This window comes from Rhinolophus ferrumequinum, chromosome 2 (genome assembly GCF_004115265.2).
Source record: "Rhinolophus ferrumequinum isolate MPI-CBG mRhiFer1 chromosome 2, mRhiFer1_v1.p, whole genome shotgun sequence".
NCBI classification, from domain to species: Eukaryota; Metazoa; Chordata; class Mammalia; order Chiroptera; family Rhinolophidae; genus Rhinolophus; species Rhinolophus ferrumequinum.
Genome location: NC_046285.1, coordinates 55016027 through 55160205, shown reverse-complemented (window position 1 = coordinate 55160205; position 144179 = coordinate 55016027). Strand labels below are relative to the sequence as shown.

The 144179-nt window shown below is 37.3% G+C and overlaps 1 protein-coding gene across 3 annotated transcripts; it reads left to right on the top strand.

The window, feature by feature from the left end:
* The first annotated feature begins 24037 nt into the window (after positions 1-24037).
* On the top strand, positions 24038-99028 carry CCDC50 (coiled-coil domain containing 50). Of its 3 annotated transcripts, XM_033127776.1 has the most exons (12): positions 24038-24467; positions 59781-59843; positions 60671-60797; positions 65891-65981; positions 74394-74511; positions 78956-79480; positions 86725-86840; positions 87511-87555; positions 87663-87767; positions 89997-90076; positions 93357-93463; positions 96595-99028. In XM_033127776.1, the coding sequence occupies exons 1-12, from the start codon at positions 24419-24421 to the stop codon at positions 96612-96614; spliced, it is 1446 nt and encodes a 481-aa protein (XP_032983667.1). In that variant the 5' UTR covers positions 24038-24418; the 3' UTR covers positions 96615-99028. The 3 variants fall into 3 exon arrangements, with proteins under 3 accessions (XP_032983667.1, XP_032983658.1, XP_032983677.1); XM_033127767.1 differs by lacking the exon at positions 93357-93463 and having other exon boundaries at positions 24067-24467; XM_033127786.1 differs by lacking the exon at positions 78956-79480 and having other exon boundaries at positions 24084-24467; positions 96595-97019.
* The last annotated feature ends 45151 nt before the right edge of the window (positions 99029-144179 follow it).

Sequence of the window (144179 nt, the reverse complement as noted above, 5' to 3'; positions counted from 1 at the left end):
TTTTTTTTTTCCCCTGACTAATTGCTCTGGCTATAACTTCCAGTACAATGTTGATTAGAAATGATGAGAGCAGATCTTCTTGTCTTGTTCCTGATCTTAGGGGGAAAGCTTCCAAGTTTTTATCTTTAGTTATAATATTAGTTCTGGATTTTTTGAAGATGCCCTTTACCAAACTGAGGAAATTCCCTTCAATTCCTGGTTTGCTGAATGTTTTTTTTTTGTTGTTTTTATGTTTTTTATAATAGTGCTAGATTTTGTCAAGTGCTTTTCCTCATGTATTGAGATGATAATGTGGTTTTGTTCTTTATTCTGTTAATATGGTGTATTACATTGATTGATTTTTATATGTTAAACAAACCTTGCATTTTGGGGATAAATTCCACTTGGTCATGATGTATGATCCCTTGTGTATGTTACTAGATTCAGTTTGCTAGTATTTTATTGAGGATTTTTGAATCTAAATTTATAAGAGATATTGTTCTTTAGTTTTCTTATTATGGCATTGTCCAGTTTTGGTATCAAACTAACATTGGCCTCATAGAATGAATTGGAAAATGTTTTCTCTTTTATCTTTTTGAGGAGATTCTGAAGAATTTGTATTTATTCTTCAAAGATTTGATAGAAGTCAATAGTGAAAGTCATCTGGTCCCAGGCTTTTCTTTGTGGGAAGTTTTTGAAATACAAATTCAATCTTTTTACTTCTTATAGGTCTATTCCAATTCTTTCTGATTTGGTTTTAGCAGTTTGTTTCTTTCTTGGAATTTGTCCATTTCATCTAAGTTATCTAATTATTGATATACAATTATTCATAGTATTTCTTTATAAGCCTATGTATTTCTGTGAGGCTAGCAGTAATGTCTCCATCACCTGGAATTTGATTATACATATTTTAAATCTAGAAATAAGACACAGATATTTTGTCACATCTTTTTAAAGAATTGCCATGAGAAATAGAAACTTCCCTGACAGAATCCATTGTACAGTAATAGTATTAATAATAATAACATATGTGCTAACTATTGAACATCAGCTAGAATTAACATCTAGAATGGGCTTTGCTCTAGTGGATGGGCATGGCAGCGAGAATTGTCATGAACAAACACACTGTAATGTGAGAGTTTAGTCTGTTTTCAAGTATCATTTTTGAAAATGGTTCAGAGCATGGAAGATGCCTCAGTAGAAATGAGTAGAGTCTTTAATTCAGGTCCAGAAGGGGACTTCAAGTCAAGGATCGAATATATGGCTCTACATCTATAGCGTATGATATAAAATAAAACAACTGAAGCCTATGTAACTTTACTAACAATTGTCACCCCAATAAACTTTAATTAAAAAACAAATAAATACAAATAAAGAAACATACTTCAGAATTGTAACTAAGGTGAATCCACTGAGCAAGAAATCATCTGAAATATAGTCTATGGGACTAGGAAGAGAGGAAAAGCTGTATGCAAAATCCAGGGTCTATTAGAGGATGAAAAATTAAATTAGCAATGTCTATGAAAAAAAGAAAAAAAGACTCTCTAAGCCTAAAAATGTTGTAAGCAGTAGGAATCCAGACTCTTAGAGTTGAAACCAGTGGAAGAAGCTGTCAAAAAAAAGTTTGGGGCCTCAGTTTAAAAGGTAGACTCCTTAGCCAACAGGAGCTCTTGGTTATGATAAATGTCTATAAACTCATCTTCTTCCTTCAGCTACCACGGCAATATGATATATCATTCTATCCAGGACCTCCATTTTCCACTATCATTTAAACAAACCTTTTTCTCTCCCATCTTAAAACAAACAACAAATACATTTTATGATAGGACTCACAAAGTCTGCCACCTACTGTCCCCAGTTTCTCCATCCCATCAAGGCCAAATTTCCTGAAATAATTTCCAGATTACTGAAGTCCTGTCCAGTAATCTCACTCACTGCTGCTAAATCCAATGAATACTTTTCAGTCTTCCTTTTCCTGAATATCTCTGCAGAATCACCTTGGTTGACCAAACTCTTGTCACTGAAAAAAACTCCCTGGTTTTCTCCTATTTCACTAGTCATTCTTTTTTAGTTTCTTTTATAATTTCCTCCTCCTCTGACCTTTAAAAGATAAACTTTCTCAGGGTTTGGTTCTATATTCTCTTTTCTTATCATGCTTTAATCTCTCCTAGTAAATACATGACTTTAGTTACTATCTACATGCCAGTTACTCCAAAATGTATCCTTATCTCCTTACCTCTCTTCTGAGTATATACCTATATTTCTTACAAGATTCTCAACCATATCCAAAAGTGAACCATTCATTTTCACTCTAACATTTCACTTTTCTTCCAATATTTACTACCTGAGTAAGTAACATGGCTCAGTTACTCATTCAAGAAATCCCTTTTTCTCCCTTACTCCCATCTTTTCCAACCAATTACAAATTTCTGTCAATTATGCTCAAGTATTTTTAAGTCTTTTCACTTCTATCTTGCTTGCCACCTCCCTAGACTAAGAAGTTATCATCTCACACCTTCACTACTGAAATACCCTTATTCCAAAGTCGCCTTGTACCCACTTTTGCTGCCCTTCAATCAATTTTCCACAAAGCTTTTAGAGTCATCTTTTGAAAATGCAAATACGAGTGTGCAATGCTCCTACTTGAAACTCTTTTCTGTTACACTTGGGATAAAGTTTGAAAGTCATAATCTGGTCTAAAATGTCCTGCATTTCTTGCCTCTACCTACATCTTCAATTTTATCCAGACCCTACTTTCCCTTAGCACAATTCAGCCACAATGACCTTCTTTCACTTCTTCAAATATATCAAGCTACTTTCTGCCAGAAGGACTTTGCACCTGCAGGGAGGCACACTACTCCCCTCTCCCCGCTTACACACACACACACACACACACACACACACACACACACAGTCCATGTTAAGCCTCACTTAAAATTGTCGCTTCCTTGGCAAGATCTCCTTTGATTGCCCCAAATTAGTTGGGTCCCCCTGTCATAGCCTCTCATTGCACTGTACATTTCCTGAAGAGCTCATGTCCCAGCCCTAAATCAATTATTTATGTATGTTGTGTGCATTGTCTGTCTCCATTGCACTATAAGATTCAATATGCCATGGCTTCTATTTGCCTTATTCATAACGATATCCCTAGGAACCAGGATGGGTTCTGGCCCATAACAGTCCCTCATAAATTATCTAATGATTAAAGAAATGAAAAATTTAGTAGAATAGGAGTCCAATTTGGAGTTCTGTTTGTGATTGTGTGCCTCCAATTATTTTGACTTATTCAAATTCCACCAGATAGAATGAAGGAAGGTCCTGACTATTCTAGACCTAGAATAAAGCTTCTCAAGAAGAGTGGAAGACACATGTCCCCAAAACGAGACAGGGCCAAGATTTTCAATTCACACTCTTAATTCCCAGAGGACGATAGTACATGAGAAAGCAATAGCTGGCATACTTTTGTTTTTATTTTTCTCCTAGGTGGAGGGAATAGCTGACTGAGCAAGTGAGGTGAAGGGTAAACCAAACATGACTTTGATTTAATAGGCAAATTAACTAACAATATGTGAACACCTCAATGTGTGTATAGATCAGGCAATGAACTGTGATGATACTTGCTGTGCTTGAGAAAGAATGTCAGTGTCTGTGAGGAAGAAGAGCATTGATACCAAGAGATGTCAGAAAAGAACTGGCAGGTGTTCTGCAGATTCCTTCCAGAGGAACTCAGGAGCAAAAAGCATTTTTCTATGATAAGCTCTATGATGAAGAGCCTCCTTATAACTTCTGTGCCTTTTCTCCTTTGTGTGTGCGCCTTTTGGATTTGGACTGCAGATTAATCTAAAGGTTTTCTCTTTAAAATTATCTGATTAATTGAGTAATACATCTATGTTTGACCATTTTCCTGACTTCACTCTTGTTAAGAACTAATCTCTGGAGTCCTGTTTGGTCTTCTCTGACCCTGAGTACAGCTTTTTCCTTTCTCTTATCCTGACAGCTGGTTTAGACCTCGTCTCACTTATATAGTGGAGATGGGAGAATCCTTTCAAGAGACTATTTCTTTGTTCACACAGTTCCTCTTGTCTAGAAGATTAGTATTTATTTTGTCTACCTAGGAACTCATTTTAAAAAAAAATCAGAGATTCAAGATTATATCTTCAAATTAAGAATCCCTTGATCTCCTTAGGGCAGAATTAATTGCTTCATTTTTCATATATTTATAACATAACATAATACATGTTATTACATTTGTTTGCATTGTATTTGTTACTAATTAAGTTGTGTCTGGGTCTCCCTCTGAATCTGAGTTTTTTGAGGATAAGGATAGCAATGCTTCATTTTTCATTGTAATTTATACCTCCCAGCCTACGGTGAGAATTAAATGAGAAAATAGATATAAAAAGTTTACCTTAGCATCTGCACCATAGTTTGTGCTTATAAATGTTGATTAAAGTTAATAATTATTCCACTATTGAATATGCTAATTTAAACAGTTTCTATTTACTAAGAAAATTAATTTTAAGAAAAGATTATTCATCATAATAATGCACTTAAAGAAATATTTACATTGGTAGTCAGCCAGGTTAAATATTCTTCCATCACGTACTTTAGAAAAGAAATGTGATACAGAATTGCACAACTGAAATCTATGTAATTCTACTAACAATTGTCACCCCAATAAATTAAAAATAAATTAAAAAAAAAAAAAAAAGAAATGAACACCTCTGCCTCTACCATGTAACACTGGGATTCCAAACTCTGGGTTTCAGTCTCTAATAGGTAAGATATTGTGGTGAATTATACCTGAGCTCCTTTCCCTTTGAACATTCTGTTGCAATATCCTGCAGAACACTTTCTTATAACCTACTGTTCTTTTTTAAAAAGATACTTCAAGATTCTTGTCATACATTTTCACTCCCAGCATGGTACCTAGCACAATAACAAATCCACAGTAGCCTCATTGATTTGAATTATGAAAAAGTCACTACTTTGTTTAACATAGAATGGTTACTCTTTTTCCTTAGTAAATACTGTTTTTTTCTTTTGCTTGTATTCTAGGTTATTCTTTTATTCTTTCATTTATATGTAGGTTATTCTTAATATTCTTCATTTATATGATTGACTTGATGCTTACCCAAAATATGTCACCTTCCTCTCATTGACTGATCTGTCTCTTCCTTATGTGGATTCCGGCAAGTCTTTTTCGGGTGGCCATACAGGTTTAAGGATTTACATGAGCCTTAATTAAACCAACAGGAGAATCTGTCTGTTTCTAGCTGATGGCATGAAGATTTAACGGAAAGCAATAACATTGTTCAAAGGTGCTTGGCTTCATATAATTCGTTTTGCTCAATCCTAGTTAATTCACAATGCTACCTTGCCTTCTACAAATCTCCCTTCTTTTCTCACCACAATATTTTTCAAGATTTCACTGTGAGAAACTGGCTATGTTATTGATATATTTAGTAATGGATGAAGTTAAATATTGAATAATTCAGTTTTATTAACTAAATTCTGGTGATATTACTACATCTATAGAACCTCAATCCAAAGAGCAGTGCTTTAGGGAAAAGATGCCATTATCATAATGAGATTTCTTTTCCCCCTTGGACAGAAACCATTAGGCGGAGTCAATATTTATGAAGCTTTTATCCTGGCTTGTGTAATTTGTAACTCCTGTTTGGGTATGACTTTTCAGCTCAGCTGTTCATAAGTCCATTAACTACTATTACAGGATGAACTCAAATTTATTGGCACTTACTGGGAGCTTTGCTAAGACGTGTGGGTTGAGAGGAAAAGAGTCTCTGAAGGTGGATTATATAGAAAGAATCCATTTTGTTGGCTGCTGGGATTCAGCTCCACACATAGCTTTGGTATGATACATCTCCATCAGACACCCCTTACGTCCCTTGAACAGATATTCCCTCTGGGAAGGGAGAATTTAAGCCAAGAATTTGTATAGCCGTGTCGAGAAACACATTCCCATTCCCTTTTTAAAAATCTCACAGTAATTCACAAATACCTACTTATCCACGACCATGTGACTATAAGTGAGCTAAACGACACAAGGGATAAAATCATTCAAGAATCTGTGTTCCATAGTGAAAAGGGTCCATCGCTAGGATTCAGAATGCCTAAATTCAATCTGTGATACACTGCTCAGGAATGTCAGGACAATCTGTGAGTCCTGATTTCTTTATCATTTTCCTCTTCAGCCAGTGTTCTTCCTGGTAGTATTTCAGGTTGATGACACAGTGAGCAGTTGTCCATGGAGTAGTATATACATGATCTTGACCCACAATCAAGCCATTTGGGGTTATAGTTTTTCTGTAGCCAGACATGGAATCGAGTGGGACACACGTGTTTGGGTCCAACTTGGTACCAGATCCTACACTGAGGAAGGATATATTGCAGAAGACATACTTGGATGATGGATTTAAAAGGAAATCTATTAGAGCTCCCTGAAACAGACTTCGTGCAATGAAAGACAGAGATTTGAAAACTAAATATGCTAGCTTCCTTGGCCTTGATCAGGACAACGCTGAAGAGTGTTTTTCATTGTCACTCCAAGTTCTCTAGTGGATCATGTTCCAGTTGCTCACAGTAGTAACTTGCATGATAACAGACTCTGTTGGCTTTCTTCCTTTCCCAGGCTCACTTCTCTTCTCCCCATCAATCTTTTCTGGTGTTTCCTCCCAAATAGACTACTTGCACTCAAATCCTTGTCTCAAGGTGTGCGTTTGCAGAAAGCAAATGAAAACACCTCAATGCAATGTGAATATAATTGTCTCACCTTGTTTATAACCTCAAAACTCCATTGCACAGAAACTCACCAAACATAAGATACGTTAATGTCTTTTATCTTTTCCCCTCAGTTACCCTATAAAATAAAGAAAGGCTACATTCCTTGAAAAACTAAAAAGCACAAGTTAAGTTCAGAGATATATTCAACGTATTCACTGGTTTCATCTGTAAATTAGGCAAAATGATGATTGAACCCTAGCACATTTTACAAATTGTAAATAATCTATTTGTCATGTGTTTCATTAGTTTATATCTATTCTTATCCCCCCCAAAAAAAATTAAGTCAAAAATCTACAATAGCAACCAGACTTCATGTTAGTTTCATAAATTACCTAAGCACCATAGAGATAGATAATAGTACAGAAGACCTGTTTGGTGGCTTGTAAGCTGCTTGAGCACTAAATAGTCTCCTCTGTGAAGGAGAAGAAATTATCATGCTTGAGGTTGCTTCAGATTTCTCATTAACTAATTCCCTGAAGAAGCTTTGGTTCACCTCTGGCAGAGTTTTCTTTCCCAGTACATGAGAGATGGGTAACTGACAGGACTAAGAGTGCAAACCACCTAATTAAATGAAAGAGAGATTCATAGAACTTATGTGAAGAGAGAGAATTAGAATTCTTCACTCCCAGTTTAATTCGCTAATGAATACCTGGACAGGCACTGAGTCACTTTATTTATGCAGAATTTGGTTCCTGCCACACTACATGAATACAGAAACATAGATTCTTGCAACCCGAGCTTATATTGAATTTTTAGCTTAACATTGAAGTCTCTCCATGATCTAGCCTTGACCTTTCTCTACAGTCTCCTTGCTGACCATGTATCCATATGCCCTCCATATTCTAGTACAGTGTGTTTTACCCTGAGTCCTTTAGCAAAGAAAACCTGAGGCAAAATTACATGCTAATACTTTATTGGAGGGTACTGACGGATGGCAGAAGGTGCTACTTGAGAATATGCTTCTTTGACATAAGGATTATTTTGAGCTAATGACACCTGAAAAACAGCAGGTGCAAGAAAGAGTCTCTGACCTCCCGCTTTTCTTCCTGAAAGCAGGAGATCAAATCCCCACATGGAAGATGTCCTCTATACACCAAGAGGAAAAAATAATATTCTTGTCACTGTGGGAGATTATAAAAATAAACCTTGTTAAGCTAACACTTATCTTTCTAGTCACTTCTCTATCCAATTAACTACCCTAGCCCAGGACCCGCTTCCTTGTCACATTTTCACAATGTACTAGTCTTTGTCCAATTCAGTATCTATAAGCACTTAAATCTAAATGCTTCTTTGGATCTTCATTTATTTATGAGGATTCTATGTCATGTAAAACTTATATTAAATATATTTTTTATATATATTTTGCTCCTGTTAATCTGTTTATGTCAATTTAATTCTCAGTCCCAGCCAAAAATCCTAAGAGGGTTAGAGGTACAATTTTGCCTCCCCTACAGTACAAAGGAGCACAAGACAAAAAAAAAACCATGTAATACATGGAAAGAGGGAAACCAAATACATGGTGTTGTATTTCTGTGCTGGTTACAGTCTCACATGAACGCATGCTCAATTGTTGAGTCCTGCAGGATAAATCTAAACTGACTTCAGAGAATCATTGCGCATCAAAACAGTCCATGGTAGATTGGAAGGGCAAGAGGTTCTCTGTTGTCTCCACCTCATGTCTTGTATCCTAATTGATTTATCCCAGGGAACTGGGATAAAGTTTCCCTGCACTTTCAGGCTGTACTATTCACCTTCCACCTCCAAAGCATCCAGTGGGAAGCTAGAACCTCCTCAACTTCATTCCACCAATTAGCCATTCCAGGGGTCTCTTCTTGTTAGTCAGTACCTTATATAGGAGCTGTTTTCGTTTGTGTTGGGACAAACAGAAATAATGGGGTCTTTATCAGCATGGGAATGGCAAGAAAGTATCGCTAAAATCTCTGTGTCTTGGAAGCAAGGCAAATTCTAGGGCCAGGGATGAAGGTAGGGCTGAGCCACGTGAATGTGAGTCACGTGGCAGGACAGCTTGCCCTGCAACGTGGACATACTACTGCAGCATATTCTCTTGTACTGGGCTGCATTCTAAACTTGCAGTCCCTAAGTCACTCACTTAGAAGGTCACAGTAGTATTACCAGTTGTTGTAAATGTTACCTCCAAAATGCAAAGGGGCCCACGTGCACTGTATCTCTTTTTGTCATGTAAGAGTTCCAAGGAGCAACATCATATTATTACTTTAAAGCAATCTAAATCTTGACATTATTGAGATTTGGGGTTGTATAATTCTTTGTTGTAAGGTGGCTTTCCTGTGAATTATAGTGCTTAATTTTTACCCTGGCCTCTACCCCTAGTCTATTGCCCACCTAATGCCACCCTTCTCCCCAATTTTTGAAAACTGTCTCCAAGCCTTGCCAAATGCCTCCAAACCTTAAAAACATTGCCCCTGTATCTTTGTGGAGTTTATTTCCACTTTCTGGCACACGTATGTCCTAGAGTACTGAGAATATACTTGACCCTTCTTGCATATCAAGTCAATAATAATGATGTCGTCTATAGAGTGGGCCACTGGGATATTCTGCAGAATGTGAGAATGATCATGGTTAAGATACCTGAGGACTACATTACAAAAGACAGTTAACATAGTCATGTAAAGGCAAACTGTATTTGATCTACATGCTAAAGGTACCATTAATCTGATATCAGTATGTACCAAATGTCAGAGGCTGTGTCAATATGCTTCAATAAAGATAATACATGTGATATTGAGAGTTAGTTCTCAATGGATATCCCACATTTCAACATATCTTGTGAGCAAAGACACTGATTTTCTTTGTTTTAGACATCTTACAAAAGATGTTTGTTTAACAAACAGCCGTGGAAGATAGAGAAAGTACCTCCCTTCAGAGAAAATAGTAGGTTTGTGTGGGGACAGAGCCCCAAAAAGCAGTTTCCAGGCTCTCGGCCTCACATAGAAAGCTGCTGGCTCAGGTAGTAAACGGCCATCAACTGTGATCAAATGGCCATCAGCTGTGGCTAGTTGGCCGTCAGCTGTAACCAGTGAGCCATTGGGCACTAATATAACTGCCGTGGCTAGGCTAGCAGAACATGGGGGCTAGCAAGAAGATGGGGGCTGAGCCTGCAAGCGGCACAGTGAGGGTTGAGAATTGTGTGGCTCCCGGTTCCTGTTTCTCCAACCCAGCTGCCAGAGAGAGTATAGTGGTATGACTCCCTTACCTATGGCTCCGTGGGTGTTTCTTTTTGGCCTCACCATGTCCTGCGTTCTTGTGTGGGGAGCGGGAGCAGAGACCCCGCCAGACACCCCGCAGGACAGTTTGTTTACAGTCCCACATAAGATCATATCTCTCATAAAGGCAAAGGTCAAGTAGGCTTACTGCCCATTATACAAGATTAGGGATCCCTAGGTTTGAGGTTCCTCTCCTGTAACAGACCCCATTGAGTGTGAAGGAATCACCTGGCCCTCTATGCTTTATCTTGTGTGATTTGGGCCTTGGGGAACTGGTGCAAATGTTGATGTTCTATCTACTGCTATTTCTGTGAGTAATAAACTACTTTTGCCTCTAACCCAGGAATCTTGTGTTTTCTGCCAGCATACGTGAAACTGTGACAAGCTAACTAACCTATTAGATGGCAAGTGCAGTAAAATCTCAGACCCTTCACAATTCTTGACATCTGGTAGAACATCAATGATTGGAGTTATAATCCTGTTAAATTTACATTACTCTCCCGTCATCTACCATGATCCAGTTGGTTTTTACAGAAGTCAGACAGATACTGGTGACTAACTTTGCTGTATCTCTTAAATCTTTGTAGCTCAAATCTCTTCGATTCCTTTTGAATGTGGTATTGTTTCTTATTTACTATGTACCTTTGGAATGGAGGAGTACAGCTATAGAAGCTTTCAATTGGCCCCCCCAGTTGTCTCTTATTCCAAAGGTCAGAAAATCAATGTAAATTTTCCGTCAATGGCTAAATAAATATATCTATCCTGATTGCACATTTGTTGACTATGGAAATGCATACAGTGCTAATTTATAGACACAGTGAGCCCACTGAGGGACAGACTTGGATCAAAACTTCAGTTAACACCTGTCTTCTGTAAGACCCCTCTCTCATCAGAAATTTAAGATGGCATTTCAGGTCCCCTGATATCAGTCAGTTCAGATCTTGTATCTAACAGTCTTTTGGAAATTACCCAGGATAAGTTATCTCATCAAATGACTACAAGTCCCTATGAGAAAGGCTGGAGGAAATTTATTGTAGACTTCGGGGAGCCAGTCTCCCTTTCAATTAATAGGGTCAATACTCTAGTAAGACACATGTATCCCAGATTTAGATATGGAAACTGAGAGGACCAATTTTCCAATGTGGCATTTGATGTCAAGGCGCTCTCTCTCTCTCTCTCTCTCTCTCTCTCTCTCTCTTCTCTCTTCCTATCTCCCTCACTCAACTATGCATATATATTACAATGGTCCATCTTTGTTATTCCTAGGAAAACCACAATCTATTACCCATCACCATAGTTCTGTGATTGTCAAAGTCTCCTGATTGCCACTCAAGATTTTCTGTACATTAACTTTGCACTTTGCCTGTGCCATTCCAGAATCCCATTTTCTTCATATATATTAGATAGCCTAGTTCCATAGCAGCATTCCCACTGGTGATGGTGGCTGCTACTGAGTTTCCCAAAGGTTGGCAAAGCCTTCCTCACCTGTGCATTCATTATTGCCTTAGTGAAGGTAATATCCTTTGGCCTTTAGGTGATAGTTCTCAGGTGTTGCATAATAAATCCATCCTAACATTTCCGCTTCCCTGAACCTTCTGTCAAATTCCTCAGTAATGGAGGATGTTCTGGCATCTCCATTTACTGTAGACCATCACCATTGCCAAGCTTCAAGAAACCATACCAGCAAATTCCTAAGCTTGTATTTCCCTATGCAGGTTGTACTAACACCTGACTTTGGGAATCAGTCCTGGAGGCGATAAGGAATGGTAGGCATAGACCCCGAGGACACCAAAGGTCATATTACAAGTCATCTGCTGTGAGTGAGGTTATTACATGATCTTTAGATTAGGCTGTTTTCCTCTGGCAAGTGGAAAGTTCTGATTCTGCTGGTCCTGTAAGATCAGGGAATTTAGGAAGCTCAAACTCCCAAATATCCTCAGCCCAGACCTCAGGGATGAATTCCTTTCCTTCATTTTAGGAGACCCATCAAGTCTGCACTTCTTTTTTGCAGCTCTTGCAGCTTTGTAATTACAAATGCCTCTATGCCAATCAAGTGGAGAAGCCACTTGACCTCCAAATGCCCTTCTTTCCACTTCCATTTTATTACACTTAACCAAAGGTGAAAGCTTTAATAATTGTGATTCTATTACAGGCCATGAATTTTTGCCACTCCACTTAACAAGAGCAGTGGAGTGAGTTGCTTTGACTTCCAGAAAATCAGTGATCTAATACCAAAATCTTATCCTGAGGACTGGCTTTTGAGGCCATCCTTTGTATCAGTTACCTTTGCCTGGGGCCATTAGAAAACAGAACTTGTGGCAAATTTTACTAGATGCTAACACTTTGTTGGGAGGTGTGAGGACAGCAGGAGTAACGAGGCAAATAAAATGAGGCAGAAATGAAATGGTTTTCTCCTCTTTAGGAGAAAACCAATACAAGGTGGTATTTTCTTTGCAAACCGTATTTTTTACAGGAAGTGAAGGGTTATAGGGTAAGTATATTTAACATTAACAACTGTCAAACAGTTTTCTAGAGATGGTTGTAACATTTCACACTCACAATATTAATGTATGAGTTATAGTTTCTTCAGCTGTTGAAAAGACTATCCTTTTCCCATTGAACTACCTTGGCATATTTAAATGTATATGTGTAAGTTTCAGTTAAACGTATATATGTGCTTCTGGATTCCCTATTCTAGTCCACTGAATTATTCCCTTACGCCAATACTACACTGTCTTTATTACTGTAATTTTGTAGTAAGACTTAAAAACTGGTAGTGTAAGTCCACTAACTTAGTTCTTTTTCAAAATTGTTTTGAACGTTCTAATCCTTTGCATTTCTATATTAGAATCAATTTCTACTAAAAGAGCCTGTTGGAATTTTAGATGGAATTGCATTGCATCTATGGATCAAAGTTGAGAGAACTGGCCTCTTAAAAATAATAATTCTTCCAATCCACGAATACAGAATATTTATTCACTTTAGATCATCTTCTATCTCTATGTGCAGCATTTTACAGAGTTCAAACTAGAAGGCTTGTATATATTTGTTAAACTTATTCCTAAGAATTTTATGTATTTTGATGTTATCATAAATGGATTTTTAAAATTTTTATTTTCTTATTGTTGCTAATACCGTGTTTCCCGGAAAATAAGACCTAACCGGAAAATAAGCTCTAACATGATTTTTCAGGATGATATCCCCTGAACATAAGCCCTAATGCATCTTTTGGAGCAAAAATTAATATAAGACCCAGTCTTATTTTCGGGGAAACATGGTATACAGAAATACAACTGCTTTTTGTATATTTACCTTGTACTCTGTGTTTTTGCTAAATTTATTATTTCTAATAGTTGTTTTGCAGATTTCTTAGGGTTTCTTATTTAGACAACATATCACATATAAATAAAGTTTACTTCTGAGTGCACTTTATTTTCTCTCCTTCTTATTGCACTGTAGAATGTTGCTCCGTAAAATGTTGAATAAAACTAAGGAGAATTTTTATCCTTTTACTGTTACCAATCTTAGGAGGAAACAGTGCAATATTTCACCAAGCTGTATGCTTTTCATACATACCTTTTATTATGTTGAGGAAGCTTCCTTCCATGCCTGGTATGCTGAGAGGGTTTTTTTTGTTTGTTTTTTTTTAAATTATGAATTGGTGTTGCATTTTGCCAAATCTGTTGAGATGATTAAAATGTTGGTTTACATTGACTGAATTGTTAATGTTAAACCAATTTTGCATTCCTGGGAGTAAACTGAATTGGTGTTTATGTGTTATTCCATTTGTATATTTCTAGATTTTATTTGCCAACATTTTGTTGAGGACTTTTGCATCTATCTTCATAAGGGATATTTGTCTATATTGCTCTTTTCATGTAATATCTGTCAGGTTTTGTATTGAAGGCTGTGCTGGACACATAAAATGAACTGGGTCATGTTCCCTCTTCGTAACTTATCCTATTCTTGTTCATTACCTTATAGCAATTTAATTTCATTTATCCACGCATTGCTTTGTGCTTTTGTTGCCATGAATTTTACTTCCACATACTTTATAAACACTACTTTTCAATGGTTTTCTTTCTCTTTCTTTCTTTCTTGTTTTTTTTTGCTTTAAACAATATTCTTTCAGAGAATAAAGAAAAAAATAACAGAAACTAGTCTTTTTAAAACTTCTTCTCATATTTAGATCTTCCTTCTTTAAATCTGAAATTCCATTTATTATCTTTTCCTTCAGCCTCTTGAACTTCTTTTTGTATTTATCGTAGTAAAGGTGTGGTGGTTATAAGTTTTATGAAATTTCATTTAACTGAAAATATCTTTATTTTTATTTTTGAAAACCAATTTCGTTACATGTTGATATGAAAGGTATTTGTTGTTGTTATCACTTTAAAGTTGTAATGTTATTATTTTCTGGCTTTTATTGGTTCTGATTAGAGTTTCATCATTTATATAATTGCTCCCTTGTATGTAATACGCCATTTTTCTTTGGGTGCTTTGAAGATTTTCTCTTAACCTGTGGTTGTCAGCTTTTGCCTACAATGGCTGAGGTGACTTTCATTTGCTTTTCTCTCTCTTAGGATTCCCTAGCTTCTTGGAACCACACGTTGATGTTTTGAAATAAAATCTGGGAAGCTTTCAACCATTATTCTCTCAAGCATTTTTTTTGTACCTCAATTTCTCTCTCTCTCTTCTCCTAAGTCTTTAAGTACATGCATTATAAACAGTATGATATTACACCACTGGTACCTTTGGCTCTTTTTTAAAAATTGGCTCTGTTTAAATAATTTCTATTGATATGACCTCAAGTTCCCACAGTCTTTATTCCACTATCTCCCATCTACCATTAAACCCATCCAGTGTTTTTCTTTTTTTTCACTTCAGATAGTGTACTTTTTGTTTCTAGATTTTCCAGGTTATTTATTTTTCAGTGTTTATCTGCTGAAATTCTATTTGTGTTCACTGATTTTTGTTCTCTACTGAGATTCCCCAAACGTTCATTCATATAACCATATGTTTTGCTTTAAGTCTTTGAAACTATCTATAATAACTGCTATAATAACCACTTTATGTCCCTGCTTGTTAATTCCAACCTCTGGGTTATCTTGGTGTCTGTGTCGATTGATTGCTTTTTTGATGACTATTCACCACATTTTCCTACTCCTTTGCATGTCTAATAATTTTTGGTGGACAGATTTTCTTTTTGTGCTGGACATTGGGAATGACACATTGTAAGGAGCCTGGATTAAACTGCCTTTTATAAAAGATTATTTAGTTTTGTCTTGGCAGGCAGTTATTTACTAGAAGGTCTCCTTCCTTCTGTCAAGGTATGGTTTTAGGCCTTGTTAGGCTAGCTACAGGGCAGCCTTTGCAAGTAGACTATCCACATAATTTAGGGCCTCTTTCAGTATTTTTCCTATATACCAGATGGCTTAGTGGAGTCCTCCACTCTAAGTGTGTCTTTAATCTAATTTCCCAGCATCTAGTGACTTCTACAATCACCATTCCATTTTCTACTCTGTGGATGCTGCTTTCTCATGGGCCTCATAACGTTTCATATTGCATATATGCAGTGCAGGCTTTGACCAACACATGGAAACCCTGATGTGCAGCTCCCGCTTTTCCAGTACCATACCCCACAAATTCCAGTTGTGTCAGCAGCCCCTCACTCAGCTGTGCCTCCCCAGTAGATAGACTCTTCTTGGGTGCGACTCCTTGTATAAAAGTTGGAAAATTGTACCAACCTACAGAGTTGCCAAGAGGATGGGAGGCTCCCTCTATGTGTTTATCTTCTCTCAGGGATCATACTACCCAATGCCCAGTACTTGAAAACAGTTGTGACATATGTTTTCTCTAGCTTTATAGTTGTTTATGGAGGGAAGATAGGCTTGTGACTATTTATCCTAGCCTGAATGCAAGTTAAATATCTTTTTAAATTTGGAATTTAAATTATGAAATATGTAATATTTATTATATAAAGTAAAAATACAAAATATGATGGTCACCAATGCACTGCACCCAGATGCGAGGTCAACATTTTTCTATATTTGTCTCAAATACGGGGCCTTTTCTCAAAGAATTGAAGGTTTACAGATATAGTTAAAATGTACTTTTGTGGGTATCCACTGCTGTATAATATACCACTTTACAGCTTATTAGCTTTAAACAATAATATTCCTGTATTTGTTCAATATTCTACAAATTGGACAGGGTCAGGGAAGATAGCTTAGCTCTTTTTCCCACATAGCTTCACTTGGAATGTCTCAACTGGGTTTTACAGATCCATTTTCAAAATACTTGGCAATCATCTTGGGGTTAGCTGTCAATTGGAAGCTCCACTGGGGATCCTGGCTGGGGTGGAGGCGGAGGGGTCTTTGTTTCCTCCCACATGACCTCTCCACATGGCTAGCTGAGCTTCTCACAGCATAGAGACATTAGGATAGTCACATTTCTTACAAGGCAACTGACTTCTTTCAGAGCATAAAAACAGAAATTGCCTAGCCTGCTTAATGTCAGGGCTTATAAATCTCAGCGTATTACTTCTGCTGTATGTTATTGGTCAATGCAGTCACTGGTCCAGCCTAGAGTCAATGGGAGGAGAATCAGACTCCACATTTTGATGGAGGGTTATAATGTGATATTGCAGGAGGGCTTGTGTGATAGAAACAAATGTTGTAGTCATTTTTGCGAATATAACCTATGACACATTTTCCCACATTCTTTATTCCTTCCCTCCCTATTCAGAAGCAGCCACTGTAACAGATGTATATATTTCATATTTTTAGTGCAGCTCTCTCTGGCACTGAATACTTTCATACTTCAAGCATTCTCCACATAGAACCAAGCAAAATATGGAGGAAATCTCACAAACGTGTTATAGGATAGGGATTCTGTAGATGTGTTTACCCAGGAATCTGGTAGACCATCATATTGCTGAGAACTTGACCCGCACAGATTCATTCTCTTTCTTTCTCTCAACTTGAATTTGTCAGCCTTGCCTTTCTAGTTACAGGTATCATCGGGAAACATAGCATGCAGAAAAAAAGTTTCCTAAATTATAGGTCTCCTGCAGAAAAACTGACTGTGTGGTTCATCCCGTAAGAGTGGAAGAGTGGATTCCAGCCTTTTCTGGGTTGAAGATTTACTTAAGATCTCCCTTCATGTATGAGTGTGTGTGTGTGTGTGTGTGTGTGTGTGTGTGTGTGTGTGTGAGTATTTTTTTTTTACTTTAGTAACATTTGATTGAAAAAAGTACATAATCACAAAATGTTACACTGATCTTAGTAATGCTTGGAAACAAATTTGTATTTGTTCATCACAACTATACGTTTTCATTTAAAATATAGAAATATGTTTTATGAGATATTTCTAATTTAAGCAGTCTGAAGATAATTCTTGATGTGTACACGAATTTGTGGAACTTATCATAATAACTCCAGTACATATGATGTTTGTAGCCCAGAGGTTAGGAACCTTTTACCATAGCTAATGCTAGTGAATCTTGCTTTAGCTCTGTGATAGTTCATGGTCCCCCTATGTGATGCTCCTTGCACTAACCAGTATCTGTGCCAATATGCTTAATATCCCTGGAAGTGAAAACTGTTGACATCCTAGCCTCGCCCCTGCCAAGTCTCTTGGATGAGATTCCCTTGCCCTGACTCCATATTGCCTTACTTTCTTCAGCATTGTCTCTTGCCTGCATGCTCGTGGCAGCCAAGGGAAAAAAATCTCACAAATGACAGTGGTATCTATAATTTATTTGTTTTTCACACTAGAAATGTATTTATCTGTAATCAATTAACAGACCTTACACAAAAATAGGCGTTAGGACATGTTGGTATAAACTACAGTTTCCTCTTGGCAAAGCAAGATTTCCATCTTTTTAACCCAGTTGTCTCTCTACTGTCTATTAGTTCTATATTCTTTTCGTAACACTCATTTCTGAAAAAATACAGTTTCTTAAGAACTCGCTTTTTAAAACAGAGATACCTTTTATTACATCGAGGAAGCTTCAGCATAGTCATGATCTGCTTTAATAATTCTTTACCAACTGCTTTATCCAACAATTTACTTAATGCGTATTTGTGAACAGTCTACCAACATTATTCTATGTACTGAGGATACAGTAGTAATCCACAAAAAGTTCCAACCCCCCTGGTAGACTGGACAGACTTAATAAATACTGAAAATGTAGTACTGCAGGGATAATTGACTTCGAGAGAAAAAAATGGACATGATATGGACTGATAGGTACTGAATTACTATTTTAGATAAGGTCAGGGAAGTTCTCTCTGAGAAGGTGGCATTTGAGTAGATACCTGAATGAATTTGGGGGAGCGCATTATGCAGCCATTTGGCAAGGGGCGGTGAGAAGTGGAGGCCTTTCCAGGAAGAGGGAACAATAAAGTGAAAAGGCCCTGAAGCAAGAACATGCATGGCTTATTCAAGGAACATCAAGGTCAGTGTGAATGGAAGCAAGTGAGTGAGGGGATGAGAGGAAAGATGAGAAGTGATAGTGGGTGACTCTAGTAAGTTATGATAAGCACTTTGGATTGTATTCTGAAGAAGAGATGGCATTGGAAGTTTATGTACAAAGGGATGATATGCATGCTCTGACTTCAAAATGTGTATACATTTTTTGCACCCCTGATATTTTAAAATTTAAGTCTCTCTGGCTGATGTGGGGAACGAGGACAGAAACAAGAAATCTGGAAAGGAGGCTATAATAAAAGTCCAAGTGAGAGACAATGCGAATTCATACTATGCTGTAATAGGTAACGAGATGCAGTCAAATTATAGTTATATTTTGAAGCTTGAGTTGACTGAACCTGCTAACGGATAGATGTGGGGCATGAAAGAAAGAGAGGAGCCAACAGATGACTAACATTTCAGATCTCAGCAACTGCATGAGTGAAGGTGCTCTCTAAGGAGACGAAATACAGAAGGAACAGGAGATATTGAAGAAATGAAGAGATCAGTTTTAATCATTTATTATGCCAATGTATTAGTTGGCGTGGGTTGCTGTAACAAAATGACATGGGTTGGGTGGCTCATACATCAGATGCTTATTTCTCACAGTTCTGGAGGCTGGGAAGTCCAAGATCAAGGTGTCAGCAGATTCAGTTTCTGGTGAAATCTCTCTTCATGGCTTGCAGATGGCAGTCTTCTATCTGTGCCCTCATATGGCAGAGAAAGAGAGAGAGCTTTGGGCTTAGTAAAGATACTAATCCCCTCATGGGGCCTCACACCCAAGACCACATGAAAATCTAATCATCTCCCAATAGCCCCACCTCCAAACACCATGACACTGGGGGTTACGACATCAACATGTAAATCGGGGGGACATAACTGTTCAGTCCGGAACAGCCAATTAAACATTCCAATGAATATGAAAAGAAGGCAATGGATACATGAATATGGAACTCAGGACAGAGTATGGGTTGAAAATAAAAATTTTGGAGTTGTCAGAATGTTAAGTTGACCCAGATGTAGCGTCAATTTTTTTAGTCAAAATGGTGCCATATTATAATAGCAATATCATTTGCCCTCAGAATTAGCAATTAAAACAGACTAAATGAATTACCAAAGGGAATAGTTAGGAAGGTAAAGTTTGAAACTGAAGCGCTGTCTGAAACCTTCCAACATTTAAAGGTATAGGAAATTGCGAGGAATAACTATAGAATGTGATATAGGAGTGTGTGTGTGTGCGTGTGTGTGTTGTTTTGGTGTTCTAGGGTTGGTCAGTTATCTAACTAGGAATACAAACTGCAGGTGTTGTAACCTAGAATTTTACCACAAGGCTATGCTCTAAAGGGAATTATAATAAGAACTTAAAACTATTTTTTAAAAAATCTTAGATTAATAACATAACTTTTATGGCATTATGTAATAAATATTAGAAATAGATTTACCATGAAGGGTATTTGAAATATATGGAGATATGTGGATTGGCTGAAATATTTTAAAGAAACCCCTCACTCTTGTTTGAACAGGGCATGAAAAACAAGGGCGCCTCTCAGCCTTTACTTTTTGTAATGGTGTCTAAGGCATGAGTCCAAAATATGGTCTCTGTTTGAACAAGTCTTTTGTGGACCATACAGTCAGAGCCCATAAAAAGATAAGGAATTGGGACTTCATCAAGTTTTTAGAATAGGTTTTATGACTTTTTGTACCTACTTGTTGATAAATGTGTACATATATATCTATATAAATGAATTTGGTTTCAAACTTACTTTCTTTATAACCTGGTAGGGAGATTTTGGGTGGAGTTGCTTGCCTATAAATATCTCCAATAATTGGCAGATATCACTATCCGAAAGAACTCAGTGATTGAGCTTTCATTGGCTGATGTCACTTTTCAACAATGAGGCCAATGGCATAGAATCTTTTGTTTTGGATTTCTTTATTATTTTTAAGATTTTTTAAAATTAAAATATAGCTAACATACAATATTATATTAGTTTCGGGTGTACATCATAGTTATTCAACAGAACTCATCTGGCATTATACATAGTTATTACTATATTATTGATTATATTCCCTATGCTAAAGAAGTGATCACCATTATAAGTCCAGCAATCATCTGACATCATACCACACTATCACAATATTATTGACTATATTTCTTATGCTGTGAATTACATCCCCAAGGATTATTTGTTTTATACCTGGAACTTTGAACCAGTTATTCTCCTTTATCTTCCCTCCCTTTTTAAATTTTTCAATTAGAGTTGACATTCAATATTTTTTTTATATTAGTTTCAGGTATGTAACAGTGATCAGACATTTATACAATTTATGAAGTGATCCCCCTGACTAGTACCCACCTGGCTCTATATGTAGTTATTACCATATTATTCATTATATTCTGTATACTTTACATGCTGATGACTATTTTATAATTACCAATTTGTATTTCTTAATCCCTTCACCTTTTTCACCCTGCCCCTAACCTCCCTCCCATCTATCACCCCAATAGATCTAGTACCCATCTGACACCATACATAGTTATTACAATATTATTGACTATATGCCTTATGCTATACCCTGTATCCCCATGAATACTGTGTAACAACCAATTTGCACTTCTTTATCCCTTCTCCTTTTCTACCCACCCTCCACTCCCCTTCTTATCTGGCAACCATTAAAATGTTCTCTTTATCTATGAGTTTCTGTTTCATTTGTTTATTTTGCTCTTTAGATTCTACTTATAAGTGAAATCATGACACTTGTCTTTTCCTGTCTGACTTACTATACTCAGCACAATACCCTCTAGGTCCATCCATGTTGTCGCAGGTGGCAAGATTTCTTTTCTTTTTTTACGGCTGAGTAATATTCCATTGTATATATGTTCCACCTTTTCTTTATCCATTCATGCATTCAGGGACACCCAAGTTGCCTTCATATCTTGACTGTTGGAAATAATGCTGCAATGAACACATGGATGAGCACATCCCCTCGAAGTAGCATTTTTGGTTTCTTTGGATAAATACCCAGAAGTGGAATTACCAGGTCCTTCTTTGTCTCTTGTTATAGTCTTTGTTTTAAAGTCTATTTTGTCTTATATAAGTATTGCTACCCAAGCTTTTTTGTTGTTGTTTCAATTTTCATGAAATATCTTTTTTCATCCCTTTACTTGCATTCTATGTGTGTCTTTCGATCTGAAGTGAGTCTCTTGGAGGCAGCAGTGGCATAGAATCTTGGGAGATGAATGTGATAAGCAAAAACACACACAAAAAAGTATCAAAAAGATAGGATCATATATATTACATGGTAACAATTACCCAATAAGGGGAGGGCTGAGAAATGACCCCTGAATTTGGCATCCCGGAGGTCATTGTTAATGTTAATAAAAACAGCTTTTTTGCACTGGTGGGACTGAAAAGTATGATTAGATGGGTTTAAGAAAGGATGGGAGAGTAGTAAGTGAGATCCTATGAATAGGTTAATATGCCTTATGATCTTATAGAGATCCTAAAAAATGTAAATATTTTTGAGGAAAACAAAGCAGTGACACTTTGGCATATCTTACCATATCAGTCAGAGTCTAGGCAGGAAAGAGAAGCTACACTCAAAATGGTTTAACCCTTAAAGAATATAATGAAGGGGCTATTTACAGAAGTGTGGGTATGGTTAAGGGAACCAGCAAGAGTGAGGGCATTACCACCTAAGCTTGAAAGGGTACTGGAAGGAAATGGCTATTACTAGAGACTCAGGAGAGCTGGAGCCGTGGAAAAGAGTCTAGACAGGCATTGTAGTCAGAGGGACACTGTATGGCCAAAATTTTGGCCTAGCATAGGAGGGAGGAGAGTGTAATATATACCTTGATATTTCTCTCCTCCCTTCTTTTGATCTTTTGCCAGTGCTTTGCATTGTTCGAACACTACAGGAAGCCACAAGGCAATAAGGCCCTGGTCATGTATCCATAAATGTCAGTCTCCCAGCACAGAGCATGACTAAGAAGTGGAGATAATTGATTTGGGGAGGGGCACAGAAAATACTGCTATTATAAATATTCTCTATCACCACAGGAAGTTAAAAAAGAAAGTCACTAAAAGGTAGAACTTAAAAATCCCCATAAAACTACATTTGTAATATTACCTCCTTCCTATTCACACATTTAACGTACTGGGTATTTTTTCTGCCTAGTACAGGAGTCAGCAAACTTTTTCTGAAAAGGATCCAATAATAAAATTGTATACTTTGAGACATAAGAGGCAAAACTGAAAATATTATCCTATATTTATATGACCACTTAAAATGTAATCATTTAAACACATAAAAATCAGTCATTCAAATCCAGTAGGCTAGATTTGGCCTGTGGACCATAATTTGCTACCCTCTGACCTAGAAAGTCTTCTCCTAAATCTTTGCTATTTTTTTTAGTGTCAAGCACAAATAAAACCTTTTCCATGTGGCCTATCATATTGGGACTCTTTGAGCTGTGAGTGGCAGAAAAATCAACTTTTACTCGCTTAAGGTAGTGAACTTACTACCTTAAATTGAGAGGATAATGGGGGTGGATCCCAGAATCCAGGAGCTGCAGGGACCCCAGCTGCTCCAGGGAACCCCAGGTTTGCTATTGTGGTTGACATTCAGAACACGCCCTCTTCATCTTTCTCTTATTTTTGTTTCTGTCTTCACTGTCTACTAGTGAGGGTTAACCCTCCCCACAGGAAATATAATACCTACCAGTCTCTCTTCATCTATAAGCCCAGGGAAGTATTCTACTTGACCTACCTGTCTTGGTCACACACACCCATCCTTAGATGGAAGTGTGTGGGTGGGGGAGGAAGGAAGAGTGGTGGTGGTAGGGCGGTTCTATGATTACTCAATCTTGGGAGAGGAGCGAACTACGGAGGTGGGTTTCCCAAAGGAGGGGGAATTCTGTTGCCAGGAGATGGAGACAGGAGATGTTGCTATTTTGAGAAGATAAAAATGTCACAATTATCGTCCAATGTGTGATATGCCACAAGAGAGATATGTCTGACACGTTTTTATCACTTTCGTGTCTAACATCACACTTCGTAGACAGTCATACGTTTTTGATGAATGAATGAATGACTCAGTTCCTCCAGCTGGTAGTGAACACTCTTTTCTATACTGGCCCAAATTTTTATCACCTGCTCTCTAGTTCTGTTCGTCGAATTAAAGGTACTTAATGCCCATATATTATCTTTCCTCTAAAAAGAGTGTCAGAGGGAGGCACAGTGTAAACATCTTGTGGAAATAGCCCCAGAACCACAGCACAGAGTACTGACTACACCGCTGACAGTAACGATTATATTCTGGGTGACCCGTGTGGCCTTCTGTTGAGGCCTTCAGGACCCCGAGCCCCCATCCAAAGACGTGACCCTCTGTTGGGAAAGAGGCAGGGCCCAGGGGGCGGGGGCACAGCAGGGCCCCAGCCTTAGGCGCGTCACAAGGCACAAAGGAGACAGCAGGGAGGCGGCCGCGGGAGCTGATCTTCGCTCGCCAGCCACTCGCAATTGCGGTTACAGACCTGCAGTTCCCCTCCCCCTCCCCACCCAGGCCCGCCCGCCCGCCTTTCTGTCTCCTCTCTCCCTCCGTACTGGACGGCCCGAGTCCATTTCCGGGCTCCGGGTATTTGGTATCGATCAGGGCCGGGGGCGCGGGAGCAGGTGGCTCCGGCGGGGCAGCTGGGCCGCCAGCCTGGTGCGCGGGGCCCGTCTCCCGTTGCCTTTGTCGCCAGTCCCTGCGCAGCGGCCCGCCCCCTCCTCCGGGCCCGCGCGCTGCTGGTAGGACTTTGCGCCGCGGCGGGCGCTGCTGCTGCTGCTGCTGCTGCTGCTGCTGCTGCTGTGCGCGCGGCCGCGTTAGGTGCCGGCGGCGGCCGGAAAGCGGGCAGCGAGCGGCGGCCAGGACCCCGGCCCAACATGGCTGAAGTCAGCATCGACCAGTCCAAGCTGCCGGGAGTCAAGGAAGGTAGGCGCCGGGTGCGAAGCGCGCGCGGGGCCCCTCCCCTCTCCCAGCTCGGGGTCCCTCCCGGCAGGGGCGTCGTCCCTTCGGCCCCGCGGCCCTCTCGGGGCGCCCACCTTGTGCGGGCCTGCCGTGGCCCGGCAGGAAATTAAACTTAGGCTCTACGGTGGGACCTTGGGCAAGTCACTTAGTAGGTTCCAAGCTCCAGTTTTTTCCTGTGTACGGAGATGGGGGTGAGGACATAGCACCGCCCTCATCAAGTGGTTGTGCAAATGTTCAAGTTGACTGCCAGAGCCCTCAGTGAACGCTCAGGAGCTGGGGGAATGTGACTTATTTGTGTCCTTAAAGATCAAGGCCCAGCCTCGCTGGCTTGAAGGCTAGGAAATGGGGAGGGGTTGACATTCAGTTCCTTGTGGAGCCTTTGTTTTGAAACTTGACTCTTTCCCTCCTTCTCTCTACTTTTCCAAGCCCAGCGTCTGGCTGGCTGACTTTCCCACCTTCTTTAAGGTTTAAAAGTTTAGTCTTAGCACTGCCCAGCGCGGCGCGGGGATTGGAAGCTGCTATAAGCATTTTCTTACAAAAAGCACGGAGCGAGGGGGAGCAGGGGACTGACTCCATGACCTTGATTTTTTTAATGGCTCCTTACACTGATGTCCAGGAAAATAAAGCATGATTAGTAGTGGTCTGGCTTGGCTACCAGCAAAGAGCTTTTTGACTTCTCTTCCCTTGTTTTCATGGGCTCCCCCAAGACCTAGCATTTTTTTGTTGAGATCTTGGGGTGCTTTGGATGTTCTTTGGTCCGAGGAAGCATAGAAGTCCCAGAATACTGTCCAGGTTTGCATAGGTTGTCTTTGTTGTGGCTGTCACTTATTTCAACTGAAATTGTGGCTTGAGGTGTCTTGGGAATGTGGAATTGAAAATAAGATTTTTTGCTTTCTTGAAACTGTGTTTCTTTGCGAACTTGATTTGACTCAGATGGTCTTGTGGATGCTCAAGTCAACTCCCAAGAAAGCCTGACTGACTACGTTCTTTCCTAGAGATCCAAACAGCAGGAGACAAAGTCATTGATTTTATGTGGAAATTTTAACGGGGCTGGGCCTGGGTCTGTTCTGTTGTTCTTTAAAGGATATTAAGAGTTTAGGCCTGAAATCTTGACAGTAGCATTTTCAACGTTTCATTTCCCAGCCTGGCTTTGGTGAAGATCATGGCATTCATATGTAAATGTAGTTTTCACAGCTCTGTCAAGACTAGGGAAGCCTGAGTGATAGGGAAGGCAAATCTATGCTTTGAAAGAGAGAGAGAGATCTCTGCTGTAGGGTTAAGTGATCCTTTTGTAGTGTGTGGTGCTTCCTTGAGGGTGGGTGATGACTAGAAAGAGAATTGGAGTTCATACACATATACTGTAACATATAAAGTATTAGTCATATAGTGCTGTGATTTTGCCCAGCCCCCTCAAAATATCATGACCTGGAACAAACTTGAAACTCATTTTATGTATATACATTTATATTACTCTTAGATTTTCTGGTTTCTAACCAAGACATGAATGATTTATTCTAGTGTATTTATTCTCAAGGGCTTCAACACTTTCTATCTAAAAATACAAGACTTTTCTATTGGTAAACTCTGGAGTTGAACACATTCAAATTGCCTTTCATTTCACATGTGCTATTTGGCAACCCAGTTTACATAATATGATAAAGTGGTAAGGAAATTCAGTGTGACGCTATCATCGAGTTAGAAGTAAATATCGATTGGCTTTGAAGGTGGTCAGAAATTGTTGAGAAGATCATTGTCTTTGTAACTGTCCGACTTCTCTGGCTGAAAGATCGTCAAAGGAAATGATATACTACCAACATCCTAAATAGTGATGCAGTTTTTGATCTGGGAAGTGTTCAAGTCTAATAAAGTGTATCTTTCTCTAATATAACTCTTAATTATGACCCAGTTACTCCCTAACAATCTCTTTGGACCCTAATTAAGGAGAATAAAGCTGGTGCCCATGGGGGGGGGGGGTGGCATACACAACAGACTGTTGTTAATACTGAAACTCCAACTCAGTGTGAAAAGGAAGTTCAGTAGTAATTCTGGCACAGATTTTTAAACCCCATTTAAAAAAAATCTGTCTCTTCCACTTCTCTTTTTCCATCTAAACCTTTAATAGATTTATATACAATTACAATTGGGGATCTGGGGTAGATTACAATGGAGATTGAGAATAATAATGTGATGGGTTTCTACCCCTTCCCACTGAGTTCTCTTTAGGTGGGGGTGGAGCGCCCTGTAACCTTTATTGTGAACATTTCATCAGAGGTCATGGGTAGCAGCTGACATCAGGGAAAGAGAATTTGAAAAATTTCTTTTCTAGGTTAAAATCCAATGCTGGCTGGCTTCGTTTTAAGGCGCTCAAAGATATTCATCATTTGGACAGACCTCTAAAAAAAACAAACTAGGGCAGTATTTTTATCTAGGGAATCTCTCCTAAAATAAGAGACAAAGGGACACATTTGAGTTCACATGTAGGTGAAAAGAATTAAGTCTAACTAAATGTTAACACACATCATTATTTCTGGCTTAAAAAGCACATTTGGAACATCTGGGTACTTTTTGTAATAGAATTACTGTTGCCAATTTTTAGGTATAATACTTTATTTCTTCTGAAACATTTGAGGTTCTATGCAACAAGATTTTAAATAATTCCCAGACATTTTTAAATCAATATATGTATAACTCAAATGCATCGTGCAATATGTGAATGTTAGACAAAGATATAGTCAGATTCCAACAGTATTCTGAAAGTTTCTTAGTTTAGATCAGAGCTGGGAATACATTTTTTCTAAAAATGAGCACTTTTCATCAGTTAACAAACTTAGGTTTTTGGTCAATTTTAGCTTCTTTGATGAATTTTCTTTCTGAAACAACAATCCCTACTCCCCACTTGTCCTTTCTGTTCTCTGCAGTCAGATTCCCACATCACTACTTAATTTGAATTGTTCACATATCACTGTAATCTTGCCTTTTACTCCATCTAACAGTGGTTTCACATTATCTTAAACTTTCGGTTTAAGAGCATTAGCTTGTCCATCAAAGCCATACCTAGACCTTTTAAAACCTTAACTCCTGCAATTTTCCCCACTGTTAGCTATGTAGCAGTTATATTTCAATCCTCCCATATTCTTCCAGTGCCAACCTTTTTTCTTTCCTTTCAGCATTAAAGTAATTTATTATGTATTTTGTATTCTTACAGTTCTTCAGATGGAAGATTCCACCATCTCCTAAAGTTAATGGGGTGTGTGTGTGTGCGCACACTTAACATTCTGAAATTAGTGCAGCTAGTAGTGACTAATTTCTTGAAGTAAAGGTAGCTAGCTATTCTGAGAGCAAATCCTTTTTTCTTTAGTGAAAGACAAAGGTTAATACACTTTCAGAAATATACCTAGAAAGCACTAATTCATTTTAGATCCAGGAAACCCCAGTGACACAATAGGATAAATTAAATTTTACTTTCTATGTTATACCTATCTGTGTTGAATGAATTCTATAATTCTGTAAAACCCAGAACTGTAAGGGGAAAGATACCATATTATGTTCGGTGCAATAAGTTAACCAAATACTCCCAGAGGATCTAAAGCATGTCACATGCACCCTAGGCATCTAAGGTGATGGTCTGTGAGATGTGCATTATCTGTCTCCAGGGCAAACTCCCTTTCTCTTTTCTTTGGAATTCCACAGATTTTTTCAGTGGTTGTTTTTTAATGAGACCATGACTGAATCTCCTTGAGTTGGAGGTTTATGTCTTACCTTTTTTAACCCTCATCTGGCTTCAGGTTCTTTTACTTAGGCAGCAAATATTCAGCAAATGGTTGAATGTGTGAATGAATGAGTGAATGCATTAATAGATCTCCCTGTTGGTTCAGCATTCCTATCTTTGGCATAATTATTTCATATTCCTTCTCAGAGTGTAAGGGCAGAGATAATACCTTTTTACCATGGGTATCACATACTTGTATAATGCCAGTATTAAATTTATAAAAACTTTTTCCTAATGTTTTTCTCATAGGTGCCTATTATAAATAGAATTTATCCAACACAGATAGGTATAGCATAGAAAGTCAGAAAACAAGTAATTCCATGCTCTTCCTTCTGGCCTTAGAGATAATCATTATTAAGGGTAAAAGTTTAATAAAAACATTTTTAAAATTCTATTTTATCGTTTTGATTTTTATTTGAGTTGGAGGTTTAAGTTTTTTCCTTAAGTGCAAAGGAACATTACACAATTAACAGCTGGAAAGAACCTTAGATACAGATTTAACAACAACAAAAAAAATACTGAGGGGAGAGTACTTGTACAATAAAAAAATGCCCTGTATTGCATGGCCGTGATTTTCACTGTGATGGGCAGGCAGTCCTACAGAGTTCAAGGAGTTGTAAAGAACCCTCTGAATTCATATGTGGAACCAAAAGACTTCTCACACAAGGGAGAAAAAGAATATTTCAGTTTATTTCAATATGCAAGTATGCAATACTTTATTAAATTAATCAATGATTTTAAAAAATGGATATAGCTGTTATTTGCAAAATAAAGGTTATTTTAATAAGCATTTCTGAAATCATTAAACGTTTTTGGTTTTGTTTGTTTTGTTTTAACTAACAGGCACCTAAAGGACTTCTCCTTTGTGGGAAACTATAAAGTTAATTGGTATTTTAATAAAGGATCCCAGAGTAGAAAGCATTAAAAAAAACTGATCTAGACCAACCTCTCATTTTCCAGATGAAAATCTGAGAGCCATGTTGGAGAAGTGGTTTGTACCAAACTACTAAGTCTAAGTAGCTATAAGAATTGGCACATTGGGTTTAGAATTAGAAAAGTTTAAAACTGCCTATTTACACAGTTCAGTCTCCCACCTCTTTCCTTCCTACTTTGTTCTTTCTCACTTCATATCTCCTTTCCCTCCTCTCTGTCACTTCCTTTTCCCCCTCCCCCTCTTATTCTCTTTCTTTTAAATTATTCCATAGATACATAAGAGCCATTCCTGATGTGTTTCGTGAAAACTGTCTCAAATATTTAAAACTATAATGAAAATAAGAAATGACAAGACAATTTCAGATTTTCTGGTTATTTTAGGGATAATGTTTGATATGAAAGTTAGTGAGTTATTTAGATTTTATTGTATTTCTAATTAAAAATACTTTTTAAGCTTTATTTTGATTGAGCAAATGAATTACTGGGTGAGCTACAGGAGGTTACAATCCTGCCTCAGTGTTTTTTCTACCTACATAATGCGTATCTTCTCTGGTACACTCAGTCTGAAGGGACTAATGTTTAAAGGCTTGGACACTTTAAGATTAAATGTATTGGGGAAATAAACTCAAGGAAAGCCCTAGGTCATGGTTTTTCCTTAGCTCTTACCTCAATAAAAGCATGGGAGTTTTTATTGAGATAAATGAATTTTGCCTCAGTAACAAAAAGCAATATGATATTCTACCTACTGTTCATGAAGAAAGCAGTTAGAGAAACCACAAAACTTAAGTAAACTCTGCTTGAAATCCCACTTCTCTAAGTACAGGGGCATGTTTTACAATGAACTACCCTGACTTATAGGGGAAGAAAACTTATCACAGCAGTAGTTGCAATTTCAGAAGTAGCTACTGGACGGGCTTTGGGATTAATGTTTGTAACTGATAACCCATTTAAAGGTATCCTGTGCTTCAAAACTGTAAAATCATGATACCCTAGATCTTGGAAAAGACCTACAAAAGATAATTGGTTTTTATATACAGAAGGACTTTGGGGATTATTTAGACCATTTATTCCCAGGTGTTTGAATGTAGAAACCAGTGTAAAGATGTTCCTAGATACTACTTTTATAAGGACATGACAAACACACAAAAGAAGTGTTTATACCATCATTTCATTAAAAAAACACAAATTAAGATTTGCAACAACATGGATGGACCTAGAGGACATTATGCTAAGTTAAATAAGTTAGACAGAGAAAGACAAAGTATAATCTCTATTGTATGTGGAATCTAATACATACATATATACATACATAACCAAGCTCATAGATATAGAGAACTGATTGGTGGTTACCAGAAGCAGGGTTGGGGCATGGGGTAGGGGGTGTGAGAAATGGTTGAACTTTTTTTTTTTCAGTTTAAACAAATTGGGAAAAAACCCACAATTTTATATGTTTTAAAATATTAATTTATTTCTGTGATTCCAAAAGAATACATATATATTGCAGAAAATTTAGACTAGTATAAAGAAGAGATTTAAAATCATCCGTAATTCACCGTGGGTGAGCTTATGTGGAGCTGGTCTTCAAAGATGCCAAATGAGCCACGCCTCCCAGTATTCACGCCTTTGTGTAGTCTGCTCTCCTTGAACTTGCGCTGCCTCTGTGACTTGTTTTCCACAGTAGGATGCAGTGGAAGGGATGCAGCGTGGCTTCCCAGGCTCAGTCACTAGGAGCCGTGTGGTTTCAGCCTGGGTCTGTTGGAACACTTGTTCCTGGCACGCTCCCGCACGGAATCCAGCTGCCACGCTAGGCGAGGCCAAAACCCCAGGGAGAGCCCACATGAAAGTGCTCTGGTTGAACAGCCCCAGCTGAGCTCTCTGCCGACAGCCAGCGTCAGCTACCAGCAGTATGTGTAATGTGCACGTCCAGCCTGGCTGAGCCCTTAGGTGACCACGGCCTCAGCTGCCGTGTTCTGGATTCCACCTGGGAGACCCACGTGAGGACCGCTCAGCTAAGCCCAGGTGACCCACAGAGCCGTGAGGGATAGTCACACCCTGTTGTAAGCGAGTTTGTGGTGGTTTGGTACACAGCAGCGGGCAACTGGGACAGGTGTGGGCGAATTCCAAAGTAAACTCGTTTAAGGGAGCGTGTGGAGGCAGAAGAGCTGAGACTCTAGGGCCAGGTCGGCTTGACGCGCATTGCTGCGTGGTCACTCACCAGCTATGTGACCTTAGACAAGTTACTGAGCTACTGTGCACCTTCGTTTTCTTTATTGGTTAAATGGAAGCTGGACGAGTTCAAAGTATTCCAGTGACTGGCACAGAGTAGGTACTAAATAAATACTGGTTTTCATTAAACACACACACACATGCACACACACAAAGACACATTGGTTTGCACATGACAGTTGGTAACTATACACTGCCATAAAGCCAGTACAAACTTGCTCATCAACCAGAACCAGTATATAAGCAGTGTTGTTTACATATCAGTGTTTCTTTCTTTTTTAAATCAAATTCATTGATGTGTCATTTACATACAGTAAAAATTTATCCTTAATATGTAGTTCTGGGTTTTGACACATGTCATAGAGTCTTGTAATCAAAACAACAATCAAGATACAGAACAGTTATGTAACCCCCAAACTTCTTTTCACCGTTCCTGACGGCCACTGGTTTATTTCCTGCTCCTATAGTTTTGCCTGTGCAAAAATTTAATATAAATGGGATCAGACAATAAGTAGCATCTTGAGTTTGGCTCCTTTCACCTAGCATAATATATCTGATATTAGGTTGTGTGTGTCAGTAATTTTGTTCCTTTTTTATTGCTGAGTTCCAGTGTATGGCTGCACCACAATTTGCTTATCCATTCACTGGTTGTTTTCACGTTTGGTGTGTATAAATAAATTGCTGTAAACATTTGCATACAGGTGTTTTTTTTTGGTTTTCATTTCTCTTGGGTAAGCACCTGGGGTGGGATTAGTAGGTCATAGGGGGTGAATGTATGCTTAGCTTTATAAGAAACTGCTAAACTGTTTTTCAAAGTGGCTGTACCGTTTTTCATTCCCACCAGCAATGTGTGAGCTCCAATTACTCTGCATCCTTGCCTGTGCTTTGTATTGTCAGGGGCTTTTTTTTGTTTGTTTTTTTAATTAAAATTTTAGCTGTTTTAATAGGTATGTAATGTTACGTTAGGAAGCTTACATTTGCATTTCTCTAATGACTAATAGTGTTGAGCCTCTTTTGTGCTTATTTGCTGTTCTTATATCATATGTTAAAATGTGTTCTGAACTTTTGCCCTTTTTAAAAAGAATCGGACTGTTTTGTTTTTATTGGATTTAGAGAGTTCTTTACATATTCTGGATTCAAGTATTTTGTCACTCACGCGTGTGCACACATACACACACACACACACACACCGGGGTTGCCAAAAAAATGCATACAAGTGGACACTTTGGTCAACGTTGCTCAAGCAGTAGTTCGCCATAATCAGAAGTGTCTGGACACTGATGGTGACCACTTTGAGCACCTCTCGTAACTGCAGAAGTCAAACGTGACTTGTATTCATCTTTTGTTATTGGTATATATTGAATATTACAATTTTAATTCTGTTTTCCTTTCTTAAAATGTGTATACATTTTTTTTTTTTGGTTCTCTCTCTCCCTCTCTCTCATTATTTCTCTCTCTCTCTGTATATATATATATACTTATATATTTTAGTATATTTTAATATTTAATAAATATTTAATATATTTTAAATAATATTTTAATATAAGACCGGGTGTTTATAGTATAATATAATATAATACCGGGTCTTATATTAATATTTACTTCAAAAAACACATTAGAGCCGATGGTCCGGCTAGGTCTTACTTCCGGGGAATCACGGTAGCAAATGTCAGTCAGTGGTTTTTAAACCTTGATGTAGCATGAGCATGATGTGGGGAGCTTTACTTATGGACTCATTCCTGGCCCTACTTGATATCAACTGAATCTCTTAGAGATAGTCGCAGGAATCTGTAGTTTTTATACTCAGATTATACACTTGATTTTACACAATGGATATTTGGATTATACTGATTGAGAATGTTGTGGTCACCCTACTGTAGGGATCTTACCCTACTCTCATTTCTTAAGTTTTCACAGTGGCAACTTCTTCTCAGTGTTAAAGAATGAGTGGCTTTTTTTTTCCTCCAGTAATTGAAATTCGTTCCTCTGAAATAGAGACTTGCAAATTATGGCCTTTGGCCCAATCCAGCCCACCTACTGCTTGTTTTTATATAAAAATGTTTTTATATAGTAGGGAAGTTGAGAATAGTTTTTACATTCTTTAATGATTAAAAAAAAAAAGATTGTTTTGTGATATGTGAAAATGATATGAAATTCAAATTCCAGTGCCTATAATTAAAGTTTTATTGGAATATATCCTTGCTTGTGTGTTTACATATTGCCCGTGGCTGCTTTCATGCTACAAACGCCGAGATGAATAATTTTGGCAGAGACCTTATGACTAGCAAAGATTAACATTTTTCCTATCTGGTACTTTATAGGAAAAAAATGGTTTCTCTTTGACCCTTTTCAGTGAAATTTTTAAAAAACTTGCTTATTTAACCTTCTTTGATATTTCAATTATCACTATGAACAGCAGTTATAAATTTTACTTAATATAGTGGTGCTGTTGGGGACTGTTGTTGATAGAAGTCTTACGATAGCATATTTTATTTCTGTAGTGAATTTTAAAATATAGACACATATTCTGCTTTTCTTATTTCATTTTAAGAAGAAAAAATGTGTACTTTATATACATTTCCAGGGACTTCAAAATCAATTATCTAGGTAGAAATTGTATGTAAAGTAAAAGTATGCCATATCCCAGCTCCGAGTAAGAGTTTGTTGGGCTTCCATGAGTGAAGAGCATGAGTAAACAGATTCAGCTTTTTAAAAAAAGTTTGCTTTTGCTTTTTAGCTTATTATTACTGGTTCTCTTCAAAACCTGTTATTGACATTTGTCTTCTTGGAAACTTGCATCAGAAGTACCTAAGCTGATTTACCACTAAACTTTGAAGGATCAGGGGCTGATAAGCATTTCCGGTCCTGATACAGCTCCTTAATGACCAAATACCAGGGGGAGTCTCCACTGGACTTTTTTGGCTTTTATTTTTCTCATGAGTCATAAAGGTTGAGTCATTTTCCATTAACCTTACTGCAGGACTTTTACTGCATATAGTAAAAATGTGAATGACTTATAAGGAGATCTTTCCCTCTTCACTGTCTCACCATCAACAACAAAATTTGTTTTCTTTATTGACTATATAGGGGACTCCATGATTTACTTTTAAATAGTACATTCACTAAGTTTTGAGCAGCACCTTCTTACCAAATACTTTAAAATATTAGCTTTTTTTTTTCCCTTCCATATTATGAGGTTATGTAAAATATAAAACATCAGGGTGGGCAAATACTGTCAAAGAGTCATTTGGGAAACCTAAAGTACAGAAAGAAAAAAAGGACTCAATATCCTCGTCTTCCCATCTGTACATCAGGAGTTCGGCCTAACATCTGGGCCAACAGCTATTTTGGAGAGGACTGTTCACTCAGTGTCTCCAGTTACAAATCACACTGTGGCTTTGTCTACAGACAGTTTCTTAATCCTGTCAGTGATTGCTGGATTCTAACTTGACATGTCTGCTTCTATTGTTTTCCCAGGTTTCCATGGTCAGACCTCATGATTTCAAATTAGGCGTTAGTGTACCCACAGTGCATTTCTTCTTTTCTTTTTATAGTTATCCCATTAAAGCTCAACTTTAAAACAGCTGATCTTTGAAAGATCATTTTGGTTCTGCATGTATGTTGGAGGGGACAGACCAGACGTTTAGAAAATGGTTAGGGACCTGTTGCTAGACTCCACTTTACCATACTTTTCACATCCCTGAATTCCAGTAACTTGGTTTCAATGGCACTTAAGCTCCCAAACTAGAATAACTACTGAGGACTAAAGGCAAAGATATTAAATAATTTATAGGCCAAACCTGGACACTGTGTGAGTAGAAAGGGTGATTCAAATAATTTCACCAGAATAGGTGTACACTGCTGATCACTGAAGGAGACATTGCTGAAATACCACAGGCGATTGGATATGTAGTGTCAAGTTTTCATTGGCACCTAAAACCTAAAGGGCACCTGACTCCCCATAGACTGCCTTAGAGGTTCTTAAGTTGTTTTCCATTTGATAATTGATTACTAAATGAAACATGAAATTTGTTCTGCAGAATGTAGTAGGAATAAGGCTTTTATGATTCATATTTGGGTTTATCAAAATTCTGTATTTATTAGTCGGTTTTCTTTTCATTCCCTATTTTTGGGTTCTCTCCATATATTCCCCCCAAATGTGGGGAGCAGATATTGGAAAGATTTTTGCAATTGAAAGGATTTAAGAAATGCACACATTTCTGATTCCTACTTATTTGGCAGTATGAAATATAACTCATTTTCTTTTTCATTTTAAATAGAGTAGGAGGCTACCTTTTTACTGTATATTTTTCTGCTATGCATCTTTTCAGTAACTGAGCTCCTCCTAGAATTGTTTTACAGTGTTTTCTGTAGTTTACTGATACATTAACTGACACATCCAAGTTGAAATGAAGCTTGCAGTGTAAAATTTATCTTTAGCACACTAACTTCTTTGTAAAGGGAAGTGTTTTTAACCTAGGCTTGTGAGATCTGGTTTCATATTTCCTCTTTACCAATTATTAGCTGTAAGGACTCAGAAAATACTCAGTGTTTCTGAACTTCAGTTTTCTTATCTGTTTATTGGAGATAATATTTACTATGCCTAATACAGGCTCTTGTGATGAGAGTTGACTCAAGAAATGAATATGAAAACGTTTTGTAAAACACAGTGGTATTATTCAGTTTCTTGATACTGTTATTCAAGTTGCCCTGTGGTACTCCTACTTTTCCTTCTTCCAGATGATTGTTTCTGTGAGCCCTAATGCTCTGCCTGGAATTTCCGTCTACACTAGCCACCCTCCCCTCCCCAGCCTAGCTCAAATGCTGATTTTCTGTTAAGTCTACCCTGCTTCTTTCCTGTGTGTGTCTTAACTCACTTTGAAGTACTTCCTAATGCAACATGTCTTATTCTCTGTGTTGATCTATTAGTTCTCTGTCAAGCAGACAGGTAGCTGACTGATCTCAGTATTACTTGGGGATCCTTACACATAGGAGATACTCCAGAAAACTTGTTTGGCTCTCTGACAGCTTGCGCTCAGTGGGGCAACTGACCTGTGCTAACCGAACTAACAGCACTAGAATAAGAGCTGTGACCATTTGCATGAATTCACTAAGGTAGGAATAAAGGAGTAGCAGCCGGTCACTTTTACTTTTTGTGGTGTGAGTTTTTCCCATTTCTGAAATTTCTGTAAGATGTTGATTGGTGTTGAGCTTAACTCAAGGCTTAAATGCCTAGTCTCCTTTGGAGACAATGATCTTATCTGTTTACAGATTGATTTTCATTATGTAAGACTCTGTTAATGTGTGCACATTTTCAAGGACTGATATGATGTAATTTTGTCACTTTTAGTAGAAGATCTGGTTACTTTCTTAGATGGTGTTGGGATGCATTCAGGACTTTTATGTTTACTATTTTCTCCTTTAGATTTATTTTTAGACAAAGGGGACAAGGTTCTTACAAAGTTTCAACTAAACAGATTAAACATAATATGTATTTTTTTAAGTTCTTTATTATAAGGTGAGCTAATTGTGAAGAATCAGAAAGTTTTGGGTTGGAAACTAACGATGAATATACAGATTGCAAACTTGGAATGGTTTATGATCAAAAGAGTGGGAAAACATGAGGAAACGATTCAGCTCAAGAGTTTTTGATTTGGAGATAGATATGTTTAATTTGTACTTATTTTAGAATAGTTTTCTAAATTTGGGCACTTCTTTCAGCTTCATATGGTATGTTACAAGTTAACACTGTTTTAAAAGCATACAGTGCTACAAAAAATTTATACCTATAGATAGTTATATCTGTTTTTTAAAAATAATCAAAATAGTTTTGATTTTCAAAAACAAGTGAGGCATGTGAATCCGCTAGAGCAGAAAGGTTTTGGGACAGGTTTTCTTCCTGTTCACAGATGTAGGCTACCCCTGATTTTCTTTCACTTCCTCTGCAGGGAAAATACATAACCTAGTATACTGTAGGGTGTACTGAAGCCAGTTTCAGTAGCAATATTGAAATAGAAGAAATAGAGAAATCCGACTTCAATAATTTGGTGATCTTCAGGAAGCCTTCTGACTATGGAAGGTATTCACCTTCCCAGATTGTACTCTGATCATCTGGCCTCAGGTAAACCTTTTAGTACACGGCACAGTCTACATTTGTGTTCGTGAGACAGTAAGGGACTGATAACGTGTTCTCATTTTACCCTGATGCTGAAGGCTATATGAGAACTGCTGGTTGGAAACAGGAAAAGTCTGATACCTTCTTATAAGGTATCAGATTGAATGAAAGGTTATTTTAAGATTAATTGGTGGTTAAAGCTACTACCATGTTTCCCCGAAAATAAGACCTAGCCGGACAGTCAGCTCTAATGCGTCTTTTGGAGCAAAAATTAACATAAGACCCGGTATTATATTATACCCGGTCTTATAGTAAAATAGTTAATTTTTGCTCCAAAAGACGCATTAGAGCTGACTGTCCGGCTAGGTCCTATTTTCGGGGAAACGGCGTACTATACAGAATGGATAGAAGCAGATGTTTGCCATTTTGTATGATAGAAATAGTAAAACAAGCAGCATCAACGAAGAAAGCAGTATTTGGTGCAGGACGAAGTTATTAGCATAACAGTCATCCTATATGGATAGTCTTTCATATAGGCTGTGATTATAACATTTTAGATGACATACTTGTATCCGAGAGAAATGTGTATCACTTATACAAAATCAACTACATTTCATACAACCCTATATCTAAGTTGGATGTGTTCTTAAAGATATTTGGACTTTTTCTTTACAGGTCAGGACATTGAGGTTCTGATTTGGAAAGTGACTTGTCAAAGGTCACTTGGTGAGCTGCTGACAGCCAGAACTAAAATTCAGACAGGTATCTGGAATTAAGAACAGGGTTCTTTGTACTTCAGCTTGCTACAGTGTGCTACAATAAAGCCATTATATTTCTATAAACTGGGTAAGAAATATCCACCTTTCTTACACTAGAGATACCAAAATGTCTTTGTGGATCTGGCAGAAAGCTTTCATTAGAGCAACTCAAAGAACAGAAATCAGGAAAATTCATCTAGGCATGCAATATTTTGAATGTTAATATGTTGTTTAGATTTTGACTGGCTATACTTCTACTCAGTAGTCTACCTTCCTATCATTCTTGATGGTGATTCTTCTATTTTTGTAAACTGTAATTATATGACCTTCACATAGAATTCTATTTTGCTTTCTAATCCTGGACATTCAACTGAAAAAAGTTTGGGGTGATAGGGCTTATGAAACAGTCTAGACGTACTGATTTCCCTTTAATTCAGGACCACAAGATATATACGACACATGTTCTCCCTCAGTTGGACATAAGAGGTTAGAAAGAACTATAGAAATTCCTTTTCAAGAAACATTTCCATACATTCATAAGAAGAAGTATTGATTGCATATTCCATTATAGATTCTATACCAGGAAAGTAACTAGGTCTGTGCTAATTAGTGACTTAGTGGAACCTGAATGGAGGAAATACTTAATAGAAAACAACTAATTATAAGAATTTATTAACTCTGATGATGCCAATAATAATAGGTTCAATTTGTTGAACTTACTCTTATTGAGTAACAGATGTTTTCTTTGGCCCTTCACTTACCTAATTTAGTCACCACAACATTTATCTCATTTTATTTTATTTTTTAAGTTGAGGATGTTTTTTTTCCTAGGATGTCATTCAGGTTTTTGAAAGGGAAATGATAGAACCAGAATGATTTCATAGGAGACTGAATTCTTAAGTTGTTCAAGGCAGCATCACATCATGGTGAAGTATGCCAGCTCTGGAGTCTGACTTACTGAAGTCACTTCTTGACTCTGCCAGCCATTAGCTATATCTTTTTTTAATTTAAATATTTTTCTATTTTCCAATTACAGTTGACATACAATGTTATACTAGTTTCAGGTATACAACACAATGGTTAGACATTTATATGACTTGCAAAGTAATCACTCTAATAAGTCTAGTATCTGACACTATAGATAGTTATTACAATACTACTGAATATGTTCCTCATGTTATACTCTACATCCCTACTGTTTTGTAACTACCAATTTGTACCTTTTAATCCCCTCCCCCACTTGACCCATCCTCCTGGTCCTGCCCCTCAGTCCAGCAACCATCAAAATGCTCTTTGTATCTATGATCTTGTTTCTGTTTTGTTTGTTCGTCTATCCTGTTCTCTAGATTCCACATAATAAGTAAAATCTTACGACATTTGTATTTCTCTGTCTGACTTACTCCACTCAGCACAGTACTCTGCAGGTCCATACATGTTGTTGCAGATGGCAAAACAATTTTTTTTTAAATATGGTTGAGTAATATTCCATTGTATATACGAGGTCCGACAACTAAATTCGTGAACTCATCCTAGAAAATGCGCTACGTACTTCATTGCTGAATATCACTGTGGTCACCTTCAAAGTACCCCCTTTGGGAAGCTATGCACTGATGCCAGTCCCTAGTCCACCCTTCAAAGCAATTCTGGAATTCTTTTTGTGGAATGGCCATCAGAGCTGTCATCGTATTACCCTTGATGTCCTGAATGTCATCAAAATGTTTTCCTTTCAATATTTCCTTTATCTTCAGGTACAGAAAGAAGTCATTGAGGGCCAGATCAGGTGAGTAGGGAGGGTTTCCAATACAGTTCTTTGTTTGCTGGCTAAAAATGCCCTCACAGTCAGTGCTGTGTGAGCTGGTGCATTGTTATGATGCAAGAGACATGAAGTGTTGGTGAAAAGTTCAGGTCGTCCACCTTTTTCATGTAGCCTTTTCAGCACTTCCAAATAGTAAACTTGGTTAACTGTTTGTCCAGTTGGTACAAATTCATAATGAATAATCACTCTGATATCAAAAAAGGTTAGCAACATCATTAGAACAAGTTCGCAAACTTAATTGTCAGACCTCGTATGCACCACCTCTTCTTCATCCATTTATCCATTGATGGACACCCGGGACACCTTCATACCTGGTTGTTACAAATAATGCTGCAATGAACATGTGGATGCACATGTCCCTTCGAAATAGTGTTTTGGGTTTCTTTGGATAAATACCCAGAAGTGTGATTACTAGGTCCTTGTTTCTAGGAAATGTTTCCATTTCCATTTTCATGAAATAAATAACTTTTCTCCATCCCTCTACATTTTCTGTGTGTGTCTTTCAATCTGAAGTGAGTTTCTTGTAGGCAGCATGTGTAAGGATTTTTTTCTTATCCATTCAGTTGCCTTCTGTCTTTTGATTAGAGCATTTAACCCATTTACATTTAAAGTAATTGCTGACAGAAATATGCTTATTACCATTTTGTTCATATTTTTTATCTTCATCATCTCCCTCTCCTCCTCCTCCGCCTCTTCTTCCTCCTCTTCATTCAAGAAATCCTCCTGAAATTTCTTGTAATACTGGTTTGGTGATGATGAATTCCTTTAATTTTCTCTTGTCTGGGAAACCCTTTATCTCTCCTGTCTAACACTTTGCTGGGTAGAGTGACCTTGGTTGTAGGTCCTTGCTTTTCATCACTTTGACTGTTTACTGCCAATCCCTTCTGCCTGCAAAGTTTCTATTGAGAAATCAGCTGACAGTCTTATGGGAGCTCCCTTGTAGGTAACTAACTGCTTTTCTCTTACTGCTTTTAAGCTTCTCTTTTTCTTTAACCTTTGGCATTTTAATTATGGTGTGTCTTGTTGTGGGCCTCTTTGGGTTCATATTGTTTGGGACTCTTTGCACGTCCAGGGATTGTATATCTGTTTCTTTCACCAGGTTAGGGAAGTTTTCTGTCATTATTTCTTCAAATAGGTTTTCAATTCCTTTCTCTCTTTCTTTTTGTTCTGGTACCCCATCATGCAAATGTTGGTACTCTTGATGTGTTCTTAGAGGCTGCTTAAACTAGCCTCATTTTTTTTTTTGATTATTTTTTTCTTAATGCCATTCTGATTGGGTGTTTTATAAAAGCTACCTTATTTTCCAAATTACTGATTTTATTCTGCGTTTCATCTGATCTACTGTTGAGTCCTTCTGGTATATTCTTCGTTTCATTTATTATAGTTCTTATTTCTGACTGGTTCTTTTTTATGTTTTTTTATCTTCATTTCTAATTGTCCTATCTCTTTGTTGAAGTTCTCACTGAGGTCATTGAGCATTTATTATTATTTTCTTATTGGTTTCAGGTGTACAAAGCAATATAATAGTTAGACATTTACACCCCTCATAAAGTGATAACCCATCCCCCAAACTACTACCCCTACGACATCTTATATAGCTGTTACAATACCATTGACTATCTTCCCTACATTACACTCCACATCCCGTGATATATATACACATATATATACACACACATACATATACACACACATATATATACACATGTATATACACACACATATATACACACACACGTATGTATCTATATATGTAATACATATATATACATATATATATATATGTATATATATATTTAGTTATAGTTGACATTCAGTATTATTCTACTTCAGCTTCAGGTATATATGCATTGGACACAGTCTATGAAGTGATCCCCCTGATAAGTCCAGTCCCCATCTGGCATCTTACATGATCTTTACGACGTTGTTGATTATACTCCTCATACTGTATTAACTACCAATTTGTATTTCTTAATACCTTCCCTTTTTCACCCTGTCCCCAACCTCATTCCCATCTATCATCGTGATATATCTAGTACCTACCTGGCACCATACCTAGTTATTATAACATTGACTATATTCCTGATACTACCCTACATCCCCATGACCACTGTATAACAATCAATTTGTGCTTCTTAATCCCGTCCCCTTTCACGCATCCTTAACCCCCGCTCCCATCTTAAAGAAGTCCCTCTCAGATTCCTTGTAATATTGGTTTAGTGGTGATGAACTCCTTCAGCATTTTCTTGTCTGGGAAGCTCCTTATCTGTCCTTCAATTCTAAATGATAACTTTGCTGGATAGAGTAATCTTAGTTGTATGCCATTGCTTTTCATCAGTTGGAATATTTCCTGCCACTCCCTTCTTGCCTGTAAAGTTTCTGTTGAGAAATCAGCTGCTAGTCTTATGGGGGTTCCCTTGTAGGTAACTAAGTGCTTTTCTCTTGCTGCTTTTAAGATTTTCTCTTTGTATTTAACCTTTGGCATTTTAATTATGATGTGTCTTGGTGTGGGCCTCTTTGGGGTGTATCTTGTTTGGGACTCTCTTTGCTTCCTGGGCTTGTATGTCTATTTCCTTCACCAGGTTGGGGAAGTTTTCTGTCATTATTTTTCCAAATGGGTTTTTAATTCCTTGCTGTCTCTGTTCTCCTTCTGGTACCCCTATAATGCGAATGTCGGTGCATTTGCTATTGTCCCGGAGGCCCCTTCAACTCTCCTCAATTTTTTGGATTCTTCTTTCTTTTTGCTGTTCTGGTTGGGTGTTTTCTGCTGCCTTATCTTCTACATCGCTGGTTGGATCCTCTGCTTCATCTAATCTATTGATTCCCTGTAATATACTCTTCATTTCCAATATTGTATCCTTTATTTCTGACTGGTTGTTTTTTATGGTTTCCATCTGCATTTTTATGCTTCCTATCTCTCTGTTGAAGTTCTCCCTGAGATCATTGAGTATTCTTATAACCAATGTTTGGAACTCTGCATCTGATTGCTTATCTCCATTTTGCCTAATTCTTTTTCTGGAGCTTTGTTCCGTTTTTTTTTTTGTTTTTTTTTTCATTTGGAACATGTTTCTTTGTCTCCTCATTTTGGCTGCCTCCCTGTTTTTGTTTCTATTTATTATGTAGAGCTGCTTTGTCTCCTGGTCTTAATAGAATGCTGTTATGTAGTAGGTGTTCTGTGGGGCCCAGTGGTGTAATCTCCCTGGTCACCCTAGCCGGGTGCTCCAGGAGTGTCCCTAGTGTGAGTTGTGTATGCCCTCCTGTTGTAGTTGAACCTTGGTTGCTGTTTGCACATCAGTGGGAGGGATTGACCCTTTGGCTGATTAGTTGTGAGGACTGGCTGTGACTACAGTGGAGGAGTTGTTGTACAGGGTCTGACCCTACAGTGCAGAATTGGCTTTAGTAGAATTCTGGTGCCTGCCTGTTCTGCTCTTCAGGTGTGTCTATTGTGAAGGTGGTTGAGTGGTGCTCTGGTGTGGTGCAAAACTGTCCACTAGGTGTGCAGATTCTAGGGTCTCTTGTGAGGGATTCTGTTGCAGTTCAAGGTCAACCACTGCCTGTGCCATGCCTGGTGCCGCTTGGTATGAGCTACAAAGTGATCTCCAAATGGTTGCCACTTGTGCTGGGCTTGGAGGATTTTGGGAGTGGCTAAGTTGTGAACCTAGGCAGCCTGCCATTAGTGCCAGCAAGAGGGATGGGGCATGCCGAGGTCACGTGCTGCTTTCTGGGACTTTCAAAACTTTGAGAGATTTTAGAAATTTCCATAGCATGAGCCAAGACAGGACCTTTGTGTGGAAAAGCCCCTGGAAATGGCTTGGGTATGCCTGCAAGTTGGGTGGGAAAGGGTCTCCAGGAGTCACCAGTGTGGGGAGACTGGTGTTAGCCCAGTTGATGGAGACTCAGATATGGTGGAACTGTGTGGGTGGGGGAAGGTCTCAACAAAGGAACAAAATGGCACCTGCCCGGAGAGAGCCGCCCCTCTAGCCCTCACACGGAAACCACACAACACCATTCCTCCCCTTATGCTGTCCCACTGATGGAGCTCAGAGCGAGTGAGTCCATCAGCGTGTAAGTCTGCACAGGCTCTTTAAGAGGAACACCTGGGACTCTAGTCACTCTCCATCTCAGTCAGCCAGCCACAATGTTTTCTGGTTTTCACAGCTAGAATTTATGGGGACTTCTCTTCCCGGCACTGCAACCCTGGGATGGGAAGTCTGACATGGGGCTGGGACCCCTCACTCCTTAGGGGTGACCTCTGTGGCCAAGGTATCCCTTCCAAGTTTTAACCGCTACACGAGGGTATAGGACAAGCCCATTCAGGTCTCCACCCCTCCTACCAGTCTCATAGTGGCCACTTCTGTCTATCCTTAGTTATAGGACTTCTTTTCAGCTGGACTTCAGGCGATTTTCGATGATGGTTATTCTGTAGTTTAGTGTGGTTGTGAGAGGAGGTGAGTACAGCATTTATCTACCCTGCCATATTGACAAGAACTCTGTCAACATCTATCTCATTTTACAGATGAAGATCCTGAAGCTCAAAGATGTATATAACTTGCCCAAGGTCTTTTGGCCTGTAAATAAGAAGTATTTGAATCCCGATCTGTAAAGTTGTTTTTCTTCTCAGAAATACTCTTTAAACAATATGCAAAATCAAAACCACCACCACCAACAACAAATTACCACTTTAGATACTCCGTTTACTTTTGTATTACTGAAGAAATCTCATTTACCTCCTTGTTGTAGTTTACCACTACATTTCAGTTTTTATTTTTCTGATAACACTAGCTGAGCTTCCAGTTTTCTTTGGGAATAGAGAACCATCAAAAGTCCACATCTAACTTAAATGCCACTAAGATGAATATAAATTTCTTTTTCAAAAATAACAAATTAAAATATCCTCTTTGATGGACTACATAGAGAGCCACAGTGGTTGACAGTTAAAATCTAGACACAACTCCCTGCTGTCTGCCTTGGAATTTTCTGGTTGTACTTTAAGACACAGTCTATCTTCTTCCAATTTACTGTTGGGTTGTTTTTTTCTTCTGCATAGACTGTATTTTTGGAAAGGAAGTTTGATTTTAATGTAAGCCTACACATATTATAATTAGGAAGGTAAATCTTCAGATCTTCTGGGGAAGCCTTCCTCTAGATTAGTGTAAATGGAGTTGATTCTAGGAATGGACCCAGGATCTCAGCTTTTTCTCACCTTTTAGAGAAAGACATTTCTAATCAGTAAACAAAACCAATTGAGCAAACGTGAGTAGAATTCTAGAAATAGTCTCAGGATTTACCCATTTGTTTTCTGTTCATTCTTTTAGATTTACATAATCCAAGATTACTATAAATGTGTGAGAGTTCTGACAAATGGTTACCAGAGTGGAAATGTGAGTGTTACAATTTGCTTGATGGGAGCAAGATTTCTGGGAATATTTTTACCATGCCTACTTATCCCATGACTAACTACTATTTAAAATAAAGGTTTTTTTTGTAGTTTTGAGAATACTGTTGATGTTTTGAAATTGAAATTAATTTACTAATCCTAATAGAGAAAAAGTGCTAGCAAAGTATCTACTTGCAGAAGAAAAGTTGAAAGTGGAAATATCTGACTCAAGGATAAATAGAACTTACAGTAGCTAGTACTTAAGGAAACTCTCTTGTAACATGAAACCAATAAACCCAAATGGTTTTTCTTCCCTTGGTGTAAACTTGTACTTAAGTTGGGTTGGATGTGATCTTTTGGGTTTTAATGGGCATGACTGGGTTTATCCTACAGAGGTTTAAGGAGATGGGTGGCTTTTCTTTCTAGGCTAAGGCAAACAGAGAAACCAAACCATTTGAGTGAGGGCTGCCAAACCATTTGAGGCCTTGTTTAAGTGCCAGGAAAAGTGCCATTCAAATAGTGGAATAACAGAAGGTTGGAGTTTCTTTAGGGATACATAGAATCAAGATAAAAGAAATTCTTGCTATCTGGATATTCTTAGTGGAAAATTGCTTTGAAAAAAATTGTGTCTGCTAGTGCTTATCTAATGGTGTTTATCTTTTTGAGGACACTATTTGGTTATCAGTGGTCTACTGTTTTTTACATAGAAGGTCTATCTCTATCAGGATAATTTGTAAGTACTTTTTAAAAAAATATACAAATTTCTTGCAGCGCTTCAGTGGTTATTACTCTCATATTATAGGTGAGCAAATGTAAATGATATTATAATAATTTGTTCAATATTATTCATCTAGTGTTAGAACCGGGATTGAACTCAGAGTACTACTCTTCATTACATCATACTTCATCCTTGTACAATAAGTATTAACTGAATATCTCATGTTACAGTGCTCTGTGCAATGTACTATAGGAAAAAAAGTGTATGAGAGTTTCATCTTTTTCTAAGTGTAATTTTGATAGTCATCTTTTATGATTATGAAATTTTATAAATCCATTTAAAAATAAACTGAATCATTTTAAAGCAAGAGTACTTCCTTTTTAATCATTTTTATGATATATAGAGTAACTACTTATTTAGCGTCTGTGTAAATTCATATATTTCTGAGTTGTTCTGAAGTGGAACACCCGGGTAAAATATAATTGTTCTTTAAAGAAGGAACCAAAGGCAGTAAGTTTAGGAGAATGCCTCTCCAATTGTGATCAGTTTAATTTTCAAGGCCAATTAAAATTCACAAATGCACACATTTGCTAATCAGAATCCAGAGTTCTTTAGTGTTTGGTGTAAATGATTAGGTTTGTGGTGGGTTTATTCAGTTTATTCAATAGCAGTTGCATATCCCAGGATTGAATTTCTTTACACTGAGTGAATACCAGTTCACTTTCCTTTCCAAGTGGAGATTTGTTCACGTGGTTTCTGTGACTGTATATGCACAGTATTTGCTTGACAAATGTAGGATAACTTGATCTTACCGTGCTGAGGTTAGTAGAATTACCATCCCTTTAGGACTGACAGAAAAAAACAATAAAAAAAAAAAAAAGCAAAGACGAATAATATACAATCACTTGGAAGATAAATTAGTGACTAACACAAGAGCAAAAATATATTCAAGACCCTTGGTTGTCCATACTGGCAAAGTGAGTTATATCTGTTGGTTAAAACATAACATGTATTCACACACACACACACACACACACACACGTACGTTGTTAAAATGGTTTTACATGCTACTGAGTGTTCTAGTTACCTATATTAGCACTGTCCTATCTGTCATACTGATTATTGTTTAGAGCAGTGCTGTCCAATAGAACTTACATGATGTGGAGAAGTTCTGTATTCCACTCTGTCCAGAATGGTAGGCAGCAGCCCCGTATGGCTACTTAGCACTGGAGATGAGGCTAGTGAGAATAAGGAACTGAATTTTTTAAATTTAATTTTAATTTAAAGAACTAGCTACATGTGACTAGTGGCTATCATATGTACCGTGTTTCCCTGAAAATAAGACCTCGCCAGACAATCAGCTCTAATGTGTCTTTTGGAGCAAAAACTAATATAAGACCCGGTATTTTATTTTATTTTATGTTATATTATATATATATTTATTATATTATATTATATTATATTACATTACATTACATTACATTACATTATATAAAACCGGGTCTTATAGTAAAATAACACCAGGTCTTATATAAATCTGGTCTTATATTATAGTAAAATAAGACCAGGTCTTACGTTAATTTTTGCTCCCAAAGACACATTAGAGCTGATTGTCCGGCTAGGTCTTATTTTTGGGGATACATGATAGATTAGAATAATGATGGATCCATAGAACATACAGATTTGGTCCAGTTTAAGGAAATCATTTCTAATATCTGTTCCATCTAACGTTGGACCATGTGGATGCAGATTACTTGGTTTTTTGAAGAGAGCCTAGTGACCACTTGGTGGGAATGCAAAGACAGAACCGAAGTATCAATTTGCTGGGGACTCAGACTAAATGGCCTCCAGGTTGAGCTCATTTTGAGATTATGGGATATTTCCTGAGAAGAAAGGAAGCTCAATTTGAGTGATTTGTGTTAATATTTGCATGTGCATTTTCTGAGAATAGACAAGATCAGAGTTGTTACTTTTCTTGAGTAGCTTTTTTGTTTTGTTCCTGCCAACACAAAAAGTTGGGCTTCAAAGCACCAATCCATAAAGTTGATGCCTGCAGCACAGGAACCTTGGGAGGCTGTTTGTGTTTGTGGATTTTTTTTTTTTTTTATCACTTATGCTAACTTGATTCCTGTCTTTTCTATGGAAAATCTATTAATCTCTATTCAAGAGTTCTACCAGCCTGAGTAAACATTGTTCTGTTGCTACCCTGCTGCCTTCCCTTGCCCCCCCTTTTTAACTGTTCTGCTCACCCCCAGTCTTTTACCCTGTGAGATGGAAATTTCTGATTCAGCCATTTTCACTTTTCCAATAAGTTACCCAGTTAGTCTGTGGTCTCTGATAATGATGTAGATACTCTGTGATATTAAAGTAGTACTTCTGATGTGAGGACTTATATTATCTCAGCGTTTTCAAAACCCACTTACTTGCAATCTAGTGTCTGTGGTTAGCTATAATATATCTACTTGCCAAACAAGTGGTTTGGGTTGCTGGGGTTTTCATTTAACTTTGAATTTGGGGGATTAGGAAAAAAAATAACTCAGGAACCTATTTTGATAAATTGCATCAGAGTGAAATGTTGGAATTAAATCAGTTGTTTTGCTTTTGAAGATGTCTCTTTACTGTGTTCAGTCTTTTGCTTTTGTTGAACGTGTGTGTGTATTTTTATATGTATGTATATGCACACGTTTGAAACTAATGCTTAAACTATTGATGTTGTCCATTACATAATTTAGTGCTTCCTATTTAAATTCCAGAATGATAACTGAGTTTACTTTCATTTTTGATCTAGTAAAACATTTCTCTCCAGTGAAGAACTGGTGCTATTTCTCCTTTATGATAATGAGAATTGAGCAACTTTTTGTATTTCCCTGCTTGCTTTGGTTTTTGGGAAGATCAGATATAAATTTGGGACATTATGTAGACTTTCTTTTTTGTTAGCATACTTTTTTTCCTGAAAAAAAAAATCCTTTCATTCTGTAACCTTAAGGGAACAGTATAGTTAAATTGAATCAGTAAAACATTGCTATTACAACTTATTTTTTTCCCTAGTAAATATTTGTTGCTTCAATCTTTAGATGCTTAAATTAGATTAAAACCATATCTATCTTTTGTTATAAAATATTATGAAAAAGATTATAAATAATAAGATTCCTCTGCATGATAGATAAATTGGAAACTACAGAAATGTTTAAAAAGGAAAGTTAAGCCACATTGTAATCCTACTACATATCAGTGTTAGGATTTTGATGTTTATCCTTTCTATAATAATTTTTTCTAAATAAAATTTAAGTTGAAAGTCAGATATTTCAGCTATCGTCAGAGTGCACTGTGGAGAGGCTTACCAGGTGAGCCCTAGGATCTGCCCTTATGGGGGAGAGTACCTCGAGGACTTTATCTGTGCGTGACCCGTGTGATATACATCAAGGCTGGTCATCTGTAGGGTATATAAAACAGTAGCCTTCAGAATGACAGTGATTTCTACAAAACACTCACAGACACTCAGGGCTTATGAGTGCTCCAAGGCTGGATAATCTCTCTAGATTGACAGGTTTTATCCTGCTGTAAACAGTTTTACCTATAGTTATCTGAAAGGGAGCTGCATTGAAAGGAAGTGGACTTTCTCTGGCTGAAATATTTAAGATGAATCCAGATGATTATTTGGACAGGATACGGCTTGACCCCCACTTGACAACTACTAAAACCCTTTTCCGATAATGAACTTTTATAATTTTAAAAAATCGATGAATCAGTCAGCACTTTTTTATGAACACTGACTGAAAGTTCAAAATATTTGAGGAAACTTGGGAACTCAGCTTATCATCCAAGGCCTTTGTTATTCTCAGAGATGTGTCTTTGTGATTCAAGACTCTTGGTACTCTAATGCAGTTTGGTGCTCTAACCAAGGTGGTGACTTTAGCAGATCTGATGTTTGGTAGAACTTTGCAGAAGAGCCTCTGAGTTACAGGATTCTGGGCCTTGTAGAGCTTTTTATGAAAAGGGTAGCTTCCTGTCTTTTTGTAATGTTTATGGCAGTATAATTAATCCTGAAAATGTCTTTCTGTTACTAGGATTTCTCAAGATTACCCCCCACCCCCCGTTTCTTTTTGGTTCTGTCATATTTGATTTGTTTTTTATACACCTTATACTTAATTATTAACATTTTCTAATTTTCACGACTATTTGACAGCCTTCAACTATAGAGGACTTCTGAGGATATCAGACATGAGACAGTTTTTTCAAGCAAATGGCTTAGTAGACAAGGTCCACATTCTGAAAATTCCTGCCAGCACTGCAGCTCATGCTGCGTTCTCTGCTTCACAATGCCACATGTATCCTGTGTACCCTGTCAGGTTGTTTAGCTCAACAAATATGTCCTCATGTAAACACACATTTTTCGTAGTCCTGGAGTCTCATCTTGGACATGCCACTTCTTTAACAACATGATCCTTGCTTGGCATGTGATTCCAACTCTCATAGCCATTTTCTCTTCATAGATTGAGTGATGTTTTTAATTGTGATCTAAAGGGACCAACAATTGACTACCTGCCTGAGTTTTCCACCTTTTTAGATATTCTAGGATTTTATCAGGGAATTTAACCTTTCCCTTATAATACATCTGAAATTTGGGGTGATGGAAGCAGAAACCCTTTAGTGTCATTTAAGGCAGTGTGGGTGGACATGCAGTTCCTTAGCTCTCTTTCTGGTGAGCTGGGGGAGGTGGACGGATCACACTTGCAAAAAATTGAGCATTTCATGATACGTCATTTATACTAGTAATCATTTTTCTCAGGAGGCTTCCTTTCCATAAGCATTTATTTCAAAAAGCATTATCTTATGCTCTGGGATAAAATTTGGAAGAGAAAATGATCCATAAGATTTTTGCTGCATTTCAGAATCTTGAATGTATGCTAGGGAAACAGATGAGGAAAAGGAATTATGAGTAGTGCTGCAGTGCTATATTTACTACGTACTATGAGATCACTGAAAGAAAGGCATGGGTAAATCTGCTGGCTATGTGTGCGGGTCAGTTGTGATGGTTTCGGTTGTATGTCCCATAGGATTGGATTAATAGAGAGGTAACATTTTGAAGGTTATGATGATTTTTTTATACAGTGGAAGGGTACCTCAGGAAGATAGAACAGGGTTCTTACCCCAGTCGTCTGTGTCGTGGTGACCAAGCTTCCCTCAGACTTGTAAGACTCTCCCCTTGTCTGTTCCACACTCACACCAACCAACTAAAACATAAACCAAAAACAATAACCATACAAATCCCCAAAGAGTTGAAGCATCAGTTAATGATACTTGATGTCTCAATCGTTTGTACAGTGTGTGGAATGAAAGTCTTTGTCTTTCATAAAGGAATTGCAGAAATCTGTGTACACTTTGTGGGTAGCTTAGTGAGGGGAGGTCATACACTAAGGATGATAACATCAGGAAGGTGGATCTGAGTAAATTATATCATGGATCTCTGCTGTGAAGGATAATCTGTCTCCCAAACAGAGTAACCACAGTATACTGGAAAGAACGGGGGATTTGGAGACTTGATCAGAAAAGTAGCCCTGCCGTTGGCGACTTTAACGAGGAACTGTAAGGGAGGAACATTTTTCTTCTACCTCACAGGTTCTTTTGGCTGTGAGTTCTTTTGGTCTAATAATGAAATTGACATAAGACAGATTAATAGGAGGAAAAAAATTAATTGTGTACCTTTGAGGGCCCCACAGAATATGAGACCCGCAGCCTGTCTTGGCAGCTGAGGCTTATATGCCGTCCTGAGCTAAGGAGAACAGGGTAGGGGTCTGGGGCTTCAAAGGGGATGAAGACAATTTACAGGGAGATGGGAAGAGCAAATGTTCAGCAAACAAATGTTTACTTTGCCAGGCAGAGACAGTGGGACGCAGAGAGGGATTCATCCCCAGGCCCTGCCGAGTGTCAGCCTCCCCCGTCCCCTCCCACGCCCACCGCCAGGTTTACCACACATAGCCATACTCTTTGTGGTTATCTCTGGTAATAGCTCTTTCTGGGCCGGGCCTTCTATCTGATTTCTTTCAGGTCGTTAAGGGAGACATAAACATTTTTCTTGAGTCCGCTGGGTCTTAATTGCCTTCAGCTCAATGCAAAGCAGCACATTTTGGGGATACACATTCTAAACCCCTTCAGAAGAAAGTGAGTGAGTGTGCAGTGTCTGCGTTGTTTACCTCTTTTGCAGGTGCCAGAATTAGGTGCCACTGTCCCTCTCTCTGACTGTACTTGGATTTTGTTAATTTCAACAGATGGAAATTTTAATTGAAAGAGAAGGCTGGAAGGTTTTAGTTGTCCTTTTTCCCTAGTGTAGTCACGTGTCACTTCATGATGGGATTCCTTCTGAGGAATGGGTCATCATGCAGTCTCGTCATCGTGTGACCGTCGTACAGAGCACGGACACAAACCGAGATGTATGGCCTGTTGCTCCCAGGCTACAGACCTGTGCAGTATGTTACTGCAGGCAGTTGTAACACAGTGGTAAGTATTTATGTGTTTGAACGTAGAAAGGTATAATACAGACGCGTAGAAAAGGTATAATAAAAACACGGTACAAAAGAGAAAGTGCATGTGTGTGCCTTTGCACCTTGGGGCAAGGGGCGGGAGGGCTGTGGGGCCAGGTGAGACAGCAGGGGGGAAGGAGGTAAGGAAGAGAAGGGGAGAGAAAGAAAGAACGGGAATGGAGACTCAGAGATAAATCTTCAGAAGAGAAATAATAGAAGGGAGGGGGAAGAGAGACAAGGAAAGGCATGGGGGTTGCAGGTAGGGAGGAGCAGGACTGGGAAGAGAGACGGAAATGGCGGGGAGGGAGGTGAGCCTGTGTGCGTGCGTGTGTGCGGGGCTGGGTGTAGGCAGGCTCCTTGGCTCCCTCTTCCACAGCCCACTCCTTTGCCCCAGCTGGGGTGGGGGTGGAGGGGACATGGCGGGCGCACAGCGTGTGGGGCCTCCTCATCTGTTCAAACCACCCAGAGCTGGCAGTAAATTCAACATTGTAGCCGGGTCCAGCCTTTTTTTTTTTCCATCATCACAAACAAACTTTTTGCTTATGACTCATGGGACCACCTTATGGGACCACCATTGGGTATGTGGTCCACTGTTGACTGAAACGTGTTTATGTGGCGCATGATTGTAAATTAATTGCTCAACCATTACTTAGATATTCTCATTGTTTTCAACCTTCGGCATGAAAGACATTTCAGTTGTCAGAGGGACCAGCTATGTTTGTTATTTTGGGCTCATAACTGGGGCAGGTGGTCGGGAGAGTGTCCACAGCCCATAGCTGGGCCTCTCTAAGAAGCTCCCTAGCTGCTTCTCTTGCCACTGATGGTGGTGGTGATGGGGGTGGAGGTTGGTTTTGGTGTTCGTGTTGGTGGTGGTGCTGTTCATATCATCGGAGTCTACATATGAATACTGCTGGGCTGAGCATGTCGAAGATTTGGCCTTACGATGAAGTCTATGCAGTTTCCCTGCATCCCATTTCTTTTCTGCTCGGCAATTTTATTAGCTCTTTAAATAGAGATTCTTCTTTAATAAATTAGGGAGACATTTCTTTTGTAGGGCAACAAACAAAGGCATGGGGTTTGCATATGTTGTTTCCTATTGTAGTTCAAATAGACTTAACATCTTTTAGACACAGTTGTCTAAAATTCATTACTACTCTCTTTCTAAAGGGTGGGAAACTCATTGATGTTGGACGGAAAGTGGAGTAGATGGGGGGAGGTGGTTAGATCTCAAAGGGAGGTTTTCTTTGGAATCGCGCACTGCTGTCACTTCTTAGGGTTTTTCTTGTAGGTCATCTGTGAAACACTGCAAATAAAAGGAAACTTTTATTGCCCTTGATTTTCAGAAGCAAACGCAGGCCAGCTGTGATTGCTAGAGACTTATTCTTGGGAGATAGGCAAAGTGAACTGTGTTCCGTTTTTATTGCTCCCTTTTGGGATCTGGAATGCACCTTCTGAACACATGTACCATCCTTACCTAAGTTTTACTTCATCCTCACATTTCCAAGAACCTAATGCATATTTGTCTTATTTTAATTAGTATTTAATAACACCCCTCTTTTCTGACATATTGAAATGTAGACCCATTTCTCTTGGAGTTCTTTGAGCAGAAATATTTGGGGACCGAAGTGCTCAGTTTGGTTTCCAGTTCATTTGTTTATCTGTTGGGTTATCTTGGTCAGGTTATTTTGTTTCTCTGAGCCTTAGTTTTCTCCTAAATACAATGAAGATATTGATAAACCAATCCTTTATCCTCAGGTGGTCAGGAGGAATAGATGTAAGAGTGCGTTGTCATCTCCAGAGTGTGGTATCCGCGTCAGTTGTGGCTACCTGTCATTACCTGACTTGTTAAGACGAAATATGCATCTCGAGCATCTTTCTTGTTTACAGAGAGTATTTTCATGTGTACACAACAGAGGAAAGCAAGCATGCTCCCTGCTCTCAAAACAATGAGTATATAGTCCATCTGCTACTAATAGCATTTACGCAGAAACCACATAATTCACAAAATTGTACCAGAACATAAAAGGCAGTACAGACACAGTTGAAAGAAGTAGCTTCTAGTGAATGTATTAGGTTGGTGCAAAAGTAATTGCGGTTTTTGCAATTATTTTTAACCTTTTAAACTGCACGAACCTAATATATCAATCCAGGCATTTTTATGTGGGTGGAAGCTTGTAAAGACTGAGTAATAAGAACTGTATTTTCAGAAAATTTTGGGAGGGAGTAAAAGAGTGACAGAAGGGGAATGACTTCTTCACTTCTTTTCCAGTTTGTGTAGTTAATGGTCCCTTGGCCAAGGATACTTACCACTGCTGCCTTTAGGAAATTTTAACCTCCCTTTGTGGTTAATTTTGTCTGTTCACTACTTGAAGATGTCCTGGTATGCTCTGCCCAAATCACCCCTGCTCCTTAACTAACCTACCTTCAATTCATAAGAAGCACAACTGCTCCATTGTTTATACGTTCAAAGAATTGTCTGTATGTGTTTATAACATTCATCAAATTACATTACGTTTATTTACCTTTTGTCATCTCCACCTCCTTGATAGAGGTGACTCATTCATTCTAAAATAGTGCTCTGCAAATGTTTGCTGAAGAAATGTGTTTACTAGGTGCAGACTATACCATTTGCTTGTTTAAGGGGATCCACAGTGAGTGAAAATCATCTTTCAAGGAAAAAGAGGGAGGGGGAAAAGAGGGGGAAGAGAGAACGTATCTATTTATATATATATCTATATATCTATAGCTGTATATTTCTGTCTGTCTGTCTGTCTGTCTGTCTGTCTGTCCATCTATCCATCTATCCATCTATCCATCTATCCATCTATCCATCTATCTATCTATCTATCTAAAATCCCAGTTCCCTTTTCTAAGACTTGCTTGGCTTAATGTAAACTGATTCATTATATATTTACATGGACATATCTGGATTTAAAAAAAATCGCTAAAACTCTGTTTTTGTTTTTTTTTTCCTATGTAAATTATGTTTGAAAAATTTTGCACTTCTCTGTGATGCCATTGTAAGGGCAGAACTTAAATTCTATTCATAACATTGTTTTCTTTCTTTGTCTGTGGAACTCTTACTGTTCTTTGACTTTAATCACCAGTTTTCCTTCATTTTTTTCTATTAATGCACATCTCCTGAAGTCTTAATATATGCTATATCCAGTGCCAGTTTTGGAAGGTGCGGAGGTTAATCCCACAGGACCCCTGCCCTGAGGAGTTTGCAGCTGGGTGAGGAGGCAGCTGTGTATTTAGTTGAAGGATAAAATCATTTCTTTCTTCTGATGCTTTTCTAAGCAAAGAGGCAGAGTTAAGTGGTTATTAGTGGAATATTAAGTGGTTATTAAGTGGAATTCAACATCAACTCAGCCACTGTGCTCTAACTTTGGGGAAAATGCTTGGGTGAGAGACAAGAGGCTACAGGACCATGGAAGTCTGCGTGGAAATGAACAAGAATGATACGTTTAGCTTAATGGCTGAGAAGATCAGCCTGAGGTGATCGGGGTGAATGAAAATGAACATAGGAGGGGAAATGTTTGAGAAGTGGGAGATCGGAGCCCAGGGTCCAGTGGTTCATCTTAAATGTACCTACAGGGAAAGGTAGTGAAATGTGTTTATACTGTTTATTCTCAGTGCTGTTTACTTCAAAGTAGAGTACATTAGAAAAGGAGATCCAGCCTCTGAAGTTGGCTTGACTGTGAAATGTTTTCAGTAATTCCCAGTCTGGTTACTGATTTACAAAGGTGGAGGATGTGTGTCTATTTTCCAGCTTGCATTACGGTAGCAATTCAGAGAATACACAGGCAGGTCTGGAAAAGACCTAGAGTGGATGCAGGAGAAATTGTGGCTTAGGTAACTAATATATTGGTGTAAATGAGATTATGCATTTGGAAGTTCTTAGCGAACTCTGACGTGCTGAGTCAGGGTACTGACACTACAACTCGGTGTGCATGAGTGTGTGTACGTCCGTGTATAGTTATTGAAGATCTTCTAGATGCTCTTCTAGCTCAGACCCTACCCTAATTAAATATACTTCTTGCTGTTTAAATATTAGGAAATCATTAAGAAGAGTTATTTTTAAGGTAATTAGTAATACATAAATTCCTTGCACCGGTTATATATCTAACATTCAATATATGCTGTTGATGGAATAAGAGACATGGACTTTAAAAAATTTTATATTTAATTATAGAATTAAAAATGTGATATATAAATACAAAAATTACAAAAAACACAGGAAATATAGAAACCTATGAATCTACCACCCAAATTTAATAGATGTTAATATTTTACCTTATTTGCTTTAGGCTTTTTTTGTTTATAAAGCAGTAGACTAGCATATACAGCTAAAGCACTCCTGCCCCTCTGCCTCTCTCTCTAGAGGTAACCACTATTCTAAATTTAGTTTATGTTTATGCCATATATTAAAAATATGTTTTTACTACAGTGTATATATCCATAAACATTATGTTCTTAATGTTGTGTTAGCTAAAATTAAATACATATATATATACATATATATATGTATATATATATATATATATATATGTATATATATAATTGTTGCAATTTACTTGATTATCCACATGGAAAACTGCGATAATTTTATAACTTTTAATTCTAGTCAGCACATTAAAAGCTTATAATGTATTGTTCTGGCATAGCTTTCTACCCTAATAATGTAAATTGAAGTGGCTTTAAATTATTTTAACTATAATTTGCAGAATGGTGTATGTTTTATATTGTGACCTAAAACATATCATATACACACGTGTGTTTGTGTGTGTACAACTGAAACAGTTTCTCCAAACCATAGTTTCTTGTACTAAGTGTGATATCTTCTATATTCTAGCCTATTCATTTTTAATTTTTGTCCAAAACTTAGCAAAATTATTTTATGACCTAATAATAGGTTGTCAACCATGATTTGAAAAAAAACTATGATTCATTTAAAAAAACATTAATCTAATTTTAATTTTAATATTAACTTTAGTGTACAAACGTAAACCTTTGTTGTATAAGAAAAGCGCTTCAAATAATAAGACTGTGTATTAAAATAGCATTTTTTTGCGAAAGGTGATTATATTTATTTTGGCTAATTCATTATGAATATTTATTTTCTATGAACTAAATCCATACATGTCTTAGCCATTTAATTAATATTAATTAGCTAAGTGTTTTAGAGAATTCATGTTGGTCAGTGAGTATCTCATTTCAGTCTATTTTGACTGTGGTGTATGTACCTGGAGTCCAGGAAGGCTGACATGGTGTCAGGAAAGGAAAGAACTCTTGCTGGCTCAGAAACTGACTCCTAGTCCTATTACCAACAAACTATATACCAGGGGTGCCAAAAAATGTATACAAGTGGACATTTGGTCAACGTTGCTCAAGCAGTAGTTTGCTGTAATCAAAAGTGTGTGGACGCTGATGGTAACCACTCTGAGCACCTCTCGTAACTGCAGAAGTCGAACGTGACTTGTATTCATCTTTTGTTGTCGGTATTTATTGAATATTACAATTTTAAGACAGTTTTCCTTTATTAAAATGTGTGTACATTTTTTTTTTTGGCACCCTCTGTATATAGCTTTAACAAGTCCTTTCTTCCTTCTGGCCCTTATTTTTCTCACATAGTAAATGAGAAAGTTAACTAGCTTATCATGAAAGCACTTTAATTCTGTGAGATATTCGGTAACTCAGACCTGGGCCCCTGGTTGTTAGAATTTGTTGAGAATATATCTGATGTAAAAGAACAAAAATTTCTACTGGAATTACTGGTTTTGCAGTTGCAGGGAGCCAATTGGGTAAGCAGGTCATATTCAGCCTAATATGGTTCTTGGGCAGAAATGATTCCTCCATCATAAAATGATTTCCGAGTTACCTTGGTATCTCCAAGCTCTGTCTGCTTTTTTGTTGCCTTATTTCTCAGTGAAGGACAAGGCTATATATGAAAGTATATGTGAACAGACATAGTGCTGAGAATGACAAAGGAGTTTATTTGGTTCCAGTTAAAGGTCCTCGTAGGCAAATCAAAAGCCACAGAAGGAAATCTGTAACCTCTGGTAAATCCTAGGGAACAGTTTCACAAGTCCTACATGTCATAATAGTCTGAGGCTTTGTGGGAAATTTGCTTTTTAGTATCAGTTACACATTTGAAGTAGAGTAAGAATGTAGCACCTAAACTACATGTCCTAAAGCAAGCAAACAAAATAGCACTTTTCATGAGTCCTTCATGTATGTGTGTTTTAAGAAACAGGAGTTTAAATTGCAGTTTGGGGGAGAATGGACCTTGGAGACCATTTCTTCTCATTTGCTTTTAAGAAAATAGGTCAGCTAGCGCTCTCACCTGCATCTCCAGACAGAAGCAAAGTTGGGGGCAGATTCCTGCTATCCTCCAAGGTGCCTCTGTGTTCATTTGCTGTACTTTTTTTGGTGTGCAGATTCTTTTTAGGCAGCCCTACATTTAGAGAGCTCTAACCTGTTCTAATTCATGTCTGAGCATGTGGACCTAATAAAGAATGTGATTACCTTAAAAGTAGAGATCTGCTCCTACCTGAAGGACTAATGAAGGTGACTTTTTCCTTGAGGACACCAAGATAGAGATAAGTAACTGGAAGAGGATCCTCTAAACCCAAGATGGCTGAGGCGTAGGCTGGATTTATTTAACTCCTCTGACCCCGTGAGAACTCAGTTTTCTCTCAGCTGTAATATGCAAAACATTTTTGTTTTCTTCTTATTTCAGCAGTACTTGCCCTCCCTTTATAGAAGTGGATAGGAATTTCTTGACCTCTGGGTTCTGATTCTGTGGTTAATAACTTTAGGCCAGGGACCAGAACTAACCATTATTTTGTGATACTGTGTGCTGGGCACTGAGCAGGTACTATGTGGATTTTTGTGAATGAAGACTATACCTACCAGTCACTGAGTTATAAAGTTGACCATCTTCAGAATTGACTTTTTGAAGTAAACAAAACGCTTTTCTTTTTATGTTAAAATACTATTAATGAGCCTTCCTGTCTACTTTTCCTCCCTCATATTTTGCAGTGTGTCGAGATTTTGCTGTCCTAGAGGACCACACCCTGGCCCACAGCCTGCAGGAACAAGAAAGTGAGTAATGGCCGCCATTCATGCTCATGCAGTTTCCTTTTTTTTTAGTGGTAGCTTGAGGCAGGTTTCTTAGGGTGAGGCAGGGAGAGAACAGTCACCAGGCTGCACCATCCATCCATCTGAGGGATTTATATAGCAGATGACACCTGGGTGAAGACTGAAGTCCTAGGTGTTTTGAAGTATATGACAGACGCCAGGGATTAGAAGAATGTTGGGTATACAGGGGGAAAAGAGGGACTTGAACCTTTTCCCTTGCCTCCGTGTTACAGTAGAAAGACACTGGTTATATACGTGTCTGTAGTGTGTAGAAGGCTTTCGTAGGGATCTCTTTCTTCCCCTAAAATAGAGGCCTGACACCTTTTTCCAGACAATGATAGTATCTAGATTGTTTTTTTCCTAATATTTATGTATGTCATTATAGAAAGTAAATCTAAGTTATATGTGTTGTACACAATTACATATTTGTGAATATATAATTTCTGAAGCATTCATGTGTCAATATAAAAATTAAGTATTGAAAAAGACAGTTTATAAATAGAGTGGTAACTTGTAGCAGAAAGAACACTGGCCCTGGCTTTAGAATATTTGTGTAAAAGTCCTGTCACTGCCACTGTTTTGCCATGTGACCAAAGGCAAAATTACTTAACCTTTCTGATCCTCTTTTTACTTAATGGAAAGATGGGAATAATAATTCCTATGTTGTCTATTATAAAGCATTATTGACAGTGTGAAGTGAAATGATGGATATGAAGCTCTTAAGTTTATTATTAGGCATATTATTAACAAGCGAAAGAATGGTAATCTCTCTCCTCAATTTGTCTATCCAGTTGAGCATCATTTGGCATCAAACATTCAGCGTAACCGTTTGGTCCAGCATGATCTGCAGGTGGCTAAGCAACTCCAGGAGGAAGACCTGAAGGCTCAGGCTCAGCTTCAGAAACGCTACAAAGACCTGTGAGAATTTGGGGGAATGGATTCCTTTCACTGTTAGATTACACATATTAACATTTTAATTGTATGACTTTGAGCCACGTGGTCCACCTATTTTCCTTCCCTGCAACATGGGGAAAATGATCTCTGTCCCTTCTGCCTCATAGGTTGTCTGGGGGATCCAGTGAAATACTGGATGTGAGAGAACTTCATGAGTTGTATGGGGTTCCTTTATTTCCCAGTGGTGTTTGCAGCTCCTTGAACACCTTGTCTTTCACGTAGAGCAGAATCTTCTGGAAAGCTCTGAATTTGTACACTCAGTTCTCGTCATAGTTTCAGTGTCTGACAAAAGTTCTTTCTCAGTCTCCTTTCATAGTTAGATAAGTGGAAAAATCATATGTAAATTCTCTTCCAGCCCAATTACTTTTAAGTCTTTTTCAGTGTTTTAAAACTAACAGGGTACACATCTTCTTTGAGAGTCCTCTTATATGTAAATCTCTAGTGGTGGATTTAATCACAAGATTCTGTTTTGAGGAGGAAGGAGTAAAGGAAAAACTGAAAGGACCCCTCAGTTTATTGCAGTGTCATGTTCAAATAAATAGGAAAGCCTATTATTTTTGTTGCCTTTGAAGAAGGGTTTTCCTTTCTATTTTATTATTGGTAGAGGGGACTTCATCATTTTTTGTTCACTTTCTTATTTTGTAAATAAACGTTTTTGTTGACTCTTGCTGCACTCGACACCATGAAAGTCGCTGTAGAGCACAGATATGAAAAAACACAGCCATTGCTTTTAAGGGCCTTGGGGAAATACTCTGAACATCTTATGTGTAGAGATAACATGCATGAGACGTGGAGAATTGAATGGTAAATGTCACGCCTACGAAGGGAGAAGAGACTGGGAGAACCATCCCAACACGGGTGATATATTGTCGCGAGCTCAGTCTCCACATTTCAGTGTCTTCCTGGAAGTCAAGGGGACATTAACCCCTCCGCAGGGCCCTGTGTCCCTGCGTGGTACTCGTGATGCGAGTGGGGAACAAAGTCCCGGCACACAGGTTCAGATAGCGTGAGTAGCACAGCTTTATTTGGGAGCCAATGTCCCTCCAGAGGCCAATGCTCTGGTAAGCACAGAGGATTATACAGAATAGAGTAGAATTTAATAATGAACCAAGTCCCAGAGTGAGTCGAGATGGAGAACGTCCCTGGTCCAGGAGAGACGACTGGGCCCACGATGGGTCTGAGGCGAGCTGGTCGTTCATGGAAGAACTTTGGAGAGTCCCGGTATCGCGGCTTGTACCTCGAGAGGGTCTTAGCCGGAGCGCCCAGCCAGACTTCTCACGGCATTGCTCTGGAGTTCTGCTTGTATCCTCTTTTCCTTGGACTTGTTTACCTCTTAGGTGATAACCAGAAGTTGTTTTGGTGAATGTGTTCATCACTAAATTTTGTTATGCTCAGTTTCACACAAAAACACGTTTTTCACTTCACTCTTATCAGTCTCACACATGTGTGGCCATATTCCTAGCTCGCGCCCCTACTAGTAAACAACTTGTATTGCAAACCTCAATCCACAGATATAATTTATTTTATATGCTCTACACATATATTTAATCTGAACCTTGATGGTTAATTAAGAGTTTATAGTGTTAATTAGGGAAAGACATTCTAGCTAGCGGGAGGAGCATGCTTAAAGGTTAGAGGGAAAAGGACCTGAAATCTTATGATAGCTGCAAGATGTTCAGTATTGCTGGAGTACGGTTAGGGGTGTAGGTAGGGGACGAGGCCAGGGGAGTAGTCAGAAGCTAGACCAAAAGGTCGCATAAGTTAATGTTAAGGAATTTATGCTTTGTGGATTTTATATCGCAAATAATAGAGAACCATTGAAGAAGTTTTAGATTTTCATTTCGGGACCTACTCTGGGTGCCAGGTTGGTAAAGGATTAGAAGGGGCAAGATTGAAAGGAGCCGTTGAGTAGTGGTCAAATTAAGAGATGAGGAGGCTTGAATGAGGACAGTGGGTGATAGACATACAGACAGGAGGGAGATATGAGGCCTGAATTAAGGGTAATGGTAATGGAGTTGGAAGAGACAGGTTTGAGATATAGGGAGGTTCGACGTCACAAAGTTAAGATGACAGCCAGAGCTAGAAGTTTCCACAGCTCTAAATTACTGCCTTTTGTTATTCACAATGCTCTGTCATGAAAGCCAGTTCTGAGATTGGTGCAGAAGTTTAAGATCCTGAATTAGGGAAATTATATTGATTATAATGAGATTGTTGAGAGATAATCGAGACAAAACACTGTAAATTATAAATCAGACTTGGAGAGAAGAATCAGGTATTATATTTCTGTCTGAGACTTCAGGATTTTGGAGGTATTCCTGGCTGAAAAAAGTAAGTTGGAAAGGAAGTGTTTCAGTGTTCACATCCTGGTGGTCTTGACTATTGAACATCAAGGGAAAGATGATTGATGTAGACTTGAAGGAACTGGATGGAAACCTTGCCCTCGGTCTGGACCCTGTGACCCCTGTCCAAAGGAAGGCTTGTCAAGGTTGTTGACTGCTTTCTGACTTTATTTTGCTTCCTCAGGAGTCTGTAATTAGCTAAGTGAACTAGTATTTCTTGGACAAATGGTTTGAAATAATTAAGCTCGGCTTAAACTTCATTCCTTTATTTTCTATACTAGGAGATACACCTTAGTATGTCACTTGTGACCTGTAACACTTCAATTTGCCACCTCTACAGTGGGTTCCGCTTTCTTCCCTTGTGTTAACATGTTGCAGGTAGTTAGTAGTTGCTTACTCCTATACAGATTTGATGGTGATTTGGGGGAGCCAGGTAGAAAAGTCTTCGAAAACTAAGAACATAATTTAATTATTAATATTAGAAGGGAGTGAATATAAGGAGGATATATTAGTAAAAATTGTTCTAAATAGATTTTTGTTTATTTTCAGTTTTTTGGCTTGAATCGTTAAGAATCCTAGACTGTTAGACCTGAAATATGAAGTCATTAAGTCTAAAAATGTTTATAGCTGATAAGATGACATGAGAGGATATGATTCACTGGCAGGACCAAAAATCAGATCTGCAGGCATCTTGTCCAGTGATTTTCCTACTAATTCAAAAAAAAGTCTAGTATCTCTGACTGTTAGTGAACTCAGATTTGGCCGCTTGCCACTCGTAAACCAGTGATCGAGAGACAAGTGTTGACAGACACAAAAGTAGGTTTATTCAAAATGCTGACATTCTGGGAAGATGGCAGACTTCTGTATCAAAGGCCACCTTCCCCTTTTTAGAACAGTCAAAGGATTTTATAGGTACACAAGAAGAAGCAGAACAAAGGAGAGGGGAGTTAGTCATGTGACTCCTTGGGGCTGGCATCTGGGAGAAAGTGTCCTGGGGTCCAGTTTGTTCCATGATGGTTATCTCGAACCCAGTCTTAGGGGTGATTCATGTGTCATCCGATGGAAAATTGCAGTCCAGAATCGTAGCCTGCGTGCTGGTGCCCGGTGACAGGGCTGACTCAGTTTCTTTCAAGTCAGCGTTCTGGAGATTAATCAGATTAACAAGGTATGCATGTAGCCTCAAGGAAACAACAGTTGTTGAAGCAGATGGGAGGGAAACGAGAAAGAATAAAAACAAAAAGAAAAATAAGTTGTTAAATCTTGAAAAGTACATCATCACCCTTATATGACTTGTGCTCTCTGTCTTGTATTCTCTTCCTCCTTTTCTGTCTTGTGTGTGCACACACACCCACATGTGTGCACTCATCGATTTTCACCTTTATCTCCCTATTTCCAAACATGTTGAAAGTGATCATTTCCTTATACAGATGAGAATAATTTTTGTTATTTTATCTGTCATGTTTGTTTAGAATATATGGATTTCAATTCCAGAAAAGTTGGGATATTGCCACCCCCCACCCAACACTTTCCAATTAGAAAAGACTGCTATTAAACATGGAATAAGCAACCAAGACAGATTCATTGAGTATTTTAAGTTCAACTTGCAGGGGAAGACTAAGAGGATATATTTGTTTAGCAAACGAACAACGTATGTAAATCACAATTGTAATTTTATTCCAGCATCTTTTTAGGTAGTAAACTCTAAGCATGTTTATGTTCACCTTTCCTAGCTAATAGTATTGTATAAAGTTCGGCTCCCCAGAGCTATTGTATTCTAGAATTTTAAGCTGTCCATTGACTCGTAGCCATCTCTGAGAGAGCCAAACTCCGTTTTCTGTTGGAACTGCTGTTTTATAGGTGCTGATTTAAAGGATCTGTCTCTCCATCAAAATGATTTGTCTTATTTCTCCCACCAAAATGTATCGGGAGCGTCTGAGCACAGGATGAAGACTTACTCATATTTGTATCTTCAGTGTTGAGCATAGTGCTGGGAACATAGAATGTGGTGTTTAAATTTTTGTTGAATTCATGAATATGTCAAAACAAACAAAACTATGGTAGCATCAATGTTAGTTACAACGTTTGGTTTTCTTAGTGGCCAGCGTATTAAGAACTGGTATCATCCAGAGAGGTTTCTACTGGGGACTGAAGCTGGGGAAGATACACTTTTTTCCCCTTTAAAGCATTATTGAAACTGAAAAAGTTAATTAAAAAATTATAAAAATCTTTTAAAAGTCATACCCTACCCCTTCTAGGTGACCACAGTGTTACTGACATTTAAGTGAGCTCGCTGTCAGTGTTTTTCTGTGTACTCGCTCCGTGTTTGGGCATTTGTGGACACTAATCTCATAGCCTGCATCACCTTTGTAGAATCGTGAGAAAACTTGCCTGTCTCTCTGTGGAGTGGTCCCACGAGGGTGAAGTGATACAGTAGTATAGAAAAAGCATTGAGCTTTCCATTGTAGTGTCTGGGGATCAGATTCTGATTCTGCCACTTATTTTCTCTGTGATCTCAGGAAAATGATTTCACTACTTGGGGCCTCAGTTTTCTCATCTGAAAGTTGTGACAGTGTTGACCAGTTTGCATCATTGTTGTGAGGATTAAGTGAGATTAAAAATATGCACTAGCTTATAGTGAACATTCTGTAAATTGTTTTATTTTTAAGAAATATCATTCCTTATTTTCTTTATTCATGTTGTTTCCATCTTTGTTTTTAGTGAGCAGCAAGACTGTGAAATTGCTCAGGAAATCCAGGAGAAGCTGGCTATTGAGGCAGAGAGACGACGCATTCAGGAGAAGAAGGATGAGGTACAGCTCGGTCACTGCCCCTCCACCCGATGGAGGAAGGGCTGCTCAGCTCCGCAGCGGTTACTTTTTGTATTCATGGGCTCAGTGTAGGAGTGCTCGATGGGCAGCAGAATTCTCCTCTTTTGGGGCTCACAGTCCAAGTATAGTCCTCCATGCACCACTCTTTACCATCCCTAGATCAATTGTGTAAGTGGTGAAATCTTAAGAGATGATAATGATAGTGTAACATATAGTGTGAATGAGTTTCCTAGGGCTGCCATAACAAATTACCACAAACTTGGTGACTTGCAACAGGAGAAATGATTCTGTCACAGTTCTGGAGGCTAGATATTGAAATCAAGGTTTTGGCAGGGCCATCCTACCAAAGATCCTTGTTTGCCTCTTCCTAGCTTCTGGTGGCTCCTGACAGTCTTTGGCATTCCTTGGCCTGTAGCTGCATCACTTCAGTTTCAACCTCCATTGTCACATGGCCTTATTCCCTGAAGATTTGTGTTGTCTTGTTTTCTTATATGAACACCAGTCATTGGATCTAGAACCCACCCTAACCCAGCATGATCTCTTCTTAACTAATTACATCTGCTGACCCTATTTCCAAACAAGGTCATATTCCAAGGTTCTTAGTAGAAATGAACTTTTAGGGCACACTCTTCAACCTAATACAGGGTGTCTCTCTATAGGTTATTCCCACAACTTTGGTGAGAGCAGAGCTTAAGTGTGGTCTGAACAGGGCTCAGAAAGTAGGCACTGAGAGGCTAGGATCAGTCATTGCTCTCAGTTTTGTTAATGGTTTCACTCTCCTATGATATGCTGGCTCCAAGCACTCATCTGTTTGATTCTGTATATATTTTTAAATTGTACTGTTTTTAAAGCCAAAAATAACTAAAATTAGCAATAGTGTTTGGTTTGTAAGAAGACTTGAATATGCAATTAACTGTTACTTGCTTTTATGTTATGTTTCCAGCATTTCTCACAGTTCTTTTTCACTTTGCACTGATTCTGTGTCTGCCTTCTTTCGTACCTATTGTGCTATTCTTGGCCACTGTCTTGATTTATAATAAGGAGGAAAATGATTGATCATTCTTAATAGTAGAATGACTATATGATTTATTGTAGCATCACAAGTACTTCTCAAGGTTAAAGGGGGCACTACTGATAATTACATAAACTGGAACTATCCTGGGCTAACCGGCACTTAGGATCCCCCTATTAAATAGATAGGATCAGGGTCATCAGTAAACTTTTGTACCTATACTGCTACTCCCACTGAGCCATCCTTGTTCCCAATCCTTGTTCATTGCCAGGTGAGTGTGAGACAGCTGGTATGAGTATATGTAGCTGTTTCTTTAAGAAACAAGCTATGACTATGTGGTAATCAGAATTGCAAGGAAGAATTAGAGATTACTTTTTATCCTTCCTTTAATCAACACAGAACCTCTTTCTTACTGCAGGACTGCAGGATGTGTTGCCTCTCTATAGTCAAGACTTTGCTTTGGGGATGAAACTGAACTGAAAGAAGTGATTATATTTTGTAGACAGGAAAGCTTCTATTTAAAAAATAACAGAATAATTAACTTGGCTTCTTATAAATGCTGCTGGTGTCCTGTGATTCCCTGCCCCCTCCCCATTTAGGGAAAAACAGGATACAAAGAGAAACCAAAACACTTTATTTTAGGCATGCAGAATCTAAATAGCCATCACAATAAATCTCATGGCGATACTATATAAAGTAAGCAGTATAATGAATAACTCCATTTTTCAGGTGAAGAAATTATGTCTTGAAGAAGTAAGTGACTGGTCCGAAGCTATAATAAGATGCTAGAGAACAGTCTGTACAATACAGGTCTCCTGACTGACTGCTTCTGGCTTAGATACACTGTGACACAACATAAAACATGTCGACTTTAGAGTTAGCTACTGAATCTTAGCTGTTTAAGTTTTATCTGTGACTTTCAGTATCTCACTTCACTATGTAGAAACTCAGGTTCCAAACTGGAGAAGTCATTATAATTGTACATACTTTAAAGGGCTGTTATGAGGTTTAAATGGGATCATTTATAAGGCCTCTGGTCCCTAATTAAGCTAATAATTGCTCTACCTTCTCACTTACTTGTAAGGTGTTTTGCTCACCATTCTGCTCTTTATAGCAAGCTCTTTATATCTGCTCTGATTTCTCTTATAGATTGATATGTGGTAAATTGGGGGGGGGCACAAAATAAACAGGCTTACGTATATTCCAGTATGGTGTGATTTGACATATAGTCAAGAATTTATTTGCCGTTATAGGCTTCCCACTACATTGTCTTTCACTACTATTTGATCTACTGAAGCGACCCCCTGCATCAGTACAGTGGAAAGATTAAATGAGAATTCCAGTTGTGAAGCTTTAGTGAGGCTAGCCTTTAAAAACTCGATTCAGACTTTTTGACTTTTCAACCAATGCCTTAGATTAGAAGAGGGCTTTCACCATAGAAAAATGTGCACCTTAACTGATGGGTATGTTGTTAATTTTAAATGAACAAAATTTGTATTAGTAAAGTTTACCACTGAAGGATGTACAAGTCCGGACAATTAAGTTCACGAACTCATCCTAGAAAAAGTACTGCATATTGCTGAATTCACTCATTGCTGAATATCACTACGGTCACCTTCGAAGCACTCCCCTTGGGAAGCTGTGCACCAACGCCATTGCCTAGTCCACCCTTCAAAGCAATTTCGGAACTCTGTTTCTGGAATGGCCATCAGAGCTATCGTCCTATTACCCTTGATGTCCCGAATGTCATCAAAATGTCTTCCTTTCAGTATTTCCTTTATCGTCAGGTAACGAAAGAGTCATTGGGGGCCAGATCAGGTGAGCAGGGAGGGTGTTCCAATACAGTTATTTGTTTTACTGGCTAAAAACTCCCTCACAGACAGTGCCGTGTGAGCTGGTGCATTGTCGTGATGCAAGAGCCATGAATTGTTGGTCAAAAGGTCATCTAACTCTTTCATTCAGCCTTTTCAGCATTTCCAAATAGTAAACTTGGTTAACTATCCAGTTGGTACAAATTCATAATGAATAGTCCCTCTGATATCAAAACAGGTTAGCAACATTGTTGCAACAAGTTCGCGAACCTAATTGTCAGACCTTGTAGGCTAATGCTAATTTGTTTATTTTGGTCCATGGTACCTCAGAGGAGACTGAGACAGTAGTGCTAAGTTTTCTGGGCAACTCTTAAAAAAACATTGCCTGTTATTCATGTACTGCCCTAATTATTTTATTTTTCTCTCTATGCTCGTCTACTTCCTGTAGAGTCTGCTTAGCTAATAATTTTTTATTCAACAGCAGGGCTATGGAAAATTCCTCTTGGGATTTTCCCCGTCAATCTTTTTTAGAGATTTTTAGGGTCAACTCTGTTTTAGGTTATTTATAATCCCCCCAAACAACAGATGTAGAATTCAAGGCCCCTTTCCTCTTGGGACAGATTTTTTTTTTCCTGAACAATGTTGTACAGGAGAAGTACGAGTTATATAACTTTGTGTGGGTGAATTAACATGTCTAGCTTTGTTATGGTATAATTTTGATGTGTCTTTTAACACAGCACAGATGTAATGAAAGTAGCATTTCCTTTCAGGGAGACAGATGTTGAAAAGTTAAGGGGAAAAAAAAGAAAAAGATCTTTTATATTCTTCCCAGCATTGTGGTTTCTCCCCGTCCTCTCTCCCTGTCTCCCTTTTCCCCTATTTTCTCTCTTTCCCCCTCCCTTCCTCTCTCTCTCTCCCTCCTTTCCTTCTTCCTTCCCCCTGTTTTTTTTTTTTTTTTTTTTAAACTCTTAAACAGTGTCTTGAATATAGTAGTTGTATTTCTTTCAAGGCACCCTTTTGAAAGGATATAAAGTCATATAGCCTTTAGGAATACTGGACTGTGTGAGTTTGTGATTAGTAGAAGTGGATTCTACTGGGTTTTTTTCTCTTGATCACAGCATACGGGTTTGTCGGTGTTGTTTAGATAAAGCCAAGGAATGTGTGTTTACTTGGTTTAACTTATTCTTAAATGAAACTTTTAAATAAGTGTGTGTGTGTGTGTGTGTGTGTGTGTGTATGTGAATATCTATAGTTATACATGTGTGTGTCTTTGAACCTAGATCCAAATATATGTGAATGAGAAACTATTTTAGGGAAAAAACTTTATTTTTTTTTTATTTTTTTTTTAGTGCCTAAGTAAACAGCATGGCCAACCATGTTATGAAAAATCTGTGGCACTAATCCAATAATTTGAAGCCATTTATAATATAAACTGCTCAGGGATAAATTTAGTAACCAATTTACATTTAAAATTAATCTAGCGTGAACCATAGTACTTTTTTATGGCATTTTGATTAGAATTTCATGTTCTAGAAGAATTTTTATATAAGTTGGTAGGTAATATATAGAAAATAGCTCAAATAGCAATTCATTTTAGCTTCTAAATTTTTTTCCTATGTTTTGAGACTTTAAAAATAAGTTTATACGTAAATGTCCAGAAAAGGAGAGTGAATGGGAGGCTTCTGACTAAGGCAGTTCTTCTCCATTCTTATCCTATTTATACTGATGTTTTTAAATCCATAGAATTTGTATTATTTTGTTTTCCTGGTCTTATAGAGTAATCCTTTTGGGATTATACCTACTTTGAGTTCCCTGCTGAGTTAGATGTCAACATATGGAAAGGCTTTTTATTTTTTCTTTCCAACAGTCATTTGACAATCACAACTTTACATCTCCTTTAGATTGTAGTTATACCCAGGGTTTCCCTGGAGAGAAGTAACCCTGATATAAAGTCATATAAACCATAACAATATCGTAAGGAGCCTAACACCATGGTTCAGTAATTTGTCACCTACTTGAGAAAGATGCACCAGGCTTCTGTGGGACTCACTGCAACTTCTAGGTATTAGTCTTTCTCAGAGCACTCACCTTTGCACTTCTCACATTATGTACGTATTTACTTCTAACACTTCATAGATAAGAACTTGCAGGATATTGACCGTATCTTGTTTCTCTATAGGTCTCTAACAGAATGTTTGGCTCGTTGAAGGGGGCCAGTGAATCTATGGTTTCATTAAAATGACTTTGTCTAGCATCCTAGGGATCTTTAACTAGTCTTTCCTTATGCTCACAGCTTCAAATTTTTCAGTCAGGGGGAGCTTGGATAACAGAAAAGGGAGAGATGAAATATAATAGTAAATTCTTATTCCAATAAATATATTTACTAGAAAATCTTCTATGTAACAGTTATTCTATGCATTCTAGCCCAAAGTACATCTACCTAAAGCATATGATTAATTTAAAAATCATTGAGAATGACGTTGAAAGGGTTTATGTGTTCTTTTAGATTTGTTTTCCCAAGTTATGTTTTATGGAATACTAATTACATAAGCTTTATATTTTTTATGTAAAAAAAAGGCTTCTGTCACAAAGTAAATTTTGAAGTTCATGGGTTACAGGAAGATAACAAGTTGTTTTTTTTGTTTTTTTTTTATCAGGGTTGTGAAATATGCTACTCTGTATTTTAAATAGGTATAATACATGCTTTCCATTGAATGCTTTGAAGGTTTTTTTTTTTTTTTTTTTTGAGAACCTTTTGAGACCAGTATTCTCAAGAACAGAGCTTGGGAAATCCTGTTCTAGACTAACAGGAAGGAAGCTGAGGACCAAGGAGATTGTTTATGTCAAGGGTGACTAAGCTACATCCAAGAATTGTGACTAATAGTTGCCACCTTTAGCTTGTTTCAGGGGAAATTCTCTATATTGAAATATCTAACAGAACTCATTGCACAGTAATAACGTTGGAAAGCAGGGAGGAGAATTGACTTGGGCTAAACCACAATTATATTCTAGCTGCGATTTTCCATTGAATTCTTTATTCTTTCCTTCCTCAAGCCTAGCTAATCTTTGTTCTCATCTGGTAGAATCTTACAGAAAAAATGAGCTAAGAGCTTAAAAGAGCAAAAGATTTGGGTGCTGATGTGCATGACACATTGTGATTACTACTTTTCTACTTGAGTAAAATCACTTCTTTAACTAGCTAATACATTGTGAAGAAGGGTCATCATCCTTGTTGCTCTCCTGGGTCTTCACACTGAGAAAGTAGCTTATTACTACACGTATATATGTATTAGGACTAAATTCAATCCCAGCAAAACACTTGTAAGGTCCCTGGTGTGTAGTTTAATAATTTCTGCCAGCAATTGGATCTGGTAATTTTTCTTTATATTTTTACACAGTTGTAGCAATGGAAATTTTTTTTCCTTTTCTATAATGAAAACCACTTAGGAAAATGTAGTGTTGTGTGCTTTAAACATGACAACTCAGGAATTTGGGAACTACTAGTATAAAAGATGCTAGTTCAGGGAGAACAAGGTATCTGTCCCATTTCTTTCTATTTTCCTAACTAATGTATTACTTTGTAAGACATCAAATGTAATGAACTTGATACAGTGGCTAGCATGTCGTAACACTCAGTTTTATTAAAATGATGCATAAGGGAGTCAAGACAAATTGACTTTAAGTTTGAGTAGTTTAAACTCTTCATTGTATAGATAAAGGTTTGAAGCTCAAAGAAATACATTTTAGTAGTTAATATTTCTTTCCCAATGTCTCGAAAGCATCTCTGGCTTGAACTTTCAGGCTTAGGGATTTTTTTAATCGAAGTATTAGAAATTCAGATTTCTTTGCATGAAAATTACGTTTGTGTTAAGTAGGATTATGTTCTTTACCTCTTATTCTTGCAACATTTTGTGAGTGTCCACTATAACATGGGCTTTTCAATAGATTATTTATCAAATTATACAAACACACACACACACACACACACACACACACACCTTTCACACAGTTTTATGAGAAGCTTCCAGCATATCAATCAGTTAAAGGCAATATGTTAATAGTGTATTTATAAGTTTGGATGTAGACATTTATTAAATATCAAGTCTAATTTGTAAGGCTATTTCAATGAACATTAAAATCAGAGTATATGAATAATCATTGCTAATTTACCTAGCCTCCGCATCCAAATTATTTCTACACTGATGTGAAAGAAATTGATTTCTTCATATGAATTTTTTTTTTTAGATTTGCTTTGTAGTCTTAGTATTTTCTTCATTTTGAATTAATCAGAAGATTGCAAAAGGAAGAATAGTAATTCTTGTTTCAAAATTTAAATCGTTAATATTTAAGTGTTTCTTGTATTCCTTATTTTAAATATAAAGAAGTAAGCACCTTAAACTACCTAGGATTGTTATTACTATTTGCACCATTGAGTATTGTTACTGTATTTGTATGAGCCTTTAAGAATCTGGTGACAGCTATGGATTTCCACTCCAAAACAGTGTATTGGAATAAAGTTTGTATGTCATTTTATGGGGATTTTATAGAAATAATCTTCCAATTCAGAACACTGTCACTCTTTATCACAAAACATTTAGTTACTCTTTATCCCTTATATCATTGACTCTAGACTTAAGATTGTCTATAAGGAATGCTTATGATTCAGCCTTAGACTTTTTCTAGCCTCACCTATCACTGCAGCACTCTACATCCTGTGTTCTAATTGGACTATTGGTTGTTCCTTAAATTGATGCCCATTAAAACATTCATAATTTTGCCGATAATGTTCTCCTTACTTTGCCTATTGGAATCCAGTTCTTTGTTCAAAATCTAACACAGATGCAAAGCTGTACACTAATTCCTTTAAGCAGAAATAATACTTCCTTTTTGGTACTCCCATAGACATCTTGACCTTCTTTTTGAGGCATTTATAATTTAATTGCATTGTAGTTATTTGTATACACCTTTGTTTTTATAAGGGGTGGTAATCTTTTGGGGGACAGGGTCAGAATGTTCTTTATCACTCACTAACTACTAAAAACTTGCCTGGAAATGAAGCAGGAGGGAGACAGGAGGAAGACTGTTTTGTTTTTTCAGTGAAGACAGTGGTACTCAAAGGCAATCAGGATCAGCTGAAAAATTCTTTTAAAAAGTTTTAAAGTTAAATTGTAAATACTGTTTGTCAAGTTCTATAGATTATTGCACTCTTCCCCACTCAGACTTACCGAATCACCATCTTGGTAAAAAGGTCCACAAATATGAATTGTTAAAAACTCTGTTATATGACCAGCTTTCGGAACACTAGGCTTGAATGTCTTCAGATTGAGTTAGGTTTAAAGTTCAGTTACTAAGAAGGCCTTTTTCTCTCTGGGTCATGTGCCACTCCTGTTGAGCAATCATCTGTGGCATTTGAATTGCATGAGCTTAATGCCAGAAAATCTACAGCGCCGTAGACAGAGGCTGCCCACAAAAGCTTAGCAGTGGAATGTGGGCCTGTTGACCTGCAGGGTCACCGTATGGAGTTTGTTCATGCTCTGGTAATATTTATTTCCATTCTCCCTCTCTTTGCAGGATATAGCTCGCCTTTTGCAAGAAAAGGAGTTACAGGAAGAGAAAAAGCGAAAGAAACACTTTCCAGAGTCCTCTGGATCCAGTGCTTATGGAGAAAGTTACTATTATGAAGATGGAGGTAACACAGCAGTTCTTACGTCATGACCTACTCTGTCTTTAGATTCAACCGTGAGACACTTCTTTAAATTTGTCCATAAAGTGACGTAAAGGCCCATTTAGATGTCGCCGAATTCTATCTGAATCAAATGAATTCATCTGTTCCTTAGTTGGATGACCAGAGCCATTTTTGTGGCTGTTAACACTTGAATATGGTTTTGTAAGATTTGGCATGCATATTTGTGTTGGCGCCGCTTGGAATGCTGTTACTGCATTCTAAGCACATAGATGGGGGTGTGGAAAAGGGCGGATGCATCTCTGGGCTTGATTTTTCTCAAAGAAATCTGGGCACTATTGATTTGAAGCAGCAGAGTGGCACAGATAATTAAGAAGGTACAGCATACATCAATTGTGGATAACAAAGCTTTTTTCCCCTTCTTGTCTTTTAAAAATAGGCCAGTGGTTTAGCCTGCTGATGACAAAATTAAAATTTAGGATTCTCTGTTAATTTTTTTTTTTTTTTTTTTTTGCTCTTGATGCTTTCTTTGCTACTTGATTACCATATGGAAAATTTTCTGAGGGAAAACAGTTCCTTCAAAGTTGCTCTTTAGTGATTGCTTTTGCAGTGTGGTGGTGGTGATAGCACGGTGGTGGCAATTGTGGTGGTGGTTCTTTATCTTAAAAGTGTGTTGGGAAACGAGTATTCGCAAATATTGTTCAGTCCTTTTTGAAGATCTGTCAGAGGAAAGACATTTCTATAGTTTCTAGTATGAGTATTGTAGTTCAGCTTGGAGACCATACTCAGGATAGCAAGTAAATAAAACCTAAAGGCCGCTTCTAGAGAGAAAAGGTTTTAAGGTCGGTGATTTCAAAGGCCCTTGCAGACTAACTAATTATCAGTTGCTTCTCTATTTCATTATAAGAGGTAAGTAAGTGCTCGTCTTGGAGGAGTAGAATGAAAGGGATATAGATGGAGATGACAGGATTGTTAGAGTTTAGGTCCATTCTTGCCCAGTCATACTGCTGTCCTGAACTTAATCATCATCAGTAGACCGCAGCTCTGTGCCGTCATTAGTAAGCAGGTTGATTCCGTTTATTACTTGCTGTGTTCTTCTTCCCTATGTAAAATGCCCTGCTCTTTTTGGATACCCATTTTCCTTACGCTGGTTTTCTAATGCAGTCATGTATTACATCATTCAAAAAGAAAAACTATTGCCGTATTATGCTATACTAGAGACCAGAAGATAAAGAGTTACTCTTCAGATTTAATTAAAATCTTCGAAATGTGGTCTGGTGTTTTCATTTTTAATTCTGCTCTGGAGGCATGCTCACTGCAAATAAAAGTAACTGTTTTAATCTTTTAAGTCTATAAAACCATTAGGATGGCAAGTAATGAAGTACACTAAAGTATTAATTTTAAACTTCCTCTGTTAAAACCTTGTGCCAACTTGATTTGAAACTTTAACCTGGTTGTTTTGACCAGATGCTGTCACCCAGATTTCGTATCTCTAGGGCAGGAGACTATGTTAAGAATTCAGTGGATTTTCAGGGACACCTATAATTAAAAACAAAAAATCTAGATGTATTTCAACTTCTTCTGTAAACTTAGTGGCATACGTGCCACTTTTTTGGAGTTAGGGGGCTTAGATATGCATATACATGTAAATATTAGAATTTTTTCAGTTGTGTTGTTGTTGAGAGAGTATGTATAGCCAAGCATGTGATCTTCATTTATAATGCCTTTGAGTTAGACCCAAGTTGCGTTCCACAGAAACCACTTTACAATTGAATTCATATTTACAAAGCAGTCCTTATGTTCTTTGCAGTGGTCCTTTCCCAACACATGAGAGCTAGCTATTCTTTAATTGTACTTCTCTGTGGTTATGTAATATGATTTTTGCCTTACTTACATAATAATCACAGTATATCATTACAGAAGTGGTCTTTTCAGCTTTATTTTACTTAAATTTAATAAATCAATCTTTTAAAAATGATCATTTATAGATTTTCTGCAAATTTGAAATTATCCAAAACATCCATCAGATTTATATCAACTGAAATGGTATATCTTACTCATTTGTGAATCCATGTTTTTCTTTCAAAGCCACTTATTTTAGGCATATTAGTGATTTTTTTTTTTTTTAAGTCATGGTCTTTGGAGTCAAGATCTTGGTCAAGTTCCATTTATTACTTAAAACAATTTAATGTGAAGGAAATTATCTGCTATAATCACTCTAAGCCTTTTTCTCATCTGTGAAAATGGAGATTATAAAAATATATCCTTCACCTGGATGTTGAGAAGATCAAATAATGTAATTTTGGTGAAGATTTATAAATTCTAAAATACTATTATATATATATATATATATATATATATATATATATATATATATATCAATGTTATGTGTGTATAACAGTATTTTTTATACCTAAACAAAAATCATCTTATTTTGAAAGAAAAACATGGAGGCACAGAAATAAAATGCGTGTATATAAATATGTATATATATGTATATATGTATATGTACGTATATTGGCTGTAGGGAAGTTAATTATATTTGCCAAATAACTTTGGTCTCAAGAAACATTCAAGTCTCAGTCCTTAACAGGATGGGGTTTTAAAGGATTCAGACAGATTATCCCACCTATCTTTTTTTAAATTTTTTTCTTTCCCAGGTTTAAAGGTATCACAGCAAGTGAATCAGACAATACATATTTTTTCCCATCACCTTTGAAATGTAGTGACAGCTGTTTTAATTCTTGCAACACAATTTCGTAAAATAACTTTTTAGAAAGAATTTAAAGACAACAACAACAACAACAAAACAATCATAACTTCACAAATCCATGTCTAAAGCAAAACCATTCTTGTTTCTGCTGGACTTAAAGGCGAACTCCACTCATGCAGCTTTCTGTAGGAACATTAGTATTAACACTGTAAATCATTGTTCCCTGGACGTCGGCATCATTTCAGTAGCTGGTCAGTATTGTGTTAATTCACAGCAGTAGTCAATTGATTCTCAGTTGTGAAGATTCACTTAAAATAATAGTTGATTAAAAGAGTAGATCTTTTTTCATCACAGAGAATAATTGTTCTGTTTCACTTTTGCTGTTACGTAAAAAATAAACTTAACCATAAATATGGTTAAGATATACTTTTACAGACATTTTAGAAGACAGATCTTAATTTATATGTTATCTTTGAAGCAAATTTCCTTTTCTGCTGGAAAGCTCAAGAAGAAACAACATGAAGTTTTTGAGAAGCTTATGGAATCAATGATTCATTTAGGGCATGTCTCCCCTTCCTCTATTCCTTTATTAGATGACCAATAACAAGCAAGAAAAACAATAAGCAAAACAAAAGCAAAAAGTCCCAACAAAACTTAAAAACTAAGAAAATGTATAGTTCTTTGTTTCCTTTATAAGCCCATCAACTTAGGGTAGCTGTTTGAAATGCAATGTAGCGTGGCTAAATTTCTTAGCAATTTTCCACGGCACTAGAATTTCTTTTTATTATTTCCAAAATGTATTAAAAGTCTCAGAAATGTTAAAGTATGTACACTCTTGCAAAGTGTGTATTAATTTACTTCCTTTATTTGTGCCTAAATGAGACGTGACAAAAGGATCCATGACGTGTTGCTTTTGAACATTGTGTTAAACTTAGTGACTTGTGTATTTAGCACATACTGTATTTTTGTACAAATAATAGAGTATCATAAAGGTTTTGAAATGAATTTAGGAAATGAGTCCTTTTTATGTATTCCATTAATGGCATCCCTTCTTAATTTTTTCCTCTTCCGAGTTTCAAGTAAGATTGGGAGCAGAATTATCCAAAGATAACAGGGTCATTTACTCATTTAAAATTCTCCTCTACTTCATCATCTTCCACATTGAACTGTAATATGACTGGGAATGTTTGCTTTGGCCACCTAAGGGGAAAGGATAGAGGAATACTAAAATCCGTGGGTCATTTCTCTGAACTACATGGAAACTATCAACATTCTGATGTTGATTTATTGTTATTTCCAAGAAGAATATTTAAAAACCTCAGACTGGAATCACAAAGCTTAGTTTTTCTGTTTTATGAGACTCCCTCAAACTCCCATTTTTCCCCCATATACTTATTTCAAATTGGTTTTATAAGTATAATTTAACATTTAATGGCTGTAATTTTTGTTATTGGCAAATATTAAAGTACTTTGTTAACTCTTCCTAATCGTGATCAAGCTTTTCTTTCAAATTTAAGTTATTTGACTTAATTTTATTTAGTTTTTTTACTTTTTTCGCTATGTACCCAGATTTCTTCTAGTAAATGCCCATCCCTTCTTTTCAATTTAAGTTGAAAAAGTGGTCTTCTCCATTTTAAAATACGTGTAACTTGGGCCGTGTCTCACCCATGTACTGAGTTGATACTCTCATTTAGTTAACCTGCATTTCTGTCTTTCACATTCCTCCACCTCACTCAGACCAGCCACGGTCAAGGAGGGCAAGGGAACTGGGTTCTGGATTCTCAAGGCCTTGTAAACTCCAAAATGATGAAAAGACTGTGAAGCACAGAAAGGAGAAACCCAAACATCCACTGGAGAACTTGGAAGAACTGGAAGAGCGTCATTCATCAGAGAAATCTCTGTCCTCTAGCTCAGGCAAAGTGAGGGATGATCCCCAAATTAACACTGAGCAGCGTGAAAGGAAACGGTGTGGTCATGAGAGGCCGCGGAGACCTCCTCTTCCCAGGATCACTGGTGAGGTGCTTCTGAGTACAGAATTTGATGACAGGGAGGCTACCGGTAGCCATCGAACTCGGAATTGGGAAAAAGTGTCCAGACACCAAGACCGACTTTCACCGAAGTCTTCTCCGAAAGCCTGGACTCAGTGCAAGGAACCTGTGTATGGGAGGGAGCGTGGGCAAGGTGAGCACAGAGAAAGGAAACACAGGCCCAGGACTCCTCCCTTCTCAGAGAGCGAGGAACGGCTCCAACTCCATGACACAGGTAATGAAGGACAGTCTCCTTGGAAGGCCTGGTATCGTGTATCTACACACAAACGGATGTATTTAATAAGCATCTCAGGCCACCTGTTCTTTCTCGCCAGTTTGTGCTCATGCCTTTGAAATAAATCCTGGAGCCAAATATTGCAAACAGTATTTACTTAATGTCAAGTGAGTAGGAAGAAAGAAAATACTTGCACCTTTCCCCTTCTGTCTTCTAAGAGAATACCCTGATTCCTTACACGGTTCTTCCAGCCTCAGATTGCAGTGAAGGTGCCCAGATGCAGTTCTTCATTTGCCAAGACCATACCTCAGAGATTCAGATACCAAATCAAAGCTCCTGAATTTCTGATTTTAGTTCAGTGAACCCAGAAGATCTGGTGACACTGCCTTTCTAGTATTTGCCTAACTAGGAGACCAACCGGGCAAGAAGTGCCAGATTTTCTTGACCTTATCTTTCCCATCTGTAAGGTGAGAGATTGAATAGGCAGTCTCTTAAGACAGTGGTTTTGAAACTGGGCGTTGGTCCATTTTCATCAGAATCAGCTGAACTGTTTCCTGAAAATGCAGATTTCTGGTCTCACATATATTATCATCTCTGGAATGTGGCCTGGCAGTTTGGGCTTGTTTTAGACCTGGAGGTGATTCTTACATACTTCAAGTTTGAAAATCCTTGCCTTACGTGACTTTCTATGCCTAATGGCCTCTTCAACTCTAACGCTACAGTTGGTGTTCTGAAGTGCCAGCCTCAGGTAAGCGCATCAGGCGCACCTCATTTTATTGCACTTCACTTTATTGTGCTTCACAGACATTGCATTTTTACAAATTGAAGGCAAAACCCTCCACCAGCAAAAAGATTACGACTTGCTTTATTGTGGTATTCACTTTATTGTGGTGGTCTGGAACCAAATCCTCGACATCTCTTGAGGTACACCTGTACTTGTATAGCAATGACAAGAATGTTAGACTTAAGCCTCAAATTTCTGGCATCTCTGAGGCTTAACTCTGAAGTCCATCACTGACACAGTAATAGTTGTCTCTATTCTTATTTGAAAGCCTTGTGGATATACCACTGTAAGTCATAGCCCTATTCTGTTGGGTATTTTGATTAGGTTATACTTACCTCCCTGGTTCTATTTTACTCTTGCTGAAGTTTTACAGACATGCAAGGGTTACTGGGAAAGGAGTACCAAGGAGGCATCTGTTCTTATTTTCTTCTTTATTGTTTGCCCAGCCGACCTCTACTTCTGGTCTGGAAACTGGTGTTTAGGTGGCAGATTCAGGTTGATTTAGTTGCTTCTCCCTATTGTGTTAATCCCTTAAGTTACTAAAGGACTTGTTCATAAAGAAAATGAAAATTCAGTTCAGCAAGCCATACTGAGTATTTGCCACAAATATTCTTGCCTCAAGGCTTTGTGTTTGGGGATTTATGCTTGGACCCAAGCCTCAGAAGGTTAATAACTCAAGCCCAAAAGAGGGGTATGTAAACAAATTAGAGAATAGTTTGAACAAAGAGCTATGGGGGCATAGAGAAGGAAGTGATATAACCTATTTGGAGTAGGCTTTATGAGTACGTTATACTGTATCCAGATTTAGAAGGACATGTTGCAGTCTTAAAGGTTTGGGGGAAGAATGGAGATTATGCCGACTAATATATTTCTGATACGATGAATCTAACCATATAAGTATGTTTTGAGGGCTAGTTAACCTTTATGGCTTTCAGTTATACTTGAGGGAATCTTAAAGAGGCTTAGGAAGGGTGAAACTAATATGAAACTAAACACTGACTCACAGAACCTACTACTGGAGTTGTAAGCAAATGTTTTGTTTTTGTCTTCTATCAGCACAGGGGTATGAAAAAACAATGTTGTTAGGCAGGTACTGACATGGCTACAACATAACTGCTAGTGTCTGTAATTTTATATGTAACTTACTTTACAAATTCTACCTCCCTAGCCTGGACGCTGGATTTTGCAGATCCCCTGGAATAAGTGAGAGGATTACAGTAAAATATATTTACTAGAAACTGGTGTCTGTTCTTGCTGTTGTAACTGGTGTCTGTTAAAGGTATTAGCATAGGACATTTTTTTTAACTTAATGAAGAAACTAGCAGGATGACAGATAAAGAGTTATCAGCATTTGCAGGACAGGATTTTATGGAGTTGAAAAACCAATGCAAAATAAAATTGCTAAATTAAATATAAAATTGGTTGACTTTCTAAAGGGCAGTAAAACCATGCCAACCGTTGAGGGTGACTTCTCTATTGAGCTGTTAAATCATTATCACCTTATTAGTTTTGTGCAGGTTAACTTCCAAATTCTCAGAGCCACAAAACTCTGTATCTTTCTGTTGTGACACTCTCCAAGTATCAGAGTGGCCTATTACAAAATACTCTTTTTGCAGTGTGTCAAGTCTTATCATTTTAGCTTACTCCAAGGTTGGGATAAATTTGTCTTGAATACCAGTACTTTTAACAATTTACCTTACTCTATCAGCATTTATTTAAAGATAAGTTTTATTTTTGTTTATTGAGGAAGGGTCTTATGACCTCATACTGGAGAATGATGAACAGAAAAAAACAAGCAAGAATTAGATTAAGAAATGAATGTGGAACTGTTGAAAATATGATTCACCTGATCTTCTTGATAGCTAGCTTCTAGACTGGGGTTAGGTTACCAAAACAAGGATAGCCATTCTGTTAATTTTCTTCAATTAACTGTCTTATTAAAATTTTAAAAGCATCTCTACTTTACGTAGTGACAGCCATAGACTGCACTATCTGAAGTTCATTCTTACATACTTACATACTTTGCTACATATAAGAGAGATCATACTTACAAAAGCTCTTTTCATCTCTGCTACAGGGAGTACTACATTGAGTGAGCAGTCCTGTCACTCTAGCCTATTCTAAGAGGCTACGGAGATTTTTCTCCTTATGAGACATGCAAGTTCCAGTGAGCAAGAGCTCAATACATTGTTTTCCCTCTAAATATTTGGGACCTAAGGATATATTAACTTCCTTCCTTCCTGCCTTCCTATCTTCCTCCTCCCCCCTCTTCCTTCCCTCCCTCCCTCTTTCCCTCTTTTTCCTTTCTCTTCTCCCTCTCTCTCTCTCATCTATCTGTTTTTATTGAGGTATAGTTAACATACAACATCATACTAGTTTCAAGTGTATGGCATTAATGATTCAGTATTTGCATATACTGTGCTGTGAAATCACCACAGTAAGTCTGGTCAACTTTTTGTGTGTGTGTGTGTGATAAGAACTTTAAGATCTACTCTCTTAGCAACTTTCAAATATGCAGTACAGTATTAACTATAGTCAGCATGCTGTATATTATATCCCCATGACTTACTTTATAACTGCAAGTCTGTACCTTTTGACAGCCTGTTAAGATTACCTGTTTTGCCCCCACTCTCACCCCCACCTCTGACAACCACCAATGTGTGTTCTGTATCTATGAGGGTTTTTTTTTTTCCCCTACATATAAGAGAGATCATATGGTATTTGTCGCTCTCTGATTTATTTCACTCAGTAAAATACCTTCAAGGTCTGTTCATATTGTTGCAAGTGACAAGATTTCATTCTTTTTTATGGCTGAATAATATTCCATTGTATATGTATGGTCATGTGTCACATAATGACATTTTGGTCAGTGACGGTCTGCATACATGATGGTCCCAATGAAAATAATGGAACTGAAAAATTCCTATTGTCTAGTGATATTGTAGCCATCTTTAAGGTCATAATGTGAAGCATTACTTACCTGTTTGTGGTGATGCTGGTGTAAACAAACCTGCACTGCCAGTCGTATAAAAGTATAACACATACAATTATGTTTGGTACATAATATTTGATAATGATAATAAACAACTATGTTACTGGTTTAATGTATTTACTATACTATTTATCATTATTTTAGAGTGTATTCTTTCTACTTATTAAAAGAAGAAACTTTGCTGTAAAACAGTGTATCCTGACACGCCGGCAGCAGCCTCATACAGCTCATGTTTATTGCATGTCTTCATTGCAGCATTTTCTCTTGTGCTTGATTTAACCTCGTGTTGTTTTGTGCAGTAACACGCTGTACAGGCTTATAGCCCAGGAGCAGTAGGCTGTACTCTACAGCCCAGGTGCGTAGTGGGCTGGATAGCAAGAGCGATAGGTTTGTGTGAGTGCGCTTGGTGATGTTCGCACAATGATGAAATTGTCTAATGATGCATTAGAACATATCCCCGTGTTGAGTGGCACATGATGGTATGCCCCATTTCCTTTATCCATTCATCCATCAGTTGGTACTTAGGTTATTTCCATGTCTTAGCTATTGTAAATATGCTGCAGTAAACATGAGGGTGCATATATCTTTTCGAGTTAGTGTTCTCATCTCCTTCAGATAAATACCCAGAACTGGAATTGCTAGACCAGATAGTAGCTCTATTTTTTAATTTTTTGAAGGACATCCAAACTGTTTTCGATAATGTACCAAATTTACATTCCCACCAACAGTGCACAAGGGGTCCCTTTTCTCCACATCCTCACCAAAACTTAATTATCTTTTTGACAATAACCATCCTGACAGGTGTGAGGTAGTATCTCAATGTGGTTTTGATTTGTATTTGCCTGAAAATTAGTGCTGTTGAGCACATTCTCTTGTACCAGTTGGCCTTCTGTATGTCGTCTTTGGAAAATGTCTGTTCAGATCTTCTGCCCATTTTTAAATCAGATTGTTGTTTTTTACTGTTGTTTTATGAGTTCTTTATATATTTTGGATATGAACCCCTTACCAGATATGTGATTTGCAAATATTTTCTCCCATTTAGTAGGCTGCCTTTTTATTTTGTTGGTGGTTTCCTTTGCCGTGCAGAAGCTTTTTGGTTTGATTTGTCCCACTTGTTTATTTTTCTTTTGTTGCCTTTGCTTTTGGTGTCACATCCAAAAAATCTTCTCCATGACCGATGTCATGGAGTTGACTGCCTATGTTTTCTGCTAGGAGTTTTATGGTTTTAGGTTTTATGTTCAAGTCTTTAATCCATTTTGAGTTAATTTTTGTGTATGGTGAAAGATAGTGGTTCAATTTCATTCTTTTGCATATGGCTGTTCAGTTTTTCTCAACGTCACTTATTGAAGAGAGTATCTTTTCCCATTGTATATTTTTGGCTCTTTTGTCATAAATTAATTGATCATATATTTATAGGCTTTTTTCTTGGCTCACTATTCTGTTCCATTATCTATGCATCATTATCTTTTTAACTGCACAGAGGTCACAATTTTATCAGCCTGTCAAACCAGTTAAAACTTGTGCATTTTAATGCCTTCCAAGTGTCTTTGATAGATATTAAAACAAAATATTTTCTCAGTTAATTCTGTGGTGTAGAGTAGAAGGCACAATAGGATAGAAAACTTAGTATCTTGAATTCTGAATGTATCACACTATATTGTTTCTTTCACTGGGTAGCAAAATTGAAGGAGCAAGGCACAAGTGTGATCTTCCCAATGGCTCTCAGCCGGGTTTTGGGCTGCTTATTGAAGCGTCATTTTTCTATAGATAGGAATACGATCTAGCAACCTCTCTTGTCCACTGACTTTGCCCAATACTAACTTCCTTATCTAATTTCATTTATTTTCCTTGAACTATTTCTTTCTAGCTATGGCCACACTAATCATAGCTCAGGGAGGCTTATACTCCATTTAAATATGGTCTACTCTGGAGAGTATGCCACTGTTTCATGACTGTCCCAGATTGCTCTGAAATCTGAGTTAGTACCAGCCCTGCCTGGCATAAGATTCAGTAGCTCTAGAAATGATGTGAAGTTGAAGTGGGTTCTGTGTTATGGGTAATCATGTACTAATTGTCCTGACGCTGAGAAAACCACATTTAATAGTCTTTTTGTATGTGTGGAAAAGGAAAATGAGTTCTGTGGCTTTTGGATTTACTGCAAAGCTAAGTTTAAAGCTCTACAAAGGAAGGCCTCACCAGATAACATTAACTCTCTTCATTTGCCCAGAATTTAGTTGTATTTCCTTATCTTTTCTTTTCGTTTAAAGCAAGCAAACAAGTGTGGTGAGGCATTTTGATAAAAACTGTTCTAATGTACGGTTATTTTGATGGAGATAAGACAACTAAACCAGTAGTTCTAATGCTAATTGCAAACAAGAATCAATTGTTAGGATTTAAAAAGAACAGACTGCTAAAGGCAAGTCTCATCCAGGCGACTGATTAGAATCCCTGGAGTTTGGGTGAAATATTTTTATGTTTATTTTGAGCACCACAAATGATTCAAATATATAGCTATGGTTGGTTGAGCACCACTGATACAAAGAAAGAGGCAATTAGGAGAAAATTTTCTTTCTCCCTTCAGTAATCCATTTAATGAAAGTCCTATTCCAGATGGTTAATCTTGTTCACTGTATTGTTATTGTTTCTGAATATAATGCATTCACATTTTGAATAATTGTAATTATAAAGGGTAAAGAGGGAAATATACACAATTTTGAAATGACCATTAGCATTTACCACTTAATTAAAAGTTATTAAAGGAATTTATGCTGCATATAAAATTTCAAAGTAAAATCCCCAAATCCCCACCAGTCCCCCATGTTCTTTCTCAGAGGAGTAGAGCTCTGAAGTCATCATGCTCTCTGATACTTCCTTTGTTATATCTTCGGTAACATTTATAATAGCAACAGTATGAAACTGATCAAAGCTGTAGGACAGAGCAGAAGCCCTGTGAGGGCTAACAAGTGCATAACTCCCAGGTGCTGCTGTTTTCTGTCCCTCTGAAGTAAGGTGTGCGCAAGGCTGAGGCAAAGGAAGGAAGCTTCTCATTTCCTCCAGTCTTGACAGGTTAGCCTCTTTAAAACTCCAGCTCTGTAACTTTCTTTTCTTCAAGCTGTCTTTGTTTCAGTGACTTAAACTTTTTTCTTTTTCTTTCCACTTCCTATTTTACAAAAGTCTCATAGTTGCTTGCCTGATTTCCTGTTCTTGAAAAAACTATGTGAGAGGGGGGATTTTACCAGGCAGGGTGGGTAGGTTACTTTAAATGTGTGGATTATCTGCATCACCACTTCCGTGCCCAAGGGAAAAAAATTATTTCCAGTACAGCCTCCACTGAATTTTGGAATGGTGGCAGTATTGCTAGTGTTGGATACTAAAGGAAGGTAAAATTTAGTGTAAAGATTTACTTTAAATTTTGCAACTTTTCAGAAAATAAACTTGGCTGCCTTATTACATTGAGTTTTTTTCTAGGAATGAAGCCGAGAGTGATGAAAGAAGCTGTCTCTACTCCATCACGAGTGACGCACAGGGATCAGGAATGGTATGATGCTGAAATTGCCAGAAAACTGCAAGAAGAAGAAATTTTGGTGAGCAAACTTTAATGTAATAATTCAGGTGAATAAGTAGGTATTTTGTGAATTGTATCATTCTTAAGATTATGTAATAGGCATTACAGTGGTAACTCAGTTTTCCAACATAATCTGTTACGGAAGACCGTTCAAGTTCTGAAACGTTCGAAAACCGAGGCACAGTTTCCCCATAGAAAGTAATGCAAAATGGATTAATCAGTTCCAGACCTTTAAAATCAACCCCTAAAATTGCAAATTTAGCATGAATTTTACTATCTAATGATATCATAGATCCATAACATTTACGGCATTCATAAACCGAAATGTTTGTCAACAGAGACATTCGAAAACCCAAGTACCAATATATAACCCTCGATCAGTTGAGAAGCTGATACCTTTTTTACTGGTGGGAAAATCAAAACAACAGGAATAGTGTTTATTTTTATTTACTGAGTAAGCATTAGCAATAGAATTCCATATCTTTGTCTCCACGTTATTCAGATAATTCTCTAAGAATCTGCAGAATTTGATAAAAATAGACCCTGTTCTGGCTGGTGAAAATATACCATCCGATTACCAACTTAATCACAACTAGTTTAAAATACCAGTTTATTTTTCTGTAAGATTTTAAAAAATGGATGGTGTACATTTCAATTCAATTATTCTTTTTATGTTTTCTATACCACAGGCTACGCAGGTAGACATGAGAGCAGCTCAGGTAGCCCAGGATGAGGTGAGTTCAAGTTAGTCAAAGAGTTGGTTTAGCCAATATTCTTTGGAAATACCTGGTTATTTTCTGCCCGAAACTCTTGTAATCAATATTGACTGGATTTTGTTTAGGAAATTGCTAGACTTCTAATGGCTGAAGAAAAGAAAGCTTACAAGAAAGCCAAGGAACGGGAGAAATCATCACTGGACAAAAGAAAGCATGACCATGATTGGAAGGTAGGACCTGTTTTTTGCCCCCTCTCCTTTTCCGACTCTCTCCCCCACTCCAGTTCAAGCTGTTGTCTCTCAGTCTAGTTGTGTAGGACACAGCTCCCTGGCCCATGCTGGGATTATGAGCCTTGCGCTCCGCCGGCTGAAGCAGTTGGTCGCCAGTCGTCGGTTGGCCTCTCACAGCAGCTGCCAGTCACCCACACTGGCTGCCAGCCACTCACGCTGGCCACCAGCTGCTCCTGGCAGAACACAGTAGCCCATGGCAGCTCATCGCAGCCCATGGCAGCTCACACCGAACTCCGGCTGCTCACAGCAGCCCAGCTCCACGAGAGCTGTTGATCACAGTCTTAGCTATAGGGGGTGCAGCTCACTGGCCCGTGTGGGAATCGAACTGGCGACCTCAGCATTAGGAGCACGGCTCTCCAACCACCTGAGCCACCGGGCCAACCCTGCTTGGTTTTTAATTAGAAGTAAAATTAGAAATGGCAAGGGGACTCTGCTTTCAGGGTAAGCTCTGTAAATACACATATTTAGATTATACAAATTATCTTTATCGCCTGTGTGAACCTGACTTGTAAAAGTTGTTTCACTATGAAAAATCATACTGAATTCTTGAAAGTAACCAGGTAAAAAGTTACTGCTGAGATGGAAAAACTCATTCCATTGATTTTAAGACCAACTGAGTCTCAAGTGCCTCTGGTCATGAGCAATCTTAGTTTTTGTTGCTTCTGGGAGATGGTAGCATGTTGACATGCTGTCAGGTTTCCACAGTGGCCTTTTCTTCCTCTCTCTACTTTCCCTCTCTGCTTATATTGTGCTTCATCCCTGATCGGGTGGTTACCAGCGTGTCTGTTTCCTCTAATATAACTTGATCTGTGACAGACTGACAGATATCTTATCACCAGCAATCACTGCTTGTGTCAGAGCATAAGAACTGTCTGGCATGAGCTTAACTGTTGTCTTCCCCTCATTAATCAGAAATAGTAGGAAAATAGTGACTGCAATTCATTCTGCTCCAAAATAATCTAATTGTGGTATATGGTGGTAGCAAGTTTGATTTAAGAGCCTTTTTCTCATTAGTTACTGTGTGCAAGGCATCCTTCTGGACTTACAGGGAAAGACAAAGATATATTTTCCTCATAATAATACATAATGTGGAGAGGAAGACTAACTGGATACCTAACAAATACATGGTCAAGCTAGTGGATGAAAGCATAATGGAAGAACAACAGGAGGCGTGGGAGAATTCGTACAGTAAAGGCTTTCTAGGGCAGGAGCTTGTACTAGGCCTGGAAGGATGTAATTAGGGTGTGTATCCACTGTTCTCTCTCTCTCTCTCTCTCTCTCTCTCTCTCTCTCTCTCACAAATTCCTCCCTTGGGCCTCTCGTCCTTTCTGAGCCTTGGCTCTGAGGTAAAAGAGCAAATAGAAACCATGATAATAGTATTGCTCTATTTCCTGTTGCTCAGTTACCCAGTTGTCTAAAAACAAATGAAAGTACTATTTCCATGTAATTATTTATATTCATCTCCTTCTTTTGCCCTCTTAGTAACTCAGGATTTTTCCTAACAGACCTATTTCACTTTTAATAGAAGCCTTCCCAAACGCTTTTACCTAAACAAATCCACAGATAATTGCCCAAGAGTTACTCAATTTTTTGTTAACCCAGCTATCAAGGAGTAGGTATTTTTAAGGATTACAAATCGGGAAAGTAAGAGGGGAAGGGCACATTTGTAGCAAGTATCAGAACCTCTGTGCTTTCTCCATTTTTTGACTGGTTCTGGTACAGTTCCTCTCCTGGAAAAGTTGCCTTAAATGCGCCTTAGTTTTCTGGCTTGAAACATCATCATCCCTAAGTCAGGTGTTCAGAAATAAATTGAAGAGCACACACCTAGATTCCACAGAGTAGATTCCACCAGTTCTCGTGACCTGCTGTGCAGCTATTATGTTACTAATGCACAGCCCTGTTGGGGAGCCTGTTTGGGTGTCTTCGCCCACTCATCTGGCTGCACTCACAGCCTCCAGCATGCCTTTGGGACTAGAATTTTGTTTTCCTATCTGAGTGGCTGTATGTAAAAAATATTTTGAGTTCCTCAACTGAATGTAAGTAACCTGAAATTACTAAATGAGAGTTTGACATGATTTAGATATTTTCTAAACCTAATGTTTTCTTTGTTTGCTGTTCTCTCTCTCTCTCTCTCTCTCTCTCTCTCTCTTTGTTTTTTTCTGTTCATAGCCCAAAACAGCTAAATCAACACACTCGAAGTCAAAAGAGAGTGATGAACCTCACCGTTTTAAGAATGACAGGCCAGCACGGTAAGTTGACACCTGCAAAGGAGAGTGAGGAACTTGCCATTGGGGTGAGTAAGGAGATGCTGTAGCCTGAAAAGAGCATTTGTTCTTTGGAGAGGAGTTCCAGAAATCTGCAGTTGTGAGGTGGTATCAGTTCTTGTGATTAAAAAAAAAAAAAAAAAATTATTGTCTTAAATTCTGAGAAGATGAGGAATTTCACAGAAACTGCGGTGTAGAAAGGAAGGCCATGTTTTTTGTTAGGACGAGTTTTTGTCTCTGGATTCACTGAACTGATGCCCTCAATTAAGAAGGGATGAATTTAACCATTTTCCTAAGTAAAATCTCAGGTTTTAAATTTTTACTGAGTTTCATGATCACATTGGTGTGTGCCTGACATTTACACACGCTTAAGTTCATTTTGGTGTGCGTCTCAGCATCCTGAGCAATACTCATTTGAGTCATTGCAGCCTCTTCTGAATCCCAGCAGGCCATGCTGCGGGGGCTATGGTGTGTGTGCTTCCTGACTTCTCTCAGACAGACTGGGGTCATAGTCATGGAGCAGCTGCAGTCTTTCCACCTCAAGCGTCCACCTTTAAGTCTCTGGGGAAGCAATTTTTTTTTTTTTTTTTTTTTGTAATTTGTTGTTCTGTTGCTTTTCAAAAGAAAATATGATTGGCAAAGGAGAGAACATTAAATAGAAAAAGACAAAGATAACACTAAATCTGAATTTTGAAAACTCTGAATTATTAAAACATTGAATTTCAGTCCTGATTTTTAAAAATATATTTCTTCTTAAAACGTAAGTTTTATCACACTGAAAAACATACACTGTTTTTGCCATTTATTGCCCACACTTAGGCTGCGAGGCTTGTTTCTTTAAAGTCAATATATTTAGTATCCTTTAAAAGACATACTGTATTTTTAAATTCATGGGCTTTCAGAAGATAAATACCCTTCAGAAAATTATATCAGGTTTGTAAAGCTCTTAGGGCAACAGTAGTATAGTCTGACTAATTATATACAATTGGTTCTTCTTGTAGCTTTTAGTTAAACACTTGCCAGTTTTTAAAGCAGATTTTAGTACTACATAGTTTAGTTTTATTTGCATCCCTGCAATATCTAAGTGAAATAACAACTAATCTATTCTGAGTAAGTAAATAGCTGTGGTTTATTATGCTTTTTTTGGTCAAATGAATTAAAACCATCTTTAGAGTTACATTCCATCTTCAAAGTCCATGGACTTTTTAGAACACTAATAACTTTGACAGCAGATAAGAGAACAATCTGTAATAGCTATTTAAAAAGGCTTATATGAAATTCAAAACAAGTTTCTGGAATCTAATAAGTACTCTTAAAAATATTTGGCCTATTGTAAGAATGAATAATCAAATGATCCTGTATTAATAGTGGTTATTATAAGTAAGTGAAAAGTGACTTGTGACTAGAACTGAAGTCTTTTTTGACCTGAGTGGAACATTTGTCTTTAAATATAATTTACAGAAATACATAAATGACAAAACAAAAATTAAGAATTTTATGAAATCTGTGGGTTTGTTCATAGTTAGAAATTAAAGCCTATCGTCTTATGCTTTCCTTTCATGGCTGAAAGGTTTAATTAGCCATTTTAACAGAAATAAATGGTTTCAAGGATTGAAAAATATGGATCTTCCTGGGTCGAGATGTTTACTTCAGTGTAGTAGTAATCGTAGTAGAGGGGAAGCACATTCTCAGGTAGAGCTTGTAGCATTCGTGGATAAAATTCAGTTTCTTTGTCAATTATAAGATTTCTACTCTTCTAAGGAAATAGAGAACCAGTTGGCAGTCTGAATTAATTTTGCCTCTTTGTAATTGGAAAAAGTTTCAACCCAAGTTCCAAATTGTTTCAATTATCGGATTTTATACTGGTAATAATACTCTTGATATTTTCATTCTTCTCTCACATGTAGTCTTGAATGAAGGTGCTACTGCCGTTAATTAGAAATACATACCTTTGTAGCAGAACATAATATAGTAGTTAAGAGCACTGGTTTTGAAGTCCAGTTGAATTTGAGCCATGGCTCTGCCACTTAACAACTGTGTGAACTTGGACAGGTCACTTACCTCATTTTACCTACCTAATCTCACGCTAGAATATGTGTGTGGTAGTTACCATGCAGACTAGTCTTGAAAGTTAATTGACCTGATCAAAGTAGAACCCATAGCAAAGTCCTCACTATATATACCGTTTATATCCCATGCTGACCCTTCCAGGCGCTGAATACCCAGAGACCTACTGCTTGGGGACAGGGTGAGAAATTTGGAAACACTTGCCTTTATTTTCATATGACAGAGCCCATTGCACCAAACTAAATATAACTTTCCAAACTTCAGAATTCTTATGCTTTCCAGATTGTGTGTGTGTGTATATTTATATATATATATATATATATATATATATATATATATATATATATATATATATATATATATATATATATATAATTGCATAAAACATCCTACAACATGGTTATATATTGACAGATCTTGATCATGTGGTTTCATGCTTTAATGCAACATTTGAGTACACCTTTGGGAAACAACAAAAAAGGAGAGATTTTCTTTTTTCTTAATCTTCATTAAATCCGAATGTTGGCAGAAGTCTGTTACATGGTTAAAATAAAAAGTTTAGAGTAGTAAAAATTTCCCAATGTTTTTTACATTGTTTTCTTTTGACACAAAAAGTTGCAAATATGATTCCCCTTTCTTTCTTTAAGCTCTGCTGTGCCACCTAGTGGATTAAGGATCTTTGTTGTAAATTTTATATGTTGACCAATGTCCCCTCCTTCTCTCTCCTCTTTCCTTTCTTTCCTCCTCCTCCTCCCTCCTCATCTGCTGCCCTCTCTTCCCTTTTTCCTTTCTTCCTTCCTTCCTTCCTTCCATAACTTTCTTTATTATTTTCTTCCTTTCTATCTTTGCCATTCTTCCTCTTTTTCTTCGTAAAACCTGCCAAAATAAATTTTTCATTAATGACAGTGATCACATCTCATTAATCTTTGTTTCTGTAGCCATTAGCACAGTGCCTCACACATATTAGGTGTTCAGAAATAATGTGTATTTTTTTTTTAAATTATGTGCTTCAAAACAAAGGAACAATAAGATTAAATGATGTATCCAAGGTCATACAACTGGCCAGGAACTAAAACGAGGATTCTGAAACATTCTGATTTCACATTTGTACCAAAAATGTTTTCACCATGGGATCCAATGAATGGTGGAATTGTAGTCATCACACTTAGAATCTCTCTAAATTCAGACTTCCTTTCAGGCCACCACCACCTACCATGACAGATGCTGAGGATTTGGATTACACTCATGTTACAAACCAGCATAATTCCACACGTCTTTTCTCAAAATCAGAGTCCTCTCATAAAGGTAAGAAAAATATATACGGTCAGGTTTAGGATCTTTTTAAATAATCCCCGTGCTATGGTGGAAAAATCAAATCCTATCTTATAGATCACTAGAGTGGAAAAACAAATTATCCTTTCTCTCAACAGACTATAATATTCTTCATTTATTAAAAAGCAAACAAAAAACATTAAAAAAAAACAACAGAAACAAAACACCTTAAATTGAATGCCAGTTTTCCTGTGTATTTGCATTTTCCTCCAGAAAGAGCTCATTGCTTTCATCAGATTCTTAAAGGGTGGCCATGTCCACTGTTTAGATCCACCAGGGTTTTTCTTTTCTAGCTCTTGTTTCGTCTCCCCACGACTCTTTATTAGACTTAAAATACTCACTAACATAGACACAGCCCACAAAATTCTTACGCAGAAGAAAAATGGGGCAAGGAAAAAACATGAGATCTAAGATGGACCAGATCTTTAAAATGAAAGGAGTTGAGTGTAGTTGCTCTTCAAATCATATGCATTCGCTTATGTGTATTTTTATGACAGTCATAAAATGAGGTAACAAAAAAGTTTCTTCATTTCCTCATCTAAAAATGGACGTGATTTTCATAATGTCAGCATTGTCAGGATCATAGAAGTAAAATATATGAAAGCAGATTGCAATAATCTTTACAAATATTAGGTCTTATTGATGTTTACAATGTGTTACAATTTTTGAAGATTTCTTAGATAGTGTTTTTATTATCCTTTGCCAAATCCAATGGTAGCCTTGCCAAACTTCTTTTTCTGCAGTCATTATGAAATACCATTGTACAGGTGCCACTCCAGATTAGTTAAATCACAATTTCAAGGGGTGGGGGTGTTGCTAGGTATTTGTTTTTTTTATAAAGTTCCCCTTCCCCCCCCCCATTCTAACATTCATCCAACATTGAGAATGAGGCAAAAGACATTATTTAAAGATGGGATAAATTGGACTTTATCAAAAAACCCATACAGTGCAATTTCCGTCTTTTGGGGGCCTTTTCACCATCCCTGGTTTAACTGGAAATAGTTCATGATTTCTTTTTTCTCAAACTATATACATGCATTACTTTTTAGGGGGTGCCTTCATGTTCTTGACATATATTTGATACGTAATATTAAAATAACACAATGATTCTTACTAAAATTTATTGAGGTGACAATGGTCAATAAAACTACATAGCTTTCAAGTGTATAATTCTATAATATGTCACATAATGATTCTATGTACAAATATAATCAAGAATGAATAAAACATGAACCACTTGAAATGCATAGAAATAAAGATAAATTATTTTGCCTGAGCAGGGAGAAAAACAGAGTTTCAAAGATCCCCCCAAAAATTTATTTTTTAAAATAATTTTTAAAAGTTCCAGTTACAGTTGACATGCAATATTATATTAGTTTCAGGTGTCCAACATAGTGATCAGACATTTATGTAACTTACGACATAATCACCCCAAATATAAGTCTAATACTCAGCTAGCGCCACACAGAGTTATTGCAATATTATTGATTATAGTCCCTATGCTGCACTTTACGTTCGTGTGACTGTTTCATAACTGCCAATTTGTACTTCTTAATTCCTTCACCTTTTTCACCCATCTCCCCTATCCCTCTCCCATCTGGTAACCATCAATTTGTCCTGTGTATCTATGAGTCTGTTTCTGTTTTGTTTGTTCATTTATTTCTTAGATTCCACATGTAAGTGGAATCATATGGTATTTGTCTTTCTCTGACTTATTTCACTTTGCATAATATGCTTTAGATTCATCCACGTTGTTGCAAATGGCAAGATTTCATTTTTATTTTATGGCCAGTATTCCTTTGTGTATATATACCACCTCTTCTTTATCCATTTGTCTACGGGTAGACACTTATGTTGCTTTCATGTGTTAGCTATTGTATTATAAATAATGCTATAGTGAACATGGGTTTCATATATCTATTTTAATTAGTGTTTTGGGTTTCTTTGGATAAATCCTCAGAAATGGGGTTGCTGGGTCCTATTTTTAATTTTTGAGGAACCTCCATACTGTTTTCCATAGTGGCTGCACCAATCTGCAATCCCACCGTCAGTGCATAACGGTTCCCTTTTCTCCACATCCTCGCCAACTTTTGTTGTTTGTTGATTTACTGATGTTAGCCATTCTGTCAGGTGTGAGGTGATAATCTCATTGTGGTTTTTATTTGCATTTCTTTGATGATTAGTGACTTTGAGCATTTTTTCATATGTCTGTTGTCCATCTGTATGTCCTCTTTGGAGAAATGTCTATTCAGGTCCTCTGCCCATTTTTTAATCAGATTGTTTGGGTTTTTTGATGTTAAGTTGTATGAGTTCCTTATGTATTTTGGATATTAACCCCTTGTGGGATATATCACTGGCGAACATCTTCTCACATTCAGTAGGTCGTCTTTTCCTTTCTGTTGATGGTTTCCTTTGCTATGCAAAAACTTTTCATTTTGATATAGTTCCGTTTGTTTATTTTTTCTTTTGTTTCCCTTGCCTAAGGATATACATCCAAAAAATGTTGCTAAGAGTGTGTCAAAACTCTTTGACAAAAATGTGTCAAAGAGTTTACTACCTTTGTTTTCTTCTAGGAGTTTTATGGTTTCAGGTCTTACATTTAACTCTTTAATCCATTTTGAGTTTATTTTTTTTTATATATGATGTACAAAGGTGTTTTGGTTTCATTTTTTTTTTTTGCATGTACCTGTCCAGTTTTCCCAACACTGCTTATTATAAAGAGACTGTCTTTACCCCATTGTATACTCTTACCTCCTTTGTCATAGATTAATTGACCATATGGGTTTGTTTCTGGGCTCTCCACTCTATTTCATTCATCTGTGTGTTTGTTTCTATGCCACTACCATGCTGTTTCATTTCTATAGCCTTTCATTACTATAGTTTGATGTCAGGTAGTGTGATACCTCCAACTTTGTTCTTTCTCAAGATTGCTTTGGCTATTCAGGGTCTTTTGTGGTTCCATATAAATTGTAGGATTATTTGTTCTAGTTCTGTGAAAAATGCCATTGGTTTTTTGATAGAGATTGCATTGAATCTGTAGATTACTGAGTTTCAAAGATTTTTTTTCCTTAATGGTGTTTCTTCTTTTTTCTTCCCCTCCCCAGGTTTCCATTATAAGCAGTAAAAACCTAGGAATCTGCCTTGAAAACGGACTCACTGTAGCCAATATTACTGGATGATACAGAATGCATTCCGTGCTTATTTTTTCCTCCTATGTTGTATTCTGGGGATTTATCCTGAAGTATTTTTCTGACCATAAATAATTTTAATTCATTAAAAATGTTTTAATTATTTCTGATCACTTGGGCAGTACAAGAAAATCTAGCTTCTGAATATTGACCACCTCTATGCTGCATATGCTTCCTGGGATTTAGTATCTAAGAGATCTATAAAATGCCATTTTTGTTAGGTATGGTGTATTGGTATCTAGGGACTAGGATTTATTTAGCAATTAGAGTTTTGTGATGATAACTATCAAGGTAAAACATAATGTTTGGATACAATGCAGAATAAAAAAATATAAGAAATAGCTTTTTTGGTGCACTAGTGTATGATATATTGAGAGACAGAGCCTTTTGCTTTTTGTAGTCTTTAGGAAAACAAAGGAATCACAACCATAAAGTATTTTAAAAAAGAAAAAGAAAAAGAAAACCAAGCATTTGGAACATTTGTAAATATTACTCTGACTACCAGACAGAACTTTAAAGGTTTTGCACATCCTTCTAAACCCTCCAGGGAGAATTGACCTAGATGTCATTCTCTGACAGGTTCTTTGCTATTGCTTCCTTAATAGCAAGACTTTCTGAAGCCTCTAGGCATCGCTCATTTATTAGTATTTATTGGCAAAAATTTAATTCTATGATATTTTAACTCAGGTCTGTGTAAAGTCAACTAAAAATGAAAAATTTTCTATCCCTTCTCTTATTTTACATTTATTTACAAAGCCACGGCAAATGGAATTGGGAAGGTGTTTACATAAGTGGAGATGCCATTATTCTCTCTTGTTGCAGAAGTTTTCCTCTTGCTTAAAAAACATAGCAGTATTTCTTGGCAACCTCTCAAAAATATTTTGCGTATCTGTCAATTAGATTAATGTTACATGAAGTTGATAAAGTGGTTCTTTATCCAAGTATTTGGTTCTACGCATTCGTTAATGACACATGGTCATTTGATCCTTTATAGAAGACCTTTAAACTCCTCTTCAAGAAATCTAGTCTTCTAATCTTAAGGAAATGCTTATTTTCCTATACTAGTTACCACAAATGGCAATCATGCTATATGTATAAATAATATCCCGTCAGCTTGACTTCCTATTATTTTTCATTGTATGAATATGACATTTTTGGCATTCTAGTATGCTAGTATGGTGTTTGTTTTGGAAAGAAATATATAAGTGACTAGAGAAAAAGTTGTTAATCCATTCTTTTCCCACTGGGAAATGCCTTCCTTTTGCCTTATCTTTCCAGATGGTCTATAAAGTAGGGCAATATTCAGGAAGCTATTTAGAGTAGTTTCTGAGATTGGATTTGGGTCTTTCATTTTGAGAAAGATCTTTAGTTTCATACAGCTTTTGGACTGTAGGAACTTGGGTATAAGATATCTAAGAGTTAAGTTTTGGGGAAATGATACAGAAACAAAATCCTATAGAAGATAGTTATTTCAGGGAACTAGGGAAAGGGATGATAACAGGACTTTGAATGGCCATGATGAAATGAATGAAGAAAAGTCTTCATTTAGTCAAGGGAAACAGAAGAGCGGTCCTGGCCTCAAGTCAGCTCCCAGAGGGTGGTTTCAATATCCAAAGCTTAGGCCTTATTGACTTCTAGTAATGTTCTGTTTTTCTTTGTCTGCCCTGTGATTTTGCTTCATGTTTTTAGAAGTTTTTATAGTAGTTTTACAGAAAAAAAAAAACTATTTTTATTTGATAATTAGGCAAATGGACAATATCATTTGCCATATTTTTATTTTATAAATGTTTATTTTTCTATCATGCAATGATTGGTTTTACTTTTACAATTCTGTATTCCTCTTGCCTCTCATGTATTTCATCCAATTATATTTATTATTGTAAAATGCTACCGGGATATATTTCATTCAAAATATCATGCCACTTCACACTTAACCAGGATGTTAGAGTTTCAGCTGTCTTAGGAAGTGATCAAGTGTGATATTTCCCTTGTGACACCCAATTCAGCATCTATATTGAAAATTTGATTTTTTAAAAGTTTTTAAAAGATTACAATTTAACAATATTTATTTTTTTTTTGTAAAACAAACGCTTTCTAAAGCATATCAGTAATTCGTTCCCTGTGAGTAAGGAGACAAATCAAACTCAACCAGTTAAGTCCTCTTGTTCTTATTCAAGTAATGTAATTATTATCTTTGAGACTGTAGAAGCAAGTAAAAACTGTATGTTAAGGAACTACCAAACACTCTTCACTGTGTTCTCTGCTTTTCACTTTGTCATTTTTATATAAATGTGAACACATTTATTTTGTTCCTGTTCCTACTGCTGGAACACATGCAATTTAAGCATACTGTACTGTGTTCTAATGTTGTGATGTAAACTAATATTTCTGGCCTTGGAAAATCTTTATTTCTATACCTCTGTTCTCTGGAGGCCACGCTCTCTTAACACCAGTATTGCTGAATGAGCACAATATATGTTAAGGAGTTTTATAAGGCTACTGGACATATACATCCACGCCCCACAGCCTAACTTTTTGTAAGTCATTGCCTGGGAAAGCAATGTGAGATAAGGTTAGATTAAACAATCTGAGTTGAAAAAAATTTAACTGTAGTGTCAAACCATTGTCGGACATAATTATTTTATTGGGAAACTGGTTAGTTGCTACTACACATGCTTTAAAGGAACATTGAAATTTTTAGAAAGTGACTTTGCATACCATTGAATTACTGTTTCTCAAGTGACTTTACAATAACCAGCAACAGACTAATGAACTGCGAGAAAGACCGTGGCTTTTGATCACAGAGACACAGCTAACTTAGAAAAGACAGATGTGGATAGATACTCCCAGGAGAAGAACCTGTTCAGAATGGCAGTGGCCACTTGGCATCTAGAACAGTATATGTGACCAAAGTGTGTGACCCTGGGCCTTGTGTTCCACTGAACTCACAGAAAAGTATGAACTGGACCCATTTTTTCCTTTCTTCTCTACTGTGGCCTACGGCTGAACTGGATGATGAATAAATTCATTGCTGAGTTTGTCCATACTTATCCCTCAATGTCAGGACTTTTTGGTATAAAAATAATTAACTTTTAACTGATAATTATTTTTCTTTAATACTGTCAAATATTCTCTAAATTTTGTCTTGTGCCAGATTGTTCTTTGGAAACACCTACTATAATATGGTGCATTCAGTTTACCACACAAGTGGTTAACATTTTTAGGGCCTTGATTTTTAATGAGTGTTGCCTTTGTATAAAAATCACTTTGGGGAATACCAAGATTATTAATTTATTCAGTGATGATTTTCTTGAAAGATAACTGGTAATTGGCTGTAAACCTTTCGCCTAATGAAAGGACAAGACCCCTTCGTACTTAGCTTACTAAAGGACTGAGAATAGAGTAGAACTTGCATTCAAAGGCCTTTTCCTGTTTGGCAAAACAGTATTTACGTAGGGAAATTTAATGTAAAAGGGAATACTGATCAAGTAGATTTCACTACATCGTATGCCATATTCTGATAACATCAGCATTTTAGAAACAATCATAAAGAATCAAAATCTATTCTTTTAGCCAAAAGGACAAAAACAGATTTTTAAAGTACTTTGTTCATTACTTACTGCGCATGGAGAAGTGACTAGATAAAATGGTCCCATTTTCTCCTCACATCTGGTGGTGCCTATGAGTCTTAAAGCCATAACTGCTTTATCTTAACTGCTAGAATCCTTTTTTCCCCTTAGCTAGAATCCTTATTTCCCCATAGTAGGTATTAGGGGCAGGGAGAAGCAAACTGGAGACTGTCCTGAGAATGCTGCATGGGCACAAAGTCATCCAAACTTTTGGTGGGAGAATCTTTTATCCCTGATGATACATAGATCCGTAAAGGGAAGAGTTGAGGCTGTCATTGCTCCTGCCATTTACCTGTTGTTGGAATGCTGAAATTTAATTCTAGAGAGGTCAAAAAGGAAGGGGTAAACTGAGAAAATCTCACTTCTATAGAGTCATGTTTCTGTTGAGACCTGCCCTTTGTGCCAGCAATGTGTGTGAGGAGCAGTATTGCCTTAAATTAGTTGGATTCCAACTGAGGTCAGTGTGGTGTACTTCCTATATGTGAATGACTGTCAACTCTCCATTGACATGTAAAATTCCTGGGTGGTCCCCAATCCGCCTTGTCATCCAGAGCTTTGGACCACTCCTCCCACTGAGCCATCATTTCATTTCTGGCTGCCTCTCTGCCTCTCCATGGATGAGCAGTGGCATGACGAAATAGATCGGTAGGAGAGGGAGAGTTTCCTGGCCAGATTCTTCAGGTGATCACTTTCTGACTAATCGAGAGTTGACTGTCTTTTTCCATTACGACTGTTTAGAAGCTACTTTCAAAGGTTCTATCGTGCAGTGAAGTCACTAGTTACTGTTTTGTAAGAATGTCACCAACACTCCTGTGTATTGAAATGCATAACATTAATAACAAAAAGAGAAAACCAAACAAAATAGAGAGATTTACTTGAAATTGGAAATTTGTTGATGTGAAGAGTCTTTCTGTTTTATTACTTTTAAGAAAAAATTAAGCCGGAAAACTTTTGCTGTGGTAGAGAAGACACCAGAATATTTTTTTTTAAGGTTGTATTTGATGCCACAAACTAACACAGTCATGTAAGTAATCATGTTAATTTGTGGAAATGTCTGGTCATAAAAAATTCTCTTTATATATTTGTGAAAACTGCCTAGAAACATGTTTGTAATAGATTTAATATGTTTTTGTGTATTCTCAGCAGGCTAGAAAATGTTTTTCTCTTTTTGAGTAACTCTTCATAGCATAGGGAACCAGCATTATGCTGGCTTCAGCATCTCAGATAAGGACAATTAATTGTGTAACCCAGTGCCCTACTATTTATTGCTGAGGTCCATATATAAAGAACAGAAGAATTGAAAAGACAGGGTTTTAGATACATATTCTTCACAAAAGAACAAAGATTAAGAACAGTGAAGAGAAAAAGTTGAAAGGATATACTGTTACACATCATATACTTAGGATATGTTTTAGTTGCACTGAATTTCAGATCATAATTGCTAAAATAGTTTCTAGCTGTGAAATTTAGCGAGAGAGTTTTTGATGTCAGAATTTTTTTAAATTTTCTGATTGAATAAGTCTCTGAAATCCCCGTAGGCTGTAACTTCAGCTCTTGGTATAAACTGAAAGCCAAATGCTCTTTCTCAGAAATAGCTATATTTTTCACCTGCCTCTTAAAGGCAACCCAGTATTTATTCCATGAAGTATGATCCATAATGAGGTACAGTGGGAAGATAGCATGTAAAAATGATGATCCAAAATGAGAATTCTCTAATGGAATTTTCCTTAAGAATCCATCCCAGCACAACACTGTATTTTGAAAAGGTGCTGAATTATAAACTACAAGCGTTTGCTCATATAAAGCAAGTTGCTCAGGACATTGAGGTGGTGCTGTCCTTTGTCTTATAATTTGGAAAGGTTCTCTCTTGAGAGATGACTACATGATGCCCAGGTGGTTTCGGGTTCTTTGGGAAGGACCCCTTTGCCATTTGGAATGTGGGTATGTTTGAAAACAAGTGAGACATTATCCCAAGTGCTTCTATTCATTTGTCGCCAAGCCCCAGAGGGAAAGACCGCTTTGAAATAATTACTTCATGGAACTGGGGAGAACCTGACTGGAATGCAGTCACCTGTCTGAGGACAGAAAACAGAGACCACCTCAGACGACATGCCTATCTAGAGATTAAGTGAAACTGTGAGGGGCACGTTGTGGGTGCCTTAACAGTGGTGGGTGGGGGGTGTTGGTGGAGGCACACGCCCGTCTAGACGAGGCCAACGGGAACGGTCCGTTTCTGTTCACCTGCACGCAGCGCGAGTGGTTCCTGCGCGTGGCCTAACTGAGGAGGAGAAACATGGTGCTGGTGACCTTCATGTGTCTTGGGAGGTTGAAGTGGTAACGTCATTGGGACTCCAGTCCACACCTCCCTGAAATGCCACTTACACATCTACAGTAATTCATCTATGCAAGCTTCTGTTTTTATGGTCTGTGTTTTACACCTGTCCCATTGGATTCTTTAAACATCAGGATTAACATCGATATGAGTAATTTTTAAACCAAAGTATTGTATAAGTGTGTGTGCTTGTTTTCCTGGATGGTTTGAAGCAAACACCAATCTTGTCCTTCTCTCTTAATAAAGTCATTTGTTAAGTCGGTGGCCTCTGACTCCTGTTTTCTTTATTCCGTTCAAGGACTTGGGGAATTCTGGGAGTTTTGTTCCTTCTTCTTTACAAAATAAACCTAATAGAGCTTTGTTTAATTGCAGTAAAGTTTTCTCCTATTCCAGTTCTGTCCCCTTTCTGTAACCACGTATAACATCATACTTAGGCCTAGTATATTCCAATTCTTGACAAATACACCCAAGTCTAAAATTGGTTATAGAAGTGGCTTTGCTTTGTGTGGTGGTGGTGGCTTGGCTAATGCATTTGAAGGAAAAAAATATGTGCATGTTCATCCAATAATCCAAATATTAAGATCCCATGAGTGCAGCAACTCAGTCTGCACTATACATGACACTCCATGGATTCTGAAAGTAGGTATTAGTAGCAACCGTTAACATTTTACCTTCATAAGACTTGTTTCATCTTACTTGGTTTGCTAGAATACGACGTCAAAAGTGATTCTGCAGAAATTTAGCAGGTTACTTAAAAATAAGATACCATTTTCAGTGACTGTTAAATTGATTATTAAAGAAGTCACTATTTAATTTCCCTGGGCCATATTTTCTACGCCTCACCTTCTTTTCTGGCAAATATAGGGAATCCGGATGACCTCCATTACATATCTCTACCAGTTAGATGCCCAAGGACTGCCAGTGATGTACAGATGTTATTTTATTTAGTTGAAGAAAGTTTGTATGTTGACTTCAGCCTTCAGTTTCTAAAGAATTTGAGGATGAAAGTTGCCAGTGAAAAAAGTTGACACATCTAGATGCTAACTTAAAAATTTAAATATGTAATTAAGGTCGCTTCCTTCAATCTGTGGCAGGAGGTGCCTCATATGATTGGGTAGATATGACTAAGCCTGTCAGGCTTTGGCCAGGTGGTGTGGACAGGTAGCACCTAGAAAGACCCTCCTTAAAACAGGCAGCCAGAAGAACGTTACCCAAACCCTACACCTTGGAAATTTGGAGAAATCTTTTACAGGGCTTTGGACTATTAGAAGTCATAGGGTAGAGATTTGAAGAGAATTTCAGCCCCATTTCAAGTGGCAGAGAGAAACCACGTGTTGCCTCCTCCCATCATATCTGAGTTGCATGCTTAAGCAAAGTACAGCAATAAAGTCAGTGTACTAAAGAAACCAGCAGGAGTAAGGAGACCTGGGTTCCAGTCCTGGATCTGTGGAGAACTTGCTTTGGGACCTTGGGTCACCAGTTACCCTCTGTACCTCCGTTCCTTTACTAATAAGCATGTTGCAGGGAGAAATGGTGATCTTTAAGCACCCCTTCGGGTCTAACATTCTAGGATTCTTGCTGTCAAGGGCTGTTAAGTTTTATTTTATTTTTTTATTTATTTATTTTTTTATTATTAAAGATACTTCAGAAAGAGAAGAGCCTCATACACTACTGGGGACGTGGAAAGTCACAAGACTTCCTAAGCAATCATTTGAAAGGCCTCATTTCTGATCTTGTGTTCTTTAAAAATAGGTGTCTTTTTTTTGTTGTTTATTTTTGACAACTGCAAATTGTATATGTGCAAGTGTGATGTTCTGATGTATGTGTACATTGTGAAATGATTACCACCATCAAACTAACGAACACATCCACTACCTCTCACAATTACCTGTTTTGTGTGTGTATGTGATGAGAACTCTTGAGATCTACTGTTTATGAATTTCAGGTTTATAATACATTAACTATAGTCACCATGCTGTGCATTAGTCTCCAGAACTCACTCATCTCCTAATCGAGTGTGTGCCCTTTGCAGATCCCGAGTTCCTGACCTCACTGTTCTGCTATCCTAGCTTCACACCAGCACGCTGGCCTTAACCCGCATGTGTTCCTCTAACCAAACTCTCTTATTTTTTTGTCCCCGAGCTTCAAATTCCAGCCCCCTTCATCAAAAGGTCTTTGGATGGTCTGGTGCACTTACGTACCTCCCACTAGCAGACTTCGCTTTCATACTCCCAAAACACACGTTTCTTACCAATTCCTGTGCCAAATTACGCAGATTTGCTTTGGGCCGTGTTAATCATGACGTGCCCTTAATGACACCTGCCACACTTGATTGTTTGGTGTCATTACTTACCCGATATATGCCCGTACTCACTGCTGTCAGTGCCTGCCTGGCTGAAGAAGCCTTTCTTGCAGACCTGCCCAGCTCTTACCCTCCAGGCCTTGGGGGCTCTGAGAGAACTGGGGGCATATGAGTGTGTGTGTGTGTCTATAGGTATTTCTGACATTGGCATTAAAGGTGTTTGTATAAATGACTATGGACTTTTTTGGCTTGGGGAGGTGAGTATCAAGTGGTGTAATTTTTCCTGTTATGGATCATGCAAGAGTATCCAGAAAGTGTCAAGTCTTAAGAACTCTTTGCCTACCTCTATACCCTGAAGGTTTTCTTCTGTATTTTTTTTCACATTTTTAGTTGTAAGTTTTACAGTTAAGTCCTTGATCCGTTTTGAGTCAATTTTTACATAAAAGGTAAGGTTTGCATCAAGGTTTATTATTTTTATTCTTTTTTTTTTTTTTTTTTGCCTGGATGTCCAATTGCTCCAGCGCCATATTTTGAAAAGGCCATCTTTCTTCCACTGAATTACTTTTACACCTTTGTCAAAATCAATTAGCATATATTGTGTGGTTCTATTTCTGGGTTCTCTATTCTTTTCCGTTGATCTATGTGTCTGTCCCTCTGCTAGTACCATGGTCTCATTACTGTAGCTATATAGTAAGTCTTGACATAGGCTAGACCTATTTCTTGCACGTTATTTGATAAAGTTTTAGCTACTCTAGTTCCTATACCTTAGAATATAAATTTTAGAATAATTTTGTATACATCTACAAGAAATATTGCTGGTATTTTCAAATGAATTACATGAAACCTCTCTATCAATTTGGAGAAAATTGACAGCTTTACTGTGTTTAGTCTTTCAGAAAAGACTGGTATGTATCTCCATTTATTTAAATCTGATTTCTTTCAGAAATGTTTTCCAGTTTTCGGCATGTATGCACTGTACATGATTTGCTAGATTTACTCCTAAGTATTTCATTTTTGTGCGATTATAAATTGTATTTTGTGCTTTTCCTTCATTCTGCTAATGTGTATTACATTGGTTGATTTTCTTAAGTTGAACCACCCTTGCATTCCTGGGATAATTTCCACTTACTCATCCTTTTAGCATGATTTTATTTGCTAGTATTATGTTGAGAATTTTGACATTTATATTCATAATGGATATGGGTTTGCAATTTTATTTTCTTGTGATACCTTTATCTAGCTTTGGTGTCAGAGTAATGCTGGCTTTATAGAATGAATTAGTAATCGATACCTCCTCCTTTTTGGAAGTGTTTAGAAAGATTAATGTTAATTACTTAAATATTTGGTAGAATTCAATAGTAAAGCCATCTGATCCTGGGCTTTTTACTGTTGTTGTTGGTTTTGGGAGCCTTAATTACTAATTCAATCTCTTCATTTGTTACAAATCTGTTGAGATTATTTGTTTCTTCTTGAACTGGTTTAGGTAATTTGTGTGTTTCTAGGAATGTGTTCTTTTCATCTAGATTATCTCTTTTTTTGGTGTAGTTTATAGTATTTTCTAATACTCTTTTAGTTTGTTTCTGTAAGTTTGGTAGTAATATCTACACTCATTTCTGATTTTAGTTATTTGCTTCATCTCTATATTTTCTTTGTCACTCTAGCTAAAGGTTTGTCAATTTTGTTGATCTTTTCAAAGAACCAATTTTGGTTTTATTGATTGTCTCTATTGTATTTCTATTCTCTGTATTCACTTTAATCTGTATTATTTCCTTATCATTTTAAGTGCAATGTTTTATTTTCTAGCATTGCAAAATGTAAAGTTAAGTCATTAATATGAGATCTTTATTTTTAATGTGAGCATTTACAGCTTTAAATTTCCCTCTGAGTACTGCGTTTGTGGCGTCCCATATGTTTTAGTGTGTTGTGTTTTTTTCCTTTCTGTTTTTATTCCTCTCTATTTTCTAATTACCCTTTTCTTTTTTTTAAGATTTTATTGGGGAAGGAGAACAGGACTTTATTGGGGAACAGTGTGTACTTCCAGGCCTTTTTTCCAAGTCAAGTTGTTGTCCTTTCAATCTTAGTTGTGGAGGGTGCCGTTCAGCTTCAAGTTGTTATCCTTTTAGTCTTAGTTGTGGAGGACGCAGCTCAGCTCCAGGTCCAGTTGCTGTTGCTAGTTGCAGGGGGCACAGCCCACCATCCCTTGCGGGAGTCGTGGAATTGAACTGACAACCTTATGGTTGAGAGGATGCGCTCCAACCAACTGAGCCATTCAGGAGGCAGCTCAGCTCAAGGTGCCATATTCAATCTTAGTTGCAGGGAGCAGAGCCCACCATCCCTTGCGGGACTCGAGGAATTGAACTGGCAACCTTGTGGTTGAGAGCCCACTGGCCCATGTGGGAATTGAACCAGCAGCCTTTGGAGTTAGGAGCACGGAGGTCTAACTGCCTGAGCCACCGGGCCGGCCCCTCTAATTATCCTTTTGATTTTTTTTTCTTTGACCCATTGTTTGTTTAGTATCTACATATTTGTAAATTTTCTCATTTCCTTCTATTGATTTCTAACTTGATTACATTGAGATCACATAAAATACTTTGTACAATTTCAATATTTTTAAATTTATTAGGGCTATGTGTGTGTGTGTGTGTGTTCTAATATATAGTCTCTCCTGGACAGTGTTCCATGCGTACTTGAGAAGAACGCATATTCTATCATTGCTGGATAGAGTGCTCAATATGTGTTTGTTAGGTTTAGTTGCTTTATAGTGTTGTTCAAGTGCATTATTTCTATTCTGTCTAGGTGTTCTATTTATTATTAAAATAAATATTTTGGAGTCTCCACTTACCATTGTACAATAAGTTTCCCTTCAATTCTGTTAATGTTTGCTGTATTTATTTTGAGGCTCTGTTGTTAAGTGCATATGTGTTTATAATTTTGCACCAAACATACCATGATATGTTTTCTTGATGAATTGACTCTTTTATCCATATATAATGTCCTTCTCTGTCTCTTGTAACAGTTTTGACTTAAAGTCTATTTTTTGTGATATTAGTATAGCCACTCAACTCTCTTGGTTGTCATTTGCGTTGATTATCCTTTTTCATCCTTTCACTTTCAGCCTATTCAAGCCTTTAGATCTAAAGTGAGTCTCTTAAAGATAACATGGAGTTTCCTAAGAGTTTGTATGTCTTGTAGGACATTTAAATATGATAAGATAACCCTGGAAATCAGATTCTCCCCTTTCCTCAGGGTTTCTGGGGGTATTTTTGTTTTTGTTTTTGTTTTTGTTTTTGTTTTTGTTTTTGATTGCTAAAGGTTATAGTAGTCTACTTTTCTAGTGACGTTTCCAAACTATTTTGCAGTGACTATTCCTTTCATATGTGTTCTCTGTATTCTCTGTTCTTGAGCTTTTGTTCATCTTTTGTTTGGTGGAGAATTTCTTAAACACCAGAGATAAAACAGACAAAGAAAAGAAAACAAACAAAAAAAACCCCATTTCTTAGTTTTTGCAGATTGGCTGTATCCGGAAGCCCTCCTTTATTAGCCAGACTTCACTGAGCCTAGGGTCCACAGAAGGTCAAAACTGAAGTTCTTTGGAGGTCTTTTCTGAGCACACATCTTGCCCTGGGCGTGCGTATGGCTTTTTACATCCCACCTGAAATATGGGTGCTTTTCTTTGCTCGAATTTCACAAAGACCTAGCTTTGCCGTCTAAGATTTAGGCTATCTGGTATATGTCTCAACTATAATCTCTAGCTTTAGGTATCTGCAAATTGTTCATTCACTTTGCAGTGTTTTCAAATAATGCCATCAGGTTTTCTGGCCTCACAGTGAGTTTCGAGTTAAGCAAAATGAGATAATGAGCACCTTGCCTCACTCCAGGTAGCCCCCCAGTCAGATTAGAACAAACTTACACAATAATTTTCAAATAAGTTCTGCTCTGCTTCCTCTGGGACCATGGACTAGGGCCCTGCACTGGAAACACAGGCTGCTGTCTTCAAGACTGTTGCCGAGCCCAAGAGGGAGTAGGGCAAGGGCAAGTAAAATGCCTGACAGCTTTGCTACTGTTTTTAAGTTTTTCTTGATTCTGTGTTCACTTGGTTACTGTAAGCCATGTTCCAGAGTTCTGATAACATTGGTTCTGACAGTTTCTACTTGTTTCTCTGGTATTCCTGTTGGGAAATTGAAGCTAGGAGCTGCCTACTTGTCACTTTGCTGATACCACTTTTGACAGTTTCCTAAAAAGCAAATTGAGTCATTTTTTAGATTGATACTGGAAAATTTATCTTATTACACTTTTCATGAGTAACTAGGGGAGTTGTAAACTATGGAGTACTACTTATCTATCAAAAAGAATGAGAGGAATCTAAGCCATAGAGTGATGATCTCCAGAGTATATTTTTAAATGAGAAAAGCAAGGTGGAGAAAGCGTGTATTATCCTACTGTGGGATAAGGGGAAAAGGGGAGCGGGGATTATCCTACTGTGTATTCATGTTTTTAATATAATAATAAAAATAGAATATTTATGAAACTTTAAAGCTAGCTATAGGGAGGGAGGAAATACATGTGTAGGGATGATGTTGAAACTAGGCATATGGTATATACCTTATTTTGTTGATTTGATGTTAGAACCGAATACTACTTAAATAATTATGAAACAAAACACTTTAAATGAAACTTTAAAAGTCAAATGAAACAAACTTAACTATATCCAATTGGTACACAATCACACAGAAGGGAACTGTTTCAAATGATTTTATCTATGTATATATATATATATCTCTCACTGTCTTTCTTTCCATACACACATACATAATTTTAACAATATTTTCTGCCATCTGTGTTCACCAAAAAGGCCTAGAAACCTAGAAATAATGAACACTAGCAATGAATATTCTTCACGCTCAGAATGTGGTCGTTAAGTGATATTCTCTAACAAAAGAAATCAATCTTTCATACAGAAATTGCTAGTTTTAGGTATGGGTTTACAAGTACAAGATAAAAACGGAAATATCTTGTATTGCCAGATAGCAGAGGAAGCTATTAAAGACTACTTGGGTCACGTCAGAAAGTCCCTAACCTGCCCAAAATAGGATACTCTGTGCATCAACAGGATAATAACTGAAATGGATAGATGCATGTCATATCTGTTTAAATCCATTTATTTATAATGATCTTTATCCCTTTAAAAATAATCCTTACTACTGACCTGTGACAGATGCTTTGGACCAACTCATTATTTTGAAAACTGGTCAATAAAGGGGATATTTGAATATTCTGCCTTTTTTTTAAAAAAATAATATTTATACCTATTGATGAATAAATGAATAGTTGATTTGCCTTTATAGTCATTGAAACTAATAGTCAAAAGTCATAGAATGAGATTATGATCATTTTGCAACCCTCAAAGAATTAATAGATTTAGGCTATGATAACCAACAGTTGGTATTGTAAGAGGAGGGAGAATTAGATATGTGCCTACAAATGGAAGTAGCAATACTACCGTGTTTCCCCGAAAATAAGAACCAGAAAATGAGCCGTAGCATGATTTTTCAGGATGACATCCCCTGTACATAAGCCCTAATGCGTCTTTTGGAGCAAATATTGATTTTAGACTTGGTCTTATTTTCAGGGAAACACTGTAGCAACTAAATCACCAAGTTTCTAGATTTACTTACTAATCTATAGGAATTACAAGGTATTGAGGAGCATTTTAAATAGCAACATAATGTTACAATCTCAAAAACCCACATTATAAAAAAAAAATTCTTCAAAATAAAATATACTTGTAAGGAAAATGAAGAGAGGAAGAGGTATTAGATGCCAGTGATACTTCAATTGCAGATAGACTGAAAACAAAATCCATAAGGTGATTGGGGAAATGTGATCATTGACTGGATTTTTGATTGATGTTAAGGATTTAGTGTTAATTTTAAATGTAATAATGATCTTGAGGTTTGATTTTAAAGCAAAGCTCCCCATATTGCAGAGATATACATTAAAATATAGATGAAATGATGTAGATGTCAAGAGGTAGGAAATGAAGTATAAAAAAGAAAAGATTGGCCATATATCAATAATTGGGGGTGGGTAAATCAGGTTTATGGTACTTTCTCTCTTAGATACAGAGGGTGCCAAAAAAATGTATACACATTTTAAGAAAGGAAAAAAAACTATTAAAATGGTAATATGTGTGTAGTGTGTGTGTGTGTGTGTGTGTGTGTGTGTGCGCGCGCGCGCGCGCGCTTCAGGCAAAAGAAAAATGATCTTAGATGAAAGGTCAGAAATACAGAAAGGAATAAATATAAATGAAAAGTGTATATTGGTAAATATAAATATTGACTGTCTAAATGATAAGGTATCTTGTGGGTTTAAAATATAAATTACACAAAAAATGATGTATAAATTATGAAAGAGTAAATTAAAATGCTGTACAGCAGTATTTCTCAAACGTTTAATATATGAGTCATCTGGGGATCTTGTTAAATTGTAGATTTTGATCCAAAGGTCTGGAGTGGGCTGGAGATTCTGCATTTTTAATAAGCTCACAGGTGATTTTTATGCTGCTGGTATAAGAACACACTGCCTAGCAAGGAAACGTTCCTGCAATATCTTGGAAGAGGTAAAAATATTAACTAACTTTCATTAGATATGTCAAGTATGCTTGCTGTAATCTTCATCATAACAACAAAAAAATAAAATAGTAAAAGAATGTAAAACTACCCAGACAATAATGAGGAGAATGGAATAATATAATCACTCTGAAAGCAAAACAGAAAAAGTGGAATAAATAGAAAACCAGTAGTTAGATGGTAAATTCAAATATTTCAATAGTTACATGTTTATGAGCTAAATGCTCCATAGTCTGTGGAAGACACAGATTATCAGTCTGATAAAACCCAATCATATGCTTATAAAAGAAATACTTAAAATATATGATACAGAAAATTGAAAGTAAAAGAATAAAGCAAAAAAATGTTCCATGGAAACACTAACCAAAAGAAGAAAGCTGTGAAAACTATCAAAAAAGGCAAACTTTAATTTAAAATATTACTAGAGAAAAAGAGGAACATTTTGTAAATGTGAAAAGTTAACCCCAACAGGACGATTTTAACAAAGCAGACAAATAAATAAACTTTTCTAACAGTCAAAACAATCTAGGTTGAGCTTGCCTCAAGGAGTAGCAGATTATCCACCAGACTGCACTTCAGCTATTCCAAACTCACTTTGCAGACTTTTTTATAATTCTATGCATAGATTTGTACAACATCTTTCTAATATGAGAATTTTCTCAGTGGCGTGGACTACAGTGGGAGATGGTGATTTCTAGCCAAATGCAACCTAGACTAGCATTACATCTCATTCTTGTTGCCTGGCATGGTGTTTGCCACATAGGAGCTCAGTGTAGAAGTTTCTATGTTGAATACATTGATGGATGGGAAGAAAAGAGGACTCCTAAAGCCCTCCTCTCCAATCCTGACATTCTTGGGTCCTCCATTTACTATGTGGAGTGTCCAAAATTGTATAAAAAGACAATTAGGTGAGACAAATAAACTTTATTTAACACTTCACAAAGTGGAGAGTCTCTGTTTGAAGGACAGCAAAATGGGGCAGATGGTAAGGAGCTTTTATAGGATAAAGAATAAAGAACAAGAAAGAGAAAAATATTTCTATCTGATAGGCTGAAGCCACATAGTCAACCTCATTAGGGGTGAGAAGGAACAAGGAACTGAGAAGAGAGCCCAGAGTTGGCTTGGTGTCTGCGGACTGGCTGACTGGATAGACTGCATTTCTTGTCCAGTTGGAGCATTTACAGGGACACAAAAGTTATCTAAGTGCCCTTTTGCTGATGGGGTACCCTGAGCAGGAGCAACTCCATCTTGGGCCTAGAAAGTGATTTCAACAAGAATTTTACTCAAGATCTGATGGATGAATTAATGAATATTAGAGAGGGTCTAACAAAAGGATCGGAGGAAGCTACCTGGACACAGCTGGTGTGTTTTTAAACTATCATTGTTTATAGTTATAATATTTGCAGAAATGAACATTTCAGATGAGTGCCACACATCTTAGGTTCATACAAGAATTGTGAAAGCAGTTTCATTTTTTGGGGGTGCAGATTTCGTTAAGGCAAGGAGTCGGGTAGAATGGGCCAGCTCACAACGGTACTGGGTGTCACACGGCATGTCTGCCCCCCACTGCTCTCCCCTCCATCACTGTGGGTCACTCATATTGAATCCCTCCCCCCAACCCCGTGCGTTCAGTAGTTCATCTCCAATTTCCACCTGCTATCATCCTCTCAAACCTCTAGGTGGCCCTCTTAGAGAAGCTCTTGAACCACACACTCCGGCTATGACACAGGTAGGCAGGTAGTCCCCACCGAGCCTGGAGAAAGGCATGCTTCACCCTGACAGTCTGGAAGTGCAGTGATTTGCCTAGTCACAGCCCTCTTACCTGCTTCCACAGGCCCCGTGGCCAGCCTCTTGGCAAGCTCTCTCAGTGGTGCCGCTTACTCCCCTGTGGCTTGAAGTGGGGCACGGGCACTTCCTATCCTCTCCCCTGTCTGAGCGAGGGGAGCTGTTCTTGGTACTTAAACACATCGATAACTGTCTCCCAAAATTGATCAAAGATGCATCAAATCCTTCCTTACTTTCCCAGTCTTTTTGTATCCAAACGAGCATTTTAGGAGTCATGTAACCATTTTTTAGTCACCTACTTTGACATTTATACATAGTATTATAAATGTAGAATATAGTATTTATGGCACGTTGTAAAGTGGAAATACAATGCAAGCCAGATATGTAATTCAAAATTTTCTGTTATAGTAACCACATAAAAAAGGTGAAAAATGAAGAGGTGAGATTAAGTTTCATAAGATATTTAACCCAGTACATCCAAAATATTATCATTTTGACAAATAATTGGTGTAATAATTAGTAATTATATATTTTAAATTCCTTTTCCTATAATAACTCTTAAAATGTGTGTATTTTGCACTTACAGGCCTGTTTATTCAAACTAGGTATATTTCAAGTGCTCAGGAGTAGCTGCGATGTTGAACAACACAGATCTTTTATACATTAGCTCAAATGGAGACAGGGAAAGCCCAGTTTTAACATGTTAAGTAGCTATTATACAATAATGGAAGTGAAAACATTTTATAAACTGCAAGTTGATTGATAATACGGAATGGGGTTTTTTAACCTTCACCTAACTGTCAAGCCCTGTTTCTTTGACTGTCGTACTCACATATTGCCAGCAGAGGGAGCTCGGAGCTGGCAAGAAGCATAAACCTTGAGATTCTCAGAGACTTGGCACCCTTTCAACCGGACTGGCAGTAGGTAAAAACCAGTGCACTGGTGCTGTTAGGAAAAGTCATACTTTATAAAAACTACTTTATCTATAAAAAATATTAGATGTTATAAAAATATTTAGAATATTGATAAGTAGAATCTAAATTAATGTATCAGCCATACCCCCACCAAAACACAAGTACATAGTTTTACTCCATTCTGTTCCAGGCTCTTTTCTGTGCATAGAATGTAATTCCATGTAATTGTAGTAATATTAAGAGGAATTGGGGGTTCAGGGAGATTTAAGCATGTTTAAAAGCTGATGGGAATGATCAATTAGAGTGAAGAGTTTGAAGAACTTGCTCTACTAATAGAGAAATAGCACTACTGAGAGAATAAAATTCATGATACAGTGAGGAGATAGACACATATAGTCATACATATTATATATATAGATGAATAAATGAATAGTTGAGAATAAATTTCCCTTTATAGAACATTTAATCTAATAGCCACAAATCATAGAATGCGATTATGATCATTTTGCAACCCTAAAAGAATTAATAGATTTTGGCAATCAAATATAATAAATATATAAATATATTATAATAAATATATAAATATAATAAATATAAAATGCACACTATATATATATGGGTTTGGCCTTATAGGTCACATTATACGGCAGAACATATATAATATGACAGCAGGAGAAAAGCGAGTGCTGATGACATAGACTTGGAGATAGGAAGTGGATGGAGTTTCTATCTTTGATCTTTCTTCCTTTCCTTTCCTTCTTTATGTTTTCTTGTGTGTGGTACAAGAGAATTTCCTGTGCTGAAAATGAGGGGGTAAGGTTGGAAGTTTGAAATAAGAAGCAAAGTAATATTCCTTAACAGAATAGTGGGATTTAGAAGCTTATGGAGAGTGGTGACAGTTTGGAAAAATGGCTGAGGGAAATGATGGAAGGGCCTGACTAGGAACTGGGGAGCACTGTAGGTGGAGAGAACAGCTGTGATTGAATTCTACACCTTTATGGTGGCATCAATCTTCATGACTGCTTGGTTTTCAGCAGCTGCATCAGCAACCCATATGTACAAGCAGGAGATATACATGGTTGGAAGTGATCCGTTGTGGAGGTTTAGATGCGCATGTGTAGCAGAGTCAAAGGGCCAAAAAGAACGAAAGAGGTTGAGGTGAGGCACCATGAAGTCTTGGGATGGGGCCACGGGGCAGGGAAGGGACATTCTTGGAGAAGAGGAAACAGTTCTCTGAAAGATCAGTGATCCCAGTGCAGGGGTCAGGAAATGAGGGAGTGAGTTGATGAAATGTTTTGGTCAGAAAGAGGGTATTTTACATATGGAAGAAGACTTAAGCCCAAGGAGTAAATAACTGAATTGGAGTACAAAGAAAGATGACTATAGTTTGGGGTCAGGGACATGGAACCCAGGTTGTCTAAATTGTGATTTACACAGGCATTGAGTCCCAGAACATAACAGAAGGCATTGTCATGGAGGTTTGCATTGATAGCAGAGAAAGCAGATCTGGGAAGAACAACAGTTTCATGATTTTGATCTCCAAAGTAATCCTTGGATAACCAGGAATTTGTGTCAATTTCTAAGCATAGGGCTTGACACTGAAACAAAGGCTGCTAGAGCAAAATGAGAATACTTTCATGATAATAGACACAAACTGTTTTCAGGCCATGCACCATGGAATTTAAGAGTTTCAGAGAGATTTGGGTTAAAAAATATTTTTGACTCTTGCTAGCTGTGTGGCTTGGACAAGTTACGTATCAACTCTGAAACTTAGTTTCCCTGTATATAAAATGGAGCTAATAATATCATCTATTTCAAAATTTTACAAAACCTTTTTCAATATTCAATGTTCAACAAATGATATTTGCCATAATCTAAGAAAAACAAACAAACCACGTATGTTTATTACTATAAGCCAGAACATACTCAAACTGGAAGGATCATATATAGTAGCTTCAGTTATGAGTAAAGCAAAACAGAGCAAGAAGTCATGAGATGTTCATGATCTTATGGCGGGATTATCAAGATCTCTTAGCGAGGTCCTGTAGCATCATCTTCTATCTTTTTGTTAGTCTAGCTGGCCTAACTTCTTCTTAGTGTGGCCACTGTTTCCTGAAGAAACTTTACCTGGCTTCTCTTTGAATATTTCCAAGTGTAAGGAGATGACAACTGTTCATGAAAAGTGATCCATTTCTTTTTTTTCTTCTTTTCTTTTGACAGCTGTAAGAGTTAAAAAAGTTTTTCCTTTATGTGGCATAGATCTGTTTTTCTTAATTTCCAACCGTTTGACCTTCTTATGTCCTCTGGCTGGCCTATTTTCTCTTCTACATGACAGCCCTTAGACATTTGAAGACAGTGCCTGTGTCTCCCCTGACGTCCCACTTCTCTGACATAGACATCCCTGGCTTGTCAGTGTCCTTAACGACACACGGCAGCCCAGGGTCTTTGCACTTCTGATTGCCATTCTGCCTGCTTTAACCTGTCTCTGTCCGTATTGGCAGCTTACCTTCAGACGTGATGTGAATTGCTCAAAACTGAGTACGGCTGACACCATCCTAAGTTTGGACACATTTCATCCAGTTAAAGCCCACATTGATTTTTTATTAAGTGTTCCGTCTGTGCTTTCATGCACCACTATCATGGATTTCCCCAGAAGTACAGATGAATTTTGCAGCAAAGGGCAGGGCTTGCTCTTTTTCCAGGTTACATTTCATTTTATAGATTTGCCTATTGTTTTACTTTTCTTTTTTTTTTTTTTGGAGGGTGGTGGGATTCTGATTCTGTATTTATGTGCAGAACACTGTGTATTTATTTGAAGAACACTGGGAAAGGCTTGGGTGATTGGCAGCTGCTTGGTACAGAACCCTGGAAAACGTCTTCACAGTCAAAGGCCCTGTGCCTTGCCTCTCCCTGGCCCATGTGGGAAGCCGGGAGGGAAGGGGGCTCCATACAGCCTCTGGCAGCATGCTTCTTCCTTGGAGAAGTTGAGGAGTTAGGGACAAAGGGCTTCCACACTCCAGTGTTTGTGTTAGCACTGGCCAATGACGACATTGTTCTCATCCAAGGAAAAAGTATCATTCCTTTCGGAAGGATTATTTTTCCACTTTTTAAGTTATATTCTTTCTACCACTTTGAATTTAAGTGCTATTTAGTTTACAACATAGATGTGCTAGTAAGTGGGGGTTTTTTTTTGTTTGTTTGTTTTGCTTAATTGGAAAAATAAAGCGTGGCAATCGGTTGACCTACCAAATTAGAGAACACTGTCCTCTAACTTATTTAAGTACATTAAATAAGTTGAGTACACAATAAATATTTTATTTTGTAAGGAAGGAAAAAGTTTTCCTTGCCCCTATTAGGGTCGCTGGCTGGGTCTGAAAATTAATCTGACAAAGACAGATTGAACAGGAGAAAAGCATGCACATTTTATTGAATATTTTACATTTACACGGGAGTCCTCCCAAAATAATAAAGACCAGGAGAAATGACCGGGGCAGGATATTTTAATACCTTTTAGACAAAGAAACATTAAATATGTGAAGAATTGGCAAGACCAAGTAGTATAGGCTCGGGGTACTGAGTGGTGAAGAAGTGCCTAGGAAGCTAAGGGTTAGTTTAACCAGGTTTGTTTGTAGATGTTTCTTGGACCCCAGTTCCCCATCTTTGGTGATCTTCTTTCTTCCTTTTGGTATAGGGAGGGCACTTTTCACCTGGGGATTTTTGACCTTTTTCAGAGAAGAAGGGCAAGGAAGGGGAGGTCAGAGTGACCGTTCTACTGTGTTTCCCCAAAAATAAGACCTAGCCGGACAAACAGCTCTAATGTGTCTTTTGGAGCAAAAATCAATATAAGACTGGGTATTTTACATTATACTATGTTATACTATACCATACTAGACTATATTATACTATACTATATTATATTATATTAAAGACTGGGTCTTATATTAATTTTTGCTCCAAAAGACACATTAGAGCTGATTGTCCAGCTGGGTCTTATTTTCGGGGAAACACGGTATTTCTATTGTTTTCTCAGACTCCTTCAGCTTAAGACATTCCATATGCCAAGGTGCCGTATTTTGAGCTAGTGTGTCCTGAGCCCATCAATTTCCTCTGAATACTAATTGCCACCTACTCAATAGTCCATTAACTGGAATTCACTGTGTGTGAGCCCTGGAGAGCTTTACCAATAACAACAGTCGTAATGCTCCGAGCAACTCCATGAGGTGGGGATAGCTATGCATTCCCGCTTCACAGAGGAGGAAGCCAGTAAGTGCAGGGTCAGTGGGGTGGAGGAGGCTTGCATTGAGCCAGTGGGAGTGCTTGTCTCTCTAGGCCTTAGGTCAGGTTATTGACACATGGCTGGCATAGGAATGGAGCTGTAAAGGGAAGTGTGCGCCAACTAGAGCGTAAGGTAGGAGGTGAGCTTCTGGATAGCCCTGCGCGAGTCAGTTCAACTCTCTGGGCCTCAGCTTCCTCATCGGTTAGACTGTACTTAGTGAATTCCTCCTTCCAGCTCTAAACATTAATATTTTAGCCATGTCAATGGTATGTCGTAGGGAAAAACAGAAGACTAAAATAGGTGAATGAAAAGAAATGAGGCTATCTCTTTCATGATGTCTATGTGTGTGGTTCGGGGCTTCTCCCCTAATGAAAATATGCAGTAGTGCTAGGGACAAACCCTTTTGCTAACGAAGAAAACAAATGATAGGTCAGTGAGAAAAGTCAGTGAGAGGAGGGTAAATAAGAGGGACTCTGAAATCCATTGCCGTGTGGATGGTGTTGATAAGGAAATGACCTGCCCATTCATCAAGTAGGACCAGGAGGCATAAAGAAAGCCATCCGTCCAGCAGGAAATGGCTTATCGTGGTAAATGCCAGATCTTTGTTATCTTGCTCTGCCTTCCTCCACCCCATTTTAATTGACATGTTCAGCGCTTTTTGATCTACAGCAATTAAGAGGCAGCTTCTGCTGATGGAAGCTGGTCAGGCCTTTGAATCTGACACCAAGGCCTGAGGGAGAGCCGCCTTTGCTTTGGGAGTCTGGGCTGTCAGGAGATGACGGGGCCTGCCCTTCCGAGGGGAGATGGCCTTTGGCAGGAGTAAGTGCTTTCACCCAGAGGCAGCCCTGCTGATGAGATGAGAGCAGTGTTCACCGAGTTAGGAGGCTCTGAGAAGGGAGCTGGCAAAAAGAATCACATCACATCTGCCAGAGAAAATGATCAAAAGCAACAGGACTCAGGCAGCTGGCAAAAGGTGACCCCTGTATACTCAGCTCCTTCCAAAACACCGCTGATCCCAAAGATTGTGAGAAAGTGAAGGAATGTGCTCACAGTAAGATTCTGCCAAGTTAAATGACCTCTCTGTCTCGCTCACTCTCCCTCTCTTTATTTTTCTCTCCATCCTTTCCAGTTTACCACTTGCAGATGATTAAGAAATCATATTCTATACAATGTCTATCACTTTGGATTGGGGTGTTCCAAGTGGTCCCCATTTTTTGCTTGGGGAATTCTGCCACAACTAATCCGAACACTTCTTCAAGCAAGAGATGGCACTTGATTTTTCTTTGCTTCCCATCAGTTCAGAGTCAGATGCGGACATGAAATGAAAAACTGCTTTATTTCAGATTCAAAAAAGAGTACATTTGCTAAAAGCCATGCCTGAGGCAGAAAAGTAGTGTATCCATTTCTATATGAGAAGAAATATTTTAATCTCCTGAATCATGGTTCTTTAGCTACTTTCTTTGTTCAGCCTATGACTTCATAAAGAGAAAGGGTCACTTTCTCACAGAGGTAATTTAGTTTTTCATTTTCTTTATAATCACATGGTAACTATTTGAGATTGCAGTGTCAGCAGGAAAGCATTTGCCTTTTTTGAACAAATATGTTTACTGCAATTAAACCAACAATAGCTTGTTGGTTAAAATTTTGTTAAATTTTTGTTAAAAACATACCATATGTCCTAGAAAAACACTTTACTTGGCTATTGCTATGTCCACATTGTGGAAACTGAGACCTGGAATGATCACAAAGTCTGCCCTATGGTAGCCCCATGCCGCCCAGCTCAGCGATGGCAGACGGGTCTTGGGCTCCTTCTCCTGACCCCACCCTTGTGTTCTTTCCAACCTGCTGCCCCACTTCCATTTCCAAATAAAAAGCTGTTATCCAGTAATAAGCAGTCAGTGATTTTTATATTCTTATTTAAAATGTGGTCTGGGAACCAGCAGCATAGATATATACCCGCGGAAGAATGTTAAAATGCAAAATCTTAGGCCCCATCCCAAACCCGTGGAATCAGAGTCTGCATTTTAACTCAGTTCTCAGAAGATTCATGTGTAAATTGAAATGTGTGGTGCACTACATTCTCAGGTGAGACCTCGAAATTGAATTCACAGGTATGTTTTGTTAGGGTGGGCACTTCAGGTTTTCTGGGATTGTAAAACAATATATTGTGCATGTATTTTCATTTCAACTCATAAGGCTATTGATTATTCTTTAATTTAGCTTGTTACATGATAAAAGTTTTAGCACTATAAATAATTAAAGAGATGATTACTTAAAATCAAGTACAAATCTAGGAATGATCTCTAATATTACACTGATTATTGGATGAAGTAAAGACTTTTTGGGTTGACATTCAAGCCTGTTGGCCTGTCTTCATTTGGTGTATGATAATAGTGGACTGTGATGGTATTAAAAAGAGTTCTAGAAATGAAATGGGAAGGTGTGAAACTGGGCTATCCCTTTTCACTGAGAAATAAGCCATCAGTTATAGATTTAATCATAATATATCCTTTGCAAATATAAGTTGAATGTAGGGCACATTTCTTGTCTTTGTATACGTGAGTTTTCGTACCAGTGATGAGAGAAAGTCTGGCTTCACAAACTTAAACAGTTTTATTCCTATTGGAAAACGTAGGAGCCGGTTTACCTTTGCACACTAGATTTTGATCCATTGCTTGTTTTCCCTCCTCTCTGTCTTACTCTCCCTCTCAGCTCTCACTATTCCAGGAATTTATTAAAGCACCTTCTTCTTCAAATTCATTTTCTGTAATGCCAACAGAAATGCCTTTAAAACAAAACAAAACAAAACAAAACAAAAGTCTGAGAGTCTTACCTGCTGCTTAAAATCCCCAAGGTCTTCTATTTTTATAAGATTAAGTAAAAACTTCTTAATAGACCTACATCTTAATGTCCACTGTGATTCGACTCGAACCCAATTCACTAATAAATACCATGTGTGATACTTGATTATGTCCTGGATGAGAAAAAGAAAATTCCTATTCTATAAATGACATTAATGGGACGCGTGGAAAATTTTGAATAAAGCCTGTATATGAGAAGTATCCCATCAATCTTATTTCCTGATTTTAATAATTGTACTCTGTTTATGGAAGAGAAAGTCCTTTGTTTTAGAAAGTTGCACTCAAGTCTTTAGAGGCAAAGGGGCATCATCCTGTCTTCAGTTTACTCTTAAATGGTTCAGAAAAAAAGGATCACACACAGAGAAAGGGGGAGAGAGATGCACAGATAAACACATGCAGTAAAATATTAACATTTAGGGAATTTAGGTGACAGGATTTTAAGATTTCTTTGTGCTATTATAACACCTATTTAGAGAGTCTAAAATTTCAAAATAAAAAATGAAGACAAAAATAAATTTTTGTCAGCTTGTCTTGTAGATCATCTTGTTGCCATTGCACTTACGTTCTAAGATAGTAATCCATGAAATAGCTTCTTGACTTATTTTTTAATAAAATGAAGAATTATAAAATAGTAGGCATACTGTGATTCAAGTTCTACAAACCATGTGCACATGTATATTTTAGAATAGAGTATAGACTAGAACAATAAGCTTATAGATGTTAAGGATAGGCATTCCTTTGCAGTGGGATTGTGAGTAATTTTAATACATTTTCCTTTGCCTATCTTGTCTTAATTTATTTAAATGACTATGATATTTATTAAAATGAGAAAATAAAATTATTATACTTGCAAATTCTGTTAGATGTTATTCCATCTTGTTTAGAAATTAAGATTACAAGTAATAGATTTATTTTGACTCTTAATTTGCAAAACTACCTGTTTTAACCTTGTTGAAATCAGCAATTCAGTGGTTTTCCTTGTATTTGGTTTTTCTTAGTGTTGACATGAAAAAAACATGAAAAATAACCTGTTTTCTTTTTAAACTCTAATCAATAGTTCTCACCTACTTTAACACTTGAATTTTAACTGCAGTTTCTGAAAATGGACAAACTGTGTGGTTTGGATAAGGATATATACAATTTCCCTGAACTCATTGGCAAAGGTGCTAAAAGGTGCCAGGAAGAAGGAAACTCAGGCACAGAAAAACAAATCGAAAGACATAAATGCCCTATATTCTGTCTTTATTTAGGGAACAAGAGTAATTACATATTTATTTAATGAATAATCAATCCTCAGATAATTGAGTTTGGCCACAGCAGGACAGTCATTGTGCTTGAAAAGGTGATTTGGTATTTTGGAGTTTTCATCTAAAAACAAGGAAAAATAGAAAATTGAAAAAGGCAAGGAGCATTTTTCCTTACGTTTTTACCTCCTTCTCTTCCATCATAATCCTTGGGCGAAAGACTGTAGTTTTTGAAAGTTAACAGTACTTTGTTGTTGCTATTGTTAGAAGCCACAAATATTAAAGATAAGTTAGAAGTACAGAAAAGAAAATAGAAGGAGAGAAAAATGTCTTATAATTCCAGAGCATCAATGAGGATTCAATTATATTCTTCTCCAGACACACACACACACACACACACACACACACATTTATTTTATTAAAATAGGATCATATTATTTTGTAACATATCCTTTAAAATTAATATATTGTGAATATTTTTCCATGTCAATGTTCCACTGTATTCTTTTTCCATAATTAATTGAAACTAGTTGACATTTACTTGATATTTATATAATTTCAAGTATTTTTTTCTCTCCTAAAAGAGACAATTTGAGGACTATCTCTGTAGTTAAATCTCTGTACATTTATAAATATTTACTTAGGAATAACTCCTGAAAATGTGATTACTATGCACATTTAAAGAATTTTGATAACTACTTCTTCCTTCCGAATGGAGGCGATGTTTTATATTCCCACTTTAAGAGACACATCCACCCTGAACATTATTTTAAATCCTTTTCAACTTAATATCAATTGAAAAGTATTATCAGTTTTAAGTCACATTTTCTTTATTGCTGAAGTGAGTCACCTTTTTCTTATGCTCATTGGCTGTTTATATTTCTTATGTAAATTGTCTTTCGTTTCCTAACTGACACTAAAATACTCAAATATGAGAATGCCAGAGATGAACAAGCTCTTGTTTTGTTTTTTCCTTTTTAAGCAGAGAACCCTTTTTCAAATACATTCTTACAAGGAAACTTCATGTGTAAAATAGATAAAGTGTAGCTGTACACGTTAAAGCAGGGTTATGGGAGTAGAACAAGCATTAGCAAAAAATTAAAAAACAAAAAAAAATTGAGAAGAAGAGTAGATATTTGCAGAAGGAATGGAAGGGAGAAAGGACCAGAGGCAGGAAACCAGGTAGAAGACATATAATCACACACGCGAGTAAAGACATGTCTGTATTTGCCATGAATGAACCAGAAAAATTATAAGAAAACATGATTACTATGTTTCTCTTTCCCTCTTACTAATTCTTTAAAGAAGTCTTAAACCTTGGAGCATGTTTCCAGATTTAATTCAGTCTGACATTGAATTAGGAAAAATCAGAAAAAAACAATAGCTTAATTATTGACTTCTGTAATGTTAGAGTTACAGGGATATAAGAGCAGAACCAGTTCAGTGCTTCTAGAACTTGAAAGTGCAAATGAATCACCTGAGGGTCTGGTTAAAAATGCAGGTCTGGGGTGAGATCCTAGGTTCTATATTTCTAATAATCTCTCAAGGGATTTCCATACTTCTGCTATAGGGAACACGCTAAGGAGCATAATCTGGCTCAACTCCCTTATTTTAGAGACAAATTATTAATACTTGATACTTAGAGATGTGAGGCCTTCTATTATATCTACCTCTCTGGCAGACTACATATGTGACCTGAGACCTCCCCACAACACGACACACACACACACACACACACGCACACACACACATCTGCGATACTGGATGAAATGTCCTATTGGAGGCATAGCTGAGCTTGCAGTAAAATAAAAAATGTCCAGGACTATTAAGGAAAGAACTGAAAACTAGAATGTAAGTACATGAACTGCCATGGAACACATTGAGAAAGACTCATCTAATTTTCTAAATGAGTTCCAGAGAGGGAAAGTGGCTTGCTCAAATTTATATTTCTGTAAACCCAGTGTAAGTACTTGTATCATTATCCAATAGAACCTGAAGGAGATTTTTGACAAATAATAGTGGCGGAAGACTTACATACCAGAGAGTAAATCTTACTGTAATGCTACTATAATTAAAAAAATAAATAAATAAACAATAGGAATAGACAAATATATCAGTAGATGATCATAGAGAGGGAAAACATGATTAAATATGAATGTAATATAAATTTTCTTGGTATCTGAATAGTCTGAATTTTAATTCATGGAGGAAAGGAAAAGGATGGCTTATTTAACAAATGGAAATAGGACAACTGACTTTTCTTTGAACAAAATCAAGATAGATATACAATATAAAATGGTACATTGTAATCTAAACAAAAAATTCAAATTATACTGATAAATGTAAAATATAACTATACCAAGAAAATAAAAGGAATTCTTTGTATAGATCTTAGGAATCCAGAAGCCCCAACTAACAAGAGGACAAATTTAACTGTATACAAATAAAAACTTCTGCACAGCCAAAGTCACTCAAAACAAAGTGAAAAAAGAAGTGATAATCTGGGAGAAAACAGTATATCAAATATTAATAAAGGTGAAAATAATGTGAAAAATCTCCCAACAAATTAAGAAAAAACACAAACAGCTAATAGAAAAAGTTTAAAAATATAAACAGATCATTGGGAGAAGAAATGCAGATGAAAAATCTGAGGGTAGTCAGGAAAATGAAAATTAAGACTGCAATGCCCACTCTGCTTGCTGGCGGCATTGATCTTGGTTTGGATTGATGAACTCAAGAGATAAAGAATAAGCTTTACTTAGCACCAAGTTTATTTCACTTTATGACAATACAAATGAAAGACAACAGCAAATTATTCATGGCACCAATAGCGTGGGGTCTTTTGATTATTATGTACAGTTTGTAATATCCCCAAAACACTAAACACTCAGGACATGTGTGGTCACAAGGGACAAAGATGAGCTTTTGGAAGCCATTAGCCCTGGACAGTTTTGAATGCCTTGCTATTTGTACCATTGTCGGGTACTGCAGTATCTCATCAATAGCATTTAATTATTACTTGAAAGATCATCTTGATGATAATATGTAGATGCTTGGCCCAGATCATAGTCTTCAGGCTGCTTATAATTTATCTTAGATCATCTGTAGGTATAACTCTAGTTGTTAGTTTTATAAGAAGGATTTAACCAACAGTCAAACACTCGTATGTGTATATATGTTTATGTGTGTATGACTTGTATAATGTATATGGAAAGTGTATAAATAAATATATACCAGTTTGTTCCAGAGAGAGTGGAAGGAAGGAAGAAACTACATTTTACTTTATAAACTATTTTGTTTCCCTTTAAATTGTTATAGCAAACATGTATTACTTTTGAGTTTTATTTTTTAAAAAAAGTTGGTTTCAGGAACTTTTGTTAGGGAAATAACAGTATCAGCTAATACTAAAGCTGACCCAAAGGCAATAACCTGTCAAACTGACTATAAGATGGCTCAGCATAGTCCCAGGCTCTTAGAGGACATCAGGGACTTAGTAAATGAAGGCCATCCGTAGTATTAGGGAGTTTCTGTGGCTTGCAGCGTTATTTCTTCTCTTCGTGTTACACTGCAGGGAGAAGGAGGTTTTCCAGTAACTGCCAGATTTCCCTGGTAGCTGAGCCCCTAAACACTTGGATTAGCCTGGGGATTTCTGGGTAGCAAAAACCTCTAACACCAGGCTCCTGAGGCTGAGATAGATATTTAATCACATCATTTCTCTTCACATGAAATTGACATTCCCTAATAATCTGGTCAAGTTTACTTAGAAGCCCTCTCTGGTCCAGTAATATTAACTATTGAAGCCTAGGTTAAGTTTCCAGGGGTCTCAGAATTAAGGTCCTCTGGATGTGACCAGAATGTGATCTATAAGTGCAGGTTTAATTCCAGTTCTTGATGGCATCAACCTCACCAGAGTTGATTTGAGGCTCCTTGTGCTGACTTGGAGACATTCACACAGTCAACTAGGATGGGTTTTCAACAGGCTCTACCTAGAACTGCAATAGACATACTGAATAATGACTGACTCCTGGCTTTTGCTCTAAACCAAAAGGCCAAGTGACAGCTCCTGTTTGTTCCAGTAAATCTAGCAGAGTCTTTGGGATCTTTTATCTTGGTGTCTAATGATCCTGTGGCCGTTAGGACCATGTGCTCCCTGGGGGTTTTGCCTCATGAGAGCGTCAGCATAAAGATTCCTGGGGGTTACAGGGCACAGTCAGCTCAATGGGGAAGCTGGGCATCTTCACTGGATGTTGGGAGTAGTTTAGGTGCTAAGATTTTGCCTTCAAAGGGGAAGATACCACTATGGGATTGGGGAGGGAATGCATAGGGTTCCTGGTTAACTTGGCTTCCACAGAAGAGTCTCGGGTCATCACTGGGGGTTCTCACACCTACTGTGATCTACAGAAACAGTTCTGGGCTCCCTCAGGGTTCACACATTATCCATAACTTTGGAGCTTTTCAGAGATGGTCGTAGGTACTTCTGAGCAGATGTCCAGATTTTGGGGCTTTCGGGGACACTAAGGTTAGATTCTATAGCCCTAAGTCCTTTTGAGTCCAGGAAGGAAAGTCTTAGGGATTGGGAACTCCAAGTGGAAGGAGAATGTAAATTTACAATTGAGAAACCACTGGAATCTTCTTAGAAGAGGAGGAGCCTCCTTCTCTCAGCCACTAGACCTCTTGGGAGCCATTAAACCAAGATAGATGTCCCCAGTCCAAGAAGAGTATCTGTGTTCCCCGCTTCCACTGTGTTAACGAGAAACACTTAAACCCAACCCTGTGGGTTGAGGGAGACCAGTTAGAATTGTGCGCATGAGATTCTGGAAAGTTAGATCTCTGAAGCTAGACACTAGCTAAATTTGACTTATTCTGGAAGCAACTGGGAAGACCCACAGTGGGGTTCTGAGGCCCTCCAGACTCAATGGGAAGAGAATGAAAAACTCCCCAATTTCCAAGGATGAGATTAATCTTGGAATGCCTGCCATTCCATTACTGGACCTGGCTCTCATTAATGAACAGCTTTTGCTTCTGGCTATGGCTGTCTTCCTTTGGCAAATTTTCACAAGTTTTGGCCTATTTAAAAGGACAGCCCTAATACTTAGAAGATCTGGGGCTATTTAGGTAAATTATTTATTGACTTAAATCTTATACATTCACTCTTCAAAGGAGTAATGCAATATGGATGAGACCTGAGTTCTGCCTCAATGCATAAACCATGCTCAGCATTTTTACAGAATGGTCTTCTCTGTGTGGAATCTTTTGGCAACCTCTGTGGTTTTTAAACTTTTATGGTCCAAGCATCGCTCAAGGTGAAGCAGGTGTCCATGGAATTTTATTTTATTAGTAACTTCCTAGAGCAACGACTGTTTGATTCTCTTCTCTTATTAGGGTATATCTGGGCTGAGTTTTCTGCATGAGAGTACTGGCTATTATGATTGTTTCAAATTATAAAATAATACACAAGGGCTATTTTCATTTTCCTGGAGAATAAATTTAGACTATGGAAAATTAAATCATTTACTCTAGATTACACAGTAGACTGTTGAATGTCTAATTAAAAATCAATTAAATTTGACCTTAAATTTAATTCTTCCATTAGCCCTGAAGTTCTGGAACTTTAGCAGGCATCAGAACTGCCTGGAGGCATTTGTAAAAGGCAGATTTCTCCGGTGCCACCACCAGAATTTATGATTTAGTGAAGCCTAAGAATGGGCTTTTCTAAACAAGTTCTAAATGATATGACGATGCTGGTCAAGGGACCTCATTTTGAGGACTATTGCTCTAGACAATGCTTAGGTTTTAGAAACTCTCATCTATTACAGTTACGCATTACAAGTTTATATTGATTTTTAGCTTGTAGAGTGCCATCAACATCTTCTATATTGTTACACACATGTGAGTATTCCAAGGAGAGTTCTAGCTCATTAGACCGAAGTTTCCATTTTTTGGATTTTTCACTTTCAAAAGAAACACTTCAGTTCTAAAGGAATGTATGTAACTCAGTAATTTGTTTTTATATCCCTGTGAATACAGAACAAAATCTTGCTGGGTCTGGATGAAGTAGTTTATTCTCTGACATCACAGGAACAGGTCTGAAATAAGACAATATTTTTGTTTTTCCTTTGCAAAAATGAAGTTTAAGTCCCGAGTATACCCTTTCTATTTGAGAATATTGAGGACCACATTTTCCAGGTTTCCAATGATTCTGAGGGCTTCATTCTGGCTCTCTGTTCAATAGCTGTGTGATCAGACCTAAACACGTCTATGGGCATTCATGTTTTTTATTTGTCAAGTCACAGTGATGCTTCTGTGTGGATCAGATTAGATAAGAGATGTGAAAAGGATTGTCCATTTTTCTAAAAATGTGAAATTGCACTATTGAAGTCTAAATGAGCAGGGGCAAAAGCATTTTGCCATGAAGATCCTTGGTTACTTTTAATAGGTTATATGTTACTTCTGCTGTCGTCACTCAGTGAGTTTCAATATAATTGTGCTTATTGTAATCCTTAGAGTGATTCTGTTATGATTCACGTATCAAAGACTTCAGTTGGGTGTAGCCATAAAATTATCTCTCATACCTTACTGGGTGGCCTATTAGTGCTATATATTCCCTTTATTCTAAAATGAATTCAAGTGCCATGCTGTTTTTTTTGGAAAGCAAATGTTTAACATTTAAAATAGCATTGCTTTTGTCCCCAAGGTTACACTAAAGTGGTAGTATTTGCTTTTTTACAATTCTTCACTAAATGAGAGTGTGATAGCTGAACGAGAACACCATTTCTAGTGACTTTTAAGAGCGATCAGAGGTTGGTTGCTAAGGCAGATAGCCCCTGAAGTCAGACACTCATTTTATATTCTGTACCTTTGTGCAGAAAATACCTAAATGACTCAAGATTTTCATGAACAGGCAATTTTAGAAGCTGAAAAGCATAAAATAATGTTGAAACTCTGGAAGATAAAATTATTCCTCACTCCCCCACCCCGTTTTTTTTGGCCCAGTTTCTAATGGAAACCTCTCATAATATTGCTCTCCTTTCACGTCCTCTTTTCTGAGTGATTGATGTGTGGGGAATTGTATTTTGATTTGGGTAACTTTGGAGAATGCATGCTTTACTCACTGGATTCAGCACATGTTTGTGTCTACTATTTTCTGGCTCCAAAGGGCAGGATGTTATCATTGGATTTTTAATTTTTTTTTTTAATCTTCTTATCATACTCATTCCATGGTCATTGTAGGAAATGGTAAAGCATATATAGACTGTGCTCAGCTGGAACTCCTTTATAGCACCCATCAAAATACTGATGGGAAAATGGAGACCACAGTAGTCATTTAAAATAGAGTAGATTTTATTCAGGATATCATTATATAGTTGTTCAAGAGCTGAAAGAGCAAACAAGGAGCACTGGTGACAGAATAATAATACAGGGAGACTGGGCTAAAGAGGAAACAGTGAAGATAAGAGACACAGTGTAGTTGGTTTGGGGAATGCAGAAAGAAGCTGCAGGCTTGACCAAATGTTGTTGCTACAGCAGCTAAAGGGGTAGACGGTGAGGCAGGAAGAAGTTCCTTCTGTCTTTCCACCTCCCAGTATCATCTAAGAGTGCTGCCCAGTGGCAGAACTTCACAGTCAGCCAGCTGGCATGGGAGTCTAAGAAATAGCATTTGCATATTTTGAGTCACAGCGTCTCAGAGTACAGAATGAATTTGGAGGTATAAAGAAATGAATGACTAATCAGCATTATCACAATACTTTTTAATACAAAAATAATTACTCAGTGTGCTGCTTTCTCCCTATTAATATACTACCATCATTGCAGGGTCCTGTAATTAAATATAAAATGAAGTGTCATCAAATGGCACTTCTTTTTTTACACTTCATTAGGTTCTTTTGACATTCAATAGTATATTAATTTCAGGTGTACAGCATATGGTTAGACATTTATATAATTTAAGAAGTGATGCCCAGCTGGCACTGTACATAGTTATTACCATATTATTGACTATATTCCATGTACTTTACATCCCCATGACTATTTTGTAACTACCAATTTCTATTTCTTAATCTCTTCACCTTTTCACCCTGCCATCTATCAGCCCTATAAATCTGGGACCCATCTGATACCATACATAGTCATTATAATATTATTAAGTATATTCCTTATGCTATACCCTACATCCCATGACTACTGTATAACAAGCAATTTGTACTTCTTTAATCCCTTTCCCATTTTTTCTTATCCCTATCTGGCAACCACCAAAATGTTCTCTGTGAGTCTGTTGCTGTTTGCTTGTTTATTTATTGTGCTCTTTAGATTCCACATATAAGTGAAATCACATTGCATCTGTCTTTATCTGACATACTCCACTTAGCACAATAGCCTCCAGGTCCATCCATGCTGCCACAAACGGCAAGAACCCATTCCCTTCCATGGCCGAGCAGTATTCCATTGTATATATGTACCATCTCTTCTTTATCTATTCTTTCATCTACAGTCACCCAGGCTGCCTCCACCTCTTGGCCTATGTAGCCATTGCTGCAATGAACATAGATGGATGCATTCATCCCCTTGAAATAGTTTTTGAGTTTCTTCAGATAAATACCAGAAAGTGGGATTACTGGGTCCTTCTTTGTCTCTTGTTATAGCCTTTGTTTTAGTCTCTATTGTCTGGTACAAGTATTGCTACACCAGCTTTTTTGTTTTATTTTGTTTCCATTTTCATTAAATATCTTTTTCCCCATCCCTATATTTTCAGTCTGTGTATGCCTTTTGATCTGAAGTGATTCTCTTATAAGCAGCATATGTAAGAGTCTTGTTTTCTTATCCATTCAGCCACCCTATCTTTTGATTGGAGCATTTAATCCATTTGCATTTAAAGTAATTATTGCCATTTTATTCATATTTTGATGTATGTGAAAAAATACATATATGCATATATATACTATATATATATATATATATATATATATATATATATATATATATATATATGAATATATATATATTCATCTTAAAGAAGTCCCTCTAACATTCCTTGTAATACTAGTTTGGTGGTGACCGATTCCTTTAGCTTTTTCTTGTTTGGGAAACTCTTTATCTGTTTTTTTAATTCTAAATAATAGCATTGTGGGGTAGAGTAGTCTTGGTTGTAGGTCCTTGATTTCATCACTTTGAATGTTTTCTGCAAATCCCTCTGGCCTGCAAAATTTCTGCTGAGAAATTAGCTGACAGTCTTAAGGGACCTCTCTTATAGGTAACTAACTGCTGTTCTCTTGCTGTTTTTAAGAGTCTTTTTAACTTCTGGCATTGTAATTATGATGTGTCTTGGTGTTGGCCTTTCTGGGTTCATCTTGTTTGGGACTCTGTCCTTCCAGGGCTTGTATATTTCCTTTACCAAGTTAGGAGAGTTTTCCATCATTATTTCTTCAAATAGTTTTTCAATTCCTTGCTCTCTCTCTTCTCCTTCTGATACCCCTACGATGTGAATGTTAGTATGCTTGATATTGTCCTGGAAGCCCCTTAAACTATGGTCATTTTTTTATTATTATTCTTTTTTCTTTCTGTTGTTCTGATTTGGTGTTTTCTGTTACCTTATCTTCTAAATTGCTGGTTCAATCCTGTACTTCATCTAATCTACTGTTGATTCCCTCTAATATATGCTTCATTTCAGTTATTGTATTCTTTATTTCTGACTGGTTCTTTTTTATGTTTTCTATCTCCATTTTTACATTTCTTGTCTCTTTGTTGAACTTCTCCCAGAGATCATTGAGCAGCATCCTTAGAACCAGTGTTTGGAACTCTGTTTTATTTTGTTTAGTTCTTTTTCTGGAGGTTTGATCTGGTTTTTTAAATTTTATTTTATTTTATTTTATTTGGGACATGTTTCTTTGTACCCCCAATTTCGACTGCCTCCCTATGTTTGTTTCTATGTATTAGGTAGGGCTGCTCTGTCTCCCGGTCTTAGTAGATTGACTTTATATAGTAGGTGTCTTGTGGGACCCAGTGGTGCATTCTTCTGCATCACTAGAACTGGGTGCTCCAGGTTTGTGTCCATTGTATGGGTTGTTTGTGCCCTCCTGTTGTAGTTGAACCTTGGTTGCTGTTTGCATGTCAATGAGAGGGATTGTCCCTCGGGCTGATTGGTTGTAAGGACTAGCTGTGACTACAGTGGAGGAGCTGTGGTACAAGGGCTGACCCTACAGAGCAGGGTTTACTTTAGCAGGGCTCTGGTGCCTGCCCAGTGTACCCTTTGGGTGTCTCATCCTTAGAGTTGGCTGTGTGATGCTCTGGCTGGTCTGAAGCTGGCTACCAAGTGTGCCAGGTGTGGGGTCTCCTGGGAAGGTACCTGCTGCAGGCCAAGTTTAGCCGCAGCCTGTGCCCTGCCCAGGGCCCCCTGGTATGAGCCACAATCTGTAGATGGCCACCACCTACACTGGGCTTGGAGGTGCCTCGGAAGGCTAATCTGGAAACCCAGGCTGGCTGTTGTTAGTGCCGGGCTTAAGGTTGCTCAGCTAGAGCTATGGGACATGCTGAAGCCAGATGCTGCTTGATTGGGTTTTGTGATCCTTAGAGAGATTTTAGGAAAGCCTGCAGCATGAGCTGAGGCAGGCTGTTTATACGAAAAGCCACTGGAAGCGGCTTGTGTGTGTCTGGGGCGTGGTCTCAGGGAATCACTAAGGTGCGCAGACAAAAGGTGATAGACAGTGTGATAGAGACTCAGATTGACATATGAGTGCATCTGCATACAGGGAGGAGGAGGGCTCAACAAAAGAAACAATGGCTTCTGCCAGCTCCTATATCCGGGAGAAAGCTGCCCTTCCAGCCCTCAGCATGAAGCCAGACAATTCAGTTCCTCCCTGTATGTCCCTGGAACCTTTCAAGCTGCCCTGCCCCAGTGCTGGAGCTCAGAGAGAGTGAGCCCATCAGCAAGTAAGTCTGTGCATGGTCACTTTAAGAGGAGCACCTGGGACTGCAGCCACCCACTGGTTTACTCAGCCACAATCTCCACTGGTTTTCCCAGGCAGAATTTATCAGGACTTCTCTCCCTGGCACTAGAACCTTGGGCTGAGGAGCCTGGGGGTGTCTGGGACCCCTCGCTCCTCTTGGGGGAAGCCCTCTGCAGCCAAGATATCCCTCCCAATTTGTAATGGTCACACAGGAGTGTGCAGCCTGTTCAGTGTCTCTGCCCCTCCTATCAATCTTGAAGTGGCTTCTTCTGTATGTCCTTAGTCTTAGAGCTTTGGTTCAGCTAGACATTAGGTGATTCTCATGATGGTTGTTCTGTAGTTTAGTTGTACTTGATATGGTCCTCAGAGGAGGTGAGCGCAGCATTTACTTACTCTGCCATCTTGACTGGAAATCTCAAATGGCACTTTAAATTACTAATTTTCAGCTCTGCATGTTTTTCATTCTGTAATTCATAAGTTTCTGTATGTTTCTCTGTATCTTTAGTAGAAAAAATTTTAAATTGTTGTAACATATTTTGCATATGAAAATGTATACATACATATACACACATAGAGGGTTATTTTGAATATGGGATCTTCACCTTCTCTGCTGATTTTAGCAATTAATCCCCATATTAGGTGCAACTGCACAGTATCTAATAGTCCAGGATACAATTTCAAACACATTAAAGCAATTTAAAAGGAAGCAGAATATATTAAAAAACAAACAAACAAAAAACTATTTTCCTGTAAAGAAAAAGAATTTGAGAATGTAAAATAGAAATTTATAGAACTTTAGAGCTCATCTAATCAATGAACCTTAATTTTTAAAAGTTATTTGCACATGATAGTCAATTCTTTCCTTAAAGATTTTAGTGCTGGACTGAGACAGGATTGAAAAATATGAAATAAATTTACTCTTGACACGTGGCTTTATTAACCCAGTTTTCTTGAATTGTATGAACTGGAAATTTTTCAGAAGGATGAAGGAGCAGAACACTCAAAGAAATGAGAATGGGCTAGATTGGGATGTTAATTTAGCTTGTTCAAAAGAGTTATAATTAGGATCCACACTCAACAAAAGGCAAAGATGCTTTAGGTATGCTCTGTCTACTTAGAGGAAAATATTTGATTTTTTTCAGTGGAAGAAATTACCAAATTGTTTATGACAATGAGGCAGGAAGCATGCATAGTTAGCCTAACAAGCAGTGATTGAAACTTTTTATAATGGAATGTAACTGTCACCTTTCTTTATCCTTTAGGTATAAAGAACTAAGAGAAAGCAGAGAGCTGGAAACCAGGTTTAGAGCTTAAGATTTTCCTCTGTAAAATAGGAAGTTTAAACAATCTTTTGTAACTCAAGAGACTCTGTTGTTACTCTTCTCACTGCAGCTAACAAAAACTGCTTTCAAAACAAGAAAATGGATTTGCGTTCTCATCAGTGTTTCTTCATTTAGTACTCCGACCCACCTGAATCCTTAAACTCAATCTTAAGTTCTAGTTATGTTGTGGCAACTGCATTTTCCCAAACATACATTTTTCTTCTGTGTCTTGGCTCCTACTTTTCTTTTAGGGAAATGCCCTTTCCTCTTTTTCCTTCCAGTTGAAATTCAACCTTTTTCAAGACCCATTTCAAATTTCATGAATCTCATAAATGTCCTTTTATTTAGTTGCTTCTTATTTACAACTAGAATATGTTGCCATATTATTTTCTGTCTCTTAGTTCCTTATTTAAAGAGATGTACTCCTCTGATGATACTACAATGGACTACTATGGAGGAGAGGTTTACACTCTTTTTCCCAGAAAAATCATACGTATTTACATACAAAGAATTTTACACAGAATTTACTAAGGAGAATTTATTAAGAAGATTTTTAAAGATAAAGTGTTTTTGATATCTAATACGCCATTTTCCCCCTTGAACATAAAATACCTATCTTCCACTCCCTTCTCTTTCCTTTTTTTCTCCCTTCCTCCTTTCCTTTCTTCCTTCCTTCCTTCCTTCTTTCCTTCCTTCCTACTTTCATTCCTTCCTCCCCTTTATTTTCTTCTTTCTTTCTTTCTTTCTCTTTCTTTCTTTCTTTCTTTCTTTCTTTCTTTCTTTCTTTCTTTCTTTCTTTCTTTCTTTCTTTCTTTCTTTCTTTCTTCTTTCTTTGTTTCTTTCTTTCTTTCTTTCTTTCTTTCTCTCTCTCCTTCCCTCCCTCCCTCACTTCTTCCCTCCCTCCTTTTCTCCCTCCCTCCCTCTTTTTCCCTTTCCCTTGCTTCCTTTCTTCCTTCTTTTCTTCCTTCCTTCCTTTTTTCCTTCCTTCCTTCCTTCCTTCCTTCCTTCCTTCCTTCCTTCCTTCCTTCTTTGTTTCTTTCCTTCCTTCCTCCCTTCCTTCCTATCTTTTCATTTTATTTATCCTTTAATAGTGGTTTCTATTTTTATTTAGAGAATCAAAAGTTTGAGTACTCTTTTCTTATAATGGAAGCATATTTCAACAAAGCAAATACAGTTGAAATCTGAAATTGATTTACTTACTCTGAATAACTTTGTTGAAGAAAAAATGTCGTGTCCTTCGCAACGAGAGTTGTGGGGAGAGAGGAGGGCAGAGCAGGGTTAAGAAAAGACGGTAGCCATGAATAGAGTTTAAGTGCAGGGGGGGGCCAAGGGACCGGCAGCCTCAAAGACTGGGCTGGGGTGCCTAATCGGGCCAACACATTAGCTTTTATTACTTAGGTGGGGAAGCAAAGGAAATAAAGCTTGTCGATCTCAAGACCTGTGAATTCCATACACTATAATAGAAAAGTGATTCAAGCCAATCACCCTTGCCTGCAGGCAGCAGAACTATAAGTCTCAGGATGTTTGTACTTCCCCAAGGGACAAAACCTTTATGCATATGAATAGATGGAGAGCACATCATTGAATCTCTTCCCTTGCAGGTTTTGGGAAGGAATGCAGCCACAGAGGCAGAGGCTTTCGTTAGCCTGGGGAAAGTGGGAGGCTGTGCCCACCTCTACAAACCACGTGGGTTCTCCTGTTGGTCCCCACTCAGCTGCACCTGGCTTGAGTTTTCCCCCTCCCCGCCCCACCCCCAGGGAATCTTACTCTTTATTGGCTGACCTGCCATCTTTTTGGTGCCAAACAGGGAGACATAAGGTGCAAACACAAAGGTGTAGCAAAGTCACTGAATAATCCGTCTCACGGATTCTCCTTTCTTTAGGGGCAAGTACAAGGAGATAGACGGGTAAGCTGCTGCTTGGCCACAAAAAAATACATTACTTTCTTTCTAATAGTATGTCTTCAACAGCACTGTGGAATTAAGTGTTGGAAAGAACACTGGACTTGGTGTCCAAAGACATGGGATCAATTTTAGGATCTAGTATATATGTGATCTAGTATATATGTGAACTCCAAATTAATGTAATAATATCTCTTGGCCTAATACAACTCAGTAAAACAAAACAAATCTTACATGACTGTGGAGATCGATGAAACATATATGAAAGCATTTTGTGAACTGCATATTACGTTAGTTACCTGTAGAAGTCATTTTTATTATCATGAATGAATAAGATTCCTTAGAATGCATAATTATATTTAAACAAGAGCATCAAATAATTCTTGGAATCTGAAACATCTCAGGGAAATAAAGAAGAATATTTAATGACTTGAGTCAGGGAACTTTATCTAAAATGTTTCATATATTACTTATTGTATACTATTTCATTAAAAAAAATCAGAAGTGAGGTCTAAAATTAATGTGTACTGAATTGATACCAGTGAAAAGAACTATAATGTATTAAGAGTAGCAGTAGTCTTACTACCATGTTATCTTCTTACCATCTCTTGGCGTGGCTTGTGTATGTCTGATGTGGTCTCACCAGTTTACTAGGGGCAAAGAGCCTTGACAGTCATGGGGTTAGACTGGAAGGGGAGACTTTCCTTTTGGGGGTACTTTTTCTTGTGACCTGGTGGTTTAGTTCACAGAATGGTTAAGCTGTGACTGACATTATCTAATTATAGGTGTCTACTTTATTAAGGAACCATGATGGTTTAATGGCACATAGGTTGTATTCTTGGAATTCTTCTTGACAGGAGTTTAATGCTGGAAGCAGAGGAAGTATAAACTGTGGTACCCATTGCACTCACATAAAAGAGTGTCCTCGTGAGTGGGTACCACATAGAATCACTACTCTTTCCATTTTTATCCTAAAAGTCTACATGAGACTTTAAAATTATAGAAAAAACCCTAGAGGCTACACTATTTTAAATTAAACCTATCTTTTCTAATAAGGGGATAAGATATATAATAAGTCCTCACTTAATGTAGTCAATAGGTTCAGTGACTTTAAGCAAAATGGCATATAACAAAACCAATTTTACCATAGGCTAAATGATATAAAAAAGAGTTAAGTTCCCATGGCATCTCATCAACTTTATAACAAAACAATGTTGAATGAAATATTATTAGAAGATCTAGTGTACTTAATTTTTAAAGTTCCAAAATCTTGTGATTTTTTTCCTTCTATAAGCTATTTGATTTTATGCAAGATATTTTTACCTGAGTCTCAATGTTATTTCTAATATTCTTTGAAGCCTCAAAGATACATTTGATGATTTAAAATAATGTTTTAAAAAGATGCATATATAATGTTTCTCTTTAAAATAATATTATTTATTTTATTTTATTCTATCTTATTGTATTTTTTTATAAAATAATATTATTTAAAAGAATTGTAATCTCAAAAATGTCGGTGGAATACCTTTTACTCATATAAGACTTTTACATGTGTATGTTACATATGCCTAGTTAGAATAACAGTCTTTCCCATTTGCAGAATTATTTTTAATAATTTTATTTGCCATTGTTTTCCTAAAATACTTTTTTATTTCTACAGAATGAGAAACTTTTGTGCATATATATTTATGTGTGGTCACACATGAAAAATAATGAACAGACGTGTTAATGTCCACAACAGCAAAGGCAAATCAACACATTTCTGACTTATTTTTGGTTTATATATTGATCTATACCATCTACACACAATAAACAGTTTAAAAGTCAAATCAGATCCTAATTCTTTTATTAGATGACTAACCACAAGGAGTATTAGTAAGTAGTGCTTGCATTCATTAATTCAACATTAATGAAGTATATGGTATGTGCCAGGCATTGAAAAGAAAATGGGGATATAAAGAAGAAAGGATCCATGCCCTCACGAAACACTGAATCTACCTTCCTAGAGACTATACAGTGAATACATTGACTATTGTAAAACAATAAGACAAACTTGTAGCTGAGATTAGTTTAATGAGCTAGGAGAATACACAGGAGAATTTCCCCAGTCCTTTAGGAAAAAACAATCGAAGCTTCCTTGGTAATGCTCAAGCTGAGTCAAAAGAAGAGGATGTGGAGAGGTGCAAATGTTTGAAAGAGCATGCTTTTTCAGGAATTCATTGACAGCACTGATTTCAATGTCAGTTTTTCAGTATGACTAAAATGTAGGCTGCAAGACAGATGTGGTAAGAGAGAAGGCTGCACAGACTGGCAGTGCCAAACTATGGAGGGTCACGCTCAGGAGTTGGTATTTTATTCTGAAGGATGGAGGAAGCCCATGAGCTATTTTAAGCAATGTTAGAAGGGAGCAATAGCTCGATCAGCTCTGCCTTTTAGAAAGGCAATCCTGGGAATACTGAAGGTGAATAAACTGTGGGCAGGGAGAAGAGCTAAGCAGTAATGGAAATGGCAAGGGTCTGATGTATCAGGAACTGCAGGGGTGTAGCACTTGAAAGAAACTTATTGACCAATTATATGTGAGGAGGAGGGCAGAGGAGAGTATCAGGCCTAGTTCTTGTGTCAGGAGGTAGGTAAGCTCGTGCTTCCGTTTTGACTGAAAGATAATGAAAAGTGTTAAGTGATGCCGTGGGGCCGAAGGTGGTCTTGGAATAAGTAGATAGAAAGGGCATTTGGTGGGACCAGATCCCTGGGAAAGACATCTAGTTTAGAAGAATTGATCCGTGCTTTATCAACACAGTGTTAATGTGACCGCCCAGGGAGATCCAAATGCAGTGAGGAAAGAAACAAGAACAAAGATGTAACTCTGAGAAATATCATCTTTTAAGGGTAGCTGAAAGAAATTGAATCCACATAGGAGGCTGAGAAGTGGCCATAGATGTAGATGGAAAAATAGGCAAGAATTGTATCTTGGAATCTTTTCAGAAGACACTTTCAATAAAAATGTGGTCCAGATTTCTACATATTTCAGAGCAATAAAGTAAGATTAAGGCAGAAATGTGTTAATTTGATTAGGAATAAGAGGGTAACTGATCACTCTTGTGAGAAAAATGACCCTGGAGAGACAGAGGTAGACATCATATAGCAGTGGAGTGAGGGCAGAATGGGAAGGAGAAAATGTAGGCTACTTATAAAAAACTTGATTGCAGAGAAAATCAGAGAGAGTGGATGAAGGCTAGAAGACCCTGAAAATTAGACTGAACATTTGTATTTTAATAATGGGGGAGAGATTTTATTTATGTATGGAGAGAAAGGAGGTAGTATAGAGAGTTGTTGTGATATAGAAAAAAAGATATGAGGTTTCTAAGGAAACGGTATAATTTAGGGCACTGTTTGAAGGATTATGTTTAGATTTGATAGAAGATAAACTTTCTTGTGAGCCTGGAGAAAGAAGATAAGAGTGAGTGAGGATACAGCTACGTATTTATAGGTGGACAGGGATGGGTAAAAGCAGATAATTGAATGATGACCTATAACTTATGAAGTAAAAGAAATCTGTGAATTAAAAAAAAATGATGAAATGTCAGTATTTCTGTGGATTTTCAAACTCTGGTTTATTTTCACATGAATTCTGAAGGTGTCCACGAAATTGAAATGGTATACTAAAAATATAAAATCATTTATTCTATCAAAAGTTGTGAGGAACAAGATACTAATGATAATGTTTTCTAACCATGTTTTTACTGCTGTGGATGTCAATGTTTGGTACCTTAGCATGACATATATTTACATACACATGTGACAAAAGAGCTATCAAAAATAGTTGAAATAGTTTATAGGAGTTGAAGATGCTAGGGGAACTAAAAGTCTATGTATTTAATGAAGTGAATGCGTGATTGTCGCGACTTTGAGAGACTGGAAGTTGCAGAGTGCCTGGAGAATCCAGGGTCTCTCATAAGGTTGGGACTCAAAAATGTATTTTTGATGTCATCTCCAAGATGTCACAGGATTGAATTTTTCTAGAGCATAAACATAATTAATTTGTGAAATGTAAACCTTTAACATACAATAAGCTTTCACTTAATGTCACTGATAGGTTCTATAACTTTACGCAAAAACAACATATAACAAAACTAATTTTACCATAGGATATAAACAAGAGTTAATTTCCTATGGCATCTCATCAATGTTACAATGAAATAATGTTCAATGGACAACATTGAATGAAACAATGCTATTGGAGGAGCTGTGTGCATCAGCAGTTTTGTAGCTGTATTTTGGCATTTCTACATCAGGTAACTGGGAACCTCAGAAAATAGAAATGGTCTTGACTTCACTTACCCACAGAGATGTCCCTGGTGCTTAGGCAGTAATGATGGCTCTTAGTAGCATATTCAAGGAAGCTTCCATCTCAGTCATATATGAGGATTTTAAAAAATTACTGTATTGAGAGTATAGTAGAAACAGAAGAAAAGGAATATCTGTTCATAGAGTCTGTCAATCTAATAACATCAGTTGAATGGAAATTAAAACTAATCCATTGTGAAACTAATTAATATAATACATCTTTTTAATAATCTAATAGAGATATTATGCTAAACCAATGATTAGACATCACTGAATATCATACATTTCTGAGTTAGCTTATTGTTTACTATCAACTAAATAAGGAATAATTTTTGTAAGCAGAAAAACTACTCATACAAAATTCTATCTAGGTCCCTTACGGAAAACCCTACTGAGATCAAGAAGCAGACAGAATATTCATTCTAAACAACTTAGAATAGGAATATACAACACACTTGAAGCACTAGGGTTGCCAAACAATTTCAGTTAAATATTCTGAAATACTTGATAGAAAATTATTTAACCTAAAATAAGTAACATGTTAAATTTGATAATCTTCATTGTACATTATATTGGCTATTAGATTATGTGGCTTTTAGTGTCCAATTTTTCCTTCCAATCTCATTTTTTTTTTTGCTTCAATATAAATGAAAAGCATAAGAAGAAATATACGGTGTTCGCCTCCTACTATCTTGAACATTCAATTTGTTTTGTTCTTTAGTCCTTAAACTTCCCTCAAATTTATGCATTTTCTTACACCAGCACTAAACCATTTTATACAATAATGGGATAGTAAGTTCTTTGTTTAAATATAGCATTGTCAGTCATCAAGAGTTGCTATTCATTCCAAGATGTGAACCTCGTGTTCAAAACACTAACTCTTATCTAAAGGAAATATGAAGGGAGCTATTTTTGCTATGACAACAAGATTTGAATATTTCAGCAAAATAAAGTGGTTACTCAAAATTTGCCAAACCAAAACACTCATTGCACTGAACTGTGAAGAGGCAGTGCTTCTCTAGATAGCTGGGGCCTCTGGTGTACGTATATTAATATATTGCTCCAGGGAACAATTTACAAGTAGTTCATTTATAGCAACATAGTCCTGTTGCAATTCAAAAGTTAAGTTCAGAAATGACCTTCTGTTTTTACCTCTGAAAGATATGACAAGTTGTTTTTATAAGGCTGCTAAGTATTTCATACCTTAAAAGAGTCCCATAAGTTAAAAACAAGATGAAACAAAATGAAAACAAATTTGTTAAAAGATGGGGGGTGGGGCATTGAAACAAAATAAATTTACCCCTACTGAGTAGTTGGTACACAATGCTAATACTCGTAACACTTTTAGTCAAATGCAATGCATAAGACTTGATTGGATGCTGGTTTAAAACAAACTATAAAGGATATTTTTGGATAGTTGGAGAAGTTGGAATATGGACTGGATATTATATGGCATGTCAGAAGTATTGTTCATTTTTTGAGATGTAATAATAGTCCACAATTTTATAGCAGAATGTCCTCCTTCCTAAAGCTGAAGGATTCAGGATATTAGGAGAATAAAAAAATCTGAACAACTGAATATTTGCCCTATTTCATTATATCTAAGACACCATGATTGTAAGAAGCCCCATTGTTTAATAACTAAGACAGAAACATACTGCCAATAAAGACAATACATGATTTCATACCACTTTGTATTTTATTTTATATTGATTGACTGAAGTTTTAAGTCATTGGTGACCGTTTGTAAAATTATATATCTCTTTGTACCTATCTAAAAAATGAAAACATTAAAAAAAAAATGCTTATGTTTTCCTGAATCTCCTCCACAGGAGATTCTGACTCTTCTGCAATGTGTTTTGACTCACAGTCATCCACGTCTGTCATTTCTCACAATATCATCCTCTGTACCATTAGGAGAATTGATGTCACAGCATTTCTTTAGAGTGCTTCCCCCTTTACTCTGGGATTTCCTTCTAAGCCACAGACAACCATTGTTTAAGGGTTGAGAATGGTGTTTTGATGCTTATCCTTCGGCAGGCAATATTACATCCCAATGGCACCCAAAGGCAGCAATTACAAGACACCATCAGTTTAAGACACACTTCAATTTTAGAGATGTTGAAACTGTGGAAAAATATGAATGTCTTTGAATAGATGAAACTTTATATCTTCAGTTCAGACCCCTGGAAACACTTAAAGTTCATTACTAGATTTTATTTTTACCCTTAATTATGCTTAATATGTTTATCTGGTTTTTAAAACCATAGTTTACTAGAAGGAACAATTTTAAAATGGAATAAAATCAGGGATGGCTGGTTAGCTCAGTTGGTTAGAGCGTGGTGCTGATAACACCAAGGTTGCCAGATTGATCCCTACATGGGCTACTGTGAGCTGCGCCCTCCTTAAAAAAAAAAAAAAAAAAAAAAAAAAAAAAGTGTTGAAAAAAGAAGGAATAAAATCATTTGCACATTGTTTTATAATTGAAAACTACTTTCACATGTCTCAACTAAATTAATTTTCCAAGAAACTAAATGCTCCCTCGGTACTATTGTTGGGTACTGCTGGATACTATTTGGGTTGTTGGGTACTGTTATTTATCTCCATGCCCACTTTATAGATGAGGAAACTGAGGTTCTGATCTATTACATGGTTAGATCATGAACACTAGTAAATGCTCACATCTGAGTTCAAATGCAGGCTTCATGATGTCAAAATACATGTTATTTCCAGTAATGCATCTCCTGATAAGAAGGGAGTGAGGGCAAAAAAAGCAACACTGGCATTCGGGAGCAAGGACGACAGCTACACAACCTCATGGAAACATAGACCAGTGGAAAATATGTAGATAAAAGAGCTCAGCAATAGAATAGTCTAGAGACATTAAGCGTTGTAGTAAACAGTGTTAGGTCCCTTCTCAGTAAGAGTGACTGTCCATGATGTTGATTTAAGGGCTTGAGGAAAAGTTAACTACTGCTTCTTATTTTTGCTGTTTCTTTATCAATAAGGAAGTAGTCCAGTTT

Bases quoted from the DNA above. Each gene is read 5' to 3' on its own strand.
- CCDC50 (XM_033127776.1), top strand. From the start codon at position 24,419: ATGGCTGAAGTCAGCATCGACCAGTCCAAGCTGCCGGGAGTCAAGGAA. The intron at 74,512-78,955 runs GTAACACAGCAG...CACCTCACTCAG, and splicing joins TTACTATTATGAAGATGGAG to ACCAGCCACGGTCAAGGAGG. The intron at 93,464-96,594 runs GTAAGAAAAATA...TCCCCTCCCCAG, and splicing joins ATCAGAGTCCTCTCATAAAG to GTTTCCATTATAAGCAGTAA.